Source organism: Typopeltis vanoorti, chromosome 24 (genome assembly GCF_054136105.1).
Source record: "Typopeltis vanoorti isolate ZY-2024b chromosome 24, IOZ_Tvanoo_1.0, whole genome shotgun sequence".
Lineage (NCBI taxonomy): Eukaryota > Metazoa > Arthropoda > Arachnida > Uropygi > Thelyphonidae > Typopeltis > Typopeltis vanoorti.
Window position 1 is genome coordinate 34999961 of NC_143572.1, and position 142101 is coordinate 35142061.

A 142101-nucleotide genomic window follows, 5' to 3' on the forward strand; every position below is an offset into this window, starting at 1 on the left:
ATACCACTGTAATTAGAGTTAACCTTCCTACCATTACCAATATCATTAATGTACAAATCAAACTGCAGGCAATCAGTCAGTTATGCATTCAAATCCAAAAGATGGAGATAGCCACTATTCAATGTTTGAGATGGCATAAAAAATGTGTTCATGTTTTGAACATATTTTCCCAATTTTTTTTTTTTTAACTAGGAGTTAATTCATGTTACTGAAATGTACTATAGATCAACTTTTTGTGGGTGGAGATGACAAAAAAAAAAAAGTGGTTTAAGTGCAGAGCCCTCTAAGCACTGCATTCTCCCAGACTCTGCTCCTTTATACACTTTCACGCATGCCCATCAGCTATCCACTTAAAACCCATCCCTATTTAATCATATTATAGTCTTCCAGGAATATTTATTGGAAGGCATGCAAATAAACTATTTTTTTGGTCCATATAGGTTTGCTGTAGTGAGAATATATTGTATAACATTTTAATCACCCACCTGCCACCATTTTAAGCCACAAAGAAATAAGCTTGATCTACTGACTCATCTAATTCAAAGCATTCTAAGTTAACACATGTTTGTGAATAATATACATATGTGTCCAAAAGCTAAGGATTTCTATACCTTCATATAGAAAAGTAGGTGGAGAGAGAAACATTTCAGTATGGAATATGTCCCCTGAACTGCAATGCTGTTCTTCTCCCAACATCATACCATGCTTAGCACCAAGTGATTCAGAAATTCTTGAGGCAAAGTGGCCCACTCCTCCTTCACAGCAAGGAAAAGGCCTTGTTTGTTTTCTGGAGGGAAATTTTGAGCAGTAATGCATCTTCCTATTGCATCCCAAACATGTTTGGGATGCAGTATCTATGGGGTTGAGATCTGGGAGCATGCTAGCCACTCGATTTAGTTAATATCCTCTGTCTCCAGAAGTATCTCCACTACTCATGTACGATGGGGGCATGTCATCGTGATCCATAAAAATTAATTCTTCACCTACAGTGCCACGGAATAATTGAACATGATGTTGAAGAACTTTATTGCAATATTGTTCACCAGTAGTAGTCCCTTTTTCTACCACTTGTGGCTTGGTGTGTCCATTAAATATAATTTAATTATTGATGATATAAATTAATGAAAGGAATAATTGAACATGATGTTGAAGAACTTCGTTGCAATATTATTCACCAGTAATAGTCCCTTTTTCTACCACTTGTGGCTTGGTGTGTCCATTAAATATAATTCCTCCCCAACACGGTGATAGTATCTATCCCCTTTCAAGAACATTCTTGCAATGGTAAGTAGTACCACTTTCATGCCAGATCAAGATGTGTCATCTAGAATCAGAGGAAAGACTAAAACACTCATCTGTAAAAAGTACATTAGCCCATTGGTGTCTTGTCCAATTTTTATGGATACAACACCACTGAAAACATGCTGTATGATGTACTGTGGATAAATGGACACTGACAACAGACAGGCCTTCGAGTGTGTAGTAGGCCTACACACATCTAGTTGTAGACATCCTGCTACAGTTTGTTGAGATATCTGAGTACCTGTGCCTGAATGAAGAGCCAACTTGCAAGCTGACCTGCTGTGGTGCATCAAAATTCTGTCTTCGTGCTCCATAATAGAGCAAGGGCAACCTCTTAGCAAACATCTGGAACACCTTCCATTGGTTTGAAATGCTGCTCAGAGCCAATGCTATGGGGATTCTAAACTTTCTGGCAATAACAGTTATTCTATGGCCTTCAAGCTTTCCAATAATTCTTCCCTGTGTGAAATCATCTAGATGATGTCTTTGAGACATTACAAGACATCCAAGTTTGCAACTTTATTCCTTCATGAAAACAGCTTCCTTCAAACAATTCATTTATCCTGTTGAGTACTATCACATGATCCTTTTGCATGCACTTACTACTCGAAATCGTCAGTTATACAAATTGTCACAAGATGATGCATCTGAATTTGCAGTCGTAATCTTCAGAAATAGTATTCATCTTTAGGTTTTGGACACTAGTGTATAATTCATATCTAAACCGTTTAAAGGCATATAGCAATTATTACTGATGGTTTGTTCAGATATAGTTAGTTATACAACATTACCACATACAGTAATTTGCTTTTTAAGACTGTATTAAAAATATCAATATCCTCAATATAAAACTAATGAATTTTTTCCTCAAAAAATTATAACAGTTCTACATATGATTTTATTACACATGCAAGTGACATTTAAATGCATCATTCAAGAAAGTAATCACTTCTTTCCTTCAACCATTATTATGTGATATCCAAATTTAGTTCTAACTGGAGAATCTGTATACACAGGACTTTGTAATGTGCTTATGGGAAGTGCAAAAGCAGCATCTTGAAAAGGCCCAACCATAGAACCCCTTGTCATCCAGCCCAAATCACCCTGCAAAAATAAAATTTAATGAAGTTAATGTACCCTCAACAAGACACTCAATAAGTTTACAAGTGGTGTACATATTCTACTTACAATTTGCTTATTGCCAGCCCATCCTCGTTTGTTTGGATACCAAACAAACGAGGATGGGCTGGCAATTTGGGATTCAGCTGACCAAATTGTATTCTTATTAGTTTAAACCACAATATAAAATGATGGCACACGCCAGAATTTCATGCCCAGCTGGGACGTCGCCCAGTTAAACACGGCCCCTGCCACGACTAAAAGAAAAAAAAAAGAAAAAACTGGTGAGATCTTTCTGAGCAATAAATACAAAATATTATATTCAGGCAATGACAATCAAGGAAAGAAGGAATAGCTATAGTATTCAACACTAAATATGAGGCTAATCTTCTTGAATGTCAGGCAATATCAAGTAGAGTGATGTGGGCAAATATCAGAATGGGGAACTGGACAATGAGACATTTGTGCCTATGGTCCCACCAAATTAATTACAATCATTATTAAACTTGGGGAATCTTGTAACCTTGTACGGGACTTATTTGGGAGTATAACATCATCTACATAAAATAAAGATCCGAGATTTTGGGTTTAATACCACTTTCCTTCATAATGTGATCCATATAGATAACAAATAACAGCAGTAATAATGTACATCCTTGTCTGAAATCAGATTTAACATTAAACCATCTTCCTGTTCTTCCTTCAATTTTAACTGCTGACTTACAGCTCAAATAAGGTATTGCTTGATATAATGCACCCTTGACACCATACCACTGTAGTGTTTTAAATAACTTTTCCCTTGGCACCTTGTCATATGCCTTTTCGAGCTCTACAAAACTTAAATACAGACCTTTGTCATATTCCCATGATTTCTCAACTATTTGTCATAATGTGAAAACCTGATCCTGACAACCTCTTTTTGAACTGAATCCAGTTTGTTCTTCACTACGCTTCCCTTCCACAATTCTTCAACCGTTTCTCAAGTATACTGGCATAAATCTTATCAGGAACAGTCAATAGAGAAATACCTCTGTAATTCTTACATTGTTTTATTTCCCTTTGAACTGTGCAGTGCAGCTGCTGTAAGACTTCTTATACCTAAATACTTGAGCATTTTTGGCCTCATCTACTCCAACTGCCTTTCCACATTTCAGACTTTGTCTACTTCAAGTATGGATATGTATTCCTGATTGCATGCCTGCTGAGTAATTTTTACCACTATGCCATCACTGATTTTTTTCATCTAGTAATTTTTTTTTGAAGTAATTACTCCATACATCAAGGATATTTTTTCCAGTTTTCATATCACATTTATCATTTCCTTTTACAGCACTCTTTCCTCCATTTCTGAGCTTTTTCAACAACCACCAGAATATCCTGCCACCTTCTTGATATTTATTTTCTATGTTCTTACCATGACTGAACATTAAATATAGCAATACTGGAGTACTGACAAACAGACTAATTTGGAGGGAAATTGTTGATAGGAGATTAACAGTAATGTAAACTTAATCATGTAATGCTATCATAGTAGCCTAAACCCCTTAAGGCCAGATATCAGGAAAGGATAACGATGTATATCTATATAAACATCTTTATAAGAATGAAAACCGGAAGGATTATACTAGAAATTGTTGAGATCTGTTACTTCAAATATTTTTGTCTAGGAACATCATCAAATTCCTGCCATGTACCCTCAAGGGGTGTACAGGATATGATAGTACTACATGAAAAAAATTACATCATTATTAATTTCCTATCTACAATTTTCCTCCAAATCAGTCTGTTCCTTGTCAAGACTCCAACATTATCAGATCTTATATTTTTATCGTCTAAAGCACTTTGTACCGTATCAATCCACCTATATCTTGGTCTTCCTCTGGGTCATTTTGCTGCCAACCTGGCAGAGAACACTTGTTTTGCTAATCTTTCTTCGCCTATTTTCTATAAGTGACCATACCATCTGAGATGAGCTCTGCTAACGCATTCCTGGATGCTGACAATGTCAAGTTCTTTCCTAATATCCTCGTTTTTAATATGATATTGCCATTGATGCCATCTGTTCACGCCTATAATCTTTCTCAGGACCCTTATATCTGTGGTCTCTAGTCTTTGGTCAAGTGTTTTACTTCTGACCCAGCTCTCATATCTATAAGTTAAAACTGGTTTGAACACTGTCTTGTATACAGCTAATTTAGTGTTCCGACTAATTTCTCTCTTATTCCATATGAATTTATTCAATTGACTTCCCACCATACCAGCTTTGCTGATTCTGTTGTCTATTTCTATATTTAATTTACCATCTTCAGTAAAAATCGTGCCTAAAGAGCCGAAATGTTTTACTTGTTCCACAGGTTCTCCATTCACAACACAGTTGACATTTTCAATGATTCTGACTATTTTCATTGTCTTTGTATTGCTGACCTTCATACCATATCTATTACAACAGCTATTCAATTTAGTCAGAGAATCTTGCAGACTTGTAGCGGATTTATTTAGAAGTATAACATCATCTGCATAAAGTAAAGAGCTGACATTAATATCTCCAATTTTGATATCATGTTTAATACCACTTTCCTTCATAATGTGATCCATATAGATAATGAATAACAGAGGGGATAATGTACATCCTTGTCTCACACCAGATTTAACATTAAACCATCTTCCCTGTACTTCAATTCTAACTGCTGACTTACAACTCAAATAAAGACTAAATATTGCTTGATATAATGCCCCATTGACACCATATAACTGAAGCGTATTGAATAGCTTCTCTCTTGGCACCTTGTCATATGCCTTTTCCAAATCAACAAAACTTAAATACAGATCTTTGTTATATTCCCATGCTTTCTCGACTATTTGTCGTAAAGTGAAGATCTAATCCTGACAGCCGCTATTTGGCCTGAATCCAGCTTGTTCTTCACAAAGCTTTTCTTCCACAATTCTTCTCAACCGTTTCTCAAGTATACTTGCATAGATCTTGCCAGGAACACTCAGTAGGGAAATACCTCTGTAATTCTCACATTCAGTTTTATTTCCCTTTTTATATATGGGTACTATGAGAGCTCTACTCCAATCATCAGGAATTCGTCCATCTGTCCAGGCTTTCTGAACTATGCAGTGCAGCCACTGTAAGACTCTTATACAACCATACTTCAGCATTTCTGGTCGAATATCATCTACTCCTGCTGCCTTTCCACATTTCAAGCCTTTGATGGCTTTTTCTACTTCAAGTATGGATATGTATTCTTGACTGCATGCCTGGTCAGTGTTTTTTTTACCCCTGTGCTATCATCACTGCTTGTTTCAATTAGCAGTTTTTCAAAGTAATTACTCCATACTTCAAGGATATCTTTTTCTCCCATTTTCATGTCACCTTTATCATCTCTAATTCCTTTTACAGCACTCTTTCCTCCATTCTTAAACTTCTTCAACAAACTCCAGAATATTTTGCCACCACCTTGATATTTATTTTCTATATTCTTGCCAAAGTCCACCCATGACTTTTGTTTAGCTAGTTTTACACAGTGTTTAGCATTCTTGCATTTGTCTCTATATTCTCTAAGAGCACAAGTTGACTTATTTCACAGGAACTTTTCGTATGCTTTCTTCTTTTCCTTCACTGCCTCTTTAACTTCCTGTGTCCACCAGGGAGTTCTGATTTTTTTATCCTTACAGACAACCTCACCACATGCCTCTCTGGCAGAATCAATCAATGTTTTCTTCAGAGTTTGCCACTGAATCTCCAAGGTTTGATTCCTGTTCTCAAACTCTTTCATTTTTTCTTCAATAATCTTCGTGTATTTTAGTCTACAGCTCACATCTGATAGCTGCTCAACTTTTATTCGCTTTAAAACTTTCTTACATGTTATTCTTTTCAATATGAAATTCAATTTTATCCTGCTCAAGACATTTAATTTCAAATCCTCTGTACACTCTGGTGTCCTGCACCAGGGAGAAAACATCACTATCAACAATAACATAGTCAATGAGACTTTTCTTATTCCTAGCCTCTTCTCTCCATGTGAATTTGTGCACATTTTTATGTTGGAACATGGTGTTAGTAATAACCAGTCCATGTCCTGAGCAGAAATCCAACAGATATTTGCTATTAATATTAGCTTTGCTCTTTTCTCCAAATTTTCCTAAAATATTTTTGTATGTCTCACAATCATTTCCTACTCTGCTATTTAGATCCCCAACAAGGACCAACTTTTCATTTTTCATTTTGTCAGTTGCTTTTTCTAAAGCCTCAAAAAATTCCTCCACTTCTACCTTAGTAGAACCTTCTGTGGGACCATAGGCACAAATAAGTCTCATTGTCCAGTTCCCCATTCTCATATTTGTCCACATTACTCTACTTGAGACTGACTGCTATTCAAGAAGATTAGCATCTTATTTTGTGTTGAGTACTATGGCTACTCCCTCTTTTCCTTGCCTGAATATAACATTTTGTATTTATTGCTCAGAAAGATCTCACCAGTTTTGGTCTTTTTTGTTTCAGTCACCCCTATTATGTCGATCTGGTACTTATCTAATTCCTCAGCCAGCTCCATTTCTTTGCCATTCAGGCTTCTTACGTTGATAGTACCGATCTTTAACTCTGGTGATGTTGAGTTGGGGTTTGTTTTCAGATTTGTTCCAGTAGCTGACTTTTCGCTGTTTGCCCTGGTTCCCTGGCGAAAACAACGGGGGCCTTGTTTAACCGGGCGACGCCGCAGCCAGCATGAAATTTTGTCATGTTGTACCATCATTTTTTGAATAATAATTCAAATAATTCAACATTAAATAATAAAACTGTCTGAAAACAACATAGCAAAGCTTATTATATTTTAAACATTTCATGTAATAGAGAAATTGCCACAGCTACATGTTTTTGGAATGTGGTTCACTTATCTGTGAACAAAATCTTAATTTCAAACATCATTCACGACTGGAGATAATTATTAGTGTTTGCTTTTACCCCACTTCTCTTATTTTGTTTAACATAGACTATTAGTTTCAAAAAAACAGATTTTTTTATTTTAAGCATTTCACGTAGTAGAATACCATCGCAAAGTGTTTTTGGTAGTATATGTTTGCTGTCTGCGTATAACTGCAGCTTAATCCATTTTTGTATTTAGCTTTTTGTTAACTATACCAGCAAAGGTTAGTCGATTTGTAGAGCCTCTGCAACTAATGGCTCGTGCAAAAATCAAGCAAGTTTGAGCGCAGTTAGTAGTTGGAAGGGGTTAATTTGTTTGATGCTGTTGGCACACTCTCCTTCGATGAGTCCTTGTGCTCCCTGGAGGCATCACATAATAATAACAATGCTAACTTAAATTTTAACCTATAAAACAAAATTATTTACCCCCTGTCTAGCTTTATCTTCACTGTACTGAGCAGCTACTTCATTAAACTTCATTCCAAGTTTTAGCTTCTCCAAAGCCTCCAATGCTTTTGACTGCTTTTCACAGAGTATATGACGTACCTATAATATATAAACAATATATGAATAAGTAAATAAAGAAATGCCAGCCTGGTTGGTTGGTAGGCCAAGTGGTTAGCATATCTGCTCTCCAACCAATCGGCTGTGGGTTTGAATCCTGTCAAATTTGTTTTTAAATGAAGATTTATTTTATCATCAATGTGAGGCCACCTCTTGGGGGAGACCACACTCCTACCAGGCACGTCCCCCAGTGGCAGATTGGGGAAGCCCAAATGGGTTGCTCTGAATAAAGAATAAAGAGCCGTGAACCAAAGGATGGAGCAGAGGCATGGCAAGCTGGCTACATTATTATGCCAGTAATTTTCATGAGCAGGAGAAAGTCTACAAACCGAGATAGTGCTACTGCGTATGGGATAACCGACGCGCCTACTCAAAGACCACATAGAGCACGTGAGAAATCAGCAATGTGGTCAGCCAAGGATGTGAAACATGTAGCCACCCTCAACTTAAGATCACTATACCGACCTGGAAATTTGCAATTAGTCCAGGAAAATTTAAAAAGACTGAAATGGAGTATTTTAGGTTTATCAGAGACACATTGGTGCGGAGATGGATTCATGGATTTACCAGAAGGAAGACTGTACTTCTCAGGAAGAAAAGATAACATACACAGAGAAGGGGTTGCATTATTAATTGAAAAGAAACTTACACACTCCGTAATTGAAATAAACCCAGTGTCTCTTAGAATAATAACAGCCAAACTTCAAGCAAAAGAAAAAGGTCAAACAATTAAAATAATCCAAATATATGCACCAGACAGTAACCATTTAGAGGAAGAAATAGAAAATTTCTATGAAGAACTACAACAGGAAATAGATAATCCCAAAAATAGAGAACTCATGATAGTGATGGGAGATTTTAATGCTAAAATAGGACAGTTCACAGCAGACAAAAAAGTTGATAACCTATGTGATGGGAAAATTTGGATACGGAGAGCTTAAACGACAGAGGAGAACAATTACTCCACTTCTGTAAAGCAAACGATTAATGATTACAAACCTAGAATTACAAACACGTTGTTCTATCAACACCCTAATAATAAATATACATGGACATCCCCAGATGGTAATATAAAGAACTGCATAGACTATATCATCATAAACAAACAATGGAAAAGATCAATAAATAATGTACGAACATTAAGAAGTTTTGATTTTGACACTGACCACGAAATATTAACTGCCAAAGTGAAGATAAAATTCAACAGGAAAAATAATATCAGAAAAGAAGAAAACATCAACCTATCAAAACTAAAAGACAGCTCAAGCAGAAGTCTATTTTTAGAACAGATGTGCTTGAAATTAAAACCCTCCATCTTCCAGAACAGCGGAAAATACTGGGAAGAAGGAAAAGAAACAGTGTTATCAATTGCAAAAGACACTCTAGGTTCCAAACCCAAAATAAACAAACAGTGGATAACCTAAGAAATCATAGCTACCATAGAAGAGAAAAGAGAGGCTAAGATACTTGTAAACCAACAAAACAATGAAGAGAATAGAGAAAAATACAGAGCACTAAAAAATAAAGTTGATAACCTATGCAAAAAAGCCAAAGAAAAATGGTCAAAAGAAATGCCAAGAAGCATACCAACAAAACAACCTAAAAGTTTTCCATGATACTGTAAGAGAAATTACGAAGGAATTCTCAGCAAAAGCAGTAACAATGATAAACAAGATGACTGAAACCGGGAATATTGAATATATAAGAAAAATCTGGTCAAACCGTTTTAAGACTATCTTCCACCAAGGAAACAAAACTACAATGCCAACAATAGAAGAAAATAATGATCACCCAAAAATTTTACAAGAAGAAGTTAGATACGCAATAAAAGAGATGAAAAACAATAAAGCACCAGGCATTGATGCTATCCCTACTGAACTGTGGTCATATGGAGGCAGCATATCAATAGAATATTTAACAACCCTATTCAATAATATACTACAAACAGAAGAGATCCCAGATGACTGGAGAACTGGAAAGATCATCCCAATATACAAGAAAGGAGACAAAAGAGACTGCAGAAATTACAGACCAATCAATTTACTCCCTCACACCTATAAAATTTTCATAAGAATTATACAAAATACAGTGGTATCTCGCTAATCCGAACTAATAAAAACCGTGTTCCTTCAGATTAGCGAATTTCTCCCCGAAGAGACAACAATAACTAGCGTTTAAGACAAAAATAATGAGATTCTAATGGTACATCAACTTAATTCTGTAAATAAATAAAGTATCTGATAGAAAAAAAGATACTATACTGTAATGTAAAACTTAAAAAATAATTCAGTACACAAGTTTATTTTAGTAAAAAATTTAGTTTGTATGTAACCTGTATTATTGAGGATTTGAAAATTGCATAGTTCAGTACATAACTTAATTGTGGTAAAAAAATATCACTTCCTTGTACACAATGCAAAAAAAGTTTTTTTATTTCTTTTGTAAAAAAGTCACTGATTTTCTTTAGCTTCTTGGAAGCTAAACTTTTCAAATGCGTCTTCTCGGAGCTGCATTAGCAATAAAATTTTGTGGAATGGCGTATCATTCTGCTTAGCCCATTCTATACGCATATTAAAACTGTCAACTGCCTCTTGATGTATCGCTCTGTAGTGTCATATTTATAATTTCAGCATCTGATTTGATTTCAAATTCGCTTTTGGGTTCTACCTGTAATCCACTCCGTAATATGTGTTTGTGAAATTTCAACATCTGGATTTATATTTTTAACCAAATTATGCACGTTTTGAATTTCCTCTTTTTGTGTATCACCGTAGTTATAGTGTATTATAATAATAAGAAATAAATAATAATAGTCAAAATAATACTTATTAAATAAAAATAATAGCACACAAAATAATACGTAATAAATAAAACTTTTTTTTTTCTTTCAAAGCACAGTTCGGATTACTGGAGGTTTCGGACTAAGGAGGTTCAGATTAGCGAGATACTACTGTAGATTAAAAAACACCTATGAAGAAATGATAGGCATAGAACAAGCTGGTTTCCGAGGAAACTACTCAACAATAGACCAAATTTTCACATTGCACCAACTAGCAGAGCTCAGCTGGGAAGACCATAAAGAACCATATTGTTGTTTTGTGGACTGTAAACAAGCTTTCGATAACATCAACAAAGAAATTCTTCTTAAAATTCTACTAGAAAAAGCAATAGACAAATATATAATACAGTTTCTGATAAAATATTACTCTAAGACAAATGCAATAATTAAAAAGGACACACTCACAACAGAACCCATAGAGATCCAAAAAGGAGTAATGCAAGGATGCCCATTATCCCCATGCCTATTCAACATATATCTAGAAGAAGTTGTAAAGAAGGCAATAGACAATGAGCCTGGAATCAGTGTCAATGGTTTAAACATAAATAATATCAAATATGCAGATGATCTCATCCTTCTTGCAAGAACCCCAAATGAACTACAAAAGTTGATCAACAAGCTAAACGAAACCTGTAAAACATATGACATGCCAATAAATATACAAAAGACAAAAGTGATGAAAATAGGGAGGAACAGAACTACCATCTCAGTCACCCTAAACAGAGAACAAATAGAACAAGTAGACAACTTCATATACCTTGGATCAAAACTAACAGAAACAATACCATGGGAAAATTACAGAAAATCCGGAAAACAAACAAGATATCTAAGCAAGCCAAAATCAAATTATATGAAGCAATAATTATACCAACAGTCATCTATGGAGCAGAAGCATGGACAGTTAAAAAAAGAGAGGAGAAAAAACCGCTGGCATTTGAAATGAAATGCTTAGAAAAATAAATAGAACAATTTGGATAGAAAAGAAAACAAACATCACAGTCAGACAAGAACTATTGTATAAAAAGACGATAATTGAAAAAATTAGAAAACAACTGAGATGGTTTGGACACACTGTATGCATGGACGCAGACAGACTTCCTAACGTCCTAATCAATACTTTTCCAACTGAAAAAAAGAAGACCCGGAAGACCAAGAATTACCTGGCTGAAATTAATAAAGAACACCTTGGGATGCAGAACATATAAGGAACTTTTTCGAACAGCAAGGAATAGAGAAGACTGGAAGATCCTGCTCAAGAGAAGACTCAGCCCGTCTTAGACGGAAGAGAAGAAGTAGTGAGGCCGCCACTATCAAGCTTACTGGAAACATGAATGGGGCTTGAAAAAGTTTCATGTGGGTCTCTAGAGGAAGCTTTTCGAACTAGGTAAACAAATAATACAGGATAGGTCCAGAAATACAATCTGAATACTACTAGCCACAAAAACATTTCCAGAGCCCACAGTATCGGTCTTCTTCATATAAAATTGTTAGGGGTGATTTAAAAAAAAAAAATTAAATGTTACATTGACAAAATAAAGTAACACATTCTTTACTTCTCACTATACATTACATGTAATTATTTACAAACAGAAATATGCTTTCCTTTAATGCAAATTTACATCCTCTGTCCAAAAAAGAAACCGAACTTTTGATAGAAAATAAAACACAGGCCAATTATAATTATTCAAATCATTTCAATCAATATACTCTCCCTCAGCTTCGATACAGTGTTTGGCACTGTCAATTAATTCGTTAAATGAGTTTTTCATATCGTTTTTTGGGATACTGTTAAGGGTCGTGTTACTGCCACTTGAACGTTTTTAATGGTGTCATATTGCTTTCCTTTCATTGGCAAATGAAGTTGGGGGTAGAAAAAGAAGTCACAGGGGGCTAAATCAGGTGAATACGGTGAGTGATCCAACACACAAACTTGGTTTTTGCTCAAAAACTGTCTCACAATGTTCGAACGATAAGATGGTGCATTATCGTGCAAAAGTGACCAGCTGCCTACGTCACGATATTCATGCTGTACACGACGAATTCTCGCTTTCAATCGCTTCAAAACCTCGAGATAAAACTCACCACTGACTGTTTGGCCAGGCAGAATGATTTCTTTGTTGATAATGCCCTGTAGAAACAAATCAGCATTGTCTTTACTTTTAACTTCTCCAAGCGACTTTTTTTTGGATGCCCCTCTTCTGGTGGTCTCTACTCAGCACTCTGGTGCTTTGTTTCAAGCTCATACTCAAAACACCACATGTCGTCACCAGTAACCATCGTTTCAAGGAAGTTTGAGTCCTTATGAGCGGTTTTAATGAGGTCCTTGCAGTGTTCAATTCAATACATTTTTTGGTCAACTGTTAACTTGTGGGGAACAAATAGCGAATTCAATTTATGAAGGCCCAAACTCTAGGTCAAAATGTTGTGCACAGTTGATTTTAGAATCCCCATTTCATCTTCAATCAATCTCATGGACGATTTCGGGTTTTCTTTGATGAAATCACACATTTTTTGGATGTTAACTTCGCTCATAGCGAACTTTTATATGGAAGACTTTGAGCAATGAGCTCTAAAATCGGCATGTCTAAAGCCCAAAATTTGGCTTAGATACGTCAATGATATTTTCACCATTTGGTCTCACGGCCGCAAATCACTAAATACATTCCTTAGCCACCTGAACAAACAACACAAAAGCATCCAATTCACCATTGAAATAGTAAAAAACAACTCTCTTCCATTCCTAGACGCACTTGTCATGTGTTTTCCTTCAGGCTGTCTCTCTCTTTCTCAGTCTACCGCAAACTTACACAAACAGGTCAGTACATACACAAAACTTCTTATCACCACCCAACACAAAAACTAGGGGGTCATAAGCACCCTTAAACACAGAGCTCAAACTATTTGTTCAAATGAACAAGCTCTTAACCATGAATATGAGATCATCAAACATACCTTTATAAAAAAATGGATACAATATAAAAACCATTCACAAAATCCTCCACAGAGATACCACTAATAACAAAAAAGATTTCAAGAATGCTATTGCCATATCATATGTTAGAGGCATTTCCGAAAAAATAGACAGAACACTACACAAATACAACATCAAAACCACCTTTAAACCACCGACAAAATTAAGACACCTACTCAGTTCTTCCAAGGATCTTCTGCCACACCTAGCCCACCCATTGGTTTACAAAATACAATGCACATGTAACATACCATACATAGGGGGAAACAGGGCGAACCATCCCAATCAGGAAGAATGAACGACTCATTAAATATCTCCATTTTGGAAAAACTGGCCTTTCTGACCACGTACTCCAAACATACCACAGAATTGATTGGAAAGGTACCAAGTCCCTACACCGCACCAAAACCTGGTTCGAGCAGAAATTCAAAGAGGCATGTGAAATGCTCGAACATAATCCAAATCTGAATAAAAATGGTCTAACCATTCCAAGAATGTGGAGGACCCATCTGCAACCTTCATAGCAACCACAAAGAAAAATCTCAATACAAGACTTGGTGAAGTGTTTTTTTTTTCCCTGAACGTTGAATAGCAACCTGAACTGTACAAATCCAGAAGATAATCGTAATATAACAATATGAACTGTACCATTCCAGAAGAATCTTAGTACACAAGGACTTCAGCAGAGTTTATTGTAGTTTTTATTTTATTACTAGAGGTCAGGCTAAGAAAAAGATCCATTAACGTAGATTTAATATACCTTTATAGAGTGCAACAGCATGTAGCTTGGTTCCTATACACATGTATCCTTCTGATGACGACCTCAATACAGGGGTCGAAAGGTCAAGTTTTTATTTTATTAATAATTAGTAAAATAATCCTTTCAACGTGTTTTTGTGTCCCTAAATTTATAAATATGAATTCGCTCAGTCCAGATTTTGGACGGCCCAGCTTTTCATCGTCCTCAAGCGTCTCACGACCACTTTGAAATCGTTTAAACTACTCGTAAACTTGAGTACGGGATAAGCATTCATCGCTGTATGCTTTTTGAAGCATTTGATGTGTTTTGGTAAAACTTTTACCAAGTTTAACACAAAAGTCAATCGCAGCTCTGTTTGAAACTCATTTTCCGACCGTTCGTCAAAACACACTGTCACTCTTGGCACTATAGCTCTGCTTCAACAACAAAAAGATACAACAGGTAGAGCCACTGATTTCTTCTATTTTCGAAAAGTTCGATTTCTTTTTTGGACAGAGGGTGTAAAATGTATCATGACACAGCTCATCACAACTCAGTTTGTGTTTTATTTCATTTAATGTCTATAACGAAGGGTAAATTTATATAACTTATCCATAATCAGTAATTCAATAGAAAAGACAAATAATAAAATTCATGAAACAAGAAAGTAGATAGCACTCAATGTGGAACCAGACTCACTTTTCACAATGCACTCATCTTCAATTAGTCTTTGCAAGATAACTGTATTCTCAAATTGCAATATTAAAAAACATTTGTTACATAAACATTTCAAGCATTTAATTGCGCTAAGCTAATTCGTGTTGTGAACTACGGAAATTAGCTTGGAACAATACTATATTAAAATTGCACACCCACTTAAGGATTACGTAAAAGGTGTTGGGAAAATATAGATGTTCTGCAGTATTTAGATTGTGCCAATTTTTTTTTTTTAATTACTAGTTTATTTTGGTAATGAAATTAAAAATATAAAACAATATGAAAATAATATAAAATATAAATGTTATATTATTTTTATAATATAAAAAATATTATTGTTTAAATATTATATAACTAATATATTATATTAAATATAATGGTGCCAAAAATGCCCAAGAAACATAATACTAAGAAGATCACTGCAGGCGAGAACAAGAAGGCTGGCTCCGCTAATAAGGTTAGATGTGGAGGCTAATGAAAATGAATTAACCAAAATAGCAAAATTAAAGCAGATCATTAGAGAGATGATGCGGGAATCACAAAAAGTCAAAGAGGCATTTAAATGAAAATAGGAAGAAAAAGAAAATTAAGAAACAAAGCCCGGAAACAGGTAAGTGACGTTGTTTGTAAAAAAAAAGATGTTATTTGGTATGGTGACTCTATAATTAAACATGCTATTGATGAGAGAATTAAGAATATAAAGGAAGCAATTCAAAAACAGAAAAGAAAAGTAAATGAAATATATTTTGGTAATTGTAGTAGGTACTAATGACTTAACTAGTGATAAGTTCAATATGAGAGGAGGACATGAAAGGGTTGTTGGAAGAGGCGAGAGTGAAGAGTGAGACAGTGAAAATCATCAGTATCTCAATATGATAAAAATGAATTAAGAAGGGCTATGATGGAAAACAATTCGATGACATCCATTCCTTCCACGCACAGGCTGTGTAGAAAGAATGCACGTGAGTTTTTGGATGTGTGGAGTGAGTTTGAGGGAAGACTGGATTTGTATAAAAGGGATGGCCTATACCTGAATACGTTCGGTATCCAGAATCTAGAAAAACTAATAAATGGTATGAGATCTAACACAGAATCAGGGAAACTAAATTATAAAGGGTGGAATCGTGAGAATGTGAATGTAAGAGCAACAATGACGAATGGGCTTTGTCATGGAAATGTTGATAAGGAGAGAACGATTTTGACTTTGTGTTTGTCCGGTTCAGACCCATCAAACGTGTGCAAAGATGTCTACATACATGCATAAGCCACTACAGAAGAACAGAGATCTGCCAGTTGTCCAACTGTATCATGCAGATTGCAGACAAGAGTATACAAAACAACATGCAGGTAGTTTGAGGGAAGATTGGATTTGTACAAGAGGGATGGTATGAGACCTAACACTAATATGAGACCTAATATTATGTCTGTACATGAATGCTAGGCGTATCAGAAACAAAGGGGTAAAGAGTTTGTTGCCTTAGTCAATATGTTGCGACCTCAGATTTTAAGCATTAGTGACACCTGGCTATCAGAATCAGACACACTAACTGGTATAGAGTGTAAAGGGTACACAGTTTTAGGAAGGATAGAGGGGGGAGGGGCTGATGATATCGGGTGACTTTGAATCCAGTTAGAGTTGAGACCTATGATTATAGCACTACCAACAACAACAGTATTTCATGTGGCAGTGGGTTTGAAACCATCTGATGCGAGGTGGAATTTAACAAGATCAATTACATAGTGGGGTGTTGTTACAGACCTGGTGGATTGGTTGCTAATGATGAAGAAATGCATCACCAAATAGGAAAGATGAGCATGAAAAGAGTAATCATAATGCGAGACTTTAATTATCCAAATATTGATTGGTAGCAGTAGAATCTCATGAGAAGAATGAAAATGCATTTATCGAACTATTATGGGACAACTTCCTCAAGCAGCATGTGACAGAAGGAGCTTGAGGTCAAAGAGTGTTAGATTTGATTATAGTGTCAAATTTGATTATAGTGTTTCAGTTAAAGATGTACCTTTCTGCCTCCAGTTGATAACAGTGATCATGCAGTACTCATTTGGGAAGTGACTAAATTTATGAATGTTCCATTCAGAAAGATTACATGCTGAACCACAAAGCTGGAATTTTTGCCCAACTGTGGAGTATACAGAGTTCAGTGGAATGGGATCGGTTACTATATGGGAAGAATATCGACAATGCATGGGAAGCATTTAAACAATACTTAAACAATGCAATATCAGAATGTGTCCCGAGAATATAATCAAATTCAGCAATAGGGACTGATAGGATATCACCATGCATGCTGAAAGAGTGTTCAGCTGAACTGGCTATTCCTTTGACCAGGCTGTTTAATATGAGTCTCAGATCAGGGAAGATTCTGCAGGAATGAAAAGAATGTATGGTAATTCCAGTGAACAAGGGTGGTGCAAAGACTGATGTATTCAACTATCGACCAATTAGTATCTCAGGAGTGGTGGTGAAGATTTTGGAGAAATTGGTTAGGGCTCGCATTCAGAAATGGGTTGACAGCGAATCTCTAATCTCTACTTCAAAGCAAATTCAAAGCTGAGAATAAATGCCACTAAGAAGGGGGTGAGGGATAGATTTTTTTCTCATAAAGTGGTGCATGACTGGAATGGATTGCCACTGGATGTTGCGAGTCCAAGTGCAGTGTGAATAAATTCAAAAATAAGTATGATAGTTGGTGCATGTAGTATGTGGCCTTCCTTTTCTGACTCCCTGGAGTTCCCCCTCTTAATAATAATAATAATTGATTATACAGGGTGTTTCAGGAGGAATAGTAAATATTTTGGTAGGTGGAAGTATCAATTATTCTGAGTAAAAAAAAAAAGTTCATACGAACATATACAGAGATACAGTTGTTTGAAATTGGCATGTATAGCTCCAATGCACACACAGCTCTCTGTAGATCAGGTGACCAGCATACAGCTCTCTGAATCAGAGGTGACCTAGAGGCAGTTATAACCTGATGCAATTTCATGTTTGTTGTTAAGAATACTATGCATCTTTACACATGCTGATAAGATGTTCATTTATGGATTTGGTAATGGAAGTGCTGTTGCTGCTTGTAGAGAATACTGTCAACAGTTTCCTAACCAAAGAGTAGACTCCAGTGTTTACTAATGTTTACAACATTGCATGAGACTAGTACTGTTCCCAGCAGTCATATTTCTTCTGAACATGGAAATGAACAAATGTGGATGAAGTAGAACACATTCTTCAATAGGTAGAACATAGTCCTACCTATTGAATGTGAGCTAGGTTTTATCCATTTCACATACAGTGGATGCAACAACTTCTCCCACGGGATGAAGACATTTGATTGAAATTTTGTCGGTGGGTAAATGCTAATTGCCAATTAATTCTGTTAATACTGTTCACTGGTGAAGCTACTTTCACCCTGATGGTATCAACAACACTGATAACTGGCATCGATGGTCTGATGAAAATCCATACTACTGTAGAATCAAATTTCCAACATCACTTCTCTATAAACGTGTGGTGTAGTATGATCGGCAATCACTTGATTGGGCCTGTTGTGTTACCAAATCATCTTACAGGGCCCATTTATCTATAGTTTCTGCAAAACAAACTTTAGCTACAAGGATTGGTATGTTCTTTCAGCATGACACAGAGCTCCTGCACATTATAGCAGTCAGGTGGCACAATATCTAAATCAAACTTTCCCTGATGATGGATAAACTGTGGTGGTCCCGTTAATTGGCCACAAGGTCTCCAAGACTTCGTTCCCTTAGATTTTGGCTTGTGGAGATGGACGAAAAGGAAGCATACAAAGAAAAAGGTAAATACAAAAGACGAACTGATCGCTCACATTATGGATAATGCTGCCCTCATAAAAGAACATCAAGATGACCTCAGAAGAACAAAAAATACTATTACCACAAGAGTTGTAAAGTGCATTGAGGTTGGCAGTAGAATTTTCGAACATTTATTATGAACTGTAAATTACACTATTTCTCAATTATTTGTGTTTTGTATCATTCAAACAGTAAATCAGGCCTACACAACTTGATTGTCTTTGAGGGCCAAACCCAACTTGGACCACCTGACCAAGGGCCAGGTCGCTTCGGACCTAGAATCTTAGACTAGTCCACTGCAGCTAAACATAAGTAAATTTGTTCGTAGGTCTACTGTAAATACTAATTAACATGCATATTTAAATTTTTCAGAGAGTTACAATTAAAATTATAATCCAAATTATTTACAAACAGATATAGTTACAAAATTTCTCAATAAAAACCACTCAAACATAAACACAAAGTTTAATAATAATTTCACTGAGAATATCACTTATTCTCAGTGAAATATCAGTGACTGAATGTCACATTGTTACATATTGCATATCTTTGTTGCCACTATTTCATCCAAGTTTGGTGTCACGTTTGAAGTGGCCGTTCTTAATATAGCCTCTAAACTGATATCACTTAAAGATGAACGCTGTTTGGTTTTGTTCAAGTTCATGACCGAAAATGTTTGTTCACAAGTATATGTCCTCCCAAACATACAAAATATCTGGTAGGCAGTATCTAACAAACTTTTAAATTTATCCTGATCCAGAATAGAATAAAACTCTTGTAAAGTACTCTCCATATGCTTGACCCGATAGTTTTCAGAACACTGGAGATCAATAACTTCCATCTGGAGTTCGACAAGTAGATTTCCTGCTTCGACAGAAATTGGATCCTCAATCACTTTTATGCAGACTTAGTCTTCATTACTTAATGGCATTCTTTTCTGAAACTCCTCACTCACAAGGGATATGTGCTTCTTATATTTTCCACCCACCATTGAATGATATTCTGATGGAATATTCTGCCGACAAGTTAAGAAATGTGACATATCCCTCTTAGCAAGTTGATTTCAAACAAACTTAATTTTATTTCGAATGCCTTTATAAGAGACATTAACTGAAAAATAAACTTATTTTTTCCTTGAAGCCATAAGTTAAGGTCATTCAAGTGACCCAAAATGTCACACAAGAAAAATAAATCTTGATTCCATTCTTCATCCATTATTTCTGGGAATTTTTCCATATCTTCTTGAGATTCCAAAAATTCAACTAGTTCATTTTTTAGAGCGACAAAGCGTGACAAAACTTTACCGCAGCTCAACCAACGTATATTAGTGTGGTATTGTAGATCCCCGTACTCAGCATCATTTTCTTCTAGAAACACCTGAAACATTCTGTGTTTCAAACCCCCCGAGCTCGAATATAGTTGACCACAGCAAATACTACTTTAATCACATGATCAAACTGCAAAACCTTTGAAGATAACACCTGCTGATGAATTAGGCACTGAAATTTTGTCAATGGTTTACCTGCATACTGTTCAATAAATGTTACAGCACCAACATTTTTTCCACACATAGATGGGGCACCATCAGTGCAAACTGCTATTAAATTGTTGAAATTTAAAGATAGTTTTTCGGTTACACACATCTTTATATTTTCTGCGATCTCTTTTCCTGTTGTTCTTCCTTTCACTGAACACAAACCAGCAAACTCCTCTGTCACCTCAAAATTCTTATTAAAGCCTCTTACATATATTAAAAGCTATGCAGTATCTTTCAGGTCAGTACTTTCATCCATAGCAAGCAAATAATAGACAAATTCACTAGCCGATTTTTGCAGGTTATCTTGAAGATCCTCGGCAATATCAGCTGCCCTGCACTGAACAGTCATATGGGACAAACTGATATTTTCAAAATTATTTTTCTTATCAGGACACAATTCGGAAACGCCAATCATCAGACACTTTTTTTTTTATCAACTCTCCCTCAATAAATGATTTGCCAGTATAAACTATTTCTTGTGATATTTTTAAGCTTACCTTTGTGGCAACTTTATTTGCAGATGTCACTTTTTTAAAGGCTTGTTTGCTCACCACTTAGGACTTTCAATACCTTTGCTGCTTTTACTTGCTTCCAACTTGCCAAGGTTAGGATGTATCGATTCAAAATGACGTCTCAGATTGTACTCTTTCGGCACAGCAATAGATTCCCTGCAAACAATGCACGCTGTTTTGTCCTTAAACAACGTAAAAAAAATTTGTATGTCCACTCAGGGTTAAATGCTCAATGTTCTGATACCAATTTAACGCTTTTTACTTAAGCTCATTGTGTCGAGATTGACAATATTAATTACAAAAAAACTAATGATGAAAAACTCACAATAATACAGGTTATGATAACAGTTATGTAATGTATTGCTCCAGCTATCACATCATCATGGAGATGTAACTTTGAATTTCCCTGCAGCAACATTAACGCTAACAAAACCTTGAAGCGATTGCAATAATTTGTTATTAAATACGACAGTGGGAATAACTCCAAATGCAATTTATTGTCGAGTTGAAAGAATCATGATTGTGACATTAATCACATGCAGTCTTAGTAAAAATTTAATTCAATGCTAGGAAAAAATTGTCTAATTTCATATTCCCCAGTATGATTAACTAATTCAATCAGGCAGATGGCCCAAAATAAATAGCACTGCAGGCTGCATGTAGCCCGCATGTTGTGCAAGCTTGCAGTAAATAAATACACACAATAAGTTTTATTGTTCTTTAGTATCTCTTGTAATAATTTTTTAGATGCCAGTTTCAAATAGCTGTATCTCCGCATCCATTAGCAATTGGACACGTTTATATGAATTTTTTTTTACTCAAAATAATTGATATTACCACCTACCAAAATATTTACTCTCCCTCCTGAAACACCCTGTATGTTGTGGTTATATATAAACATGTAAGGTTAATATTGAACTAAATGAATGCATTGATTTGATAAAATTTTATTTATTGGAAATGATGAGTAATTGAAATACTTCATAATATGAAAAAATTTTTTGAATGGTTGTAACCCAAAGAAAATGTTCTCCAAACAACTATTCAATACCATTGTTTGCTTTCTGGAACACCTATTAACCTCATGGGCGATATCATTAAAAAATGAGTGAGGGAGAGAGAATTCTTTGGTGAGTACTTTTTTTTTTTTTCTGTGTGTGTGATGAGTAGGATTTTGGTATTGGTACTAATGTACTTATAGCACAATAAGAAGTATATGAAATAAAACCTCGCCCTTAGTTACTTCCATAACTAAGAGCGAGATTACAACATCCAAAGCATAAAGAAAAAGAACCTAAAATCAATAAAAATATAGTTAACTTTGTGTTATCCAAATGGCTTGGAAAACTGCATCTTTGGATTGTACACACAACAGAGGCCCCTGGAATAATGCTTCCCTGTGATGCACAAATGTGCTGAAGTGGTACCATTGTTAATTAGGTATGTGCATTTCAATACCAAGATGTGCTCTTGGTCACATAATAAATTTCATTTAAAAAAAAAACATAACTTATAATGATAGAGAAAAAAAAAAAAAAAGACTGTGCTGTACTTTTGTTTGGAATATGAAACAATTTCTTAAAATTAATATCATCATCATCACATTCCTGCTATGTACCCTCAAGGGGTGTACAGGATATGATAGTACTACATGAAAAATTTACAACATTACTAACTTCTTATCTACAATTTTCCTCCAAATCAGTCTGTTACTTGTCAAGACTCCAAATTATCAGATCTTATATTTCTATCTTCTAAGGCACTTTTTACTGTATCAATCCACCTATATCTTGGTCTTCCTCTGGGTTGTTTTCCTGCCCAACCTGGCAGAAAACACTTGTTTTGGTAATTTTTCCTCGCCCATTCTGTTTAAGTGACCATACCACCTCAGATTAGCTCTGCTAACGCATTCCTGGATGCTGACAAGGTCAAGTTCTTTTCTAATATCCTCGTTTTTAATATGATACTGCCATTGATGGAATCTGTTCATACCCCTAATCTTTCTCAGGACTCTCATATTTGCTGTCTCTAGTCTTTGGTCAAGTGTTTTACTTCTGACCCAGCTCTCAGATCTGCAAGTTAAAACTGGTTTGAACACTGTCTTGTATACAGTTAATTTAGTGTTCTAAACAATTTCTCTCTTATTCCATTGACTTCCTACCATGCCAGCTTTGTTGATTCTGTTGTCTATTTCCATATTTAATTTACCATCTTCACTAAAAATCGTTCCTAAGTAGCTGAAATGTTACTTGTTCCACATGTTCTCCATTCACAATGTAGTTGACATTTTCAATGCTTCTGCCTATTTTCATTGTCATGTTATGGCTGACCTTCATGCCACATCTATTACAACAGTTATTCAATTTAGTCAGGGAATCTTGCAAACTTGTAGCAGATTTATTTAGAAGTTTAACATCGTCCACATAAAGCAAAGAGCTGACATTAACATCTCCAATTTTGATATCAGGTTTAATACCATTTTCCTTCATAATGTGATCCATATAGATAATAAATAACAGAGCAGATAATGCACATCCTTGTCTGACACTATATTTAAGATCAAACCATCTTCCTGTACTTCCTGCAATTCTAACTGCTAACTCAGAACTCAAATAAAGACCAAGTATTGCGTGATATAATGCCCCATTAACACCATATAAGCGTAGTGTTCCGAATAGCTTCTCTCTTGGCACCTTGTCTTTTGCTTTTTCCAGATCTACACAACTTAAATACAGATCTTTGTTATATTCCCATGACTTCAACTATTTGTTGGAAGATGAAAATCTGATCCTGGCAGCCTCTATTTGGCCTGAATCTGGCTTGTTCTTCACCAAGCTTCTCTTCCACAATCCTTCTCAACCGTTTCTCAAGTATACTGGATCTTACCAAGAACACTCAGTAGAGAAATCTCTCTCTAATTCTCAACATCAGTTTTTTTTTTTCCTTTTTATATATAGGTACTATGAGAGCTCTACTCCAATCAACTGGAATTCGTTCCTCTGTCCAGGCCATCTGAACTATGCAGTGCAGCCACTGTAAGGCTTTTATACCTCCATACTTTAGCATTTCTGATCGAATATCAAATCTACTCCAGCTGCCTTTCCACATTTCAAGCCTTTGGTGGCTTTTTTTACTTCAAGTAGGGATATGTATTCCTGATCAGTGTTGTTTTTTTTTTTTTTTTTTTTTTTTTTTTTTTTTTTTTTTTTTAATCACTGCTAGTTTCATTTAGCAATTTTTCAAAGTAATTACTGCATACTTCAAGGATATCTTTTTCTCCAATTTTCATATCACCTTTATCTCTAATTTCTGAGCTTCTTCAACAACCTCCAGAATATCTTGCCACCTTCTTGATATTTATTTTCTATGTTCTTACCAGTCTTCCCATGACTTTTGTTTAGCTAGTTTTACACAGTATTTAGCTTTCTTACATTGGTCTTTATATTCTTTAAAAGCACAAGCTGACTTATTTGCCAGAAACATTTGATATGCTTTGTTCTTTTCCTTCACTGCCTCTTTAACATCCTGTGTCCACCGTGGAGTTCTGATTTTTCTATTGTTGCAGACAACCTCACCACATGCCTCTCTGGCTGAATCAATCAGTGTTTTCTTCAGGGCTTGCCACTGAATCTCCAAGGTTTCATTCCTGTTTCCGAACTCTTTCATTTTTTTTTGAATAATGTATGTGTATTTTAGTCTACGTTCATCTGAGAGCTGCTCAACTTTTATTCGCTTTAAAACTTTCGTATATGTTCATCTTTTCAATATGAAATTAAATTTTATCCTGCTTAAGACTAAATGGTGATCACTTCCAATTTCAAATCCATACACTCTGATGTCCTGCATCATGAAGAAAACATCACTATCAACAATAACATAGTCGATGAGACTTTCTTATTCCTCTCCATGTGAATTTGTGCACATTTTTATGTTGGAACATTGTGTTAGTAATAACCAGTCCATGTCCTGAGCAGAAATCCAACAACAGGTATTTGCCATTATTATTATCTTTGTTCTTTTCTCCAAATTTTCCCATGTCTGACAATCATTTCGTTCTCTGCTATTTAGATCTCCAGCAAGGACCAACTTTTCCTTTTTCATTGTGTGAGCTGCTGTTTCTAAAGCCTGAAAAAATCCCTCCACTTGTACCTTAGTAGATGTTTAGGGATTTTTATCATACACACAAATAAGTCTCATTGTCCAGTTTCCCCATTGTGATATTTGCCACATCACTCTACTTGAAATTGCCTGCCATTCAATAAGATTTGCCTCGTATTTAGTGTTGAATACTATGGCTACTCCTTTTCCTTGATTGTCATTGCCTGAGTATAACATTTTGTATTTATTGCTCGGAAAGATCTGACCAGTTTGTCTTTTTTGTTTCAGTCACTATTATGTCGATCTAGTACTTATCCAATTCTCGGTTAGCTCCATTTCTTTGCCATTCAGGCTTCTTATGTTGATAGTACTGACCTTCAACTCTGGTGATATTGAGTTGGGGTGTGTTTTAGTCGTTTGCATGTTAAGTTGAAATATCTTCACAACTAGGATACTGGTATACAGAGTCTGCTGACGTCATATCAACAGCTATAGTATCTCACAATGCATAGGACACTTCTTTTCAGACACCATAATGTGAGGAACAAACAGCCATGGCACCCACCATAATAAAATATAGTGCTACCTTTTGCTGCAATGACTGCAGCATCTTACAGGACATACTTTCTACAAGTGTATGGCAGCAATTAATGGAAATTCCTGTAGACATCTAATGAGGTCCTACACTGACTGTTGTTGGGCAGGTGTCCCTTGACCTCACCTGACACTCCAATTCATCCCAGATGTTCAATAGGATTAGATAAGGGCTCTGTGAAGACCAGTCAAGTGTGGTGATGTTCATGTCTACAAACAATGCAGTTACAGCAGCAGCCTTACAAGTGCACTGTCTTGAAGGAGACAATGGTGAGTTCCATAGAAATACCACAAAGCAGGAAGCATTGCATTGTCCAGAATGTTCAGATACCTCTAGGAGTTCAATGTTTGTGACACCACAAACAGAGATCCAAGGCCAAACCAGAAAAACCGGACCATATCATCACACCACCACTACCATCCCTGAATTTCATAGATGTGGTTATGCACTATGGAGAGACATTCACCATGCATCCACCACACCTGTCCATCTGCTCAGTAGAGGGTGTAGCATGATTCATCACTCCATAACACAGCTTCCAAGCTTCCACATCCTTTCATAGTACCCTACGATCACATTCAGTTGGTGTGGTTGTTCATCTACTGCATAAAGTACTTGCAGTGGACTCCCTGTGCTTCCATCTCAGTATGGTATCACTGATTGTTGACCTGGAAATGGCCCATTTTGTCAACAGTTTGCTGAACAGATATGATAAGATGCCATGTTGCAGGCCTGACTCTTTTTTCAAACTCTGCCAGTTCCCTTCTCAAAGCCATTTCACCCAGACACAGTTGCACTGACTTGGGAGAATCATATTCCTCCAATTTATATGGGCTATAAACATGTGTCTCGTTGCATGACACAATACACCTTGCCCATGAGGAAGTCTACTGACTTCTTGCCAAGCAGTGTATATTGCTATGTATTATGGAAAGAAATAACACTGCTTGGACCATCTTCAAACCTTTATTGAAGTTCTCGTCAGTAACAGACAGATTCATGATGATGATACAGAGAGAAATCAATGTAGAAATCACATATTTTGCATATACAAGCAGTAAAATGACTATGTATCATCATATTACTGAAGTACTTAGAATCAGATATAGTTATAGCTCTAAGTGATTTAACCTTTGTCCAAATACTGTCTTCATTGCCTTCTCCAAAATTCACTTGGTTAGCTTTCATGAGCTCAGAGAAGTTGCTTTTGCAGATATATCACCTCAATATTAAATATTGATGATTTCCGTGTGTACGTTACACATACATATATAATAATCATATCTACATTACTGCCATTTATATTCTTAAAAATTAACATTTCATACCTTAATGGCACTTCCTCCTTTACTTTGTTTTGGTTGTAATTTTTCATCTGATTCATTTGTACTATTACTTTTACTTTTTGATTGTCCCTTAGCACCTTTAACACCTTTTCCATCTCCTCCTCCAGTTTTACTTTTTGGCATTTTTGAAACTGCTTCTAAAAATAGATATAAAAGTTCTAGTTTCAAAATTAAACATTTTATTATGCACTTCATATCTCATAATTTACTATTAAAATTGTTAACTTTTTTTCTGATTTTTTTTTATTATGTCCTGCACGTAAGCCTCACACAACGAATCATGAATGTAAGTTGGAAGTTTATTTTGCACTTGGTTAGACCATAATAAATTTAGTTTATTCCTTTATCCAAGTGTAAGCAAACAAAGATTGTGCCTGAAAATATCTTCAGGACTGAGGTAAAGTGGTACATCCCTTGGCAACTCGTAGCAAAGGTGGACCAAGCTCTCATCACTCCTTGTCTCAGTATATCCCATAATGCAAAGCACGTCTCCTTGAGGAGATGTATACTGCTATGCATTAAGGGAAGGGCCACTACCCAGACTAGTTTCAACCTTTATTGAGGTCTCATCAGTGGGAGACAGACCCAGAGTGGTGATACTAAGGCAGAAGCTATGGAGAAGTCATATTTACCTATGCGAGTTGCCAACCAATGTACCACCTTATTATTACATTGCTTACACTTGGATAAAGAATTAAACTAAATTTATTATAGTCTAACCAAGTGCAAAATAAACTTCCAACATCTTTCTCTAAATCCAGAGTAATGTAATAATAAGGTGGTATATGGGTTGGCAACTCGTATAGGTAAATATGACCTCTCCATAGCTTCTGCCTTAGTATCAACACTCTGGGTCTGCCTCCCACTGACAAGACCTCAATAAAGGTCAAAAACAGTCTGGGTAGTGGCCGTTCCCTTAATGCATAGCAGTATACATGTCTGCAAGATGTATACTGCTATGTATCATCTTGCAGATAAGATGATACATAGCAGTATACATATACTGCTATGTATATGTATACTGCTAACCCACGTGCAAACTCAGGTGACCAGACTTGGCCATCTTCAAATCTTAGAGAGAAATGATAACTCCCTTATCTCTGCTAATCAGTGTGTGTTCTTCAATAACAAAGTAATTTTACAATAGTTAATGTACAAATTAAATAGTAGTGGCCCAAGAACAGACCCTGTGGCATGCCACTAGTCTGGACTTTACTCTGAATAAACTACTTTCTGATATCTCTCTCCATCAACCACCCTCTTATCTACTTCAACTTTATATCCATCCACACGTGCTGCAATTTATTGATTACAATTCCATGCAATATCCTGTCAAAACCTTTTGCAAAATCCAGCAGTATCACTGTAAATCCGTTACCTTTATCCAACTCAGCTGTCACTGTATTATAAAACATCAGCAAATTACTGGAGGCACAACCTACCCTTCACAAAACCATGTTGTCTTCTATATAGTACCATATTTACTTGAATATGTATAAACTCTCACTTTTTTCCCCAAAATGAAAGTTAAAAAATCATGGTGCGAGATATATGCAGGGATTTTCTGAAAAAAACTAAACTGACATTTATAATTAAATCCTCATTATAATGAATGCCTTTAAATTAAAATGAATGATTTTAAATTTTAATAATCAACATTATTCATACGATCTGCAGCGTACCTTCATCACACAATATATTTGAATCTTTAGTGACAATGCTTCTGTAATTAAATTAAACAGTTTCATTATTCTTGTCCTTTTATCATTTTGGAATAATTTCTGTTTACACCAATATTGCATATTAAACTCAGTAAATGTAAACTCATGCCCTGCTGCTTGAATGCCATGTTTTTCTGCAAAATCGATAACATTGAGTTTAAAACCAGCACTGTAACTAACTTGAATATTTCTCCATATTTCAAACAAAAATTACCAGTAGTTTACAAGACTTGAGATACGTTATGAACAATCCTTAACGAATGACTAATGAGAAGTGAAAGCAGAGTGCAAAATGGATAGCAATGGTAGGCCAGCAGAGATAGCACAGCTGTGAAGATATGCATATGATTGGTGCAATATTAACAAAAGCTCGCACGAATCAATGACAAAAGCAAGCCAACAATTATTGAGTTGAATTCTGATTCTCTTCAACCGAATTCCAAAATATCAGAAACTGCCATAACAACATTTGCTATCTATTTCTTAAAGTTTTCAACTTTTTTGTGTGTGCAAAATATATGTGAAACTTTTTATTTTCTTTTTTTTTTTGTAAAGTAAAATCAGAGATGCAAGATATACACAAGGGAGAGTTATATTCAAGTAAATACAGTATCCCATTTCTGTCTATCCATTCCCATATTTTACTCTTGACCAACTTCTCCAGTACCTTAACTACAACTTTTGATATACTGATTGGTTGGTAATTTGCTGCATCAGTCTTGAAGATTCCTTTATGCAATGGAACTATTCCCCCCCCCTTTGGGACAAACCCAGAGCCAAGAAAGATTAATGTGGTCAAAAAGGTAATGCCAATTTCCTAGCACATCAAAAAACTCAAGCTGTAACCTCCCATTCTATAATAAAATTAGTTGAATCCTTTATCCGAGTGTGAGCAAACGAAGTTTGCACCTGAAAGTATCTTCAGGACTGGGGTAAGGTGGTACAACACCAGGGCAACTCGTTGCAAAGGTGGAGCAAGCTACCAATACTCCTATCTCGGTATCTCCTATAATGCAAAACACATCTCCTTGCAAATATGTCTAATGTTATGCATTAAGGGAAGGGCCACTACCCAGACTAGTTTCGACCTTTATTGAGGTCTCTTCAGTGGGAGCCAGGCCCAAGTGGAGATACCAGGCAGAAGCATTAGCAGGTCATCTCTACCTATAGGAGTTGCCAAATGGTGTGCCACCCTTTTTTAATAAATTACTCCGGATTTAGAGTATAATAAAACTAATTTTATTATACTCTAACCAAGTGAAAAATAAACTTTCAACATCTTTCTCTAAATCCAGAGTAATTTATTAAAAAAGGGTGGCACACCATTTGGCAACTCCTATATGTAGAGATGACCTGCTAATGCTTCTGCCTGGTATCTCCACTTGGGCCTGGCTCCCACTGAAGAGACCTCAATAAAGGTCGAAACTAGTCTGGGTAGTGGCCCTTCCCTTAATGCATAACATTAGACATATCCGCAAGGAGATGTGTTTTGCATTATAGGAGATACTGAGATAGGAGTGTTGGTAGCTTGCTCCACCTTTGCAACGAGTTGCCCTGGTGTTGTACCACCTTACCCCAGTCCTGAAGATACTTTCAGGCGCAAACTTTGTTTGCTCACACTTGGATAAAGGATTAAACTAATTTTATTATACTCTAACCAAGTGAAAAATAAACTTTCAATAACCTCCCATTCATTTACCTAAGTTTCCATATAGGTCTGTGCCTCTCTTATTACTGCAATATCTCCACCTGGATGATATACTTTCAGAAAGTGTTCACTTTCCAAATGATATACTTCTGGAAAAAGGATGATATACTTTTGGAAAGTGTTCACTTTCCAAAAGTATATCACTTAGAAATTCTACTATTTTGCCCGATTCAGTTACCTCCCTACCATTGGCATTCATTAAAATCATTCTGCCATGAACGTTCTTCCTTTTATTTGCAACACACACATAAAAAAAATCTTTGTTATTCTGTCAAACACTTTTGCAAAATCTGCAATATCTTCATATAGCCATTCCCTTTATCCTGCTACCCTATTATTTAAAAAAAAAAAAAAAAAAAAAGTTAAAGCTAATAATCATGGCAAGCTCCTAATAGATTTCTATTCAGGACATGGACTAATCATTAGTAACACCATTTTCCAACAAAGATATGCATGAATTCACATGTGAAAAAAAAAAAAAAATAATAATAATAAGATATGATATAAAGTTGTGAAAGATTTCATGTCACTGAAATTTTTAATACAAGAAATAAGTCTTAGTGATGTACTGCTAATTCAGGAAACAAGAATTACTATTACTACATAACGCCTCCAGGGAGTCCAAAGACTCATCAAGGGAAGTCACTTACTCTACAACTCTCTGTCTCCACCAACCTCAACTAACTTTAGCATTTGCACCAACGCCATCTATCACCGACCACTACTAGTATTTTCATAGGCAATCACAAACATCCATGGCCACGGCGGGATTCGAACCCGCTGCCTTTTGGCTGGAGAGTGGATACACTAACCACTCGGCAGGGAATATACAGATGATTTGAAATAAGCATTCTTTAGTAATCATTTAGTTGAGAGCAGGATAAAATGTATATCATAATGGAAAGAAATACAGGAAAGAAAGTCCAAATAGATTTCATATAACTGCAGATGCAGGAATTCAAATATTGGAGAAAAAATGAGCGACAACCAAAACCAAACCTCAGAGACCCAATGAATGCCAAAATCTGAAGAAAATGCTGGTCAACCTAAGTTTGTGTATTGAAGCAGTCCTGGAAAAGAAGTCACATATAACATAATTATATGTTAAAATAACATAATTTTAGGGAAAATATAGAAAGATAAATTCACCATGTTTTAATAGTATTATAAAACACACACAAAAAAAATAAATAAATAAAAAATAAGATATTTATTAACTGAACTAATATTTTCAGATGACAACTACTTGTCATTATACACAAACAGTGCTGAGTAGGAAAGAATTTGAATTGTTCATCTCACAATTTGAAATATTTCCTATCATAAGCAGTTGTGTTCTTAATATTTCACTGGATTTTTAAAATCACCATTATCAGAGCACAATTACTTGCCATGGTACATAAGCAGAATGGAGTGTTCAGAAACCATTCAAATTTTTCTCTTCCAATGTGCATCTTTTCTATAATCACTGTTGTTGTTTTTTTTTTTTTTTGGATTTACAACTGAAGCAACTTGGGCTAAGGGGTATGGCTGTTAAGTATGTGTTTTTATGGCCGGTTTGTCTATTTTGCATGATGAAAAATAGTGCCAACACCACTACATCAGACTGTCTAATTATAATTATTGTTGCTTATGTATTTGGGTATCATGAGAAGTAATGCTCTGATGACGGTAGTTAAAAATCCATCAAAATATTAGCCAGTTAATATTTTACTATTTTACTATATTAGCCAATAAATATTTTACTTACTGGCTTATTCAGTATAAATAATAAACATCAATAAAAAAAGCTATTTAATTAACTAGTTTCTTAAGGCACATATAGCATTCTTCTTCAGGATAAATTATAACATTGTTAAAGCCTGTATGAACAGAGTGATCTGCAAAGTAACAACTGTCATAAAACAAAGATTAAACATACAACTAAATCGCAAACATCGTATCAAGCTGCCAGACACGACTCATCGTCACATTATGTTGTACAACATCTAACATTGCTTAATGAACAGCTATGCAAGTATTTAATGTATGGTGAACAAACCTTGTTTAAAATAAGACCTTTATTTCTGTTACTCTGGATCGGCTAATGTAGCATTTCGAAGGCTTCTTTGAATCTACACACGTATACGGTTGTTCAATTCTAATGGACAAGGTGTTTAAGCATTGTCCGAACACATTCCTTAAGTTTGAAGACCTTTACTATGAACAGACAGAAGGAAGACCTAGACACGAGTGCACTGATTTTGCCCTATTTGGCAAATATATCCATGGAACTGTTCGAAAACACAGATCTTAATAGCTTACACTGTTAAAATTTCACTAAGTGCGCAAATGATATATTCTTCAATGTATAGAAAGGCTTAGGTGTTCTTGATTGTTCATAATAGTGCTTCACAGTATAAACAACATCGAGAGAGAAAAAAATAAATTAACTTACTGAACTTACTAATATTCTGCTAGTTTTCTACCCAGCATCTTCAGAGCACAAATTATAACTCTTACAAGCACAGAGGCACTAAACTAAATCATTAGAAACCGTAACTGAAACAGAATTAATGTCACAGCATGTAACCTTGTTAGAACATTAGTTCTGTTTCAATTGCAATTCCTCTTTACTAAATAATGAGTCTTCTGAGTCAATACAGGCAACGAAATATTAATATTGTAATACGCAATCTTACGAACCACTTTTCTGCAAAAACTCACCATACACCTGCCTCTTGAGCTCCCTCTGTTCTGAAATTCCTCAACTTATCTTATTACATACATATACAGCATCCCTCGAGTTACCGCCTCTCGAAGACACGTCCGTGATCATATAACAGAATAAATAACATTTTCGGCAGGGATGTAGCCCTAAAAGAAATAGTGCCAGGAAACCTTGGAAATAAAAATGCAAATTTTTATTTATTATTATTATAATAATAATAAATATTATTATTATTATTGCTATCACTAATTAAGCGGTACTCAGTAAAGAGAAACGGCTCAAATGTGCCGCCATCTCGTGGTCCCTAACCCTAACACAATATATTTAATGTCTGAAATAATGTGGGTTCTACGGTCGATTTTCTTGAGTTTACAGGACGAAAAACCCGAGTTTCCTGGAGGAAAAACCTGCTTTCCCGTGCCAGAGATCGACTAACTCGGGTCGGCGACTAGAGGAAATTTTTCTAAGCCTTTTTTCGACCGGTTCCCGAGTTAGTCGATCTTTGGCACGGGCAAGCAGGTTTTTCCTCCCGGAAACTCGGATTTTTCGTCCTGTAAACTCAAGAAAATCGACCGTAGAACCCAAATTATTTCAGACATTAAATATATTGTGTTAGGGTTAGGGACCACGAGATAGCGGCACATTTGAGCCGTCTCTCTTCACTGAGTACCGCTTAATTAGGGATAGCCATGGGCCATCTATCTCTGATTGGTACCAGTGGAGATTGAACTGCCCACTCAGTCTCCAAAAGTTAGATAGGGCTAAATGGCCTCGCCTACTCCCCGTATACGGGAATAAAAAGGCGTTAGCTGATTTTATTATTATTATTATTATTATTATTATTATTATTATTATTGCGACGGCCGTTGTAACTTGTCAAGTCCATTGGACTTGTTAGGGATGTAGGGATGACAAACGACCACCTGTATGTAGCACTGGGTGTGGGTGCAACATTGTTAGTTTTCTTTAGTTTTGAAACTTCGAAACTGAACATTGACGCAAGTCGTTGCCATGTTTTCTGAAACGAAAATGACAAGAGCGGCAAGCTGCTATTTTTGACCGAAAGCTGGATATACATTATAACTCTCATTATTATAATTCTTATAATTTATTATAATGAATTTAAAAATTTTGATAGTTTTAAAAAAGTACCACGGCGCCGCCATTTTCCGACTAAACCCCTGATTTTCGGCTATACTTTCGAACAAGACGAAAGCGAGCGTAAGCTAAAGCATGCATAGTGGCAACAGCGCTTTCAGCGGCAACCTCCTTCGACAGTCATCTTCAACAGTTCCTCTGTTGATGCTGTGTTTGAGAAATGGGTTATTTGTGTATTTATCGTTAAATATTTCGCGATGTTTTGTGCAACATGGCACTTACACGTGCAATCAAAAACCTAGTGAAGAATCACAGAAAAAGAGACGAGCAATTGATCTTGAAACGAGGTTATTATTATGTGACACCTCCTGGGAGTCCAAAAGACGCATCGAGGGAGAGTGTGCCAACAGAATCGAACGATTGATCCATTTCCAACTACTAACCGCGCTCAACCTTGCTTAACGTTTTGCTTGAGCCATTAGTAGCAGAGGCTCTACCAATCGACCAACCTGTTATAAAGCAACATGAAGCTGGTAAGCCCGTCAATGTGATCGCACATGACTTCGGATTATCTCATTCTACAGTGACGACCATTTTGAAAAATAAGGACAAAATCGTAGAGGCTGTGAAAGGATCGGCTTCTATTAAATCGATTATAGTGACGAAGCAACGACATGGTCCTATCAGTAATATGGAAATGCTACTTGCATCACGGATAGAGGACCTGAACCAAAAGCGCATACCCCCTTAGCACTGTGACCATACCAACTAAGGCACTAAATCTCTTCAACATGTTGAAGAAGAAAGCAGAAACCGATTATAACCTAACCACGAATTCAAGGCTTCTTCCTAAGCAGCGTTTTGCACTGTATAATGTGAAAGTGTGTGCGAATCTGCAAGTGCTGAGAAGGCTGTTAAGGAGTTTGTGGAAAAATTGGATAAAATTATTACGAAGGAAAATTATTTGCCACAGCAAATATTTAATATGGATGAGATGTTCTTGTTTCGGAAAAAAATGCCCGAGCGGAAATCCAACCACAAAAAGCTAAGATCTATATCTAGGTTTCAAAGCTCTTTTAATGCTCGTATTACGATTCTGTTACGGGTAATGTGGCTGGATATAAACTGACACCATTTATGATATGGCAAAGTGGAAATCCACGAATCTTCAAAAGCATTAGGAAGCATACTCCCAGTTCATTTTCGGAGCAATAAGAAGTCGTGGATAACTCAAAAATTGTTTGAGAATGCCATAATCAATTGTTATACGAGTGAAATAAAAAGCTATTGTGTGAAAGAAAATGTAGAATTTAAAATTTTATTAATTCTAGATAATGCTCCAGGTCATATGTCTTATAGCGGTGATCTTCACCAAGTTCAAGGTCATGTTTCTCCCTCCAAACACTACTCCATTGATCTAAGGGATGGATCAGAGAGTTCTTAGAGTGTTTAAGGCTCCCTCCAAACACTACTTCATTGATCTAACGGATGGATCAGGGAGTTCTTACAGTGTTTAAAGCTTATTATCTATGGAGAACTTTTTCACAAGCCATTTCTGCTACTTAAGGAAATTACCAGACGCTTATGCAATTCTGGAAAATACTTATCATGCTATTAAAAATATTGCTGTGGCTTGGGACGAACTGACCTCTCAATGTATGAGTGGCATATGGAAAAAGACATTAAAAAGGTTGTGCATGATTTTGGAAGTTGGTAATAGCTGGCCTAGCAAACAACTAAATCTCGAAGTGAATGATGACGACATAATTCAATTCATAGAAAGTTACCCTGAAGAGTTGACCAACGAATTGGTCGAACTGGAGGAACAACTGTTGCAGAAGAGGAAAAAAGAAAAGGAAGAGGGAAAAGAATAACCTGAAGAGGTAGTTAAACAATTTACAGTGAAGGGTTTGCAGAAATGTTCTTTGCAGTTAGCGATGTTCTCAATATGACTGAAAACATGGAACCCAATGATGAACGCTACTTATTAGCAGAAATGAAAGTACATGAGGCGTTTGATTCTTGCTATGAACAAATTTATGATGAAAAGATGAAGAGGAATAAGCAAAGCACATATGACATTTTCATCAAAAATACAAAGGTCATACCAAAAGAGCCACAGCCTGATCCTTTACATAGGGAAGGTAATGAAGATGGAGGAAGATTTAGGTGATTATTCTCCTGTTTTATAGTGGCAGTAACACACAGTACACTTTTATAAGTTTAAAAATTCAAATGACAGTATACTTATTACGGTTAATTCCCAAACCCCTATAACTTTGCTGATTTAATGTATCGACTTACGTCCTGCCGGATGGAACGGAACCCGGACGTAAGTCGAGTGGTGACTGTATATATATATATATATATATATAGATAGATAGATATATAGATATATATATATATATATATTAATAAGGTTTCACTACTAGTTCCATCAGAAATGCCGACTTCATCAGATGAATACAGTACCAGGGAGTAAACAACTTCTAAAAAATATATTGTACTTTAACAAACACAGAGTTTAGAAGTAGTAGTTGTGTTTGACATGGAGTCCGAGCGTTGTTCTGGCGTGGAGCACTTTTCGTGTAAATGATATCAGTGAGTACGCCAAAACTCGATTAGAGCGCTATGTTGCAGTCTATTTTATGGTTTCGTCCTTCAATATTAGTATTAGCAGAGAATAAAACGTGGCTGGATAGGGCACTGGCACTGGTTCTGTTGTAAGAAATGTCACATTGTTGTTCTTCCAGGTCGAGAGATGGACTTTTCTGTCTGGTCATAATATGGTTTTTCGCAACTGCAAATGATTTTGTAAACTCCTGGGAACTGAAGAAGGTTGTGATTTTCTTTAGGTTGACTGAGGCAAGATGGGAGTTTTGGTAAGGTGAAGAAATATGTTTTAACATTAAATTTCTTCAAGATTTTCGCCAGTTTAGGAAAAAGAGAATTTATATACAGTAAGGAGATTAGGCTGTGGGGTTTTAGTTATCTTCATTATTTTGTTGATTACATACACTAAGACGATTATAGATACATTTAGGAGAGTAACCGTTATTAAATAAAGTCCTTTTGAGGTAATTAAGTTCATGTTGAAGTTCCTCTTCTTCTGACGACAAGGATCTCACCCGATGAGCTAGTGTGGAAATAATTCCTAATATTTAAGTGAGGTGGTGGTGAGACGAAGCATGTAGGTATCTATCGACGTGTGTTGTCTTCCTAAATATAGAAATCTTGAGACCATCAGTTGTTCTAGTAAGTACGTTTTATATCCAGAAAGGCCAGAACACCATTAACTTCTGGTTTCGGATGTGAAGTTTATATTTTGATGAAAATTGTTTAAATGATCAAGAAAAGCTTTGTAAGTTTCCCCGGTCGTGCTCCGAAATTAGGAAAATATCGTCCATGTAAGGCAGCCAGATTTTGGGAATTCAAAATCTTCAAGAAAAACGTTGGCTAGCACCGGAGACAACGGACTAATAAAAGTTATCCGGAAGACTGAGTTCTAGTTTAAACGTCAAGCACATATGTGCGTGTGCGCCAATATTGGATTGCAGAATTATGCGAGTGTGGCAAACTGTAACTTAGGTTACTATTCATGTGGGTAGCGTCAATAACTATTTCTTTCGATTACAGTATTCGTCTCTCGAGTTTGTCGTAATAATTTTGAACGTTGATTGTTAAATTCCAGTGCTTGATATTTGAGGCCTTCAGCACTGGTGTTTGCAGAAAACAATATATGGCCGGACAGGGCACGAGCACGAATTCTCTTGTAAGAAATGTCTCTATGGTGTTCTTCAAAGCGGAGAAGGATTGATTTTTCATCCTGACCATATTACGGTTTACCGCAATCACAAACAATTTTGTAGAAATCAGGAAATTGAAGATTGTTGTGTTTCTCTTTCGGACGGCTTAAAGTAGACCGGAGCTTGAGTAAAGTAGTGAAAAAATTCTTGATATTGTATTCCTTTAAGATTTTTGCCAGTATTACAGTGAGAGAACTGCTATATGGTAAGGAGATGTAAGATTTGAAATTAGTTGTATCCTCATTTGATGGTTGATGGTGACGGTGAAAAAGACAAGGTGAAAAATGACTAGACAAGGTACTTACGTGTTCTTTTTATTATTATTATTATTATTATTATTACGGGCAACTCCAGGGAGTCATTAGACTCATCGAGGGAGGCCCCAAATCATTTTCATCACAACTATTTGACATTCATGCAGTATCTATCATACCTCGCCTTAAACTCATTCACTGTCACAGCATCCACCACAGACTCAGGGAGCGCATTCCACTCATTCACTACTCTAAAAGTAAAGAACCCAGCTCTAACACCTTTACTAACCACACTTTTGCCCAGTTTCCATGGATGTCCCCTAGTCCTCCCACAACCAGCCCTGTTCTCAAAAATATCTTCTGAATTAATTTTATAGAAACCCTTCAGTAATTTGAATGTCTCAATCATATCTCCCCTCCTCCGCCTATCAACCAATTTTTGCAACCCACAAATCCTCAACCTGTTCTCATACGGTTCATTCCACAGACCTGCTATCATCTTGGTCACTCGCCTCTGGATCCTCTCCACCTCCTCCCCATCAAGAAGAAACCTAGGTGACCAAATCTGAGCACAGTAGTCGAGATGAGGTCTTATCAAGGCTCGACACAGAGGAACAATAACCTGCTTGTCTCTGCTTGTCAACGTATTCTTCAGCAACCAAGTGATTTGATGAGCTGATTTGGCCACTTTTGCAATGTGTCCCCTAAATTTCAATTCCTTATCCACCAACACTCCTAAATCTCGTGCCTCATCAATTTCCTGGAGCACGGTTCCACCAATGCAGTAAACTGCCTCCCATCTTTTCACCCCAAAATGCATAACCTCACATTTTGCCACATTAAATTGACATCCATTCTCCCTAGCCCAGACCTCCAATCTATCCAAATCATCCTGCAAAATTTTGACGTCATCTGCATTCACTATTGCCCTACCCAACTTCGCATCATCCGCAAACAAATGAACTGTTCCTCTCAGATCCTTTCCTATATCATTTATGAACAAATTAAACAGCAGTGGTCCAAGAACAGATCCTTGTGGTACACCACTAGTCACAGGCCGTCTTGTGGACCGTCTTGTGGACTGTGCCGTCTTGTGGACTCCTGAGTAAACCACTCTCTGATATCTCTCCGTCAACCACCCTCCTATCCATCTCACCAACCCTATGTCCATTCCCATATGCTGCAATTTACTGATTAGAATTCCATGTGGTATCCTGTCAAAGGCCTTAGCAAGGTCCAGCAGAATCACTGTAAACCCATTACCCTTATCCATTTCAGCCGTCACTGTGTTATAATACGTGAGCAAGTTACTGAGGCATGACCTACCCTTCACAAAACCATGCTGTCCCCGATACAGTATCCCATTTTCTTCTATCCAATCTTGTATTTTCCTCTTGACTATTTTCTCTAAGACCTTGATAATGATTCCTGTTATGCTTATTGGCCGGTAATTTTCAACAGCAGCCTTGGAACCACCTTTGTGCAGTGGAACTATTTTCTCCTCTTTCCACCCCCTTGGGACTGACCCAGTCCTGAGGCTCAAATTAAACATAATGGTCAAGGGCACTGACAATTCTTTGGCCGCTTCACGTACGACACGAGCTGGTATACCATCCAATCCCACAGATGTATTGACATTGAGGTTCTGTAATAGACTTGTTACCTCTACCTCATCCATCACAATTCCAGTATAAGCTGTTGGTTCCTCCATTTTCGCAAAGCCACCACCTGGATGATATATTCTTGCAAAGTGCTCGCTCAGTAATTCCACAACATCGACTGATTCAGTTACCTCCCTACCCTCAGCATTTTTTAAGATCATTCTACCATGAGCATTTTTCCTTTTACTTGCAACATATTGAAAAAACTGTTTGGGATTCTCTTTAGCCTGCATGGCCAATTTCCTTTCGTAATCTGCTTTTGCTTTTCTTACCACCCTTGTTACCATCCTGGCCTGAGCTTTATACTGTTCATGCACCTGATGGTCACCCTTCTCCTTAAATTCCCTCCACAATTGTTTCTTTTTTTGCAGCTCAAGCTTAATAGTGTTATTCATCCATTTAACCCCTACCTGATTTATTATTCGGACTCTTGGTATACAGTCAACCATTGCCTCCTGCAAACAGTTCTTAACCACCTCCCATGCACCATCAACATCCAGCCCTTGCAGTTTTACATGCCATGGCATTGAGCCAAGCACACACCTAAGCTTGTCATACTTACCAGCCCGGTAATTCCACATATACCCTGTCTTAATTGTAAATTCGACTCCTTTAGCCACCTCCCAAGTCATGACCTTATGGTCACTCTCACCAATTGGTGGCAACATGGTCATGTTCGTTACAGCTACATTCTCAGTTGCAATTACTAGGTCCAGCACTCTTTGCCCCCTGGTATTTTCCAATACATGTTGCCGTAGATAGTTGTCTCTTAATAACTGCATAAAATCCAATTCCTTCCTCCCATGTGCCCTCTCCTCTTTCCAGTCAATGTTACCATAATTGAAATCACCCATAATAATTACCCTCCTTCCATTCATTTCTTCTATTTGCTTATGCATACTATTCCCACCATCCACTCCATCACCCGGTCTATAGCAGCACCCAATTGTATATTTTGTTCTGCTAGATTGTATCTCACACCAAACAGCCTCAAATGTGCTTTTTTCCCCATCCTGCAGTTCAACTTCTATACTCCTTGGCTGAAGCTCATCAGCTATCATCAATAACACTCCTCCCCCCTTTTTATTCACCCTGTCATCTTTTGTAAGAGATGTGTCTCTTGTGTTCCTCCTTAGGTAATTCAATAGATTTATTTGTTTGACAAATAAGGGATATTACAATCCCACCATATCTTCAGATTATGACGATGAGGCTTTGGATGGCTTACTAGCGAGCGAATTTTTGGAAGTGTAGTGAATAAGGTTCTGATGTACTTCTCAAGAACTTTAGCTATTTTTTTTGAAACTGAACTGATATATGGGATGGATATGTTACCCTTAAAGTTGGTTATTTCTTCAGTGTGTTAGCTAGGAGGATTTAGAAGAAATTTTTTAATGGTTTTATCAGAATATCCATTTTTTCTAAAGACATGAGAGAGGTAATTAATTTCTTTTCGGAGTTCATCTGGGTCATTCAGAAGAGAGCGTGTGCTTTATGTTCCAAGGTAGAAATAGTTCCAAGTTTTTGTGGAGGGAAATGATGGGACTGACTGTGAATATATCTATTAGTTTGCTTAGGTTTTCTATACATTGAGATTCTAAATTTTCCAGACCAGCATGAAAGTTTTATATCCAGGAATGGTAGGGAATTGTCATGTTCAAGTTCGACTGTGAATTTTATATTAGGATGCTGATTATTGAGGTGATTAAGAAAATCCATCAGAGTTATGGCGGCGACTCCAAATAATAAAAATGTCATCTACATAGCGTTTCCAAAGTTTTGGTTTAAACAAGAAGCATGATATAGCTTTTGTTTCAAAATCCGCAAAGTAAATGTTCGCAAGAATAGGGGATAAAGGGTAGCCCATCACTAGACGTTAGTTCTGTTTGTAGATGTTTTTTTAAACGTTTTATATCACGTGTTAACACACACACACACATACACACACACCCTCTCTCTCTCTCTCTCTCTCTCTCTCTCTCTTTATATATATATATATATATATATATTCAAGAATACATGTGTTGCTGTAGAGTCGATTGAAGAGCTTCTAGATATGACCATGGATCTGTAGAACTGCTTTGCAATCTATTGAACTTTGGTGGAGTAGATTTTTCTCTAGGATTATTGTCAATTTTCTGTAGAGCAGCAACTGGACAAAAATAAATATGGACAGGTATTGGTTCAACTCCAAGACAGTTTTTGCATGTTTCATAGTTCCTACTACCGTCTGGCTGAATGTTCATGCCTTTAAAATGTTCCATCAGAATGATGATGATGATGGTTATGTCTGATGATGATTGTGGTTATTTCTCTATTTTCATTAATTTCACTGATTTCATTCTTCTTCTTTTTGATAGTATTTTACCAATCTTATTTGGCGACAGAGTTAGCATCAGTTACCGAAAGTGGGTGTAATTTTTGAGGTAAGTATCTTGCTTCTTTGGCTTGTCTGTCTGCTTTTTCATTGCCTTCAATATTTACCTACATAGGCTGGTAACCATTGCAGTGTGCAGTTCTTATTTTTCAAATTTAAGGTTGTTAGTAGTTATGAATTTCCTGTGTGAGATTTGTTTTTCCATTTTTAATGCCTGAAGTGCAGATTTTAAATCTCTGTAGATAGTTATCCCTTCTGTAATGTTTATTACTGGATTTGAGAGAGAGAATTTGAGAGCTGTTTGTATGGTTGCTAATTCACAAGTAAAGTCTGAAGCTATTTTACCAGCTGCGGTTTAGATTTGCATTTCCTCTCCTCCAGGTAGAGTTAGAAAAACCCTTGAACCTACTTGGTTGAATGCTTCATCAAATGATCCATCAGTGTAGCCAGTGACATGGTTTGGATTATTTAAATGATGTATAGTGTCAAGCCCTTTTGTTTTATTTTCTTGCTGAGAATCCTTTTTTGAACAAGGTTCGAGGAGATTTAAGTTTATCACTTTGTTTTTTGGTAGAATAGTGGAAAAGAATGGCTCTTTTCTTATTTCAATGGAGATAGGTGCTCTAAGTCATTCTGTTTTCTAATTTCTTGATCATATTGTAATGTAGATGATCTCTTTAGTCTAGATTTTCTTTTCCAGGCATCGAAAGTCCTGAGTAAGACGTGAACCTGTTGGTGACTTGTAAGCCTGTTAGTGAATTTAACTGTGGAGAGTTATCTTCTGCCCACTCTTGTCAAGCATTTAAATTATTTGTGGATGAGACTGCACCTATGATAATTTTTGCTGCTCTTGATTGTACTCTGTCAAGTTTTACTTTTGAGCTAGTAAAAGCTGGAGTCCAGAATAATGAGGCATATTTCATAGTGGAGGGGTGTTCAACCCATCGATCGCGATCGACCGGTCGATCTCTAGTGTATTCCTCCTTACTTACAAATTTAATTAAAACTGAAAGCATAATACTTTATTTATCATTATTTTGTATTATTTTTAATTCGCTTTAAGTGTATGTCTGTTTGTGTTCACTGGGCATCTACACGCGGGGTATGGTCACTCCGATGCTCGATGATGTTCCACACTGGGCCTCGCCATGTAGTCCTGTTGTTTGCCATTCTAGCAGCCTCAACTCTCTGAAGATCAGTCACTCCACACGCGAAATCCATCCATCTCATTGATGGTCTACCCCTGCCTCTTTTCCCAGGAACTTGACCCTCTATTACTGTTCTGAGAAATCCTCCTTCCATCCTTTCTATGTGTCCAAAATATTTTAACTTTCTTCTGTCAATATCATTAAGGAGCCTTAAAGTTCTACTAATCTTTTCTAACACCCATTCATTTGTACACCTTTCAATGTATGATATCCTCAACAGCCTTCTGTAAAACCACATCTCAAAAGCAGATATCCGTTTCTTATCTGACTTCTTTAGGTTCCAAGTCTCCCATCCATAAGTCGCTGTTGGAAAAACAACTGCATCTAAAATCCTCAACTTTGTTCTAATGGAGATAGATCCATCCTTCCAGATTTTATACAGGTCTCTGACTGTTGTTTTAGCCATTCCTAATCTTTTTCTGACATCTTCTTAACAGCAATTCTTCACATTAATACTGAATCCCAGGTACTCAAACTTGCTGACTTCCTCAATTCTTTCTCCATTAAGATACATTTGTTTCTCAAGAGCTTCTCTGTTTGTTTTTCCTTTGAGAACCATGTCTTGCTAGAATTTAGTTGATGTCCTCTGTTATTACTGATCTTGTTAACTTTGTCAAGAATTAGTCCTAGTTCTTCCATGTCATTACAAAGGAGTACTGCATCATCAGCGTACCTCAGATTACTGATCAATCTACCTCCTATCGTAATTAATGTCCTGAGCTCATCCAATGCTTCATGCATGATGTCCTCTGCATATATACTAAAGAAGTGAGGAGAAAGTAAACATCCTTGTCTAACTCCTTTTCCAACTTGAAGCCAGTCAGTCAATCCAACACCTGTTCTTACTGTGGCTTCTTGCTCCTTATACAAGTTGGCTATCAACTTGATAGTGTGTTGAGGAAAACCCATTCTTTTCATTACTTCCCACAGTTTCGCATGCTCAACACAGTCAAAAGCTTTAGAGAGTAGTCTAAGAAACACATTACCAGAGGGAGTCTGAATTCTTTATATTTTTCTATGATCTGTCTAAGGCAAAGGATCTGATCTCTGGTGCCCCTACCTTTCCTAAAACCTGCTTGTTACACGGGCATCTCTGCCTCAACTTTGGCCTCAATCCTATTTAGCATGATCTTTAATAAAATTTTGCTTGCATGAGATATCGAACATAGTTCTATAATTCTTGCATGCCTTCTTATCACCTTTCTTGTGTAGTGGTATGAAAACTGACTTCTTCCAGTCTCTAGGCCATGATCCTGTCTCCCATATCCTTGTAATCAATCTATGAAACACTCTTATCCCTCCATCCCTTGTGCCCTTAATTAACTCTGCTGAGATTTCATCTGCACCTGGGCCCTTATTGCTGTTGAGCTGCTTAAGTGCTCTTTCAACTTCATGCCTAAGTGGCGGAGGTTCCAAATCAAAATTTTCTTGGTAGGATGACTCCACATTTTCTTTATCCACTCTTCTGTACAGTTTCTCACAGTATTCTTTCCATTTGGTTTTGATTTCCAACTCTTCTACTAGAAATGATCCATTCCTGTCTTTGATAACATTCAATTTAGGCTTGAACTTATGCTTTAAGTCACCAACTAAATAAAACATCATTTTATAATTATGCCTTCTCATCTGGAACTCTATTTCTTCACATTTATTAGTATAGAACTTTTCCTTATCCTGATTGATGGCTCTTCTGATTTCTCTACGTAATCTCTTGTATTCTTCGGTACCTGTGTCTCTTTGTTTTTCCAACCGCCTTCTTTTGATTAGTTCCCATGTTGAATCTGATATCCATGGGTTTCTTGGTTTTCTTATTGGGCTGAGATATTTCTTCGTTGTATCCTGTATTATCACCTTGAATCCTTCCCAAAGCATTTCTGTTGAGATTTCCTTATTGGTCTCCAAAAAATCATCCAGCCGAGTTGATGTTTCTTCTGTGAATCCACTAGGAATTACTCTAACATCCAATCTAGTGGAATGTGCCTGACCTGGAAGTTTTCGGAGTCTTAAGTGTATTGCTATTGTTTATTTATTTTTCGTTAAAATTGTAAAATCAGTAATTTTCTTATAAATTCGGGTAAAGGAATTAATTTGGATCAGTGGAAGTCAAACAGCGAGCTGAGTGAATACGATTATAAGCTAAGTGTAAAAACTCAATTGTAGCTTAAATATTAAATATTCCATAGCACATTACATCGATGTTTTATTTACATTAAGTCCCATGAGAATATTGTAAAAAAATAACGTTGTTTGTCTCGGTATAGTTTGTATTAGATGTTTTTGTAAATGACTCTTTTGAAGCTAACTGTATATGCTGCTTCAATAATAATATGTTGTAGTGTTAAAAAGAAAGGCAATGTTTTTGTCGCTGAAGCTGTACATGGTGGCATTAGAAAGATTGTTATTGAAACTTGTATGTATGAGAAAGGATTGCAGGCTCTAAATGTAAACATCTCCGAGGTCAGTCGGAAAGAGTTCAAACAACTTTCCGATGGCTGGCAACTTACAATCAAAAGAAAACGGAGGAGAAGCAAACGCGTGTTTACACTTAGATGTTTAGATTTACATGAATGTAAACATCTCCGAAGGCAGTCGGAAAGAGTTCATACAACTTTCCGATGGCTGGCAACTTACAATCAAAAGAAAACGGAGGAGAAGCAAAGGCGTGCCGAACTTAAAACTTAAGATGAAAGATTCATACCGATTCTTTGGGGGTTGCCAAATTTATGCGAGGTCTTAGAGGAGGCCTAATAAAAAGGGACTGAAGCAAGCAGAAAGGGTCCCGGTTCCAGAATTGCTGTCAGAGAGGAAGCCGCCCGGTCGAGAGTCGCCGTCAGAGAGAGAGACTGACTGGATCCACGTTGCTTGAGAGAGGAGTTACCTGCTTCCAGAAAGTAGCTTCTCGGTTCGAGACGTCGCTAGAGAGAGACTACTTCTAGGCCGCAGACAAAGTTTCAAATTGTCGAAAGGAAGAGTTCTAATTGCCGGAGAAAAGTTTCCAGGCCAGGTTAATGTCAGACATTCACCAGTGTGTTGGGTTTTCATTACAATTTGATGAATCAAACAACTTCACTGATATTGCTCAGTTAATGGTGTTTATTCGCATGGTATTTAAAGATTATTCAAGTAAAGAAGTATTGAAAATTATACCATTACTTGGAAGGACTAGGGGAGAAGACATTTTTTCAGCATTTGATGATTTTGTGAAACAACATAAACTTCCGCTTTTAAAACTTGTGTCTATTACTACTGATGGTGCTCCTGCAATGATAGGTAATAAATCAGGCTTCATTTCATTATTTAAAAACAATGACAAATATCCATTTTTTTTACGTAGCACTGTAGTATTCACCAACAAGTACTGTGTAGTAAAAGATTAAACATAAAATATGTTTTGGATATGACATTTAAAATTGTAAATTCTTTTTGAAGAAAAGCCCTGCAACCGAGGTTATTTAAATTATAGCTAGATGATGATAAGTAACATTATTGTTGTACAATAATGTTCGCCGGCTCAGCAGAAGTCAAATTTTAAAAAGATTTCTTGTATTACTTAACGATATAAAATTTTTCTTGATGAAAAAGGAGATATTTATCCACAATTGAGTGATAAAAGATGATTGTTACACTTTTCATTTTAAGTAGATTTCTGTACGACATTAAGCAATTTAAATTTAGGTTACAAGGTAGAGATAAAAATTTAATTAACATGTTAAGTTCAATAAAAACTTTCCAAAAATACTTACTTTTATTAAAGAAAAATATAAATGAACGCGAATTTAGACATTTCCCATATTTATTAAAATTTTTTGAACAAAATCAAGAAATGCTTCGCTATGATTTAAAAGAATTTATTCGTGAAATAGAATTGGTTGAGGAAAAAATAAATTCAAGATTTAAAGATTTTAATAAAACAGAAATGACTGTATCTTTTATCAATAATCCATTTCAAGAAAACTTGAACATCACAGAAATTTCAAATAAAATTAGTGGGCTGTTTGATATAAACCAAGCTGAAGTAGAACTTTAGATAATAAACATTCAGAATAATTTACATTTAAAATCAATAAACATGAAGTTATTTGGAAGTATGCACATGAAAAATTCCCAATATTAACTGATATTGCGCGAAAAATTCTGTTGTGTTTCGGATCGATATACTTGTCAAAATCCCCTTTTTCAAAGATGGCTGTTATAAAAAATCAATTAAGAAACCAAATTACAAATGATCATTTGGATGATTGTCTGCGATTGGCCACTTCTTCATATCAACTTGACTATGAAAATATTGCGAGGTCCAAACAATGCCAAATTTCACATTAACTTTTTTTTTTTAATCAACCAGCATTTCTTGTAACTTGTGAGTTTGTAATCAATCTACTGTTTTTTTATAACTTTGGTTTTCCAGAATAGTGAAATAAATATTTTATTTCTATATATATATATTGTTGTTGTATTAGAATAATTAAGTGATAAATAAATTTTTAAATACACAAATAAAGTTTTTAGTTGGGTATTTTTTTTAGTTATTTATTTGTGCGTAATCAGATATCAGGTTGGGGGAATGTGATCTATATAAGAGAGTTGATCGCCGAATAACTTTTTATAGAAAAGTAGCTCGCGTAGTAAAAAAGGTTGAACACCACTGCTATAGACTGTCTAAAGAGGACATGGAATTGTAACTTCCTCTTCATTGCTACTGAGGGCAATCACCTATAGCTTTCAGTCAAAGCACTGAAGAATTAACCAGCATCTATCTGCCGCTGTCATCTCTTACTGAAGTGGCAAGGTTTTTTCTCCTGGACACTCGAGGTTCTTCATCCTACAAAGATCAAACCGGCCATTAGAACACATGTGATTAACATACATAATAAACTGGCCTCATAGCCTGAGTTTCTTCGGGCGTAAATCTAAACAAACCAATTCATACCTATCTGTCACTCTGAGAGCATAAATAATGATAAACGTGGACTGTTACTTGTTCTGATTCCATTATAACAGAACACATGCAGCTCTGACCCATTATCATAAGAGTGGAGCCAAGCTAGTAACATCATCTATTGGAGAAACACAATATTGAAGAAGATAATGTGTTTCTGATGCTGCTAAAGAACAACCCAGAAATGTATTATATCTTTTGCCACACACTCAAAAGTACGAGGATGGTCTGAAAAGTTCTCGGCCTAACAATGAAAAAACGAATTTATAATTTCAAAATTATTTTTTGTTTTTCAATATAATCTCCCTTAAGTCTAATACATTTATTCCAGAGATTCTCCAGTACCATTATCCCATCCCTGTAATGGTTCTCATTAAGATCTGCAAGATATCCCTCTACAGCTGCACTCACCTCTTGATTCGAAGATAACACTTACCAGTGAAGAAGTTTTTAGTTCTGGGAAGAGATAGAAGTCAGCGGGACCATATCTGGTGAATAGGGTGGATGTTCCAACAATTCATAATGCAGATCCCTTTATTTTCCTATTACCAAAACACTTTTGTGGGCAGGTGCACCTGATGAAAGATAATTTTTTTCTTCTGCAAACTGAATCTTTTTTCATGACTTTTTTCGTTTAGTCTGGTTAAAAGATTGGAATAATATTCCCCAGTTATTGTTTTACCCTTTTCACGATAATTAATAAACAAAATGCCTTTAGCATCCAAAAACACCGATGCCATGACCGTACTGCTGATGGAACCGACTTTGTTTTCTTTGGGCTGAACAACCAGCTTGTCCACTGTTTTGACTGCTGTTTGGATTCTGATGTGTAATGGTCCAAGTCTCATTCATAGTAATAAATCGACGCACAAAATCAGTTTTATTCTTGGTAAAATGCTCCAAGCACTGTTCAGAGATTTTCATGCGAGTGCGTTTTTGAACTGCTATGAGCAAGTTCGGCACTCATCTTGCTCAAATCTTTTTGAATTGCAATTCTTCAATCAAAATATATCCTACACTGTCTTTTGAAATGCCTATAGTCTCAACAATTTCACGCACTTTGACTCGCTGGTCATCCAATCAGGGCCGACCTTCTCTATAAAGTGACCCAGGTGCAAGAAACCTTTTGGGGCCCTAAAATATTTTTCAAAGGTAAAAATTAAAGGATTAAATAAACGTATTGTAAAACCTCTTACCTGCAAGTGATTTTGACAGAAAAAAAAACATTCGAAATATAATACGTTTCCGCAAATGTGTACCGACTGTGCCCACTCGATCGTGGGCCGGGTGCATTGCATCCACCGCACCCCCGAGATGGTCGGCCCTGCATCTAATATCATATCGTGTATTTGATCAATGAATTCTGGTGTTGTTACACTTTTTGGACGTCCTTCACGTGGATCATCTTCCAGGCTGGTACGGCCACGTTTAAACTCTGCAGCCCATTTCTTAATTGTCGAAAACGAAGGAGAAGAGAGCCCATAAACTTTTATGCACTTCGAATGAATTTCTTTTGGCTTTAAACCTTCTTTTACAAAGAATTTTATAACCACACAATACTCAATTTTATCCATTTCAAGGGATACAGGCAACACTCTTGCTTCAGACAGCTGTATAAAAAAAACTACTTGATGGAATGACTTGTAATTTCACATTGATGCTTATGGCAGATGTAGCAACTTTGAAAAAAATCTTGCCGATAGTGTTGCCGTCTATATTTGCGGCCGAGAATTTTTCAGACCACCCTCGTATATCCTTTCTCTCTAACTTCTTATTTGTATCTTTTCTGATTTATATTGTTATATGTTTTCTCTTTAATATATATTTTAAAAGTTAAATAATTTCTTTAGGTTACTCGCATTATTTTTACCAAGCTGGTTAAAAAAAATCCGTTCAGAGATTTTTTCTACCTATTATTATTATTATTATTTTTTTTTTTTTCAATGAATGAATAATATTACATCGAGTTATTTTGGACGGTGTCTGAAACATAAGTGAGTGTCATGGCTGACACGGCGAAGTATGTGTATTGTGGTTTGTTTTTATTATTTTTGGTGCTAACAGCGAAGGAATTCTTTCAGAGTTCAGATAGTGAAGCTGTACACACAAAGGAGATTCCAAAAACTAAATTTAAACATACCTTTGCTGGACCTACCCTTAAGTTTTTGTATTGGTAAGTATACAATTCAAACGTGTAAATTCATACTTTTATTTATTAGGTGATAATTTAACTGCACTGCTGCAGTAGTTTATAGGTTGTTGAATGATTATTCGAAAATATATTTCCGGATAAATTGAGGGATGATATGTTGTTTACCGATTGTTCTTTGAACATAAATAGCAATTTTTAAATGTACAAAAGGTAATTTTATTTTATTATTACTAGACAACTTCATGAAGTCCTAGGATCAGGGCCATCGTAACCCACTAAACAATTACGTCAATGCCTAGGAGGGGAAAGTTGGAACGCAACATAAACTGGCACATTTGTATCTCAACTATAAAAACGCCATTCTTGTTTTACACATGTAATTTTACACATTTTCTTAAATTTCGGAGCAACAAAATAGTGCTTGCTTATGGGCAGCAGATACCCTAGTTACGATTCTGCCTAGAATTCATCATGGAAGGCCATTTAATCATCTGAAGATCTTTCTGATTGCTTTTTCCTGTTTTGTGGATGTAAAATTCTGCTTCCTCCTTGTGAGACCACTTAACTTTTTAAAAGCCCTTATAAAAGTTCTTGGATTTATTACTTGGATCTCAGTTCAGGTATCGCTAATTACTCAAATTTTGACTTTTATTTGTTTTGAAACTGATACATCGTAGGTTTTACCTTAAATGGCGCAGTAATATAACTTAGAAGATGCAAACAAATGTTTTGTGAACATTTTGTTTGCATCCCTGACGGAGATTTTGCTTTCTTTTTTTGCTTATGCATATTTTTTATGCATCTTCCTCCTGAATAGTTTTAACCCTATATATATATATATATATATATATATATATATATATATATTACATAATCCATAAGTCTTCTCTAGTGACCAAATATGGAATTTTTTCAAGCCACTTCAGATCTTCAGTAAGCAGCAAGCTTAGTGAAAGCTTGAAATGGCTTGAAAAAGTGGTCCCTAGAGCAGAGTTTACAGACCAGGTAAGAAATGAATAAAAATATGAAAAAATACAAAAAGTAATAAATATAGAAAAAAAAATCCTTTGCCCACTCATGGTACTAATGTACTTTAGGTTACAAACTTGTATGAGTATAGGTCATATAAAAAAAATCAAGAAGCAGTGACTTACCATGGTGACTTGGGAAATTTTATTGCTTCTGTTCCCTAGCCATCATGGTAATATATTTCTAATAAAGAAATATATACTGGTTTCAGTCATTTTTGCTTGGCACAGTTTGTAAAAATTATGAAAGAATAGTGGGCTCTGTGAAAGAAAGTAATGTGCTCAAAAGATTAAGACTGACTGTGCATGAGTTAATCACATAGATACAACTGTTGATATCTATTCAGACAGTACTTTTAAATGCCTGCGAGTATATGCACAATGCATTCACATCCATAAATGAAAGAGTTGTATGAATGGACAACTATCATATTTTAAGTGAAAGAGAATAAGATAAAATTTTAAAAATAGTAATTTAAAAGTGAAAGCAAGATAACTTGGGACAAGACCGACAGATAGCTAATAAGGAATGCAGAGAATCAGCTGGGACTTCTGACTCAGTGTTCATCACCTCCTCATGATGAGGCCTGTTACTAGGTGTATATCTATTGAGATGCTAAATAAATGAGGACAGATGTAACTTGGAACTTAGCTGACCAAACTGTATTATAGTGGGTGAAACTACATATACAGGCAAACCACAGTCATATAGTGAATCACTACTTTTTTTGTTTGCTTGTTCACTTGTAGATGCATGTAATGTAATGGTTTAATAATATTTTTAAGCAGTCATATATGTGCATAATTTACATGAATAAAGCATTAATTTATGTCAGTTACACAAACAAAAAATTTTGAATAAATGCAAAAAACTTTCACAAATTTAAAAGTTATTCTAAATAGCTTGGCTTAGGAAACAGGCTGACCAGTTTGGTCATCAGTCTATACCATTAAAAGATTTGCATTTCAGCAGAGCTTGTCACATTTACAGATAACTGTAATATTAACATGCAGCACTTTTCACTTGATCTTTGTTTTAAACAATTGTTACAATAGGGGTGAGGTAAGTTTAGCTTGCAGCCTATCTCAGTTCAATACACCATATCACTAAATTTAATATTTTACTATGTGATGCAACAGGTTTATACATCTTTTCAGTGGAAGAAACAGCACCTTACTTTGAATTTTATATGCCATTATTAACAATAATAAAATAAAATGATAGTTATAAACAGTTCATAATTCACACCAAAACACAGAAAGATGTGGTGAGCAATAATGTCATAAACAAACAGTTCATGAATATTGTGTATCGGTTGATCATGGGAGTGTCATGTCAATAAAACCGTCATATGAACAAATTCAGCATCATATAAATGAGCAACGGTCTAATTGAAAAGTATCGCATGAGTGAATGAAGCATCCCATAAATGGGCATAGGCATCATGAGAGTGGATCACTGTAAAGCAAAGCATCATAAGTCAGAGTAGTACTGTATCACATTAAGGTGGTACATGTAGATTATGTTGTACCATATTAAGGTAGTATAACATAATCAGATACAGTATTATATCAGCTGGAGCACTGCCCACATATACAAGATTTCCTCAATGTTTCTATCAAGGAATGAAGATGAACACTGAAAAGTCAGATATTAGAACATCAACCTAAACAAATCTCAATGCCATCGACATTAGAGGCATTAATGAAGAATAAGTGGAAGTAGCAAAGAAATACAAAGTATATTATTGATATTATGAAGATCAAAAAACAAGAACTGCTCTAATCAGGAGGATTTGTTCAAGCATGAAGAATGAGGAACTGAAATAAATATCAAAACAAAAGGTTAGATAGGGCTAAACGGCATCGCCTACTTTCTATATGGGAATAAAAAAGCGTTAGTTGATTTTTTTTTTTTTTTTTTTAAGTAACCAAGATTATTATTATGTTACACCTCTGAGGAGTCTAAGGACACATTTTTGGAGAGAGCTTGCTACACCACACACACACACACACACAGCCTACCCTTTATGCTATTTTCCACATCAGAAGAATAATTGGTTATCACATGACTCATCCTTGGAGGGAGAGGATCAAAACTTTGTTGTTGTGTATACTAGTTGTGCAATAACACGAATAATGATTTGTTTGACTATATAAATTTGTTCTCCAAACAAAATATTTAGAAATAGAAGTGGATTTTATATGCTACAAGTTTCAAATTGATGTACTATAATATATAAAAGAGCATAGTAATTAGGCAATCTAAAAAACATTTGGCCAACCTCCTGGGAAAGTGAGACATGAATTGAGCTAGCAAAAGGAAAAAAAATTGTGAACCAGATAACAGGCTAGCAAAATTTTGGTGTTCACAAAAAATATTTTTTTAAGCGAGAATGTAGGTGGTGACACTGATCTGAGGCCACTGATTTTGCTGGAACATCTCTTGGTATCACTCCAGAATTACTCTAGGATGAAAATATAAGATACCTGTACCAGAAAATATTGTTAGATAAATTGGAAACATTATAAGACAAAAACAACCAACCAATAGAAGAAAAATTGACAGCATTTAAAGACATTGTACATGAAGCAACAAAAGAAACATTATGAGAATTAGCACGAAAACTAATCAAAGATGGACACAGTTGGTTTAAAGAAGAGGTAAAAAGTTTAGTAAAAGGAAAGAAAATTATATTTCACAGATATCTACAAAACAAATGAAATCCCTCATTTTATGCTGAATATAAACTTATATGAAATAAAGTAAGTAGATAAGGAAAACCAACCAGGAATATTGGAATAACTATGCCAAAGAATTAGAACATGATTTTTATGACACTCAAAGAAAAATCTGAAGAATAATAAAAACTCAGAAGAAAGAACTAAATGAAAGTAGGAAGCTATGAAATATTTAGTTGGATGAATGGAATTTGAAATAACATATTGAACAAACTCTTAAAGAATTTAAATCAGAATTAGCTGGAATAGATAAGATACAGAATGAACTGTTAAAATATGGAAGGAAAGAGTTAGCAAAAGAACTATGTCATATTTTAAATACAGTATTTAAAGAAAGAAAAATACCAAATGACTGGTAAAGAGCTTAACAATACCAGTCTTTAATAAAGAAGGCAGTACAAATCCAGAGAACTGCAGAGGAATAAATAATTTTACTGAATTATTAGATGAGCAATAATAAATTTAGTTTAATCCTTTATCCAAGTGTGTGCAAACAAGGTTTGCACCTGAAAGTATCTTCAGGACTGGGGTAAAGTGGTACAACACCAGGCAACTCCTTTTAAAGGTGGAGCAAGCTACTAACACTCCTATCTCAGTATTATGCATTAAGGGAAGGACCACTACCCAGACTAGTTTCAACCTTTATTGGGGTCTCTTCAGTGGGAGCCAGGCCCAAGTGGAGATGCCAAGCAGAAGCATTAGCAAGGTCATCTCCTCCTATAGGAGCTGCCAAACGGTGTGCCACCTTTTTATTAAATTACTGTGGATTTAGAGAAAGATGTTGAAAGTTTATTTTTTACTTGGTCAGACTATAATAAATTTAGTTTAATCCTTTATCTAAGTGTGTGCAAACAAGGTTTGCGCCTGAAAGTATCTTCAGGACTGGGGTAAAGTGGTACAACACTGGGCAACTTCTTGCAAAGGTGGAGCAAGCTACTAACACTCCTATCTCAGTATCTCCCACAATGCAAAACACATCTCCTTGCGGATATGTATAATGTTATGAATTAAGGGAAAGACCACTACCCAGACTAGTTTCAACCTTTATTGAGGTCTCTTCAGTGGGAGCCAGGCCCAAGTGGAGATACCTTGCTAATGCTTCTGCCTGGTATCTCCACTTGGGCCTGGCTCCAACTGAAGAGACCTCAATAAAGGTTGAAACTAGTCTGGGTAGTGGTCCTTCCCTTAATGCATGACATTATACATATCTGCAGGGAGATGTGTTTTGCATTATGGGAGATACTGAGATAGGAGTGTTAGTAGCTTGCTCCACCTTTGCAAGGAGTTGTCCGGTGTTGTACCACTTTACCCCAGTCCTGAAGATACTTTCAGGTGCAAACCTTGTGTGCACACACTTGGATAAAGGATTAAACTAAATTTATTATAGTCTGACCAAGTGAAAAATAAACTTTCAATATCAGATGAGCAATAAGGATTTAAGAAAAAGAGATCAACAATAGATGCTTTAACATCCTGTGCCTATTAAAGCAAATAATAGAGAAATCAAGTGAATACAAAAAAAAAAAAAAAATCCTCTTTACGTGTGCTTTATTGATTTAACAAAAGTGTTTGATTGAATATAGCTGAAAGATATAATAACCACATTAAAAAAAATGAGAAAAATACCAAAACAAATTTAAAACTAATTAAGAATAGATATATCAGATAACAGGTCTATAATAAATACAGAGCAAGAATAAACTGAATTAAAATAACAGGAATTAGACAAAGTGACTCATAAGTCTCACTTCATTTAGTCATGGATGAAATAAGAAACAAAGTAAAGAAAATGTTAAAAGCGCCTCCATAGCACAATCAGAAGAGCAATGGTGTGTTGCACTCTTCGATTGGAAAAGGCCTAAGCTTGATTCTTGTCATGATGTGAGGAATCTTTATATGGATTTTCCAAATTGAAGGCGAGTTAGCCAAACTCATATGGAGATAGCAGGATTTTTTCTCCTGGAAACTCAGGTTTTTTATCTTGCAAACAGACAAATCGGTTCTTCAGAACTTTAGAGGTTCGATGTAGTAGTGGAGATGGAGAGTTGTGGTGTGGGTGTCCTCCCTCGCTAAGTCTTCGGACTCCTTGGAGGTGTCACGGGATAATAATAATAAAATAGAAAAATGTGGAATACAACTTAAAAATGAAAAACTAAGAGTAATTGGATATGCTGATGATATAATATTACTAGCATAAAGGAAAAATATAAAGATATCAACAGAAGATACTAAAACAATGATAGTTGCCAAGGAACCTATAAGATGTCATTAGAAATTAAAGGGAGAAGAATAATTGAACAAGTTAGTAGAATTAAATATTTAGGAATAGCAATAAACAGTTATGGTCACACAAAATGAAGTATAAGAGCAAGGAACAGTTTGTGCATATTTTTTTTTCATTATGATACCCATATTTTTCTTGTTCAAAAGTTTCTGACTTTCAAATCACCTGTGTATTCTTCTGTCCTGAATCAGCAATGATAATAATAATATGGTCAATAAGACTTTTCTGTTTTCTTCTGTCTTCTCACTATGCGAATTTGTATACTTCAGAGCAGCATGTTGTAACATGTAATGACTAGTTCATAGCTTGAAGTAATCCAGCAGGTACTTACAATTATTATTAGCTTTACTCTTTTCTTCCGATTTTTTCGAAACATTTCTATGTCTGGTATTCATTTCCTATTCAGCTGTGTAGATCTTCATCAGGCCTTTTTTTTTTTTTTTTTTTTTTTCTGTAGGTCAGCTGCTTTCTCTAATGACTCAAAACTTCTCCAGTATCTTGAAATTTGTCCATATAAATCTATACACAGAATTGCTTACCATTTTATACATTTCATTAACCCTCTCATGCATAAGGGCCTCATATGAGGACACATAAAAATGATGTCCTCAGATGATGACATCTTTAACATATACAGGGCACAAATTTAGCAAAATTAATGAATTCATGGTAATACTGCAAGATTAATGGTACTGTATCATCATTATAATTTTTTATAAATGAATATAAAAATTCATGCATGAGAGGGTTAAATTAAACTTGCCAAGAAATTTTATTCTTGTTTAATCCTTCATCCAAGTGTAAGTAAACAAGGTTTGTGCATAAAGTATCTTTACAACTAGGCTACGGCTACTTGTTTATGGAGGCTGACTTCATATCAGTTGCCTTTGTATTCCATATTGCCAAGCACGCAGTCTTTGGAATTTGTAAAATGCTATACATTATTCAAAAATTCACTATCCAAACTGGTGTTGACCTTTATGGGGGGTCTTATCAGTTGGAGCCAGATCCAGAAGAGATACTAAGGTTGAATTAATGTAGAAGTCATATGTTTCTCTGTGTTGTGAAGATGCTTCATGCACAATCTTTTGCCCTTGGATAAAGGATTAAACAAGAATATAATTTCTTAGCAAGTTTAATTTGTAACCAAGTGAAACAACTTTCTGCAAATAAACTTCATGTTTAGTTGAATACTATAGCTACTTCCTTTTTTATGATTGCTGTTTCTCAGATGTGGCATTGTAGTCATTATTTAGCAGTATATTTAGCTTTGGTTAATCACTGTTCTTATTGCATTTAGAGGATGATAAAGCCAGAATATCATAATTTACTATAAGTGAAAATTCTACAAATGTAATTCTACTACTCTATAATATTTTATCATTATCTTTAACTAATGTTAGTGAAATAAGCCTTTGTTCTGTTATAACTTGACCCTATATGCCAGTCAAAACTCATAGAAAAATGAAAAGGCCTTTGCTCCCTGCTGCTTTATCTTAGGGGTACATGTGTTTGCTGTTTAAGAGTATAGATTAAGGCTGATAGGAGAGCAGGTGATAGGAGCTAAAGACTAAAGTCAGTTCTTAGCAGGATCCATTTTTGGTTACAATCTTCAATCTATGTAGAAAAAAGTCTAATTCAATCATTATAATACTTCGATTTCGAGTGCATGCATGGTGAACTTGAATCAGCCTTACTTTTCTCTTTGTATTCAGCAGCTTTGTTTAAAATTTCTCTTATAGTTGATTCACCCATTTTTGTGTTCTTGTCTTATTTTTGCTCTGGAACTTTGGTTACTTTAGTTCATTTTTGGTTACAATCTTCAATCTATGTAGAAAAAAGTCTAATTCAATCATTATAATACTTCGATTTCGAGTGCATGCATGGTGAACTTGAATCAGCCTTACTTTTCTCTTTGTATTCAGCAGCTTTGTTTAAAATTTCTCTTATAGTTGATTCACCCATTTTTGTGTTCTTGTCTTATTTTTGCTCTGGAACTCGCCTTGTTCACTTTCTTTATGATTTCAAGTTTTTCTTCCAATGAGATTACTCTTCGAATCATTTTCACACTTTCACTTTTTTGCTCACTAATTCTTTTACTCATGATGAAAGGTTGGGAAAATACTTTAAAATAATAAAAAAAAATGTAAAGAAAATAATTGCAAAGGAGGTACGAGATATGAACAGGAAAATGCTATGTAATTAGCAGACGACATAAATTTTGACGGTAAAAATTTGGAACATAGAGTACATGGTAGTATGCCATTAAAAATAACTTTGTAAAATGTTTCAAGTCAGTAACTAAATTATTTCATTCTGGTGAGTGATGTTTTAAAATTTTAGCCATAAAAAATGTATAGATAGAAAATTTTTAAAATCTAACATTTATTTTTAAGATGTATATAGGCGCACTAATCGAATTTTAGAGGCGTACTAATCTAATTTCGGTATCGAAATTCACTAATCACACTAATCGAGGGATTACTGTATATATATATATATCAGTGGCGTCGTGTGCTCATTTCGGTTGGGTGTACTGTCATGTGGATTATGCAACCCGCGCTACAAATTTCACGTTAATTTGACCGTATGCATGGGCGTGCACTGAAAATTTTTCACGGCAGAGAAGCTTGGAGACAAATAATTACATCAATAAACGTCTTTTAGCTTTATTTTTATGTAATTGTTTGTTCATGTAAACTATAAATACATTGTGGTCATTTGGCATTGATTTTAATGATCTCTAATTCTTGGGAGAAAAAAAGGTATTCAGAATTAATAGATTTAAGCACAATTTCATATATAAAAAAAATTGACTGGCATATTTTATTCAAAAGCAACTAACTAATTAATTCTAAATTAAATTATTTCAGTTTAAAAGCCAAAAAAAATCATAAATCTAACAGAAAAATAATATTAAATTACATTAATTACACTTACCTTTTAAAAATGTATTTTTTTTTTTGTTTAAATTTGTTTCACTATATTACAATTCACGCTTCACTCTGTAACGCACACACAGGGCAAACTAACCAGTCATTCTCCGCAAATCAGAAAAAGATGAACCAAAAAGAGGAACATTTGTTTTATTGCTGCAATAAAACAAAACAAAACATCTTGCAGACTACTCAAAGAAGAAGAAACAGGCATAGCTCATCAGCACTCATCTTAATTGGTCCAATGCAATTAATTGCAGGATAACTTTGAATATTTCTGCGTAGAGTGGGGGAACAATCTGTTTTAGGATTTATTAGAAAACAAAAATGAAGGAGAATGCTATATTTGATTGGTATACAGGGTGTTCAGGATAAATTTGACATATTTATAATTAATTATATTTTTCCGTAAGTTACATGTATTAACACACACTTCTCTTCATTTAAAAGTTTGGACCCTTCTTCATTCATATACAAGATGTCAGAAAGGATGGGTAGCTGGAACCCACCTGAATCATGGAAGAGAATAACTTGTATCATGATGATTCGTGCCCGCCATCAAAATAAGGATATTACGACTGCTGCCCAATGCTCCCTGAATACAGTAAAAACAATCAGGCATGAACTAGAGACTTGCAATGGTGACTACGAGGATGTAGCAAGAAGAAAGATCCCTAGCAGACGATCTGATTGCGTTCGTACAGCAGAATTCCTCGCAAATCTGCAGGAACAGGTGTTGAAGAACCCTGGCATTGGAATTCGGGCTTTGTTCGGGGAGTTGCTAACTGTAGTCAAGCCCTGGATAACAAGGGTAGCCAATGGTAGGCCGTATGTATGGCAGCAGGATTCGGCCCCTTGCCACACCTCTGGGAAAAGTCAAAAATGGTTGTCTGAAAATTTCTACGACTTCACCAGTCCAAATGTTTGGCCTCCAAACTCCCCAGACCTTAACCCCATGGATTATTTTGTATGGGGCGCAGTTGAAAAAGACACCAATCGCACTTCCAGTAATACAAAAGCCCAGTTAATGGATAAAATTAAAACAGTTTTTGCGGCCCTTCCCAGGGAGACTGTAGCATCAGCTTGTTCGAGGTTCCGAAGCAGAATTGAAGCTGTGATCGATGCTAATGGTGGTTATTTTGAGTAAATCTTGTTGATAGTATTGTAATTAACTCTGCCTGTAATGTTTTTTTGTCAATTCATTAAATTTAATAGATACAAAGAAGATTTTCTTTTTCCTTACGAAACTGTCAAATTTATCCCGAACACCCTGTATTTGAAATACTGAAAGTTGAAAATATGTGAACCATCATTTATAAGACATGTAAGAATAGGAAAAAATAAGTGTGAGTAGAAACACTTTCATTAATGGTAAAGGATAATTAATAATTATCATTTGTGATATGCGTGTTCTATAATTTGCTGGGTAGAGCGAATAGCACGATCCTATAAATTCTGAACATGAATAAGTGAATTTATGATGGCATAATTAAAAAAAAAAACTTATGAAGAGAGAGAGAGAGAGTATTGCAGGAATAAATATGGTTTAATGGAGCAGCAAATCATCTAGTAAAATTTGTTGCACATGTTATGTGTATTTCTCTATAATTCGCTGTGTTTTCCAAGAAATTTCTTTTCTTTACTAAGACTCAGTATACATAACATCCGATCATTATCCGGAATTATTAAGTAGCATTAATTAATACAAAATAAATTGCAGAATTTTATTGAGACAAGTTTGAAAATTAACATAGAATTTCATAAAAATGAACTCATAATTTGACATACACATTGTCGTATACAAATCAATATCAACCTATTATCAATTTATTAATGAGATTTTTGCTGTTGTACATTAGATCCCAAATGCTTTATATCAAGTTCATATTTTGTCACTTTTAGTAATACACATGCGGAACTAGATTCATCAGTCATTCTATTTCTTAAACTGTATTTTATAAAATTCATTTCAGAAAATAATGACTCACAAGCATATGTAGAGGAGAAAATTAATTATGACATAATCATAAAGAGTATTAATACACTTATGTATACGGTGTAGCATGTTGACAAATATAAAAGTATGCATTTAAATTAGTTATCAATCACAGGACTAATGTTACAATATTGTAGTTTTCTCAGGCCAACATCATTAAATTAACTTGTGGTAAGTTTCATTGACATCCCATTCTGATCACCAAAAATTTATAATATTATTCAGTATAAAATTATTGATTATTGTATTATTAAATTGGTGTTAATGATGTTGGCTTGAAAGAAGAAAAAAAAAAGGTAGAGAAAAATATTTATGCATTGTAACTCACCATAGAAGTCAGCAGAGCTGGAGAAGCAGCAGAAGGATTTTGACTTGTCGGCGAATGCTTCCCGTCGAATATAACTTGCCCTCACGTATAACTGGCACCCCTGATTTCACTTTACAAAAAAAGACATTAAAAGGTTTTGCATATATACCTCCCACACAAAAAACAACACGCCCTCCCCCAACAACTACTATATACTGTAGATGCAAGAAAAAAAAGTTTTATTGTATCCCTGAATAAGGTACAGAGGCTTTTGCAGTCTGTGTAATATATTTCTCAACAAATAGTGCAATTAGAGACAGCTGGAATAAAAACGGCGCTAACTAATGAATCACACGCACCCCTCTCACAGAAACTACCCTGTATAGGCAAGCTAAACCATATGTTGCACTGGAAACACAGTATCTAACTAAAATTATTGTCCAATTTTTCAATTACATGAAATAAGTGTTTATTTGACTGCATTTGAAATTCTCGATGTCATTATGACATCACAAAGGCTAACTTCAAATAAAATCTACCACGAATTGAAACATGCCATATAATGCTTGTGCGAGTTCCCCTTACAGCTCAAGCGCAAACAAGGCAATAAAAATCAACCAAGGGTTGAAACTTTGTATGAATTGAACCCGCCGGTAATGAGAAGTTCTGTCGGAACGATAAACGACACCCCGTTGTGAATGTCTTAAAACTAAGAAATATGTAGTGAATGGTGTTATGACAATGTTATGGAATTCGGTTGAAGGGAATTAGCACGTCAACTCAAAAATTATCGGTTCCATTTGTCTTTGGGTCGCGTGATCTTTTGTTAATACCGCACCAATCAAATTCATGTCTTCATAGCTGCTCTCTCCTGTAAAACAAAATGTAACTTGTATGTATTGTAACAATTAAAAAAAAGTGGAATAATTTATAAGCATATAAAAGGATATCATATGTACATCGTTGACGTGCAAGCAAAATTCTCGGGCGTGCCACAGGTTAGCCACCGCTGCTCTATAGCAGTGTTTCTCAACCTATGGTCAGCAGACCACAGGTGGTCCACAGGCAGATTTAAATTAACCAAATAAATCTATATATTTTAATTTTCCAAACAAAACAAATTAAAATTGAATAAGTAAGTAAAAATCATTGAAATAAAATGAATACTTAAAAAAATAAAAATAGCTGCAGAATGTTCATTCCATGAACATTCTGCCACTATTTTAATTTGTAGCAGCAGAATGATGAGTAATAAAAGAGGGGTGAAATGAACAACAATATGGTTTTATTGCTTTCACCCTCCCTTGCTGTTTTGTCAGATTTGAAGTGAACACTGTTATCCACATGACCATATTTCAATCAATTGCTTGTTGTTTATTGATTTTTATTGTTGAAGGTTTTCCTCCTTCAACCAAGGCTCGATATATCTTCAGAAGTGCTTTGAAACAAGTTAAGGGATCTTATAAACACAACTGGGATTTTATAGCTCATGGCAAGTGGGTAGAACTCATGGCCATCTCTGGAAACCGAGTGAAGGAGTTAGGAAACATGAGAGGTCCAGGTTCTCATTGTATAGAGTAGACCAGCACTTCCCAAACTGTGGGCCGCGGTCCCCTTGGGAGCCATATGTTTTGTTGAGGGGGGGGGGGGCTGTGTAATAATGAAAACAAATTTAAAATCTTTTAAGACTGTGTAGTTTTTTTTTTATCTTTTATCTTAAAAGAAACTTATTTAATTATTATTTATTTTTTGTTATTTTTTATATTTAATGGAAAAAAAATCACACATTGGTGTGGGTTCACAAATTTTGCTTCCTGCATATTTTGGCGTTTAATGAATATTAGTAAATATATGCTTATTCATATAAGTTTCATTTCAAAGCAGAAATCTAAGAATTGCACTTTCAAATATTTCACCTGATATTGGTGTAGCAGTATTGAAACACATCCATCACATTAAATTGTTATTAAACTTCTTGTATGTTTTTAATTCTTTCTTTATTACTAATCATTTTATGTTTCATGTGCTTATACTGCAAATGTACAATAACAATATATCTATCTATATAAAAATATGAGATAATGTGCCATGTCAAATGTGTATGTAAGATGCTAAAAATGTAATATTTGCATTTAATTTTTGCAGTACTCGCTGTGTATGTTTTGTGTTGAATATAAATACAATAAATATCATAATAATATATGTCTATATATTATGATTTTTTTCAAGGTGGGCTGTGAAATATTTTAATTTTTCCAAAGGGGGCCCTGACATCCAGAAGTTTGGGAAGCACTGGAATAGACTACCAGTGAATATTGCGAGTGCATCTTCGGTGAATGCTTTCAGTAATATGATAGGTATTTGTGATCACATGATCTAGATGGGGGTAGATCCATATGAACCGTCATATGATCTAAAAGAGATCTTTCTTAAATGATACTTTCAAGCCTCGATGGTATCTAAAGACTGCAGAAGGTTAAACCCTCATAGGCCTCCCAATAACTCATATCTTGCCTTCAAGACATTCTTTCATTGTTGAAGAACTCATCAATTCTGTCAATGCATTCCTTTTATTTGCCACTCATGCAAAAAAAATCTTTTCACCTTTGTACAGTTTCTAGCTATGATCTCTCATTTTCCCATTACCCAGGCAATAATTCCCTTGTATGGATCTGATAGTTTCCTCTCACCAAATTGTCTCAATCAGATCGTGCCTCTCTTTTCTCTTCTATGCGAATCTCTGCAGCCCACATTCAGTCTGTCAACCCTCATGCCCAGTATTATAGTCTGGCAAGAGTCTTATTTGCCCCTATGTTCTCTGTTTCCTTGTTGCCAGTATACTTAAGTGACCTGATCTGTGCACAGAAATCCGAACGAGGCCTGATTGGTGCCTTAATACGGTGAAATTGTCACCTTTTTATCTATAATTGTCAGAATTATTTGCATTATAGCAACAGTTTTTTGGCTAAGCTGTATGTGATGTGTTCCCAGAACTTCAGTTCTCTTTCTGATATAGTCCTCAGATCTCTCACCATCTCTGCTTCCTAAAACAAAGTTCCTCTAATATGAAAAACATCATTCCATATTTTCTAGCCAAAGTGTATAAATTTACACTTAGCATCATTGAAGTGACATGCATCCTCTTGCAAAGCCACATCAGAATTTCTTGACATTGCTCTTCCTAATTCTGTCTTAAGGCTTTCCTGTCGGCCTGGTTGTCCGAGTAGTTAGCGTATCCACTTTGCAGCCAAAAGGGCCATGGGTTCGAATCCCGTCGTGGGCATGGAAGTTTGTGATTGTCTGTGGAAGTGTTGGCGGGCAGTAGATGATGTTGGTGGATTGGGTGGTGGAAGCGAAGAGTTGTCGAGTGGATGCCCTCCCTTGTCTTTGAACTCCCTGGAGATGTTATGTAATAATAATAATAATTTAGCATCGTCAGCAAGCTACCAAATATCTCCTCTCAAACCTTGAACTAGATGATTGCTTTATTAATTAAGCACCAGTGATCCCAGAATGGAACAGAACCCTGTGGTACCCCACTTATCACCTTTATTTTTGGAGAAGATGCTGCATCCCTATAACTAAGTTATTAAATGACTATCCATCTCCATCCTGCTGAATTCAACATTGCCAGTTCTCTTGCATGTTCTCGTAGCACATGAGCTGACATAACATCCTGACCCACTGCTGTATTCACATTGATGAAGGAAGCTGATAACAAGGAAATGTATATAACAGATTGGCCTAGTAAATAATTTAAAAAAAAAAGGAAAGGTGAATGTTATGGATAATTTTAATAATGTTAGTAGATTGAAATGAAGAGATGGCCTCATGAGGACAAAATAGATGTTATGGTCTATGTTTATCTACTTGATGGGACATAGTACTTTTTTTAATCTGCTAATCTTACCTAACTTTTAATTATATATATAATTACATTTTTTATTTAGGAAAATATTAATCATTTTGTGTTATCTTACATTAACTTAGGATTTTTCTGTTATTTAATTACTATTCCATTTTTGTACTAAAGATGCCTGTGAAACCAAAGTAAAAATTTTACAAATAAGCATTTTCTTGCTTATTTGTGAGTTTTCTGTTCTTGTATTTTATTCTTGACATACTTGCTTAGCAAGACTTGCAATGGGGTAAGTACTTAAGAAATGGAAGCTAGCGAAATGTGTTTGGGGAGTTTTGGAGATGGTGGGAGCTATGATCAAGAATTAAGAAAACAGCAGTGCTCTGTTCAGTGATAAGCATAGGTTTGATAAAGCATATCATGTTTTAGCAGTCTGCTTGCATATTATATTCAGGTGACAAATGTATTGGATAAGTGAGATGTATGAACAATGTTTTTTGTGACTCCCACCATGAAAGGTTGTAAACTAATAGTGTATTATCACCATAGGCTAAGAATTTTTTTACACAGTCCAGAAACAGTGCTCCAGAGACCAAACATGGAACTTTTTCACACTTCCGCTTTGGTGGTCTCACACTGGGAAATGAACTTCATTCTCCCACCTAAAAACAAATTGCAAACATCCATTTCCACATTGGAATTTGAACCTGCAGCCTGTTGGTTGGAGAGCAGATATACTAATCACTCTGCCAACCAGGTTGACTAAAGAGATATGTTTAGATTTTGCAATAGCCTTTGGTTACTACATAAGTTGGTATTAAATTAGAATAGATGGAATTAGTTAACAGATTATTGCGTTGGATAGAAGATTGTTTGTCTGATGGGTATTTAGCAAGTCTTGTATGGGGAATACACGAGAAGAGAAATGTTACCAGTGGTGTGTCTCTGTTTTGGAGCCATTGCTATTTAACAATGTGTATGTTAATGATATCAAGAGAGAGAGAGAGATAAATGCAATATGCAGTTTTACATCAGGATTTGAACAGACTATGTGAGAATTGCCATTTTAGCATAGGTAAGTGTAAGAATTTGAAATCTGGAAAGCAAAGGGCTGATGCAGGGTATACAGTTGCAGGGGATTTCTTACAAGAAGTGGAGATGATTTGGCAGTTATAGTGGACAAGAACAAAAAAATTTAGGCAACACATTGCTAAAATTATAAGGCTATCACAAATATGGCAGGAAGCAAGAATCAGCCAGTATGTTGATAGGATTCACGTTAAAAAAAAAAAGAAAAAAAAAGTGCATTGTAAATGCAGTGCTACCGAAATTTTATCCTACTCCAATCATTTGATTAATAATATTTAAACATGTGTACTTTTTCCTATACTTGAGTTTGAATCAGGAAACTAGAGCCATTGATCATTTGAACCCCACCATGCTTTAAACATGCTTCTTCATTACCATTCAAACTCTCAAAAGAATACTTAGATATGAATGAACTATTTTAAATGTTAACATAAGCAGTAATAGGGATATGTTCAAGAAAGAGGAAAATTTGTCTATTAGAATTTACTAGCTTGGGTGGTTAAATGTCAATTTCGAATTTAAAAAAAAATAAAAGACTTTTTGTTATGAAATTCTTGTCCCAATTTTTAAATATTTGATTTTGAATAACACAACCTGTTACCTTAGTAATTAGATTCTTATTAAATTACGTTGATTTCTTTTTTCTAGTTATTCATGAGGTTATCGCCGCGTCTTCGAGCAGTATGCCTCTATACTTCAAGAAAAGTATCCAGACATCACTGTGCTTGGAGATACTTATCCACCACCACCTCTCTATATGCGTTTAGCACAAGTTTTGGGTGTAGCTAAATTATTACTTATTGCCATGGTACTAGGTGGAATTAATCCTTTTACTTCTTTAGGTGTGACATCACCTCCTTTGTTTACATGGATGATACAAAATAAAGTAATTATTTTCATAGTTTTATCTATATATGATGAAATACTAATCTTATTGTATAATGTTTGGTTTTCAGAAAGCTCCCGAAAGCTAAGTATAATTTTGAGTGAAAATTGGAATATTGGTGTAAATCATAATTTACACTTGTAAATTATGTAGCTTGTTGTGTCTGTGTGATTTTGGTGTGAATTCCGTTTTATTTAATTTAATTTTAATTTAGATAACATAAGATAATGGCATCCAAAAATACAACGCCTTTGTTCAAAAACTGTAATGTGAGGGAGTTTGTCCAATGTGATGTGTGTGGGATGTATGCATTCCCGAAGGAGGCTGCAGTTTGGATGGAAAGTGATAGTGGTGGTAGAATGTGCAGAAAGTGTAAGCAAAGTGAGGAATTGAAATATAGTTCAGGTCGTGAGATAGTTATGGTTGAAGAAAGCCATAATGTGAGTGAAAATAGTGGCTTGATAGGGAATTGCAATGTTGTACAAGATGGCAATCAGAGCGGTGATCAAAGAGAGAGTGAAAGCAACTATACAGAGAGAGAAAATAATTTAAATGATGAAAAAAATGAGGAATTATTTGTAGTCAGTGAGATCGCTAGATTATGCCAGAATGTGAGTAAATAGTGGCTTGATAGGGAATTGCAATGTTGTACAAGATGGCAATCAGAGCGGTGATCAAAGAGAGAGTGAAAGCAACTATACAGAGAGAGAAAATAATTTAAATGATGAAAAAAATGAGGAATTATTTGTAGTCAGTGAGATCGCTAGATTATGCGCAGCGATACAAAGTGCACAGCGGCAGTTAGAGCACCTGCAAAACTCTTTCCAGAGTGCCTCAGCTAACGGAAATAAACAAGTGTTTGAAAGGAAAAATAAGCGTAAGAGTGGGAGAGTTTCTGAAATGAAAGAAAGAGTGTTGTATGGTGACTCGTTATTAAGAGGAGTGATAGATGGGAGTTTAACTAAATCGTACTTACCAGGTGCGAAATTTAAGGATGTAAGTGAGAGTATTAGAGCGCAAAAACAGAAGGTGAAAGAATTGATAGTTGTGGCAGGTACGAATGAATTGAAAGGAGATAAATTTTTAATGAGATTGGACTTGAAAGTATTGTTAAAGGTAGCGAAAGAAAAGAGTGACAGAGTTTGGATGGTGAGTCTGTTGCTGCGGTACGAGAAAGAGGAGTTTAGAAGAAGGGCCATAATCGCAGATGGTGTGGTTTTGAGATGAGTTTGATGGGTGAAAGGATTTATACAAGATGGATGGTCTGCATTTGAATGGATTTGGTGTGCGGAGACTGGAAAAAGTGTTGCTGAGTGAAGTGAAAATGGATGTGCAGAACCAGGGAAACTAGAACTACCAAGGGGGAGGGGGGGTGGATATGCAGACATCAGTGAGATGGTTGAGTGTAAGAATGTACATAATGTACCCAAGCCAGTACTAAGGACAAAAAATCGGAATGGGATAGTTAGAATAACGCATCAAGATAGGGGTGGGACAAATGGACCTCTGCATTTCATGTATACTAATGCCAGGAGTATTAGGAACAAGAAGGAAGAGTTTTTGGCCTTGATTGGCTCTTCCTGTCCATAGGTTATTGGCATTAGTGAAACCTGGCTGATGGAAGATAATATAGTTAGTGGGATAGAATGTGTAGGTTATAGTGTGTTTAGGAGGAACAGAGAGAAAGAATAAAATGGGGGGGGGGGTGTTATTGATGATAGCTGATGAACTGCAGCCAAGGAGAATTGAAGTTGTATCGCAGGATAGTGAAAAGAGCTCATTTGAGGCTATTTGGTGTGAGATTGAGACTAGCAGAACAAAATATACAGTTGGGTGCTGCTATAGACCAGGTGATGGAATAGATGGTGGAGATAGTATGCATAAACAAATTGATGAAATGAGTGGAAGGAGGGTAATTATTATGGGGGATTTCAACTATGGTAACATTGATTGGAAGGAGGAGAGGACACATGTGAGGAAGGAAAAGGATTTTATTCAATTATTAAGGGATAGATCATGCCTCAGTTACTTGCTCAAGTTTTATAACACAGTGACGGCTGAACTGGATAAGGGTAATGGGCTTACAGTGATACTGCTGGACCTGGCTAAGGCATTTGACAGGATACCACATGGAATTCTAATGCATAAACTACAACATATGGGAATGGATATAGGGTTGGTGAGATGGAGAGATATCAGGGAGTAGTTTATTCAGGAGTAGAGTCCAAAAGACGGCCTGTGACTAGTGGTGTGCCGCAGGGTTCTGTTCTTGGACCACTGCTGTTTAATTTGTTCATTAACGATAAGGGAAGGATCTAAGAGGAGTTCATTTGTTTGCTGATGATGCCAAGTTGGGTAGGGGAATAGTGAATGCAGAAGATATCAAAATCTTGCAGGACGACTTGGATAGATTGGAGCTCTGGGCTAAGGAGAATGGATGTCAATTGAATGTGGCAAAATGTAAGATTATGCATTTTGGGGTGCAAAGATTAGCAGCAGTATACCACATTGGTGTAACTGTACTCCAGCAGATTGATGAGGCCAGGGACCTGGGCATGTTGGTGGATAGGGAGATGAAGTTTAGGGGGCACATTGCAAAAGTAGCTAAATCAGCTCATCAACTCACTTGGTTGTTGAAAAATACTTTGATGAGCAGAGACAAGCAAGTTATTGTTCCTCTGTACCAAGCCTTGATAAGACCTCATCTCGACTACTGTGCCCAGATTTGGTCACCTAGGTTTCTTCTTGATGGAGAAGTGGTGGAGGGGATCCAGAGGCGAGTGACCAAGATGATAGCAGGTCTATGGAATGAACCTTATGAGAACAAGTTGAAGATTTGTGGGTTGCAGAAATTAGTTGATAAGTGGAAAAGAGGAGATATGATTGAGACATTCAAATTGCTAAAGGGTTTCTATAGGATTAATTCAGAGGATATTTTTGAACGAACAGGACTGGTGGTGGGAGAACTAGGGGACACCTATAGAAGCTGGGCAAAAGTGTGGTTAACAAGGGTGTTAGAGCTGGGTTCTTTACTTTTAGAGTGGTAAATGAGTGGAATAAGCTGCCAGAGTCTGTTGTGGATGCTATGACGGTGAGTGAGTTCAAGGTAAGGTATAATAGATACTGTGAGAATGTCGTATAGTTGTGTGGACATGATGTTTAGGGCCTTCCTCAATGAGTCTAAGGACTCCCTGGAGTCGCTCATAATAATAATAATATTTTAATTATTATATCCTTGCACAGATATTCATGTCATTTGAATCTCTGCCAAAATACATTGCTTTCTGAAAGTTTTTTATATAAATTAGTATAATAGGAAGATAGCTTCTGAGAAAATTATTTTATCTTAATAGTATTTGTTGTATATTTATGTTTTTTATGGTGAGCTTGATAAGTTATTTAACTTATAGATGGGTGGAGAAACTTTGGAGGAAACCTCAGAAGCTTCTAATTATAATTTCTTCCTGATATGTACTTGCAAGGGATGTACTTCATGAAAATTGTACATTGTTTCTAACTTGTCAACAGTTTTCCTACAAATTAGTCTTATCTGATCTGCCAGGACTCCAATATTATTCAGATCTTACAATGATGGTGCCTATCTTGGTTGAATTCTGATTGACTGAATTTTATGCCAGTAGCTGATTTTTCACTATGTCTGGTTCCATGATGAAAACAGCAGAGGTCTTGTTTAACCAGTTCTAGCCAGCATGAAATTTAGTCAAGTTGTACCATCATTCTGTTCTGGCTTAAGCCAATTGGAATACAAGTTTGGTTAGCTAACTCCCAAAGTGCAGGTCCATTCTTGTTCATCCAGGTAGTTTTTTTTTTTTTTTTTTTTGTCTTCCACCCACGAAAGGTTATAAATTTAGAGTACATGGTACCACAGATGGGCTAATACTTACTATCAGGGAGCACCACGAGAAGGTGAGGATAAGACATTAGGTTAGATCCAGTCAGCCTCCACATTTTTAAAAAGTTATGTGGAGCTCTCCTCCCAGTTATTTAGCACTGATCCTTAAAGAACCCTAAAACATGGATATTATTTCTGGGAAAACTCCCATATTAACTCTAAAGCATGTTTATTATGTATAGCCATTTGTAAATCACCGAGACCATTACAAAATCACAAAAATTTAATTTTTCAGTCCCTCTTGAATTTTGAAAGTATCAGATTAATGAACTTGGCACACTTTGAATTTGCATCCAAGAATACACTTTCTAGAGATTTGGCTCCAGCTCATGCCTTTTGGAATATTCTTCAATTATTACTTAAATTATGAATAAATGTCTTTGCTTTTCCCTGAAAGTAGATTTTATGATAAGCATATGACAGTTTCCTAATTTGTTTTCAGTTTGAAAAAACTACTCATTTTCATTTTATTATTCACTTCAATTCTGCAGAGTATGTACCAAGTTAAAATGTTTTGTTGTTGGAAAAAAAATTGTTGATAGGAGATTAGTAATGTTAATAATGTAGTACTGTCATAGTAGCCTGGACATCCTCTTGAGGTTACATATCAGGAAACACTAATAACAATAGCATTATGATATAAGATCTGGCACATCTCATTTTAATTTTATTGCTAGTCCATTGTTATTATCCACCCTATTACTTGTTCCATTGCTTACTAACTAGTTAAGTCTTCCATTGCAAGAATAACTTGTGCATTTAACTCTCTAATGTATCACAGTACCATTTGAAAGAAATTATGGAATCGAATGTATCAGATTCTGATTTTTATCTATGTATCTCATTGTAAAGGACAAGTTACTCCTCATTTGAAACATCTCTGTATCAGCATCTAGAAGATGACTCACTCTTCTGGAGTCTTTGATTTCTTAGCTAATTCTTATTTAATGACATTGGCAGTAACCGACACAGATTCTTTACATTTCATGTAATTTTGGTACTGTTCTACTAGATCTGTATCCTCATCATGTTTGTTTAGCAGTGCTATCAAGTATTGGAAGTCAGTAATTGGTTTATTGAATTTAGCTATATATAATGGGTTATATTTTAAAAGCACTTAAAATGTTCAAAAATTTATTATTCATTTTTCTTTAGTGGCAAGAAGCTAGAGATGTTTTTCAGGTGATTTTTTGCCAAATCTATCATAGCTTTTTTTTTTTTTTTTTTTTTTAAATGAATGCTTTATGCAATTTAAATGCCTCCACTTTCAAAGGTCCTCCAAAAACTTTGTAATCTAGAATTACTGTTAGCAGTCCTAGGATATTTTTTACATATATTACAAAATGCAACATGTATTTTCATATCTCAGCCAGCTGAGCTCCTTGAGCCATTTGTCTTGGAAAGCATGTCTCACCCGATTGTTTTTACTTGATGACACAACTGAACTCTTTTTTTATTTTTTGAGCTTTTTCACAGAACTTACAAGTGTAGTTTGTGTTTTTTGTTTCATTTATTGTTCATAATGAACAGTGAATTTATATAAACTATCCATAAACAATGATTCAGTAGGGACAAATAAAAATTTCAACAAAACAAGAAAATAGGTAGCACACTCTGTGGAGCTGCATTTCATGATGCAGTCAATTACATGATTTGATCTTTCAGTTGTCTTTGCAAGATTATTGTATTTTTTAAATAACGGTATTAAAAAGCCTTCTCATTATGCAGTGTTCGAGTATATAATTATACTAAGCTAATTGTGAACCATGGAAATATGCTTAGGCCAGTACAGTATTAGAATTTTGCACCTACTAAGAGTTAAAGAAAGTAGTCAAAGAATAAGATGTAAAGATGTACGGTATTTAATTAAATTGTGAAATTTTAACTTGTGTGTGTATTTACTGCTGGGCTTTGCTAAGGCATTTGACAAAAAATGCACAGAAAACTATTACAAAAGTTGAAGCAAATGGGAATGGATATGAAGTAAGTAACATGCATGGGAGGGGATGGCTGATGGATTGACACCAGAGGGTAATGTATGGTGGAGTGGAATTGAGGAGAATGAGGGTGAATGCTGTCAAGAAGGAAGTGAAGGCTAGATTTTTTGCTTATAAAGTGGAGTGTGATTGGAATGGATTGCCATTGGATGATGTGTGCAAGTAGTCTGAATAAATTCAGGAACAGGTATGACAGCTGGTGTGAATAGTATATCCTTTGATGAGTTCCTGACTCCCTGGAGATCTCTCTCTTAAATAATAATTAATAATGCAGATTTGATAGGGCTTATGAAATAAACATTTTACAAACACACTCACAGTGAAGAATTTATGGAGACAACACGTGTTAGAATAATTACTTTACTTCACATTAAGCAAGTAAGTACTTCCACTATGGTAAAACAGGCCTATCAGACCATGCACTCCAAACATGCCACAGAATTCACTGGAAAAGAACTAAGTCCCTACACCGCACCAACACCTGGTTTGAAATAAAATTCAAAGAAGCTTGTGAAATGCTAAAACGTCATCCAAATCTGAACAAAAATGATGGATTAATTATTCCAAGAATGTGGAGGACCCATATAGCAACCAGAACAACCCCAGACAGAAGGAAATCTCAATAAGAAGGACTGTAGAAATTGTTTAATGTAGTTCTGTTGTTTTTTTTTTCCCACCAGATGTCAGGCTGGTATAAATGATTAACAAACATTTAGATTCATTATACTTTTGTATAGTGCAGCAGCATGTAGTTTGTATATTGTACATATGTATGTTTTCCTAATGATGACAACCTCAATACGGAGATCGAAACATAGATTGTTACTTGCTTAATGTTAACTAAAGTAATTATTCTAACACGTGTGTTGTATCTCCATAAATTCTTCACTATGAATGCTGACCACCGTGTAACCTTAAAAGAATTACAAACGCATTGTTTATACTCATGTAGTACCTACTTTATACTAATATTTTTTTGTTTATTGTTCCTGCTCATGAAAGGTTAAATTAAAGGTTTTTAAATTTACTTTCTTTCTCACTCAATCTGTTTAATTCTTAAGTTGACATATTTTTTTAACTATGTCCCAGATTTGAATCTGTGCTATTAACTTTAAATAAAAAGTTAATAAACCACTCTGGTATACCATGGGTGAATTTTTTAAACATTGAGAAACTCTCCCACAGAGCTTGCAAACTATAACAAGTTTTGGAATCTGATATTATCAAATTCATCCTTTACATGTTTTTAGAGTATTTCAATTTTTTTGTGATCAGTGGAATACGTTCACTACCACTGTGTAAAATAATACCATAGTGAATGTTTATCAGTAGCTATAAAAAATCATTTTAATACCTCCTTTGATGAAATATTGAAATAAAGATTGATATTGCTATTCTCAACACTCAGAATACACAATCACAGTTATAATTTTTTGTCTTTTAATGTACATTGTCAAAATCAGGAGGGGGGGGGGGGAAACCTACTTGTGCATGCAAGAGATTGACTGAATCAGGAGCCAGAAGGATTTTAAAAAGTTCTTCAAATCGACTAGAATCAAACTTAGAATGGTCTTTCTAGTTAATAAAATTATTACAACATCCATTTAAAATGTTTTTCATTTATTGAAATACTGAAAAAAATGCCAAACTACCAGTAAATTTTTAAATGTTTTAGACTTTCACTTCCCAATTTGTTTTAATGGAATCTTTTTTTTTTTAGATGTATGCTTGCTTGATGATCTTTTTTCTTAGTAACACTATCGAAGGACAGTTGGTATCTACAGGAGCATTTGAAATTTCTTTTAATGGCAAGTGTGAATTTTATTTATGATATAAATGAGTCTAGTTTGAGTGCAACAAACATTGATTTATTCTAAATTTCATGATTTATCTGAAATCAAAATATTTGTCTAGTTGATATATACAAATATTCAGTTTAATAATGTTAGATAATAATTGTAAAAAACAACTATTTTTGTAACTGAGGCAAATAAAGAAAAATTCAGCTTTATACAATGCAAGTTCTCCTTGGAGGTGCTACTCCCCAAGGGGACATTTTAAAAATTTCATAATATTTGATTTGCAGCCATCTGGCAATTTTGAAAAACTCATGGAGAGTATCGGTACTCACTGATTCAGAGTACTTGATGGTGATGCATGTTGAGTAAACTTAGATTTGAATGGTGAAACCAGTTGACATGTTTTTTTTTTGTTGTTGTTTTTTAATATAAGAAACAGATTTATTATTATTATTACCCTAAGACACCAATGGAGCCAGACTCATCTAGCAGGTCCTTTTGTCATACACACACAGCTCATCATACCATGCCTTGAACACACTCAAATTCTCTACAGATGCCACACTCTCAGACAAGATATTCCAATCATTCAAAACTCTGCATGCAAAAAACCTCTTTTCACACCCTCCTTATACAGCTTCCAGGGATGATCTCTGGTCTCCTCTGATCACCCCACTGTTTTCTGTAAAATCTCTTCAGCATTGATCCTGTAACAATCCCTTACTAACTTGTAGGTCTCTAGCATATCACCCCTCTTCCTCCTATCCACTGTACTCTATAAGTTGCATCTTCTCAATCTTTTCTCATATTTGACATTCCAGAGATCAGACACTACCTTAGTCAGTCGCCTCTGGACCTTTTCCGACATTTCTTTGTTCTTTTGAAAACCAGGTGACCAAATCTGTGCACAGTAGTCCATGGGCAGCCTAATTAGCACCTTAACCAGTGTGTCCTCTAAATTTTAGATCCCCCACCAAGCATAAATTCTACATCGCATCTTTGTTTCCCAAATTTTAAAACCTTACATTTCGCAACATTGAACTGACATGCCCATTCACTCAATCTATTCAGGTCTTCTTGTAAGGCCACAACATCTTCTCTACACTTCATATTTCATCCCAACTTTGCATCATCTACAAACAACTGAATATCTCCATCCAAATCTTTGCCAATATCATTAACATACAGACTAAACAGCAATGGTCTTAAAACAGATCCCTGAGGTGCACCACTAGTGACTTTCCTCTTCTTGGATATTGCTCCCCCATACACAGCTTGCTGATACCTATCAGATAGCCAGTCTCCGATCCAATGCATTAATCTAATATCCAAGGCATCCACTCTAGTTTGACTATCAAGTTATCATGCAGTAATCGATCAAAAGCCTTTGCAAAATCTAAGTATACCATATCGCATCTCCCCTGTCCAGTGAAGCTGCCACTTTATTGTAATAAGTAAGTAGACTGAATGATATATATGCACGTAAACACAAGAAAGATATTTAATTAACCAAATATTTCGGTCTGGAAATAGCAGACCATCCTCAGTGGTATTACAAGAACAGTTTTTAAAAAAAATACAAGCTAGAATACTAACAATAGATTGTTAAAAATAGAACACACCGCATGATGTTATATCACTAAGTATGAAACGGAATATTTTGAAGTAGAGACATGATTGAAAAAAAAAAAAAATTAATGAGTAATCTTGATTAGACTTTCCCAGATTTTTGATATAGATATACAGTCATTACGATTTAGGTTGGGATGATGGAGCAAGGCCTCCACGCTTTCCTTGAACAAACGTTCCTTTTTCACACGGCACTTGTCCTCAGTGCCCCCTTTGCTGATCCGTTATGCTCCTCCTCTTCAAGCGCTCTTTTCCAGGAAAGCGAGCTAGAGTTGCCTTATGCTCAAGGAGGACGGCTCACATGCGATCTTTGGACTATTGTTTACAACCTTACTTAGCCATTCACTGTATACAGAATGCCTTAATATAACTATAATTAACACTCAATTCCTTTACATGATTTTTGAATAGACAACATTGAATCTTATAAATCTACATAAAGCGGTACGTTTATTCTTGCATACATTAAATAATTTCTTTATCTTCTGCTGGAGTACAAGTTTCTCTTTCAGCTGTTATATTAAACTTGTTAAATCCTGAATGAGCAAAAGTTCTTCATTCACGATCTAACAAAACTCCCCATGATGTCACATTCACAAAAATGAAAGACCTTTATGAACTGCTCATTAAGTGTGTCCACTATATCTTCTGCAGCATTTGTTCTTATACCATTATACTCACTCGGCCAGCCAGGCTGGCCAAGTGGAAGAGGCTGCGGGTTCGAATCCTGCCGGGGCATGGATGTTTGTGATTGTCTGTAAAAATACTAGTAGTGGTGTTTGGCGGTAGGTGGCGATGGTGGTTCATTGTAGTTAGTGGAGACAGAAAGCTGTAGAGTAGGTGCCCTCCCTCGATGAGTCTTTGGACTCCCTGGGGGTGGCATGTAATAATAATAATAATAATTTTCTCCAGTCAGTGTCATCCTTCCGTAATCATTATTTTTTTTTTTTTTTGCTGGCTACATATCGAAAGAACTACCTAGGATTTTTTTTTTTGGCTTCATTAGCTAACTGCTGCTCATACTTCACTTTTGCTACCCTTACGAACCAAGTCACCCTCCTTGCCTGGTCTTTGTAATCCTCATGAAATTGATTATTACCATTCCTCTTATGCTGCCTCCATAATGCCTTTTTACTCTGTATCGCATGTTTAATCTCTTCGTTCATCATTTCACACCTACCTTTTCTGACCCTTGGAATACATTTAGACATTGATTCTACTAGACAGTTCTTGAATATTCTCCAAGCCGCATTGATCTCCTTTCCAGCTAACTCCTCATTCCATGCTACACTCGCAAGCTGTCTCCTGTGCTCCTCATAATCACCCCCCCTCCCTTGTAGTTCCACATATATCCTGTCTTCACATTGTTGGCAACCACCCAGGTAATCACTTCATGGTCACTTGTACCAACTGGAGGGTGATTTGACACCACATTTATAATTACATTCTCTGATGAGATGATCAAATCCAAGACCCTCCATCGTCGTGTGCCCTCGGTTACATACTGTCTGAGGTAGTTGTCCCTCAAAAGCTCAAGAAACTCATTTTCTTTACTTCCAGTTGCTATCTCATCATCCCAGTCTGTATTGCCATAATTAAAATCAGCTATAATGATCACCCTTTCTTATTTTCTTGGCTAATTTGATTATACATTTCATGGTTACTACCATCCACATTACCAGGTCTATAACAACTCAACTTTCAAATCTTGCATCACATTTTTGCTCTCATTCACTCTCTCAATTTTTTTGCCAGTCATACATACTTGTTCACAGTCACTGCCACTGAGCACCTTACCATTAATGTACTTTGTTTTTTAACTTCTGCTACATTTATATCGCTTTCGTCCTTCTTGCTATCAATTTTTAAGTTTATCAGATCATTTTCTTTTTCAAACCGTTTCAAAACAAGCAAACATTCCTCATGGCTTTCTCACTACTAACACTTCCAGTTATCAACACATTAGTACTCATCAAGTCCTCATTCAGCTCACACTTCATACACCCTCCTTCCATCCACCTTAAATATCTATAATTTATCTATATAATCGAATGAGTACATGTAGCACACCTCACATTTCATGAAATGACTAAAATCAAAATTAAATTCCTGTATGGACAAAGTCACTGCCATCTTTCCTTTGCCAGTTACTAAGCTGTAATTTTACCAAATCCTTAAACAAGCCCACAGACTAAAAACATTGTAAGTGCACAACTTGTACAGCAACTCTTATTCATAAACACACACTAATTTACAGTTAATATCAAAAAACTTATCTAAAACAGGAGCCTTCTTTACACACCACTTCGATTACACGTTCTCCTCATGAGAGTAGCCAAAGGTACTTTGCAACCACAGATGCGAGACCCCCTCGACACTTCTTCGCATGGCAGAAGACGACGAATCCATTCTGATAATAGGGTAATCAATGTATTTTGAGGGATGGGTGTTTATTGTTATACATCAGAAAATTAGCTTTTCTTTTATGAAAAGAAGTGGAGGAATTTTTTGAGGCTTTAGAAAATGCAACTGACACAATGAAAAAGGAAAAGTTGGTCCTTGTTGAGGATCTAAATAGCAGAGTAGGAAATGATTTTCAGACATACAAAAATATTTTGGGAAAATTTGGAGAAAAGAGCAAAGCTAATAATAATGGCAAATACCTGTTGGATTTCTGCTCAAGACATGGACTGGGGGTGCTTAAGGGTCAAAGCTGTATAACTGAGGGGAGACCTCCACATAGCCTTTAAAGGAATGCGGAGAACCGACCAGGGCTTCTGACCTAATGTCCAATCCTCACCTTCTTGTGATGCACCCTATTGGGTATCTACTTGGATACTGAATGAACGAGGATGGGATAGCAATTTGGGACTTAGCCAACCAAATTGTATTCTTATTGGTTAAACCAAAATAAAAAATGATGGTACAACATGACAAAATTTCATGTCGGCTGGGGCGTCACCCAGTTAAACAAGGCCCCGTTGTTTTCGCCATGGAACCAGGGCGAACAGCGAAAAGTCAGCTACTGGAACAAATCTGAAAACAAACCCCAACTCAACATTCACCAGAGTTAAAGATCGGTACTATCGATGTAAGAAGCCTGAATGGCAAAGAAATGGAGCTAGCTGAGGAATTAGATAAGTACCATATCGACATAATAGGGGTGACTGAAACAAAAAAGACAAAAACTGGTGAGATCTTTCTGAGCAATAAATACAAAATGTTATATTCAGGCAATGACAATCAAGGAAAAGAAGGAGTAGCCATAGTATTCAACACAAAATACAAGGCTAATCTTCTTGAATGGCAGTCAGTCTCAAGTAGAGTAATGTGGACAAATATGAGAATGGGGAACTGGACAATGAGACTTATTTGTGCCTATGGTCCCACAGAAGGTTCTACTAAGGTAGAAGTGGAGGGATATTTTGAGGGTTTAGAAAAAGCAACTGAAAAAATGAAAAATGAAAAGTTGGTCCTTGTTGGGGATCTAAATAGCAGAGTAGGAAATGATTGTGAGACATACAAAAATATTTTAGGAAAATTTGGAGAAAAGAGCAAAGCTAATAATAATGGCAAATATCTGTTGGATTTCTGCTCAGGACATGGACTGGTTATTACTAACACCATGTTCCAACATAAAAATGTGCACAAATTCACATGGAGAGAAGAGGCTAGGAATAAGAAAAGTCTCATTGACTATGTTATTGTTGATAGTGATGTTTTCTCCCTGGTGCAGGACACCAGAGTGTACAGAGGATTTGAAATTTGAAGTGATCACTATTTAGTCTTGAGCAGGATAAAATTGAATTTCATATTGAAAAGAATAACATGTAAGAAAGTTTTAAAGCGAATAAAAGTTGAGCAGCTCTCAGATGTGAACTGTAGACTAAAATACACAAAGATTATTGAAGAAAAAATGAGAGTTTGAGAACAGGAATCAAACCTTGGAGATTCAGTGGCAAACTCTGAAGAAAACATTGATTGATTCTGCCAGAGAGGCATGTGGTGAGGTTGTCTGCAAGGATAAAAAAATCAGAACTCCCTGGTGGACACAGGAAGTTAAAGAGGCAGTGAAGGAAAAGAAGAAAGCATATCAAAAGTTCCTGTAGAATAAATCAGCTTGTGCTCTTAGAGAATATAGAGACAAATGCAAGAATGCTAAACACTGTGTAAAACTAGCTGAACAGAAGTCATGGGAGGACTTTGGCAAGAACATAGAAAATAAATATCAAGAAGGTGGCAAAATATTCTGGAGGTTGTTGAAGAAGCTTAGGAATGGAGGAAAGAGTTAGAGATGATAAAGGTGACATGAAAACTGGAGAAAAAGATATCCTTGAAGTATGGAGTAATTACTTTGAAAAACTGCTAAATGAAACAAGCAGTGATGACAGCACAGTGGTAAAAAACACTGACCAGGCATGCAGGCAGGAATACATATCCATACTTGAAGTAGAAAAAGCCATCAAAGGCTTGAAATGTGGAAAGGCAGCTGGAGTAGATGATATTCGACCAGAAATTCTGAAGTATGGTGGTATAAGAGTCTTACAGTGGCTGCACTGCATAGTTCAGAAAGCCTGGACAGATGGACGAATTCCTGATGATTGGAGTAGAGCTCTCATAGTACCCATATATAAAAAAGGGAAATTGAACTGAATGTGAGAATTACAGAGGTATTTCCCTACTGAGTGTTCCTGGCAGGATCTATGCAAGTATACTTGAGAAACGGTTGAGAAGAATTGTGGAAGAAAAGCTTGGTGAAGAACAAGCTGGATTCAGGCCAAACAGAGGCTGTCAGGATCAGATCTTCACTTTACGACAAATAGTTGAGAAAGCATGGGAATATTACAAAGATCTGTATTTAAGTTTTGTCGATTTGGAAAAGGCATATGATAAGGTGCCAAGAGAGAAGCTGTTCAATACACTGCAGTTATATGGTGTCAATGGGGCATTATATCAAGCAATACTTAGTCTTTATTTGAGTTGTAAGTCAGCAGTTAGAATTGAAGGAAGATGGTTTAATGTTAAATCTGGTGTGAGACAAGGATGTACATTATCCACTCTGTTATTCATTATCTATATGGATCACATTATGAAGGAAAGTGGTATTAAACATGATATCAAAATTGGAGATGTTAATATCAGCTCTTTGCTTTATTCGGATGATGTTATACTTCTAAATAAATCCGCTACAAGTCTGCAAGATTCTCTGACTAAATTGAATAACTGTTGTAATAGATATGGCATGAAGGTCAGCAATAAAAAGACAAAGACAATGAAAATAGGCAGAATCATTGAAAATGTCAACTGTGTTGTGAATGGAGAACCTGTGGAACAAGTAAAACATTTCAGCTACTTAGTGACAATTTTTACTGAAGATGGTAAATTAAATAAAGAAATAGACAACAGAATCAGCAAAGTTGGTATGGTGGGAAGTCAATTGAATAAATTCATATGGAATAAGAGAGAAATTAGTCGGAACACTAAATTAGCTGTATACAAGACAGTGTTCAAACCAGTTTTAACTTATGGATCTGAGAGCTGGGTCAGAAGTAAAACACTTGACCAAAGACTCGAGACCTCAGATATGAGAGTTCTGAGAAAGATTATATGCGTGAACAGATGGCATCAATGGTAATATCATATTAAAAACGAGGATATTAGGAAAGAACTTGACATTGTCAGCATCCAGGAATGGGTTAGCAGAGCTAATCTCAGGTGGTATGGTCACTTAAACAGAATGGGCTAGATAAGATTAGCAAAACAAATGTTCTCTGCCATGTTGGCAGCAAAACGACTCAGAGGAAGACCGAGATATAGGTGGATTGATACGGTACAATGTGCCTTAGATGATAGAAATATAAGATCTGATAATGTTGGAGTCTTGACAAGTAACAGACTGATTTGGAGGAAAATTGTAGATAGGAAGTTAGTAATGATATAATTTTTTCATGTAGTACTATCATATCCTGTACACCCCTTGTGGGTACATGGCAGGAATTTGATGATGATGATGATGATGTTCCAACATAAAAGTGTGCACAAATTTACATGGAGAATTATTCAAGAAAAAATGAAAGAGTTTGAAAACAAAAACCAAACCTTGGATATTCAGTGGCAAACTTTGATGAAAACCCTGATTGATTCAGCCAGAGAGGCATGTGGTGAGGTTATCAGCAAGGATAGAAAAATCAGAAACCAGTGGTGGACACAGGAAGTTAAAGAGGCAGTGAAGGAAAAGAAGAAAGCATATCAAATGTTCCTGGCAAATAAGTCAGCTTGTGCTCTTAGAGAATACAGAGACAAATGTAATAAAGCTAAACACTGTGTGTTAAACTAGCTAAACAAAATATCATGGGAAAACTTTGGTAAGAACAGAAAATAAATATCAAGAAGGGGCAAAATATTCTGCAGGCTGTTGAAAAAGCTCGGAAGGGGAGGAAAGAGTGCTGTAAAAGGAATTAGAGATGATAAAGGCGACATGAAAACTGGTGGTGGTGGTGAGATTGATAGTGATCAACCTCACCAACCTAGTGAAAAAGATATCCTTGATGTATGGAGTAATTACTTCGAAAAATTGCTGAATGAAACAAGCAGTGATGACAGCATAGTTGTAAAAAACACTCAACAGACATTCAGTCAGGAATACATATCGTTACATATGAAGTAGAAAAAGCCTGAAGTGAGGAAAAGCAGCAGGAGTAGATGATATTTGACCAGAATGCCTGGAGAGAGAGGAACAAATTCCAGATGATTGGAGTAGATTTCTCATAGTACCCATATATAAAAAGGGGAATAAAACTGAATGTGAGAATTACAGAGGGATTTCTCTACTGAGTGTTCCTGGTAAGATTTATTCAAGTATACTTGAGAAATGGTTGAGAAGGATTGTGGAAGCGAAGCTTGGTGAAGAACAAGCTTGATTCAGGCCAAATAGAGGCTGTCAGGATCAAATTTTCACGTTACGACAGATAGTTGAGAAATCATGGGAATATAACGAAGATCTCTATTTAAGTTTTCTAGATCTGAAAAAGGTGTATGACAGGGTGTCAAGAGAGAAGCTGGTCAAAGTTCTACAGATGTCAACGGAGCATTATATCAAGCAATATGTAGTCTCTATTTGAGTTGTAATTCAGCAGTTAGAATTGAAGGAAGTACAGGAAGATGGTTTTATGTTAAATCTGCCATCAGACAAGGATGTACATTATCCACTCTGTCATTTATTATCTGAATGGATCACATTATAAAGGAAAGTGGTGTTAAACTTGATATAAAAGGAGATGTTAATCTCAGCTCTTTACTCTATGCAGATGATATACTTCTAAATAAATCTGCTACAAGTCTTCGAGATTCCCTGACTAAATTGAATAACTCTTGTAATAGATTTGGTATGAAGGTCAGTAATATTAAGACAAAGCAATGAAAATAGGCAGAAGCATTGAAAATATTAACTGCATTTTGAACGGAGAACCTATAGAACAAGTAAAACATTTCAGCTACTTAGGCACGATTTTTAGTGAAAATGGTAAATTAAATATGGAAATAGACAACAGAATCAATAAAGCTGGTATGGTAGGAAGTCAAGTGAATAAATTCATATGGAATAAGAGAGGAATTAGTCAAAATACTAAATTAGTTGCATACAAGATAGTGTCCAAACCAATTTTAACTTATGAATCTGAGAGCTGGGTTAGAAATAAAACACTTGACCAAAGACCACAGATATGAGGGGTGAACAGATGACATCAGTGGCAATTCTTGTTGTTATTGGGAAAGAACTTCATATTGTTAGCATCCAGGAATGTGTTAGCAGAGCTAATCTGAGGTGGTATGGTCACTACAAGAGAATGTTAGAGGAAAGATTAGCAAAAGAAGTGTTCTCTGCGGTTAGCAGGAAAAAGACCTAGAGGAAGACCAACATATAGGAGGATTGATATGGTAAAAAAGTGCCTTAGAAGATTGAATTATAAGATTTGACAATGTTGGAGTCTTGACAGATAACAGATTTGATTTGGAGGAAGTTGGTAATGGTGTAAGTTTTTCATTTAGTACTATCATATCCTGTACACCCCCTTGAGATTACATATCAGGAATTTGATAATGATGACTATTTTGCTTGTACAACAGTTGGAAAATTTTATGTATAAAACACGTGATGCCGGGTGTTGGCGGTCAATTCGTACATCCCCTTATTCCTTTCTCTCCTTCAAGATGAATTGACTACTTGGCACATTGCCAGCCAAGGTTCTTGCATCTGTTGTTGGACAGTAGTAGCTCCTCATAACATTAAAAATCTGCAGATTTTAATGTTATGAGGAGCTACTCATAACATTAAAAATCTGCAGTTATACAAATACAGAATAAAATTTGTTCTGAGTCAGTAATATCAGTGGCTCATCTAGGGTAATCGAAAAATAAGTATCTTCATTTTGGCAAATTTTTTTAAGCTGTTCAATAATGTTGACAGTAAATTCATGTTGTTATATTTTTATAATTCTACATGAAAGAGAAAGTTGTTTGTATTTATTAACTTTATCTAAATACAGACATACTGCAACTTTGACAATGCTGTTTTCTGATTTCCCAATCACTATATGGTTTATCATTTCTCATATATTTCTTATCATTTCACATTACCATATATGGATGTTCAAGCGATGCATACAATGGAAGTCTGTGCCTGTATAAGGTAAGATGTCGAAAACGACTTGGTCTTTTCGACATCTTGTGGTATAGAAGATGTCGAAATGAATCCCTTTCACGTGAGATCTGTTGTAGGTTTCTGAGTCTTCTACCTGGGTCTGCTGCCACGTGAGGCCCAGTGTTGGAGATCAGAAGAAAAGAGCTGCACATTGCCACCATGTTAAGGGTTCTAAAGGGCATGGAATAATCGATGACTCAGACAAAGAAGAAATTTGGCAGGAAATCAAGAATGAGCCAGCAGAAGGAAAGAAGGACAAAAAGGAGCACCTTTGTGGGAACAAAAAATTCATGTAAGAGACAGTGCTGAGCAAGAATTGTAAGTACTTATGTATATGATAATTCCAAACAAGATTGTACATCAAGAGTGTCTGTTTATAGGTACAATAAGATAATGTAAATTGATATTGAAATAAGCTTACTGAAGTTATGCATTATTGTCAGTTTTTGTGTATATATTACTTGCAGGATATTCTAGATTGTGATTTAGGTTTAAGGAAGTAAATTAGAACTAAGTTTGAAGCAGGAAGAATTGAAAATAGCAAAAGATTTGTAATGCAGTTGTGTATTTATATATGTGTGTTAATGTGAATCAAACTGTAAATATTCCTTTATGAATTAATTAAATGGTTTGTGAACAATACATTTGGGCTGATTCTGTCAATGCACACTATCCTGAAAATTTCAAACCTGCATAAGATAAAAGTTTAGGTGATCAATAATCAAGCCGCGACTAATCAAAGGTAAAGATTAACATAAGCAAGGAATGCTAACAATATCTGTTTTGTCTTTAGTTTAAAATTTTATAATCCTGCACTTAATACATAGTTGAACTGATGCAGTCGAAAACAAATAAATTTGTTAGACTATGAAATAAAAAAATGGCGGCAGGTGTTAGTTAAGGCAGTCGACCATTATAAGGGAAGAACACAAAGACAAAACAAGGTTGAAATATGTAATAGGAATAACAATGTTTATAACAACAATACATATCACAGCACTGCAATATACATGCACATTCAAAACTAAAAATAAAAAAAATTTCTCAAATCAAGCTGACTTTGTGCCAAGTGGTCGTAGTATCCTCTAGTGCAAATTAACATATGATAGTGTGCTAACTGTTGAAAACAGTGGATAAGGATGAAATGGCAACAATAGAATAATGGATAGATTGATAATAATGGTTGATTTTTAACATTGTACTTTAAAAATGATACATTGTTAAATATAATTAAAATACACACCATTTGAGAATGCATAATTGTGAAAGATGAAGATACGTAATTGAAAAAGTATGCAAAAAGGTCACAAATACTCAAAAAGGCTGCAAGTTCCCCATCTCTGTCCTAAGATGTTCTTGCTCTGATTCTGAGCTTCTAAACAAACAAAAATAAAGACCTGGAATGCCAGCCTGGTTGGCTGAGTGGTTAGCGTATCCGCTCTCCAGCCAAAGGGCTGCAGGTTCGAATCCTGCTGTGGGCATGAATGTTTGTAATTGTCTGTGGAAATAGTAATGGTGTTGGTGGTCGGCAGTAGATGGCGTTGGTGTAGTTGCAGTCAGTTGGTAGATTGAGTGGTAGAGACAGAGTTGTAGAGCAGGTGCCCTCCCTCGATGAGTCCTTGGACGCCCTGGAGGTGTCAAATAATAATAATTAGTGTTACCTCCAAAGAACTGAGGAGAGAATGAACAGGTCTGCCAACGAGATATCATTGTTTTGATCATTAGTTTTTGCATCTAAATGAATGTCTTTGCCTATATAATATGAATCCTTTTGTTGGATATGGCTCGATGTGAGTACATACGTTACTCATGATGTCACCAGATATTGCACTACCACCATTTTTACTACAGTAAATTCATGTTGTTATATCTTTATAATTCTGCATGAAAGAGAAAGTTGTTTGTATTTATTAACTTTATCTAAATACAGACATACTGCAACTTTGGCTGCTGTTTTCTGATTTCCAAATCACTATATCGTTTATCATTTCTCATATATTTCTTATCATTTCACATTACCATATAAGGGCCCTTATCATTACATAAAAGTGCAAGAAGTCACACACATAATTTCTTCATCACTTCATAATAACTAATAATAATCCTTGTTTACATGCTAGTTCCTTTCTGATCTGATGTAGAACAAAATAATTCAGTGAAATACTTTTTAGGTTTCCAATCATCACAGATTCTTTCTACTCCTTTTGACAAGGTAAATCTCCATTAACTTTCGAAGATGAAGTTCTTGCTCCATTTTCATAGTCATCTTACAAAATAGTTGTAGTATTTTCATTTTCTAATTACTGATAAAAACTGACAAGCAATTTCCTTTGTATTTAAAACAAAATAGATAAATTAGTTATAGTGTAGGGAGAAAAAAATTAATAAAGTCAAAAGAAACCAACAAGAAAGAAACAACTTATTCCTGAAAGTTTAGCAGGCACCACTTTTCCAGCATAATTAATGTGCGCTCCTCCATGCAGTTTCACATTTCTAATTATATTTAAAAAAAAAAAAAAATCAGCTAACACCTTTTTATTCCAGTGTTGGGAGTAGGCGAAGCCATTTAGCCCTATCTAACTTTTGGAGGCTGAGTGGGCAGTTTAATCTCCACTGGCAGCCAATCAGAGATAGCTGGCCCAAGGCTATCACTAATTACGCGGCACACAGTGAAGAGAGATGGCTCAACAAGTGCCGCCATCTCATGGTCCCTAACACAATATATTTAATGTCTGAAATAATGTGGGTTCTACGGTTGATTTTCTTGAGTTTACGGGACGAAAAACCCGAGTTTCTGGGAGAAAAAATCCGCTTGCCCGTGCCAGACATCAACTAACTTGGGAACCGGTCAAAAAAAGGCTTAGAAAAATTTCCTCTAGTCGACGACTAGATTCAAAACAAAGTCTTCCTTCGTGCATTCAAGCCCAATGGTGTGCAAACACCACATCCACTGATCTACACAGGCTTCCTTTGGTAAAGATTGCTATGAACACACCTTTCCTGTAAGATATTCTTCATCTTGTTTGCATGCCAGTTCCTTACTGATCTGATGTAGAACAAAATAATTCAATGAAATACCTTTTAGGTTTCCCAGAATCATCACAGATTCTTTCTACTCCTTTTGACAGGGTAAATCTCCATTAACTTTTGAAGATGAGGTTCTTGCCCCACTTCCATGGTCATCTGACAAAATAGTTGTAGTATTTTCATTTTCTAATTACTGGTAAAAACTGACAAGCAATTTCATTTGAAAGAAAACTTATTCCTGAAAGTTTAGCAGGCACCACTTTATCTCCTCCATGCAGTTTTACATTTCTAATTATATTCTTCATCCAATTCTGAGCTCATTTGAAACAACAACAAAAGACTCATAACTAGCACTAGTGTTACCTCCAAAGAATAGGGAATGGTTTATTGACATGGAATGAACAGGTCTGCCAAAGAAATTATGTCAGAATGTATTCTTCCAAAAGGAGTCAAGTCCTGGACATGACCAGTTTCTGCATTTAGGAGATTTTAGTTTTCCATCTGTTCCTGTAAAAACACATCAAAAACATTTGCTTTAATGCTGCAAACAATTGAGTTTACATCACTTGAGTAAGAGGTCTCAATAAAGCCATTTGTTTTTGAAAAAATGGATTTGTTCCCTTTCTGCAGTTAGCAATTCATATTATAATGTGATTCATTTTTACAGCATGAATCTGATAATCAGAAAACATTAGTTGAACCAGCTAATGTAAATAGATTTGCTGAAGTTAATGAAACAGTTTTTGAAAATAATGTGAAGTCTTTTTAAACCACCATTTTTACATTGGCACATTCTGTTGTCACTGGATAGTCTAGTTCTTATATAACTTGTTCTTGCTATAATTTGTTTTAGTAGATGGTTTGCTATAATGATTTTCATTTAGTGCGACAGTGATGCCGCAAGGCATTATCTGGTAGTCTGTTATAGTGGGGAAATTCCCTGTGGTAGTGTTTACTCGTGTGAGAGTCAACAGATGGCTTGTGATCTGTGAATTTTTTATGGTTATGGAGGTGGCATTCTTTTGTGAGGTTGTTTTATGATAGGTAAAATTGAGAGTGACTACCTTCTCATCCCAATGTCCTTCATGTTTTCCATGAAAGGGATATTGGATTCGAAGTTAGGAAGCACTGATGTATAACACTGTCTTGCTTTAACTTGCACTGTGGAGATCAGTTACTCCCTCTTTTCTGTCTAAGTAAGCATGACTGCTGTACACTCCACTTGCATCATTCAAAGGACTACTGTCTATCTGCTTAATATTTGCTGTCATATTATATTTGCATATGTGATAAAACCACATTTATGAATCGTGCAGAAAATATATTCCTAATGAATGTGCTTTCAAAATAGTTTTATTAAAAACTTCATTTCTCATTAGGAACCTGTTGATAATTAAGACTCCTAAAATATGAAAGGTAAAAATTATATATAAAATATAATTAAGAGATTCCTATTCCATTTTATGAGAACAAATCCCATTCCTAAAATGGAATTACTAAAACAGGGTTACTAAAAATTACTGCAATAAAAAAATTTAATTCGAAACACATTAAATGAACTTTACTTTGAACAATTAGAATAATTTTAAAGTCGAAACACAATAATTTTAGTTACCTATTTACTGGTAGAGGCCTTGTAACCATTTTCTTAGTAAGCTCCTTAAAATTAAGTGTGTAATTAGTCAAAACAGTTTATACAAGTTTGTTCAAATGTTCATCATTTAAAACAGTTCTATATTTAAATTTAATAAATTTAAGAGTAAAAATTAACTTTGTCATTTCACAAAAAGAAACTCCTCTTCCCACGCTAGCCTAAAACTTCTGTGTTCCTCTTCACATTTACGTTTTTTATGTGACATTTCTAAGCACTTGAAAAAGAGTTCAATGATAACAAGGACTGTCAATGGACTCGCGCAACAATATGTTGAACGATAAAAGTAGATGAGCACCGGAAGTGTAACTAATGTGTTGTGGCAGGCAGGCATAGCTTCTGCATCCCCACATCGCATTCATTGCTCACACTCACTTACTCCCTTGCCATTGCATCAGTCAAGGGTTGTGGCTCTTTAAGTCTTACCAGAATTATTTTGGCTCCAAAAGGATGTGGAGTTGGCCATCCCTGCTATAAACAATAATTGAGAATACTATATGTTGTGTTTCTTATTATCCTTGAATTATTTGTATTCACATTATTATTATTATTATTCGCCAGAGAGAGAGAGAGGACTTAGAACAGGTTGCTAACACAGAATATAAATTTATCAGCATTTTAAAGTCTGTGTGTATAAATATTAAACTACAGTATACACCACATTACTTATGGCTCTGGACAAAAACCTCACTGGGGTCAAACACATGACCCAAGGATTGCACATTTTCCTACTTATATGTTATTATTATTACGTGACACCTCCAGGGAGCCTAAAGACTCATCAAGGGAGAACACCTACTCTACAACTCTGTGTCTCCATCACTCAGTTCACCAACTACATCAACACCATCTTCCGCCCACCACTATTACTAGTATTTCCACAGACAATTACAAGCATCAATGCTCACGGTGGGATTCGAACCCGCAGCCTTTTGACTGGAGAGCGGATACACTAACCACTTGGCCAACCAAGCTGGCAATCATGAATAAATGAATAAATCCTTCTGAAGTTAGGTTGGAAATAAAGTAGTTGATTGCAGACTAGAAACCACAGATATAAGGGTGCTGAGGAAAATTAGGAGAGTGAAAAAATAATATTTCTGGCAGAATCATGTTAGAAATAACAATATTACAAAGGTGCTCAGCATCATTAGCATTTGAAAATATGTAAGCATCTACATAGAATGAGAGAGGGTAAAATCAGTGTTTGATGGTAGGAAAAAGTAGAGAAAGATCAAGATTGACTAATGTAGTTAATTGAGATTAGAAGACTGAAATGGAAAATCTAACAATATCAGATCAATTTGTGATCAGCGATTCTGATGTTGGCTACTATAGTCAAACAGCCTTACAACTGCAAAGTACTTATTAGTAAACACCTGGTAGGTCTAGGGAATGTGGCTGGTCTTTGGAAGAATGAGAGGATAAGGAATGCCACTATTTTTTTGTTACAAAGTTGTATAATTTTTTAGTATTTTTGCTAGTTTTATAGATGTGTCCCAGATATGTGGGATGGTAATAGATTTGGTGTGTGGTGTTTTTTGGGGTAGAAAGGGAATGTAGTCATGGGGTTCAGTATTTTTTGGATTTGTGAGGAATTGTAGCCATTAGTTAAGATGGTGTTGTGAATGTGGTCAAATTCAGTGGTGGAGAAATTTTCAGAACACTGTCTTAGTACTATAAGGTTTATCAAATGAAGTTACTGTCATCACCAGATCTCCATGGATAAACACTGAGGTTTGTAAGAAGTCATTTAGATATAAGAGAAAGAATGTGATGACCTCTGGCTCTGATGAAATCAGTGTTCCCTCTAAGCTATGTGTGTGTGTGTGCACACCAGTCGAAAAGGAAATGTACATGTCTAATAACTATGCTCACAAAATTTTGCTTTCAGAATTTCTAATTTACAGTCAGCTCAGTGGAAGGAAGTGGTGCTTGCATCCTCTAATGCTAGTCCACCTGAAAGTAGACTTAAGGTATCCCATAAACTCAAGAATATTAGCTGTAGAATCCACACTATTTCAGACAGTAATATATCCTATTAAGGTTATATATTAGGATTATAATAGGTACCAAGAGATGGCAGCACTTGTTTGCCCATCTCTTCATCAGTGGCCACTTATGAGTTAGTCATGGACCAGCTATCTCTGATTGGCTTCTGGTGGAGATTGAACTGCCCACTCTCTCTCCAAAAGCTAGATAGGGTTTAAAAGGCCTTGCCTACTCCCTATGAGGGAATAAAAGGCTTTAGCTGATTTATTTATTTATAATTTTTAAACATTACTATAAAAAGAAATTATATGAAAAATCATACTTGTTATGTATTTTATTTAACAATTTCTCCACTGTCTCTGTTCCAGCATTACTCTAACCCATTCCAACTTAATACATTCTAATTAGTTACTTTTAACATGTGCTATGTGGACAAACCAGTGCTGATGTCAGCAAGTTGCAGAGGCATATTTCTTTAGAATATCCACTGTCTAAACAATACAGTCACTTGAACTCATACAAATGGTAGTGGATTTTTGTAGCTATGACTTAAGCAAATTAATTTACTGCTCACAGTTTTACAGGTTATAACCAGACTAAAATGCAACATTTATATGAGAAATATTACTTTAGCACACACGCATGTAGTCTAAGACTACATGTGTGTGTGCTAAGAAAAATGTTTTTCATGTTCACATGGGCTGGCAAAAATTAGAACATTGGATGGAACATCTGAAGAGTGGAACTTGTATACCAAGATAGGTAGTGAATGAATAGAGGGGAAGTCAATGATTTACCTAGAAAGGATAGCAAGTAGACTGTAAGGCAATAAATTGTAAGAAAACCTCTAAGGATTTCAGTCAATATGCCTGCAGAGATCCCAAAAGCATACACATGAGGCATGCAGCATTCACAAACAAGAATTTATAAATCTGCTGTTAATTGTTAAAATCATAAGGGGAGTAAAATAATTCTGTACTAATTTGAAAAATTATGAGATCTGTAATTGCCAATAAGTAGTATTAATTATTGTAATAGTATGCTTTTGTTGACTTTTTTATTTTTATTTTTTTTAGATGTTCCTGTCTGGTCCAAAATGGAAACTGGTAGAATACCATCACCTCCAGAATTATTCCAGATTATAGATAACCATATTTTATTGAGAAGTACAGATGCATCGTTGGCGTTATAACCAAGGTCCAGTGGTATTATACCACTCATGAGGTAAAACTTTTTTTTTTCAGTAGAAAATTACTAAACTGTATGCCATGCTAATTACAGAGTTGAATTTGCTTTTTTTTCCATATAGTCTCACTCTTGTTGTAGGAGCTGCATATGTACGATGCTGGTCTGAAAAGTTCTTGGCCTAACAGTGAAAAAACAAATTTATAATTTCAAAATTATTTTTATTTTTCAACATTAATCTCCCTTAAGACTAATACATTTATTCCAGAGATGCTCCAGTGCCATTATCCCATCCCTGTAGTGGTTCTCAGTAAGATCTGCAAAATGCCCCTCTACTGCTGTAATCACCTCTTGATTCGAAGAAAAATGCTGACCAGTGAGGAAGATTTTTAGTTTTGGGAAGAGATAGAAGTCAAAGGGAGCCAAATCTGGGGAATGGAATGGATGCTCCAACAATTTATAGTGCAGATCCCTTCTGCAAACTGGATCTTTTCTCACAAATTTTTTTGTCTAGTCTAGTTAAAAGATCGGAATAATATTTCCCGGTTATTGTTTTACCCTTTTCAAGATAATTAATAAACAAAATGTCTTTAGTCCCAAAACACCGATGCCATGATCTTTCCTGCTGATGGAACAGACTTTGTCTTTGGTGCTGAACAACCAGCTTCTGTCCACTGTTTTGACTGCTGTTTGGATTTTGGTGTGTAATGGTGAATCCAAGTCTCATCCATAGTAATAAATCAGGGCACAAAATCAGTTTTATTCTTGTTAAAACTCTCCAAACACTGTTCAAAGATTTTCATGTGAGTGCATTTTTGATCTGCTGTGAGCAAGTGCAGCACCCATCTTGGCACAAAGCTTTTTCATTTGCAGTTCTTCATGCAAAATATATCCTACACATTCTTTTGAAATGCCTATAGTCTCAGCAACTTCACGCACTTTGACTCGCCGGTCATCCAATGCCATATCGTGTACTTGATCAATGATTTCTAGTGTTGTTACACTTTTTGGACGTCCTTCACGTGGATCATCTTCAAGGCTGGTGTGGCCACATATAAACTCAGCAGCCCATTTCTTAATTGTCGAAAACGAAGGAGAAGAGAGCCCATAAACTTTTATGAACTTCGAATAAATTTCTTCATCATCATCATCATCATCAAATTCCTGCCTTGTACCCTCAAGGGGTGTACAGGATATGACAGTACTACATGAAAAAATTACATCATCACTAACTTCCTATCTACAATTTTCCTCCAAATCAGTCTGTTACTTGTCAAGACTCCAACATTATCAGATCTTATATTTCTATCGTCTAAGGCACTTTGTACCGTATCAATCCACCTATATCTTGGTCTTCCTCTGGGTCGTTTTCCTGCCAACCTGGCAGAGAACACTTGTTTTGCTAATCTTTCCTCTCCCATTCTATTTAAGTGACCATACCATCTGAGATTAGCTCTGCTAACGCATTCCTGGATGCTCACAATGTGAAGTTCTTTCCTAATATCCTCATTTTTAATATGATATTGCCATTGATGCCATCTGTTCACGCCTCTAAATTTCTTTTGGCGTTAAATTAAACCTTCTTTTATAAAGAAGTTTATCCATTTCAAAGGACAGATAACACTTTTGCTTCAGACAGCTATATAAAACAAACTATTTGACAGAATGACTTGCAGTATCACATGTATGCTTATGTACCAACATATGTACCAACTTAAAAAAAAAAAAAAAAAAAAAAAAAATCTTGCCGATAGTGTTGCCATCTATGGTTGAGGCTGAGAACTTTTCAGATCACCCTCGTAAGTTGTACTTATGTTGGAAATGTAATATGTAATTCACTATATGCAGTGTTTGTATAGTATTAATTACTATGTATTGCAAACAACAGCAGCAGCTATTTTCTGAAATTCTATCAACCTCTTGTCCTCTGATGAAACTTACATAGTATGCATTTAATTAGTCTTGGGGGTCTCTTCTTGGAAAAGACTGGCAGATGCAGTATTATGCAAACCTTGTTGGAAAAACATGCTCAAAACAACTTGCTATAAATTATCAGGTTTTCAAAAGCACAGTTGCTTGTTAGCAGTTTGGAAACCATTGTTAAGAATGTAATTTAAAGTATGCAGATGTGTTGAAAAACATCAAGTCATTTCAGCATCAAAGAGGAGCATATCCTGAAACCAGACCAGATACAGATCTGGAGCAGACTTCTTCAAAGGATTTGTCTGGTCTAGCATATGGTTAAGAGGGCATTTGTGTTTTTTTTATGTACCATTGTGACCCCACACTCCACAGCCTGCTTTATACTTATTAGCCATCATTTGAAGGGAGTTTTGGTCTAATGGTTTGGCTGATGGGGGGTAGACTCCTACTGCAGTGAAAAAGTTTAGTAAGACAGGAAATATATATCCTTATAACAGATGTATATGCAAAGTAAGGTTTGTTCCATCAGTATCTCAGATTTGCCATTAGAAATGTGAGACTGAGAGAAAAAGTGTTATTTACATCATATTATGTTTTGAAGAGCTTTTCTCTTGATCTATCATATGCCTTTACCAGATCTAACAAAACTTAAAGATCCTTGTTTTATTCCCAAGATTTCTTGAAATTTGTCATCATCTGGTCATGACAACACCTGTTTGGTTCATGGAAGCATGTTCTCTTAGTTTCTTTTCCACATACTTTCTTAAATGGAATCCTTAATGGTATTTGTTTTCAAAAATTGTCTATAAGTTTAGAAGTTTTCCATAGGTTTAGCTTCTTTTACACATAACCCTCACTTTTTTCTGTACATTTTTTTTTTTTTTTTTAATTTTTCAAAAGCATATGTTGAATCACTAACCAGGAATTTCTATATTTCTTCTTTTCATGGACTCTGGAGTTTTTTTTTTTTTTTTTTTTATAAGACTTTAAATGCTTAAGTTTGATGTCTAGGCTCAATTTCCTAGGAAGTTTGCTGCTTAGCTCTTAAAATATCAGTCTTGTTTTCAGGCTCCTTCACATGTTTTTCTCCCAGTAACACGTATATATTTGAAGTTACAGTTCACAGTTGGAGGTTCGACACTGATTCTCTTCAAAATATTACTGTGCAATTTCTCATTTCAATGAGATACTCATTTTTATTCTATTTGCCACTAGAACCCATGCTTTTATATTTTAGACCAGTTCAAAAACATTACTATCAATAATAACATAGTTGATAACTTTTTTTCTTTTTGTATGAAATTATACACATTTTTATATTGACATGTCATTTTGTGCTGAACAGAAAACTGGTAGGTACTTGCCATTATTGTTAGTCCAATCCCCTTTACTCTGAATTCTCCTGCAACTCTGTATGTGTGGGATTGAACGAATCGAACGAATTTCTTGCAAGTCTATATAAATTTTCCATTTTAAAATCTGCCAGCATTCATCCTGCTCGAAATTGATTCCTATTCATGACGTTAATGTTTAGTGTTGAATACTATTACTGCTGTCTTCCTTTCCTTGATTATCATACCATTATTTAGAAAAACCTGACTGTTTTTATCTTCATGGTTTCATTATATCAAGTTATGTTATAATACAGTGATACCTCGGCTAACGAATTTTTCGGACTCAGCTAACGAATGTTTTAGTGGATGTGCGTGCTAACATAAAGCAGCAAACATGAACGGTCGGGCCATTCCAGGAGCTTATCTTTTCTATCTGTATGTGTTAATTTGTTGAAGAACACTCAAAAGATCTGACAACAGATCTTGAAGAGTTGAAAAAGCAACTGAATCAGGAAAGAGACAAGGAAGATAAAGAGTGCTCATCAGAGGAGGAGGACAGCAATAAAAAGGGAAGAATGCCAACAGGTGACATTAAAAAAATGCTGCACTACTGGGAAGAGTTTCAGTCTTTGGCTACAAAAGTGGCATCCCAACAAAGCTGAAATGAACAGACTTTGTGCCTTGGTTGAAGACAAGTGTCTGAATCACTTTGAAAACATTCTGAAAAAAAGAGAAGTTCAATCAATATTGGACAGATTTTTGACTTCTCCTTTAGCAATGAGGCAGAGGCCAGCTACTGAAGAAGAGGAGACTTACCTTGAATAAACTTTGAAAATTTGGAAGAAGAATAGTAAAAACGTTGTGTACATATTTTCAGTTTAATAAAGTGTATATAATAGTGTGAAGATCGTCAGTTTTTCATTCTACTTTCCATTCTCCTTCATCTAATTGGTAGCTGTTCATCTCAGCCTTTGGTGAGTTTTTGCACTTTTATAGTGTGTTTTTTACTATTTTATAAACCTTATCTTTAAATAGTAGGGAGCATCCAGAACGAATTAAACGATTTTCTATAGAAACCTATGGGAAATCACGTTTCGGCTAACGAATGTGATTCAGGAACAAATTAGCTTCGTTAGTCAAGGTATCACTGTAGTTCTCTAATTCCTCTGCTAGCTGCACACTTTTTTTTTTCATTAATGCTTCTTATTACTGATTGTTTTTGTCTTCAGTTTATTGAGATTGTTCTAATGCTGATATTTTTGTCATTATCCCCTGTTAATTCATTATGTTGTGCATCTGCTGGTTTGCACATTCACATGTCTTATCTGCTTCAGGAACTCATTTTTACAGGTTTGTCGTTATTTATAGGATGTTTATTTCAACTTTTGTTTGGTAGGATTTGTGGAAATCACTATGTGAAATGTAAGGACATGCTAAAAATTAGCATGCCTGAATGCTAAAATGTGTAGATCTGTTTTGTTAAGTGAAATGATGCAATGTATAAATTATAATGTAAAATTATATGTCTACTATACTGTGATAAATATTGAAACATGAGCATACAGTGATTCTGTGTGCCTAATAGTAAAATAATCAGCCAGGAACACATGGAGCAAGAGTAATTCTTCAAAGCTGCTGCTTTATTGATTGGATGATTCATTGGAGGAGACAGGGAAGGTAAGGTCATAAACAAAAAATTTTTTTCAAATTCCGGAATTGCAACAAAGTGCTCTGGTGATGGTTCACCAAATGCATAACTTGTGGGGAATGTCCACACTCATCTTCAGGGGGTGCGATGACATCAGGTGGGCTTCTTTAAATATTTGTATAGTTCGCCCACCGATTTGAGGTCCCTCGAAACTACTGCGCATGTCAGAAAAAGGAGAATCCATTCCGATAATAGGGTAATCAGTCTGTTTTCTGGGAGGTAATAATAAACAAACTGAGTTTGTTTATTATTACAGGTCGGAAAATTTAGCTTTTCTTTTACGAACATTGTTGTTTTTAAAGTGTAACTATTTTGCTTGTATAACAGTTGGAAAAATGTACGTAGAGTGTTAATACGTGCAAATACTACGTTCTACATAAAACAATGTCACTTCGCTCCATGATAAGTTTCCTTTTATTCTGGGACTTTTTAAAACAAAATCCGATTTCATGAAGTATTTTCCTTAAAGTTTCTCTTTTCCAAGGAAAATTAATTTTTTCTTTAAGCACAGGAATCAATTTCGGAACAGTTGGCACTCTTTTCTCGAATACGTAAAATTCGTGAATAGCTCTTCTTATAACGTCTACATCAAAATCATTCAAAGCTACGGTTTCGATGGTTTTACTCTGGTGCTTTTTTTTTTTTTTTTTTTTTTTAGGAGATTTAAATTTTGGCTTACCTTCACCTTTTGATTCCCTACGAATTCTTTTAACAGTCGACCCCAATACGCCCACAATTGCACTTGCACGTTTTATGACTTGAGAAAGGGGAACAAGAAGACGGCCTTCTGACAATTCTTTTTCGCAGAATGTCAGCACATTATTCAATATTCTTTTGCAAGAGCTACTGAAACGTGTAACAATAGAACTTGTTGACTGTACTGGATCCATCATACAAATTAATAATAAAAAAATAATGCAAAAAGAGAACAACAAAAATCAAGCTAGTACTAGTACAGCGACAGACAAGAAAGCACGTGATTTCGCATGTTGGCGACCAATTCGTACATCCTTCATTTCTTTCTCCCCTTCAGCATGAATCGACTACTCTTGGCACAAATCCAACAAGGGATCTAGAAATGGTGGGCGAACTATATTACATTACATCCAACTTGATCTGTGCAGTTTGCTGTTTCTTTTTCTGCATGAATTTCTCTGTAGCAAGTATTTGCATCTTGCATCATTCTGTCTTGATTTGCTAAATCTCTCCATATTTTGGCCCATTTCAAACAACCGAATTGTCTTATTAACAGAGGCAATTGCCTCTGCAGTTTTTTCACTGAAACTTTTTGAGGACTTGGCTTCTTCTTGTTCTGGGTTTTTCTTCTTCCACAGCTTCTATGAACTGCTTGACATCTTCATTATCATCCTCCAGCTGTTTAGCTAGCAGCACTAACACTGTCTTGTCACCTGTTGTGAGCCTTTGTTGAATTCTGCAAATATATGAAAGATGTATTTTCAGCAGCCTTAAAATGACTTGAAGACAGCAATAACACTAAGTTGAAGGAGTGAGGTAGTATTTGATGAATGTGTTTAGGATGGCCATGGTAAGGATAAGTGGTCATAAGTTGTGTACAGTGTAAGTCAAGAACTGACTGTAAAATGTCAGTTGTCAAGTGGCATAGAGGGAGGGGAAAAAATTGACAAATAACGTTATCTTATTTCACTTAAAAAAAAAATAAATTTTAATCTCTCTCTTGGGGCAAATGAAAGCAAAAATATGCATATATATGTTACAGTTAAAGTGATAAATCCGGTTATTATTAATAATAACCAGTTAAAGTGAATAATTAGAATTAATCACTTTAACCGGTTAAAGTGAATAATTTCTAGAGGAGTCTGGTAAATGAAATAAAAACATGCTTATAGGTTTTGTATATAGGCAGGCCCGGCTGGTGGCGTGTGCGAAGTGTGCAATATACACAGGCACCGCAGAAGAAAAGATGCCTAAACGATGTCAAAAAATATGAGATAAGAGTTTAAACCAGGGGTCGCCAAACTTTTTTGACTGTCGACCCATTCAAGAGTTTCTTGACTTTTATCGACCCCCTCTATTTTACTATTATGTAATTATAATAGGATAAGCAAAAAAGACACTTGTTGGTAAATACATCATTTTGGCCTCCGTAACTATTTTCATGACCTTGCTCCATCTTATAGGTCCTATTCATGTCGCTGTTCCCACGATTCACTCTTAATTGCATTGTCATTCAGGATGGAGATAATTCAAATTAACCGAATTAAATATTACCCGTACAATGATGTCTTATATATTTCTATCGACCTCTAACAATGTTATATCGACCCCTGAGGGTCGATATCGAACACTTTGGCAACCACTGGTTTAAACGAACAACGAATGGTACAGAATGGTACATATAATTATGAATGTGCGTCGTCTTCCGTTCGGGCCCCTTCAGATCTTCCCGGAAACGAACAAATAAATTCTTGAATTGTATCCTGGATCCGATTATATTACTGTAATTTCTGATTAAAATTTTCGTAAATATATCTTCTTTTTTTTTTTTTTTTTTTGATGTATCATAAATCAACTTATGATTAATTGTTGAGTTCCGTATAAAAAAACATTTGTATAAGCAGGACTAATCTGTAGGTAACATTATACTGTAAAATGGTTTTCATTTGTTTTTCATTTCCTGTTCGTTTTATTCACACTTTATTCAAAAAAAACTTTCTTGGAAAGGCGCCGAACATTAATCACACACACACAAGAAAAATGCTAGCCGCCGGTCCTGTATATAGGTATTCATTCTCAATAGAAATTATAACAGCTTAAGTTAGGTTAGTTTATAATGAAAAAAGAAAGGAAAGTACTTCTTTTGCACTCAATGAAATCAGAAATCATTATAAACTGCCCTAACCTTTATTGGTTAGGTTAGTTTATAATGAAAAAAGTAAGGAAAGTACTTCTGTTGCACTCAATGAAATCAAAATCATTATAGCCTAACCAAAACTAACCTGGATGTCGAACCAGAGTGTAGTCGTAGTTTGTCGTGGGCAGATTAATGGGGATGAAAGATAAACGTTGTTGTGGGCTGAGCTTAATGATTGCGGGTAGATAAATGGGAATAACAAATAAAAGTTGTTGTGGGCATATGAATGGGGATAATAGATAAACATCGTTGCTGTACCTCTTTTCTCATCATTGGAGAAAAACGCTAATCAGTTCCTCTCTGATTTAGCTATAATCCCCATTCATCTGCCCACAACAATATTTATCTTTTATCCCCATTAATTTGCGACGACAAACTACGACTACACTCTGGTTCGACATGCGACATCCAGGTTAGTTTAGGTTAGGTTAGTTGATATTGATTTCTTTTTAAAAAATTTTTATGGAATTTACAACCATGTTAAAAAAACTTTTTTTATTATCCCGACGTTTCGATCTTCACATGAAAATCATCATCTGGAGCGTACATAAATATACAGGACAAGCTGAGTTACATCATTAACTGTAAGCTAGAAAAACAATGATTTAATCACATGTTATTCTACTGGCGTGACCTCTGGTGGGGAAAAAAATTAAATTAAAAAAATAAATAAATAAATAAAATAAAATAAAAAATAAATTTTTACATCAAGCTAAATTCTGTTTTTACAATGACAGGAATAAACACTCTTTTTGATGGTTTTCTTTCAGAAACAATTGGTGTCCTATTTTTAGTATTACAATTCTAATTTTTGATTTACAATACTGGATTTTCTACAGTCCTGTTTATAGTTGTTCTTGGTGAGGAAGGTCAAATATATACCTTCCATATGTTTGGGATTTTTAAACCATCATTGTTGTTCAGATTGGGGTGGTTGCTGATAATCTCACATGGTATGGTATGAATTTCCATTCATACCATGTTCTAGTGCGATGTAGACAGCTGGTGGTTTTTCCAGTCAATTCTGTGTAAGGTATTCAGGGCATGATCAGAAAGGCCAGCTTCACCATAATTATTATATTTAATGTGTCGTTTATGTTCTTTTTGTCTAATAGGAATAGTCCGTCCTGTTTCTCCTATATATGGTATGTTGCAAGTACAATAAATCTGGTATACTCCAGGGTGAGCTAGTGGAGGGAGTGGGTCTTTGGATGAGTTGAGTAAGCTTTTTAATTTTGCAGGAGGTTTAAAGGTGGCTTTGAGGTTGTACTTTTGTAGTACTCTGTTTATTTTGTCTGATATTCCTTTAATGTAGGGAATGGTTATAGTTTTACTGTAGTCTGGTTTGTCTTTGTTTTTTATTGTGGTTTTGTAGAGAATTTTGTTTATAGTGTTTTGGCTGTATGTTTTTTTGTAAGTTATTACTGATAATTTTAAATTTGTCTTTCAGTGCCTGTTCACTGGAATTTTAAAATGAATGCTGATCACCGTGTAACCCTAAAAGAAAGGATTATGATATTGATTTCTGATTTCATTGAGTGCAAAAGAAGTACTTTCCTTACTTTTTTCATTATAAACTCACCTAAACTAAGCTGTTATAATTTCTGTTGAGAGTGAAAACCTATATATAAAACCTATAAACATGTACCAGACTCCTCTAGGAATTACTCACTTTAACCGGTTAAAGTGATTAATTCTCGTAAATTATTCACTTTAACCGGTAATTATTAATAATAACCGGATTTATCACTTTAACCATAACATATGTATATATAAAAAGTACTTAATGACATTTCTTAACACATGTTCATTTCATTTCTACAAAAAAAAAAATATAAAAAATGACACAATCAAATGTAAATTACTTTTGGCACTTAGCACTCTGCCCGTACATGATTTGTTTTATTAAACACAATTGCTTCTATCTACAGTCATTTACTATTGTGATACTTAATACATTTTTTCTTAGACTGTCTTCTGATAATTTGTCATACATGTAATTTGCAATATGTGAATAATCATTTGGATCACCCATATGCAGAAATCCTCTGCATTATTTATTTTTTTGTAAACAATCTGTTTGCTTATAGCACATCTGCACCTAAAAAGCCACTCATGCACACTTCATTCATATCTCTATGCTATATATTTCTAAACCGATAGGTTCTTTCCCTTCTACTTAGCTTTAGTTTCAGTGGATAGCCTACATGAATAGTTTACATTATTTCTGACTTCTTGTCAACAACCATATTAGTCTGTTATCTGTTGCGATTCCAATATTGTTGGATTGTCTATTTTGATCTTCTTCTGCATCTTTTCCTACCATATTAGCATTAGAATGTGTTGATAATCTCTCCTCTCCTCTCTCATTTTGTTTAAGTGAAAATACCACCTGAGATTAGTTCTACTCACACATTCTTGAATGCTAACAATGCCAGATTCCTCCCTAATATCTTCATTTTTAATTTTGCTATCTGTGGTGTATGTGGTATAATCTTTGATTGTTTTACTTCTAACCCAGCTCTCAAATACAGTTACACCACGAGTTATGTAACACGCAACTTACGTAATAAATTCGCAGTTACGTAGTAAATCTACTAATGCATATGAACACATTTGCGTCTTTGACAGCCTTATTGCAGTACAGTAGTATATGTATCACACGGTTAGCTCAGTCACTTGTTATCACTAGTTTCGTTGTTTTTTACCCTTAAAATGGAATGCAAATGGAAAACCAAATGCACTGGTAATAATTTTTCTAAAAAAAAAAAAAAAAAAGGTCTACAATTACTTTAGAAGAAAAGTTGAAAATAATTTGTATGTATGAAGGCAGGAAAATTCTATCAACAACAACTCAGGAAATAAATTGACCTATTTCGTGAATACAATGAAAATACAGTGAATACAATGTAAACCACAGATAGGAAAATATCTGTGGTTTACATGATAATCGCATATCAGGTGCTTACTTTTAATACCTTGCAATGATATGATGAAACCTTCAGAACTGAGAAATAGTGAAGGATAAAGTTCTCATTGTTGAAAGCATGAAAGGTGCAATAACATTGAAGGGCACAATTATTACCAAGAAGAGGCTGGGCCTGATTGTAAAAAATTAATGTAAGACAGCAGTATGAGTAGCCATTGAACATTTTATTGTATGTATGTAATTTACAAATTTAACTTATGTACAATTCGAGTTACATAAAGATTTATGGAACACATTACTTACGTAACTCGGGATGTAACTGTACATAAGTTTAAATGGATGTTTGAATACTTGTTTTGTATACAGCTAGTTTTGTATTTTGGTGAATTTTTCTCTTATTCCATATCAAATTATTCAGATGACTGCACCATACTTGGTTTGCTTATTCTGTTGTCTGTTTCCATGTTTAATTTTACATTGTCGTTAAAAACTGTGCTTCAGCTGTTGAAATGTTTTACTTATTCTATAGGTTCTCTGTAGAATGCAGTTGATATTTTAAGTGTTCCTGACTATTTTCATAATCTGTCGTTTTTATTGCTGATTTGCAACTCTCATTTCTTAGAGCTGTCATTCAATTTACTGATGGTATCCTGCAGACTTAACTTATAGTGGATTTATTTAGGCAACATGATCTTGTGAAGTGCTGAGATTAATATCTCCAATTTTGATTTGGGTTTGTTGCCAGTTCATAATGTGATCCATAATGGGAAAGTATGAAGATAATGATAAAAAAGGTGTATCAGCTTATCAGAACTGAGATTATTAAGTTGGTACACCTTTTTACTACTCATATATGGGAAATATATGATTTCAGCATTAATTCAACCTTGGTTTCTCTTCTGGGTGTGGATGTGACTGATCAGACCTCAATAATGGCCGAAACCAGTCTTGGTAGTGGTCCTCCCATTAATGCATAGCATTATACTTGGCCGAAAGGAAGTGTGCTGTATATTATGGAATACTAAGGCAGTGATTTGTAGTCATTAGCCTCTACATTCAAGTAGCCTAAACTGTGTTATTGCATTGTTAAACTTTGTGTTATAAGTTTTACTGTTGATTTGCATATTTATTCCAGGAAGCACATTCAACTTTCAAGCATTTCTTGTATATTGCTAATGTTTTCTAGCAAAAAGGTTGATGATGATAGGTAGACCCATTCATAACTGACTTATAATAGAAATAAAATGGTATTGGTAATTTTAATAGATAAAATATTAACAATTTGTGTTTGATGCCATAGTGTGAGAGTTTCGGTACTATGGAAATTTTTGATTAATGGAAAGGAAAATATCTGTGGTTTACATAATACTCGCATATCAGGTGCTTACTTCTAATACCTTGCAGTGTAGTTTCTTAATCATTAAATGCAAGTTTGATATATAAAATATTAATTTCAGTATTAGAGATCAAAATAATTAGTGAAATTGCTCCAAAATAATTGATTCTTTATATTTTAATAATGATATGATGAAACCTTCTTTGTAATTAGGTGTATTCCATGTGCCTGTGGTCATCACTACTACTTCTGCTACAGCCCGATGAAGACTACCACATCAAACAGCTTGCTGTCTGTGGAATTCTGATGCTTTGCTGCTGCTGTAAGACAATAGTGCTGTAACAACAGACTTGGAATATTTGACAGATGTGTATATTTTTAACTGCAAATGCTCTTCTGCACATAAACTTCAACTACTTCATCAGTCATATTTTGTGTGCAGAGAGTTTCAACAGACTATAAAATGTTTATTTAAATAAAGTATAGTCGTTATTAGTGATTTATTAGCATATTTCAGAGTTAAAATTTTTTGGAATGGCTAATCTTAACTTTTAGTTTGAGAATTTTATGTATAGAGAAGATGGAAAATTCTGGGCAAAAAACACATTATGAACGTTGACTTTTTCTTTAATTGAACATTTGGGGGGAAAAGAAAGGGAAAAAATTGATTTAAATAATTTTGCCCACTCTTGTATAATCAAAATGCATTCCATTATTTGTATTAAAGCTGAAAAAAAAAAGTGTGCCAGAAAATAAAATAATTTTCACAGTATTATTATAAAATGTATATTTTTTCCTACTTAACAATAAAAAATTGCTGCACCTATCACTGTTATCCCTTGCACATTTGTAATTGCATTTACAAACTATATTCCTTGACTTTTAATTATTCTAATTTCTAATTTTTTTTTCTTAAAATTGTTAGTGTGTTTTGTTATGCTTGAAAAAAATGTAAGTTTTAATAGCATCATATAGTGATTAAAATTATATTTGCTCAGTTTAAAGTTATTTTGATAAAGTAAATAATAACTTAATCATTATTATTTTTAAAACAACCATACATACAAGAGGCTGCAAAACCAATAGCATACTAGTGTTGCTGTGTGTGTGGGGGGGGGGGGGGGAAGCAATGAAGAAAACCTGTTGTGTTTTTTGAGAAACTAGATTTTGTAGTTCTTAGGGGAAAACTGTGGGAAAGACGTTTCCAGAAGCTCAGACATAGACTAAGTTAAAGAGAAGAACAAGAAGTTTAGTTTCTTATGTTTGGAGCTGGACAGTGATGTTGACTAGCAGTTCTTGTGTTCACGATGTCAAGGGAAGGTGAAAGAATGATGGCCACTGTTTCAGTAAAATTGCAACCATGAAAATATCTGTAGAGGAGACAGACGACAGAATGAAAATGAGAAAGTGACTGCAGCATATCTGCATGGAGAGGAATCATCAGTTAGCTGGATTGCTCTCTTCTAGATAAAGTATTTATAAAGAAATTTTTTATGTATCATCCCAGGTGAGAACAGTACTCTAAAGTATGGTAAATTTGGGATTTATACACTGCTTTGAAGTTGTACAAGTGAGAATAATGGCATGACATAAAGAAATTTTTTATGTATCACCCTAGATGTGAGAACAGTATTCTAAAGTAAACCAAGAATGTAATTTCTTGGAAAGTATACCTAGTTTATTACAGATGGCTAACAGAAGTGATGCACTTATTCCAGGAAACTAAATTTGTAAGTCTGCCAAGAAGAGAGAGAGAGATCTATCTTACATAGCAATCTCAGCATTATCAAAAAGTGAGAACAAATAAAGCATGATCCTTTTTTCCATAAAATAAGATGGGACTGTTTCGATAGCATTAAAGCAAAAGGTTGACCTCACCCCAAAATAGAACAGGGATTATTAGTGTTTAAAATATTGATTATGAAAAATCTTGTTGCTTGGGATATTATAATGCTGCAATGTTTGTCAAACAAAATAGAGGAATAAAGGATAACAATCATCAGAAATAATGTGAATAGAATTTGAAGTTGGCAAAAGAAAAGGCATTTATAGATAGTAATTTAGTAAATAAGTACATAACTTTGGGATACTCTGGCATTGGTGTGGAAACCTGAATGTAGTGAATGATCAGGGAGGAAATTGACAGTTCCATTGCAAAGAGAGGACAGTAGACCTTAAGATGTTAATTTGATAAATAGGCTTTTATGCTTAAGGGTCAAAGCTGTATAACTGAGAGGAGACCTTCACATAGCCTTTAAAGGAATGCGGAGAACCGACCAGGGCTTCTAACCTAATGTCCAATCCTCACCTTCTCGTGGTGCAGACTGTTGGGTATCTACTTGGATACTGAACGGACGAGGATGGGCTGGCAATTTGGGATTTAGCCGACCAAATTGTATTCTTATTGGTTAAACCAAAATATAAAATGATGGTACAACATGACAAAATTTCATGCTGGCTGGGGCGTCGCCCGGTTAAACAAGGCCCCCGTTGTTTTCGCCAGGGAACCAGGGCGAACAGCGAAAAGTCAGCTACTGGAACAAATCTGAAAATAAACCCCAACTCACCATCACCAGAGTTAAAGATCGGTACTATCAATGTAAGAAGCCTGATTGGCAAAGAAATGGAGCTAGCTGAGGAATTAGATAAGTACCAGATCGACATAATAGGGGTGACTGAAACAAAAAAGACCAAAACTGGTGAGATCTTTCTGAGCAATAAATACAAAATGTTATATTCAGGCAATGACAATCAAGGAAAAGAAGGAGTAGCCATAGTATTCAACACAAAATACGAGGCTAAACTTCTTGAATGGCAGTCAGTCTCAAGTAGAGTAATGTGGGCAAATATGAGAATGGGGAACTGGACAATGAGACTTATTTGTGCCTATGGTCCCACAGAAGGTTCTACTAAGGTAGAAGTGGAGGAATTTTTTGAGGCTTTAGAAAAAGCAACTGACACAATGAAAAAGGAAAAGTTGGTCCTTGTTGGGGATCTAAATAGCAGAGTAGGAAATGATTGTGAGACATACAAAAATATTTTGGGAAAATTTGGAGAAAAGAGCAAAGCTAATAATAATGGCAAATATCTGTTGGATTTCTGCTCAGGACATGGACTGGTTATTGCTAACACCATGTTCCAACATAAAAATGTGCACAAATTCACATGGAGAGCAGAGGCTAGGAATAAGAAAAGTCTCATTGACTATGTTATTGTTGATAGTGATGTTTTCTCCCTGGTGCAGGACACCAGAGTGTACAGAGGATTTGAAATTGGAAGTGATCACTATTTAGTCTTGAGCAGGATAAAATTGAATTTCATATTGAAAAGAATAACATGTAAGAAAGTTTTAAAGCGAATAAAAGTTGAGCAGCTCTCAGATGTGAGCTGTAGACTAAAATACACAAAGATTATTGAAGGGAAAATGAAAGAGTTTGAGAACAGGAATCAAACCTTGGAGATTCAGTGGCAAACTCTGAAGAAAACATTGATTGATTCTGCCAGAGAGGCATGTGGTGAGGTTGTAAGGATAAAAAAATCAGAACTCCCTGGTGGACACAGAAGGTTAAAGAGACAGTGAAGGAAAAGAAGAAAGCATACCAAAAGTTCCTGTCAAATAAGTCAGCTTGTGCTCTTAGAGAATATAGAGACAAATGCAAGAATGCTAAACAAAAGTCATGGGAGGACTTTGGCAAGAATATAGAAAATAAATATCAAGAAGGTGGCAAAATATTCTGGAGGTTGTTGAAGAAGCTTAAGAATGGAGGAAAGAGTGCTATAAAAGGAATTAGAGATGATAAAGGTGACATGAAAACGGGAGAAAAAGATATCCTTGAAGTATGGAGTAATTACTTTGAAAAACTGCTAAATGAAACAAGCAGTGATGACAGCACAGTGGTAAAAAACACTGACCAGGCATGCAGTCAGGAATACATATCCATACTTGAAGTAGAAAAAGCTATCAAAGGCTTGAAATGTGGAAAGGCAGCAGGAGTAGATGATATTCGACCAGAAATGCTGAAGTATGGTGGTATAAGAGTCTTACAGTGGCTGCACTGCATAGTTCAGAAAGCCTGGGCAGAGGGACGAATTCCCGATGATTGGAGTAGAGCTCTCATAGTACCCATATATAAAAAGGGAAATAAAACTGCATGTGAGAATTACAGAGGTATTTCCCTACTCAGTGTTCCTGGCAAGATCTATGCAAGTATACTTGAGAAACGGTTGAGAAAAATTGTGGAAGAAAAGCTTGGTGAAGAACAAGCTGGATTCAGGCCAAATAGAGGCTGTCAGGATCAGATCTTCACTTTACGACAAATAGTCGAGAAAGCATGGGAATATAACAAAGATCTGTATTTAAGTTTTGTCGATCTGGAAAAGGCATATGACAAGGTCCCAAAAGAGAAGCTATTCAATACGCTGCAGTTATATGGTGTCAATGGGACATTATATCAAGCAATACTTAGTCTTTATTTGAGTTGTAAGTCAGCAGTTAGAATTGAAGGAAGTACAGGAAGATGGTTTAATGTTAAATCTGGTGTGAGACAAGGATGTACATTATCCCCTCTATTATTCATTATCTATATGAATCACATTATGAAGGAAAGTGGTATTAAACATGATATCAAAATTGGAGATGTTAATGTCAGCTCTTTGCTTTATGCAGACGATATTATACTTCTAAATAAATCCGCTACAAGTCTGCAAGATTCTCTTACTAAATTGAATAGCTCTTGTAATAGATATGGTATGAAGGTCAGCAATAAAAAGACAAAGACAATGAAAATAGGCAGAATCATTGAAAATGTCAACTGTGTTGTGAATGGAGAACCTGTGGAACAAGTAAAACATTTCAGCTATTTAGGCAGATTTTTACTGAAGATGGTAAATTAAATATAGAAATAGACAACAGAATCAGCAAAGCTGGTATGGTGGGAAGTCAATTGAATAAATTCATATGGAATAAGAGAGAAATTAGTCAGAACACTAAATTAGCTGTATACAAGACAGTGTTCAAACCAGTTTTAACTTATGGATCTGAGAGCTGGGTCAGAAGTAAAACACTTGACCAAAGACTAGAGACTTCAGATATGAGAGTCCTGAGAAAGATTATAGGTGTGAACAGATGGCATCAATGGCAGTATCATATTAAAACGAGGATATTAGGAAAGAACTTGACATTGTCAGCATCCAGGAATGCATTAGCAGAGCTAATCTCAGGTGGTATGGTCACTTAAACAGAATGGGCGAGGAAAGATTAGCAAAACAAGTGTTCTCTGCCAGGTTGGCAGGAAAACGACCGAGAGGAAGACCAAGATATAGGTGGATTGATACGGTACAAAGTGCTTTAGATGATAGAAATATAAGATCTGATAATATTGGAGTGTTGACAAGTAACAGTCTGATAGGAAATTAATAATGATGTAATTTTTTTCATGTAGTAATATCATATCCTGTACACCCCTTGAGGGTACATGCAGGAATTTGATGATGATGATGGCTTTTATGCAACAAAACCTTCCCATAATTTGTTGTGTTGGCAAGGAGATCTGCTGATACTTGAGTGATTTGCAGTGAATATAATGGTACAATAATTTGTTGACTGCATTTTTTTTTTTTTTTTTTTTTGTTGTTTTCATTTCAAAGATTGCAAAGATGTTCTGCAGCACTAGTTTAAAAAAAAATAATAAAGAAAAAAACAATTGGGGAGGAGAAAATTGTAGGACCAGACGAATTGTGAGTATCTAAGCTCTTTGGGATTCTTCTGATATTTCTAAAGATGGACCAGAGGAGGCATAGAGTTAGCCATTACTTCTGGTAAGTTGAGGGGTTTTTGGGCATATTTTTGCTTTAATCATCTGTCAGGGATTCTCAACCTATGGTATGCCACTGGAAAAGGCTTATCTTTGAATGATATGATCTTTTGTAGTATATGCTATGTGTGAACTTTAGTTTTGGTTTATCAGCCTTCTTTATACGGTCTTGATACTACTGTGTTTGGGTTTCTGTAGATGATGAATGGATGGAAAGAAGCAATTGGAACAGGTTACCAGATTGGTTCTGAGTTCATTTTCAGTGAATAAATTTAACCAGCAACCTTTCCTTGATGTGTGTACATGTCAATAACATGAATGTAAAGTGTCTATGAAGTTAATATAACATTTGGATATTATTGAAATAACATTGATATGTATTATATTTTTGATATACTTTATCTGTTTGGCTGGTATGAGGTGAGAGCCATTGTGAGAACAGTGTGAATCTCCTGTGGTATATCTTTAGGCTCCATGAAGATGCCCAGATAATACTATATTTAGCAATGTTTGCAAATCTGGGTTTTCTCAGTTCAAAATCATTGGAGTCATTAATGGGATTCTTGGGTTAGTGTGCATTTTCATTATTTCCATGGATGGACCCATGTTCTCAGTCTTGGTTTCTCCATGACTGCAGATTGCAAAGATGCCAACTTTCTCTATCCCATGCCATGCTCCTCCATTTCCCTCCTTTTAATATAAATTATGATCCTCCCATCTCCTAGGTAGTCACCAGGTTTCTTTTTTGTGTCTGGGATACCAGTCTATTATTCTTGAAGTTCATTTATTATCTTTCGTACGTGCTATATGTCCTGTCCACCTTTTTTGTGTTGTTGTTATAAATAGCCTTCTACCATATCTTTAAATTCAGATTTTTTTTTCTTATGTGAGCTTTCTTGCTTATATTATAGGCGGCCTTTGTGTTTCTATTTATTTCATCTGATGATATATCATTGTCCGTTTTGATTGCTTGTCCCAAATAAATGTAGCTCTCCACTCTATGACTTTATTATTTTAGTTTAATTTGCTGGTAATGACAGCATTCATTTTTCTCCACTTTATCTTGTTAGGATGGATTTGTAATCCTGCCATTCTAGAGTACAAGTTCTGTTTCATTCAACATTGTTTCTAGTTCAGATGGTTGATGAGATATATCAGAACTACATCATTAGCAAAAAAAGAGTATTTTAAGATTCTCTCCATCCAGTTTTCTGTTTTTGAGCATGTTTTCTAGAGTTCTGTAAAGAGATTTCGGGAGATCGCAACTTATCTCACTACTCTTCTGTGGGGTATTTCAAGTGGTTTATTAAAAAGAGTAATCTGGGTTTTGTTGCCTGTATATGTTTTGAATTAATTATATAGAGGCACATCTCCTTATCTCTACATGTCAGTATATTGTTATGTATATGATTGATTGTGGCAAATACTTTGTCCTGGTTGCTCTTTCCTGTTATGTTCATATAATGTTTTTTGTTTTGTTTTGTTTGTTTATTTGTTTTATTCTATTTAGTATGGTTCTTGTGAATATTTTATAGGGATGGGACAGGAGATATTATTGGTCTGTAATTGTCAATATTCTCTCTCTCTTTTTTTTTTAATGGATGAGGATGGTTTTAGATTTCCATTCCTCAGGTATTCTACCTTCATTTAGGTAGAATAGGTTGAAATAAATATCTGAAGAAATAGGTTGAAATAAATATCTGAAGAAAGAATACTCTCTGATCCTCAGACAATTATTCTGGAGTGGAATGATTTTTTTTGTAAATATATTTCTATCCTGCTGAAACAATTGATATTTAGGTACTGGGATGTCTATCTTTGAGAATTTAATCCAGATAAGTGAAATTTTGTTCATTCCAGTTCATAGCAGAAAATTCCACTCTCAGAAAATAATGCTCCATCTGAAAACACATGCACTGCTTATATCTTCTCTATAAATAAACCCTTTATTTCTATTTCAATAAATTTAATTATCAACATTCTTTTTCCTGGTTAATACTAGCAATAAATGTTTTTTTTTTTTTTTCAATATCATAATTTTTAAATTAATCCTGAATAGTCAATAAATAAATATAATAAATTATGCATGTGTATGTGTGCAGGTGCATTATTTTCTTGAGCAAAATTTTTTGCTCCAGCCTGAAAATATATCTTCAGAGAAATAAATCAAATGTTCCAATCTGGATAGCTATCCAGATTTTAAAAAAAAATCATGATGGCAAAAAATTTTTATCCAGGATTATTAATTCTTGCAATTAGGAGAAGAAGAAAAAAGTTCCTTTTGACTTTTTGATTTTCTTCTGCCTCTTGTAGTTTATTCTAAATGAGTATTACTTGAATTTTTTTAACTTTTCTTTTACATAGCAGTTGAAGAGTTTTTGTTGAGATGCTCCCTGTGTTTCTTTTCTGTCATAAGTTCTGCCTGGATATTTTGCATAGTTTTATATGTTGCTTGAATTTGGCCAGGTTTTGTCTTCTTCCAAGCTCCAACCAGTGCGCTTTACTAATTTACAAACTGTTCCCTCTCAATACATTTTGGTTGTTTATGGTTTGATTGATATAGCTGGTATTTTTGCTTTCCATCTATATGAAGAATGCCTCTTTGATCTAAGTAATGTCAGTACATTTTTCCAATTGTTCCAACATTTTTTGATTCTTTTGCAATTCGTCATAAGGTAGTCAATTTCATTTCTTGATACTACATTTGGAGATCTCCATGTTCACTTCCCAGAGCGCTTTAAGTATTCATTATATAAAGCCTCTCAGTCAGCAAACACTGCCAAATGCTCTCCTTTTTCATTTCCATCATCCATTGACCTGTATATTTCTCTCCAGACTGGCCTTTACCAGTGTTTTCATTAAAATTATAACATTCTGTTGTACTTCTTGTCTTTTAAACTGTTGTATTGTTTATAGAAATCTATTGTTTCATCAGCTGCAGAAGTTGATGCATAGCAAACTATTTTTTTAATGCTTCTGTTTGATCCACTTGAACAATCTATTTTCCTACTCTTCCTGATAAACTTGTTGCAAGATAATGCATTTTTGATTTTTCATCCATGTATAAATTCTACACCACTAACATTGTTTCCTGGATGTGATTTGCCAAGGAAGACTTGATAATCCTTCTATTTTGCAATCAGAGTAGCTCATTTTTATGTTTAACATAATGCCAGAAAATCAAACTTTATCAGTCTCTCTTTCAAAAGAAAGTCTTTAGCCAAAGTTCTATTGCTGAATGCCCTAAATCACAAAGTCAGATATTTCCATGGTGGCATATCCAATTTCTGAGCAGTTTTCTGAAGTGTGGGCCCAGTAATCTTCATTTAATAAGGCTGTGGATGTCACTGTTGATCAAAAAAATTGGTTCTTGCCATCCTTTAGATGCTGTCCTGTCCTAATAGCATCTAGCTAGTAAGGCACCTCTTCCAGTGTATCCATATACTATATCAAATACTATCCTTATCTAGCCCTCCAGTACTCGTCTGTTCACCAATCTAACTTCCCACTGGGGTTGGACCCAACCATCCATTACGTTACTCAGCTTAACAGAGTCCACCTCTTATAGGTGAGTAAAGTTAGAATGGAGAGGCTAAGAGATTCTGAAGTCTCACACCCTTATGTCACATCCCCATTTGGACCCAAGGTGCATTAATTTACTTATTTCAGCAGGGGTAAAACTGAATGGTCAGTAATCCAATTGTAACTGGTGTTTGCATTGTATTAAAACAAACAAACAAAAAAATATGAATTGTAGTAGGAAATTTAGTCTAACTGATAATTGGATTGAGAGCTATCAAAGATCACCAAGTTTTGTAGTCCCGTGAACAACCACAGGACGTTTTTTACATGTTCATGTGCTGCGAGATATTTACTAAGAAATTAATTATTAAAAATATAGACTACATAGAATAATATAAGATTAATATTATTAATCTCATGTCTTTGGGAAAATATATATGGATAAAGAATTTTATGATAAGCACAACAAAACCACAGTTGCATTGAGAGGTGCAGCAAGAAACCTCGCAAGTTGGGATTTGGCAACTTCTGATCTGAATGCCAAATAGTTTTGTCTTAGAAGACAATCTGGTATATAGTATGAAAAGACAAATACAAAAAATATATATTACAAGAGAACAGCTGTAAATTAAGTTGCAAACGGATATGTTCATGTGGGCATGATGCCAAGTTGATGAGCTGAAGAGTAACAAACAAGTAATAGATTAGCATAAAGATGGACTGGACTGAGGAACAATTTCTGATGATTCAATAATTCTCTAGCTCATCAAAACATATGAAAATGTTTTCTGATTCGTTCCAGAACACTGGGTGAGTGATAGAATCTTCATCCATTAGAATTGACAGAATTAGCGTGATTAGATAGCGTAGTGGCTCTAGTTTTGCCATATGTGATGCCTCATATCACACTTAATAGATTTCTCCATCTGGCCAAAATAAGGCACATTGTAGTTACATCAAAGTTTGTTAACCCCTGGATACTTTAAACTTTCATGTTTAGATTAGCTGTACCAAGTAAGGAATTGAGTTTGGTTAGAGGAATGAAAGGATTTTATATTTTTTGAGAATGTTAACTAATTGGTTAAACAGCTGATATACGAAAGATGTATAAAACCTTTCACATCATTATCTTCAATACAGTGAGCAGGGTGAATAAATAACAGCTTATTAATAGTCTCTTTTCTATAGCTGTTCTGAAAGTTTGAGAAACAACTAGTTCTTTGGTGATGTCTTCTTCCCTGAGGAGGGAGCGATCACGTTTACCTAATGTAGAAATGATGTCAAGCTTTTGGAATGAATAATGAAATTGTGCATGAATGCATCTATTGGTATGTATGGATTTTCTGTGAATAGAGATCTTCAGTTTTTCTGACACATGAGCAAGTTTCATATCCAGGAACGAGAAGAGAACTTAAGTTCTAACTCTGCAGTAAATCGTATTTTAGGATGTTGATTGTTGAGATAGTTCAGGAACTCTTTCAAGAAATGGAGTTTTCTTAATTTGGATCCATATAAGAGTCCATGAACCATCATCTCAACTATTAACACTCCAAAATACAATTTTCCTTCTTAAGGAATAAGGATGTTTTCTTAATTTGGAGCCATGCACTGGATGTTTAAATTGCAGTTTGTATGGTTAGCAGAATGCCCGAGTTTTTCATCCTATCAGACAGGCTAAACCATCTTCCATAGAAAAGATGTGATAAAGAATCATCGCGTCATAGATGCGATTCTTAACCAGATCTTTACCAAACGGCTTTGTTGGAACTACACTACCTGATCTATCGTGATTCATATAAGTATGAAATGTTATATTCCGACAATAGTGATCAGGGAAAATGAGTACTTTTGTCATACAACTCAACCTGAAGATAAATTTCTTGAATGATAGGCAATTTATAGTAGCATTTGAGCAATTTCAAAATAGAGAAATTTGTGCCTATAGCATCGCACAAGGTTCTAAGGAAGAAGAGGGGGGGCGAATTTTTCCAATCAGTAGAAACAACAAAAAACGATATGCTGATCATGTTCGGAGATATAACTAGCAGAGCAGGAAATGAACGCCCAGACATATCAAACAAAAGATAATAATGGTGAAGTACTTGCTGGATTTCTCTTCAAGGCACTTTCAAGCCATCATTCTGACAAATATGTAAGCGAAATCATATGGAAAAAGATTAAAGACAGTCTCCAATAGCTAGATAGGGTTTACAGGCCTCGCTTATTATAAGGAAAAGAATAAAAGGAGTTAGCTTATTATTATAAAATTAAAGAATTTTCATCGACTATATTGTTGACAATGGCATCTTTCTCCTGTAATTCATATATAGCAGACTGGAAGAGGAATTACTCACCTTTTAGTTTTTATCATGATAAAAATGAATATACTGAATTGGAAATGTAGGAAAGTTTTATAAAGAATCTAAGTGCAGCAGCTTTTAAAGCTGAACTATAGTCTCAATTGTAAAAAAAGTTTGAAAAGAACCAATCCTTGGATACTCAGTGGCAAACTGCAGAAAATATTGATTGATTGATCCACTCAGAGAACCATGTTATGAAGAATAGAAAATTTCTAACTTCTTACGTCCATCAAAGCATATCAAAATTTCTAGCATGTAAATCAGCATCCTATGGGAGAATACAGATAAATATATAAGCAAGCTAACTAGTATGTACAGTGGCTAAACAAAGTCATAAGAAGAATTTGATAACAATATATATAGAAAATAAACAATGTAATCGTGGTAATACGTTATTTATATTATTTTCTTCTTATCATTTAGAAGCCTGAGTACTTAGTGGTAGAAGAAGTATACATCTTCTAGTGAGATGTGCTTTACATTATGGGAAAATACTAAGAATAGTGATCGGATCTTTACCCACCTTTACAATGAGTTGCCCTGGTGTTGTACCATCTTTAGACTTGAACTTTGTTTCAGGCGCAAACTTAATTGTTTGCATACTTGGGATTAGGAGTTAAAATAACCAAGTTTATAAAATTACTTGGTTATCCTAATATATATATATAAATATTAGGATAACCAAGCAATTTTTAATTAAACTTGGTTTTAATCCTATTTCCCAAGTAAGCAAACAGACAAGTAAGTCAAGTTTGTGCCTGCACATAGTGCAAGTCAGGGTGACTCCGCACGTATTGCATGTTCAGGCAACTCGTGGTAAAGGTGGAATAAGCTTTGATCATTATCCTTGGTATTTACCCTTAGTGCAAAGCACATCCCCTAGCAGAGATGTATGATGCTATACATTAAAGTCAGGGACCACTACCCAGACCGATTTCGACCTTTATTGAGGTCTCATCAGTGGGAGCCAGGCTTAAGAAATGCCAAAGTTTAAGTAATACAGAGCTTATAAATTTTACCTAAACAAGTTGCCACAAGGTGCTTTGACCTTATTGATTAAAAATCTGAGGATGAGAAATAGATGTAGAAAGTTTTTTTTTTTACCATGGGTATGCTATATATTAAAGATACCAAGCAATTTTTGCACACTGTGTGGAGTCTCCCAGACTTGCACTATGTGCAGGCACAAACTTGACTTATTTGTCTGTTTTGCTTACTTGGGAAATAGGATTAAAACCAAGTTTTATTTAAAATTGCTTTGTATCTTTAATATATAACATACCATCTCTCATCCTGAGATTTTTAATTAATATGGTCAAAGCACCTTGTGGCAAATTGTTTAGGTGAAATTTATACGCTCTGTACTCTGTATTATGTAAACCTTGGCATTTCTTAAGCCTGGCTCCCACTGATGAGACTTCAATAAAGGTCAAAACCGGTCTGAGTAGTGGCCCCTGCCTTTAATGTATAGCATCACACATCTCTGCTAGGGGATGTGCTTTGTATTAAGGGTAGTAGTATGGGGGTCACTAATGACAAAATCAAGATAAGATAATGAATCGTGGCGTGATTGGTTGTTGAGATGATGGCGTCATTGTGTTTGACGTCATGGGTTTGGAATGTTTTGAATTTTTCTAGGGTAGCCACTTCAGACAAGTTCAAGATAAGATAAGGAATCGTGACGTGGTTGGTTGTTCAGATGATGCCATCATTGTGTGTGTGAGACGTCATGAGATTGGAATGTTTGGAATTTTTCTGGGGACCATCTGTGAGAGTGACGTGTTATTTGTTTTGTTCACGTATGGAATTATGGGTGACGGTTGGAGATAAGGATTCGTGTGTTGTGTGCTGTTATCACATGATAAGTGACGTCATTTGTTAGTTGTAAATAAGTGACGTTATTGTTTTGAATAGAAATATATGTTAGTGGAAACTAATATATATTTATATTTCGTCGAAGATATATTAGTGGAAACGGATTCGTGTCGTGATTAGTGGGACACTTCTGACAAAATCAAGATAAGGAATCGTGATGCGGATGTGCTGTTATCAGATGAAGAAAAGTGACGTAGTTTGTTAGTTATCAATAGGAAACGTTATTGTTTTGAATGGAAAAGGAAGATATATTAGTGGATTACGATTTGTAGCATGATTGGTGGGGCACTATGAACAAAATAGGGGTAGCGTGAAAGGGGAAGCAACGTCCGTGTCGTGGATGTCTGTTGTTATGAGTTGTAGATAAGTAAATGTTTGCATATAGCATTACGGGTGATGGATAGTGATAAGATAATTTCGCTGGGGGCCCCTTCTATCAGGGACATCACATGGTGTGTTGGATTTGCGTATAGCATTGTGGGTGATTTTAGAGATAAGGAGTCGTGACGTTATGTGTTTGGAAATTTCTGGGGAACATAGGTCTCTCTGTGATATCACATAGTGTTTTGGTTTGCCTATGGAATTGCGGGCAATGTTTTTGAGATAAGATATCATAGAATTTTCCCAGGGTGACAAACATCCATCATTGTCATCAAGTTTTGTGTTGGTTGTCTATAGATGGCAGTACTAATTTTCCAATACAGTTTGAGGTATTTCTTTCCTGTTAAAGGTGGGAATTCTTAGAGTAGAGTCGTGATGGCGGCAGTGATTAGGCTTTTCTGGATAATTTAATTATATGCTGGTGTCCCTCAAACACACACTTTTTTTTCTATAGCTAATACATATTTTATTCTATATTCATATTCTAAAGACTATGGGAATTCTTTCCAGAAATTCTAATGATAATTTAAATTATTTACAGTCTTTCTAGAATGGCTCTTTTATATGCGAATATTCCAAAAAAGATATTCCAAAATAGTTGAATTTTATATCTACAGCACAACACAAACGCTCACAATATTTCTGTAAATAACCAGAAAATCTAGTTGACTACATCCTTTCCATTGCCTGCTGTTTGGTTCTGTTCGTTTTCTCGAAGATGACTCATTAATTTCCGGTCTTAGTTTTCGGTCCTCTTTTCAGACTATGCAACTATAGTTAGTCATTTTGTATACAACTAATCACATACTGTATTAGATGAATTGCAGTATTGTTCAAAAGGTATAATTTCCCATGGTTTTTTTTCCCTTGCTTCTGGAACTTCTCTGATTACCGACATCGTTGAAGAAAAGTAAACTCAGTGCTTGCCTTTCTGTTAATCTCATTTATTTCCGGTCTTTGTTTTTGACCTCTATCAGACTGTGGAACTGTAGTTTAGTCTGTTTGTATTAATCACATCTTGTAATATATGAGTTTCGGTATTGTTCAAAAGGTATCCTTTTCCCACTGTTGGATGTTTCTCAAACACTTACATATGACTAAGTGGTTAGCATTCACATGAGTGTTATGACACATATCCTAAACTTATTCATTCCTGATTAAGGATTTTATACACTTATTATTTTCAAGTAGATGGCTTGTTTGTTTGTTTGTTTGTTTGTTTACATTTTGTGTAGCTAGGAAACTGGAATTTATTTCAAATGAATATTAGCTCTGTAATATATACTTTGTTAATTTCTATCTTACCTTTTATTTGACTGTAATATTATTAACAAATTGTATTTACTGAATCTAACATACAGAAATTAAATAAAGTGAAAAAGACAGTATTTTTTTATCAATTATATGAAGAGCCAAAGGTCAATTCGGCAACATGAACTTATTTAAGTTAAGGGATATTACATCCCATATTGTTTCATAGCCGAATAAGAAATTCAAAGAGTTTCATGCCGAATATAGAAACTATATAAAGTTCGGCGAGTCCAAGCATAAACAAATACCTGGATAGTGTAACAACTGACCCGGTCCTGAAACCGGTCTGGATAGTGACCTTCTCTCATAATGTAGAATAGTAATACAGCCCCTAGGAGCTGGGTTTCACATTCTTGGTAAATACCAAGATTAGTGATTGGAGCTTGCTCCACCCTTACTATTAGTTGCTTCAGTGTTGCACTACCAATTGGGTCAGGCGTTGCACTATTCAGGTATATTTTTATGCTTGAACTCGCCACACTTTATATAGTTTCTATATTCGGCATGAAACTCTTTGAGTTTCTTATTCGCTATGAAAGAATATGGGATGTAATATCCCTTAACTTAAATAAGTTCATATCGCCGAATTGAAGCCTTTGGCTCTTCATATAATTAATAATTTATTAGGACACCTTCTGGGCAATTCTCTTAGTAGGGTATGTAAGTTCTGTACGCTACAAACTTGGTATTACTAGGTCGATCTACTCACTGATGAGACACCAATGAGGGTGGAAACCGATGCGGGGAAGATCTGGCTTTGAGAGGCTCCACTTGGAGGTAGGTTTTTGCCTGTCTCTGAGTGGGGCCACCGCTGAGATTATGGCTCTGCTTGGTTGTGGGGTGAGCCTGCCATCCAGTGGAACAATGCTCTTTCGGGATCGTCTTATTTTTAGATCCCACTTCACCTATACATAAGGTTGAAACTGGTCTTGGTAGTGACCTTCTCTCATAATGTAGGACAGTAATACAGCTCATAGGAGCTGGGTTTAGCATTATGAGTAAATACCAAGAATAGTGATTAGAGCTTGACCCATCCTTACTCTGAGTTACCTCAGTGTTGCACTACCAATTGGGTCAGGTGTTGCACTATCCAGGTATTTGTTTACGCTTGGACTCGCTGAACTTTATATAGTTTCTATATTCGCCATGAAACTCTTTGAGTTTCTTATTCAGCTTTGAAACAATATGGGATGTAATATCCCTTAACTTAAATAAGTTTTTCTTTTCTTCTTATTCTTCTGATTTTACATTTGCACTGATGTTCATAGTGTATGATTTGCCACTGGTGCTTACGTGTAATTCACGTGATTTTTCTCCATGTGACATTTCAAAACAAGTTAACTAGGTGTTTACATAGTTCAACTATGTAAAACTCATTTCTGTTAGTCCCAGTTACTTTTGTCCTCTCAGCCTGACATTTATATCACAGTAGGGAGATTTATATATATATTTTAACACAATTATTATATTAGATATTATTTTCAATACAAATAAATAATTATTTATTCTTATTTCAAATGAAAATTAGTTCAGAGTAAAATAACCAAATTCTAACAGTCGTACTTTAAGTAAAACTGTTTTTTGTAGTCATTTGAAGGTATCTACATATATAATAAAGAAATTGTCACTTTTCAGGTGAAATATTCTCCACAAAAATTCTGGCTATTAATTTAATACCCGATTCCTTTTGCTTTCCAAGAGTTGATACAGTTTCTTGAAATATTTGAGGGCTTGCATGAACAAATAAAACTTTTAATGCACTGAGTGGATTTAAAAAAAAGTCTCTGGTTAGTTTGTGGCAAGAAAATTCACAAGAAAAAAAATCATTTGTACTTTTATTCATTTCAAAAGACACAATCACATCTGTCTTATTTTTCCCGTTCTCCTAATGAAATAGCATGTGTTGTGAAGTTTTGAAGAAAAAAAAATCTCGACTGCGAGTCATATGTTTATTAACTTATATCATGTACAAATGTTTGAAAAGAAAAGAAAAATGTACCAAATAGGTACAAACAGCGTTTTTGATGTTAGAGCATGTGACTAGTTCTCTCACTCATATGTCCGAAATTGTTGGAATGGGGGAAAAAATAGCATTAGGTGGCGGAGGTGAAAGGGTAGGCGAGAGGGTGACAGCGACCTTCCCTAGAATGCTCCCCCACCAATCCACTAACCCCACACCCTACTCTCCTCCAGAATATGTCTGCTCAGGATGTAAGACCATGTGACTAGTTCTCTCACTCATATGTCCAAAATTGTTGGGATGGGGAAAAAATAGCATTAGGTGGTGCAGGTGAAAGGGTAGGCGATATATATATATATATATATATAATATATATATATAGAAAAAAAAATGCTTTTTTTTCTCCTCCAAAGTTATCAGTATCAGTTGGAAGTGACATCACTAAAAGATATCCACAAATGAGGAGCTCACTCATCTCCACTAGTCTGAGAAGACATTTTCTGGAGGAGACAGGGATGGGGGGGTTAGAGTATGGAGTGGGGGAGCATTGCAGGGAAGCGTTTTTTCTTTTTTTTGCTCTGCAGTTATCAGTATCATTTGGAGGTAACATCACTAAAAGATATCCACAAATGAGGAGCTCTCTCTCATCTCCACTAGTCTGAGTGGACATCTTCTGGAGGAGAGAGGGATGAGGGGGTTAGAGCATGGGGTGGGGGAGCATTGCAGGGAAGACTGCTGTCACCCTCTCACTACACTTTCACCTCCACCACCTAATGCTATTTATTTTTTTCCCATCTGTTGGATCTGGTTCTACCTAGTTTACTGTTCCTTTTTGATGGTTGGTTAATCTTATCTTTACCTCCTTAAATTCCGTTTTTATTCATTAGTTGTTGATTAATGCTCATCGGAATATAAAGAAATTTATATTATACTGTGCCACCCTATATTCAGATTAGTCTAAATAATATAGAGGAATTAATCATCAACTATACTTATATTATCACTTTATCTTTGGCCGAGGTTATAATTGCAATTAAGGCTTCCGCAAAGGTCCGATTAATTTTATGAGCGGTGCAATGAAAGAAAATCAGGCAAACACCAAGTTTAACTCAACAAAATAAGACATTTAATATGGAATAGTACAACATATACATTCAAGCATAACTATCTGCAAAAGTTGTACAATTGAAGAATTACAAGAATTCACATCCAGACATTAATAACTTCTCAATTAGGTTTGAGGATCATGACTAATGTCAACACTTCTTAATTCTTAAAGCATTAGTATTTCTTTCATATAGATCTCTCTATCCAATTAGATGGATTAAATCATAAATGCATTAAATCAGAAGGTATTCAGAATAATTACAATCCATTAACTATCAAACATTCACTTTTCAGTTCTTTATGCTCAGTCAATCAAGCTGAGAATAGTTCTTAAAAGTTTAACCTTCCAAATGTTACTATAATTAATCTTATGACAGGCTACACTGTATTCTTTCTCAGTCAGCTAACACTCAATAGAACAACATAAGACTTATTATTTTGAGGGGAAAGTACTCCTGTATATATAACATCCGACCATTAATTGACACAACACCACAGCTAAGGTCAAAATATATCCGACGGAGATAACTGTTATAGCTTCACATGTTATAGAAAGGACAACTCTTACCAGTTTACTGCTTCTACACATCGAATTCGCATAGGCACATATGAAATTCTTGTTGACATTTACTTTATGGCAACACAATTCAAAAGAAATCTTCCTCTATAATAACTGAATTATAGACACAGAAATGCACAAGTCTTGATGCACTTGGTTTAAGTTATCTACTAATTCCTTATTTTCTTCTATGTATCAACTTCAGTTCTGCACTATTCTTCAGCTAAACATTTGGAATTTATCGTAGTATCAGAACTCCCATAGAAATAAATCGAAATGCCTATTGATTCCCGGTCCTTTCCCAGACGATTTACAGCATATATAAATTCCCTCTCTGCCACTCACTAACGACTTCCTATGCTGTCCCCATGTCTTCTTCATATATCTTACTTTCGTTTTCAAATTAATTCTGTTCTCCTCTTTCCCACAAAAATCCGGTTCTGACCACTTCAGCTCATAACAACGCTTCTCCCCCTTAAATACAGTACTCACACTCTAATCATGGGCTACCTAAATATAACTCCGTTTCCTTGACAGTGACCAATCAAATCTCATCAGCAGAATTACTTAAATTTACTTTCACTTTCATTTACAAAATTAAAAAACATATATCACAGTTCATTTAGGATATATTTACAAGTTATAAAAAGAATTTATACAGAATAAATAACTAAAAAAATTACAATTATTATTTCAATAAAAATTGAACAGTAAGTGTTGAATTTACAGTTTTTACATAGGAACAAACTTAGCTGAGGAAATATATTTCCTCAGCTAAGTTTGTAATCCGGTCAGAACCGGATTTTTAAAAAATCCGGTTCTGACCACTTCAGCTCATAACAACGCTTCTCCCCCTTAAATACAGTACTCACACTCTAATCATGGGCTACCTAAATATAACTCCGTTTCCTTGACAGTGACCAATCAAATCTCATCAGCAGAATTACTTAAATTTACTTTCACTTTCATTTACAAAATTAAAAAACATATATCACAGTTCATTTAGGATATATTTACAAGTTATAAAAAGAATTTATACAGAATAAATAACTAAAAAAATTACAATTATTATTTCAATAAAAATTGAACAGTAAGTGTTGAATTTACAGTTTTTACATAGGAACAAACTTAGCTGAGGAAATATATTTTAAATCATGAATGAAGTATTAATAAATCATTAAATTCTTCATTCACAATTTAACACATACCAACAATTTTGGACATATGAGTGAGAGAACTAGTCACATGGTCTTACACCCTGAGCAGACATATTCTGGAGGAGAGTAGGGTGAGGGATTAGGGGGATGGGTGGGGGAGCATTGCAGGGAAGATCACTGTCACCCTCTCCCCTACCCTTTCACCCCAACACCTAATACTATTTTTTCCCCATTCCAACAATTTCGGACATATGAGTGAGAGAACTAGTCACATGCTCTAACATCAAAAACGCTGTTTGAGGATAAAATACTTAACATAATAAGGACAAATAATATAGAATACCCTTCGAGCCACAGAGATAAGGTTTGCCCAATTATGTCACAAAGTAAGATAATCTCACACCAACATCATATCCAACAGCATGCAAAAACATGTCTGTGAGTCATCTGCGTGAAAGTCATTTTGGTAGGAATGGTCAGTGCAAGTGTTAGGTAAACAGTACTATGAGGAAAACAATGGAGTCGAGTGGCTTTTCAGTTACTGCAATTTGTTCATCCAGTGCAGCTGTCGTATTATGTTGTGATGTTTTGTGTCCAGTAAAGTAAAATAATGAGTGAACCACAAAATTCTTTGAATATTTTAGGTAATTACATGTTTCTAATTTTTTTCTCTGTAAATAATAATATTTCAGCAAATTAAAATATGCATTTATAAACTTAAATGAACAAAATGTGTGATGTTGTGTTTTCCACAATGAAATTATTACACGTTTATTCTGTTTAGAATTTGATAAAAAAAATCCAAAACTTTATGCACCTTTAACGCAATTCTGTTTAGAAAAGGTATCGTACTGTGCTAGAAAACACAAATTCAAATTTTGGGGATTGAGAAGACAGGACAAGTTAATGTTCATATAAGGTAACAAGAAGAAATAGACAGAAAACTTTTATGGTGCTTTCAAAATAAAGAGAAGGTACATTTTCTTATCTTTTCACACATCTGTACATGATAAAAGTTTAAAATCAAATGACTGCGAGTCGAAACTTATTTCACAACTTTACCACCCATACTATTTTAGTAGGAAAATTAAAAACAGAGGTCATAGCAAATAACAGAATTGTAGTTTTGTGAATAAAGTACAAATGAAGTGAAAAGTGACAATTTTGTTACTATATTTGTTGACTAGAAGAAAATACTCGTACCAAATATTAACGGCATGACTGTTAGAATTTGGTTATTTTACAGAGAGACAGTGTATATTTAACCTATCACATTACTAAAACTCTTAAAATGTTTAACATAGGAAATAAAAAGGAATTGCACTGTGTGCCAAAAGCAAATATACAAATTTTGGGGTGTGAGAAAACAGGATAAAGAAGGAATAGACAGAAAACATTAATGCTGTTTTCAAAAATAAAGAGAAGATACATTTTTTCTTTTCACACAATTGTAGATGATAAAAGTTAAAATCGAGTGACTTGAGTGCGAGTCAAAACTTATTTCACAACTTTACCACCCATGCATTCTAGTGATGGGGGAATTAAAAACAGAGACCATAGCAAATAGTGGAGTTGTAATTTTGAATAAAGTACAAATGAACTGAAAAATAACAATTTTCTTCCTATATCTGTAGATAGCTCCACCAGACTAGAAGAAAACTCTCGTACCAAATTCTAACAGCACAACTGTTAGAATTTGGTTATTTTGCATAGTTTTACAGAGACAGCAGACAATTTAACCCAAAACGTGACTTAAACTCTTAAAGTTTGGTATAGAAAAAAGGTTTGTACTCTCTCCAGATAACACAAATTCAATTTTTACCTTTCCCGACACAAAGTAAGATAAGAATTTGGTTATTTTTACACAGAGACTACAGATATTTTAACCCATCACGTTACCAAACTCTTACAAAAGCTTGGTGTAGAAAAGAAAATAAGGTAGATTTTTCTTTTCTTTTCAAACATTTCTACATGACAAAAGTTTAAAAACATATGACTGGCAGTTGAAACTTTTTTTTTCAAAACTTCACAACACATGCTATTCCATTAGGAGAATGGGAAAAAAGACAGATGTGATAGCTAATAATGTAATTGTGTCTTTTGAAATGAATAAATGTACAAATGATTTTTTTTCTTGTTAAATTTCTTGCCACAAACTAACCAGAGGCTTTTTTAAAAAAAATCCACTCCGTGAATTAAAAGTCTTATTGGTTCATGCAAGCACTCAAATATTTCAAGAAAGTGTGTCAACTCTTGGTAATCAAAAGAAATTGGGTATTAAATTAATAACCAGAATTTTAGTGGAGAATATGTCACCTGAAAAGTGACAATTTGTTTATTATATATGTAGATACCTTCAATGACTAGAAAAAACAGTCGTACTTAAAGTTCAACTGTTAGAATTTGGTTATTTTACTCTGAGCTAATTTTCATTTGAAATAAGAATAAATAATTATTTATTTGTATTGGAAAGAATATCTAATATAATAATTGTGTTAAAATATATATATAAATATCCCTACTGTGAAATAAATATCGGGCAACAGTCATTGGACCAAACGGAAATGAGTTTACATAATTGAACTATGTAAAAACCATAGTTCAAATTATTTTGAAATGTCACATGGAGAAAAATCACGTGAATTACACGTAAATACCAATGGCAAATCATACACTATGAACATCAGCACAAATGTTAAATCAGAAGAATAAGGAGAAAAGAAATTCTGTCTTTTTCACTTTAATTTCTGTGTGTTAGATTCAGTAAATACAATTAGTTAATAATATTACAGTCAACTTAAATTGTACGTATTTGGTCTGATGTATTAAAATAAGGAACTTTTATTATTAAAAGACCAGAAGATAAATGATGAAATATACAAAGAGCCAACAAGTTTCACTAGGTCTAGTATTATCAAGGCTGAACTGGTGTGAAAACAAATGCATTAAGTTACATTTAAAACATACACTTTAGTAACTGTTAGGCCGTTACATTTGATCATTCGTGTTTGATGGCGTGAATGTGTTCGAATGCTTCAGTCAGAATCCGGTACATGACCACGTGTTGTGTAGGTTTTTTGCATATTATAGTTCTGTTGAACTGAGAGAGATGATGAGATTTTTCCATATATCTTTAAGAATAATACCTTGATTTCTATTTAAATTATTGCCTGTGCATAGTACCACAGCTACTTCTTTTAAAGTTCTGTGTCTGTAGTCATTCTCGATTTAAGGCATAGAACTGTTTTTCCAATCTATAACGTGATTTGATGTTGAGAAATGATGAGCTAACCCATAACCTGTATGATTCTATTATGATTGACATCCCCCACATGTTCCTTCTGTCTTATTTCAAAACTTCTAGAAGTCTGACCAATGTAAGAAATGCCACACGTGCATGGAATTTCATATACTCCAGGAAATTTGAAGAAAGGTACCTCATCTTTGGGTGATCTTAAGCTTTGTCTGATCATGGTAGTTGGCTTAAAAACCACTCTGATGTCATGAGCTTTTAACATTCTCGCCAATTTTGTGGAAACTGAATTAATATATGGAATGACAGCTGTGGACACATATTGGGGCACCATAACACGTTGTTGGTGGTTGTCTTTAAATAGCCATTTGTTTAAAATGTTAGAAAGGTATCCATTAAGAGATAGAGTGTTAGCTATTAGTGACAGTTCTCTCTGTACATCTGCTTCTTTTGAAATAGACCTTAAGGCTCTATTACGGAGCATGTGAATGATGCTGTGTTTTTGTGATCTATGATGGTTGAACGAATAATGTAGATATCTACCTGTATCTGTGGGTTTCTTGTAAATGGACAGTTGGATATTGTTATCTTCTCTCCTCACTAGGATGTCAAGAAAAGGAAAATCAGCTAAATCAGCTAACGCCTTTTTATTCCCATATACGGGAGTAGGCGAGGCCATTTAGCCATATCTAACTTTTGGAGACTGAGTGGGCAGTTCAATCTCCACTGGTACCAATCAGAGACAGATGGCCCAAGGCTATCACTAATTAAGCGGTACGCAGTGAAGAGAGACGGCTCAAATGTGCCGCCATCTCGTGGTCCCTAACCCTAACACAATATATTTAATGTCTGAAAAATAATGTGGGTTCTACGGTCGATTTTCTTGAGTTTACGGGACGAAAAACCCGAGTTTCCGGGAGGAAAAACCTGCTTGCCCGTGCCAGAGATCGACTAATTCGGGAACCGGTCGAAAAAAGGCTTAGAAAATTTCCTCTAGTCGCCGACTAGACTCGAAACGAAGTCTTCCTTCTTGCGGCCAAGCGCGGCGGTGTGCAAACGCCACATCCGCTGAGCTACACAGGCTCAGAAAAGGAAGTTCTTTGTTATTTTCTAGTTCTATAGTGAATTTGATCTTATTGTGTAGTGAGTTGATTTTGTTTAGAAACACGAGAAGATTTTCCATGATATCATTCCAGATGATGAACACGTCATCGACATATCTCCACCAAATTGCCAGTTTTGGTAAAATGGTGGAAAGAATATCCTTTTCAAGTTTTTCCATAAAAAGGTCTGCACATGGTGGTTACAGGGGGCTACCCATGGCTAGACCTTCCGATTGTTTGTATACAGTGTTGTTAAATTTGAAGAAATTTGATTTCAGGCAATGATGAAACAACTGTGTGATGTCTTGAGGGAAAAGATCTTTCAGAATGTTGACTACCTCTACGATCGGTACATTAGTGAATAAGGACACTACATCAAGACTAGCCATAATGTCCATTTCTGATATTTTAATACTCTTGATTTTTTCTACAAATTGTTGAGAGTTTTTAATTTAGGTCTCTGTGTGTCTATTGTTCCTTTAATTAATTTTGCCAGATGCTTGCTAGTAAGTACGTAGGTGAGGATCTTCCATCAACTATTGGACGAAGAGGTACGTTTTCTTTATGAATCTTGGGAGCTTCATAAAGGCGTGGAGTAATAGGATGTAATGATTTAAGTTGTTTTTTAAGTTCCTCCGACTAACCGGTCATATTGCGGATAAGAGCGTTAGTCTCCATATGATTACTCATGATGGGATTTTTATCTAAGACTTGGTAAGTGGAACTGTCTGCTAGTAACAAGTTAATCTTATCAAAGTAATCTTTCGAGTTGAGAATGACCGTTGAATTTCCTTTATCGGCTTTTGTTATTATAATGTTTTTGTTGTTACGTAAGTTGTAGATAGCTTTCTTATCATAAGGAGTAATATTAGGTATTGGTGGTTTTGCTGAAGCAAAAATAATCGTACTATTGAACCTGATATCATTTGCAGTAGCCTCTGGAAGAGGAAAAAGGCTTTTTTCTATCCCACATATGAAATCCATTTTAGGGATAAAATTAGGGGAGATGGCAAAATTGAAACCCTTTTTTAGGATTTCTGATTCATGATTAGAAAGCTTGTAATCTGAAAAGTTAAAAATCACTTTGTTGTTAGGCAGACTGTGGTGCGACTGGAATTTTTTCTTATACAGAACTTCGAATTTTTAAATTTGTCTGATTTTTCTCGTTGTGGAAGTTTTTTCGCTACGATGTAATACGTGGTCTATATTATTCCAAGTCGTGCAGTCCAAACTGTTAGATATGTCATCAAACTGCTCTCTACACTTCGCATCAATAATGTTAAGCTCATACCTGGTATGTTGTATCCTTTCTCTTATTAGCGCTAACGAAGTCTTGTGGTATATTCTTTTTGCTGTTGCAGATTGGATATGCCCTTTTGCTACTAAGAACTTCGGGATGATAGTGAAATCTCTACATCTCTTCAGAAATGTAAAGTGGTTTAGTTACTTGGCTTTTTTCCATTTGTTCTTCTCAAAGCACCGATTTTTTATGGAAAAACTTGAAAAGGATATTCTTTCCACCATTTTACCAAAACCGGCAATTTGGTGGAGATATGTCGATGACGTGTTCATCATCTGGAAGGATACCATGGAAAATCTTCTCGTGTTTCTAAACAAAACCAACTCACTACACAATAAGATCAAATTCACTATAGAACTACAAAATAACAAAGAACTTCCTTTTCTTGACATCCAAGTGAGGAGAGAAGATACAGAACTTTAAAAGAAGCAGCTGTGGTACTACGCACAGGCAATAATTTAAATAGAAATCAAGGTATTATTCTTAAAGACATATGGAAAAATCTCATCATCTCTCTCAGTTCAACAGAACTACAATATGCAAAAAACTACACAACACGTGGTCATGTACCGGATTTTGACTGAAGCATTCGAACACATGCACGCCATCAAACACGAATGATCAAATGTGACGGCCTTACAGTTACTAAAGTGTATGTTTTAAATGTAACTTAATGCATTTGTTTTCACACCAGTTCAGCCTTGATAATACTTGACAGTGGCTAGTGAAACTTGTTGGCTCTTTGTATATTTTATCATTTATCTTCTGGTCTTTTAATAATAAAAGTTCTTTATTTTAATATTACAGTCAAATAAAAGGTAACATAGAAATTAACAAAATATATACTACAGAGCTAATATTCATTTGAAATAAATTCCAATTTCCTAGCTACACAAAATATAAACAAACAAACAAGCCATCTACTCGAAAACAATATGTGTATAATATCCTTAATCAGGAATGAATACGTTTAGGATATGTGTCATCACAATCATGCAAATGCTGACCACTTAGTCATATGTAAGTGTTTGAGTAACATCCAACCCTGGGAAAATGATCCGTTTTGAACAATACCTCAACTCATATATTACAAGATGTGATTAATACAAACAGACTAAACTACAGTTCCACAGTCTGATAGAGGTCGAAAACAAAGACCAGAAATAAATGAGATTAACAGAAAGGCAAGCACTTAGTTTACTTTTCTTCCACGATATCGGTAATCAGAGAAGCTCCAGATGCGCGGGAAAAAAAGTGAATAATTATACCTTTTGAACAGTACTGCAATTCATCTAATACAGTATGTGATTAGTTGTATACAAAATGACTAACTACAGTTCCATAGTCTAAAAAGAGGACTGAAAACTAATACCGGAAATTAATGAATCATCTTCAAGAAAACGAACAGAACCAAATGGCAGGCAATCGAAAGGATGTAGTCAACTAGATTTTCTGGTTATTTACAGAAATATTGTTCTGTATGAGGGTCTGTGTTGTGCTGAGGATATACGTGGGCTGTTTAATAAGTAATAAGACTAATTTTACTGTGGTGAAACCACTCATCACAATATTAATTTCTGTGGAATAAAGAAATGTTGCTGTATGTATTAACAAAAGAGATTGATAGATGGCGTATACGGGCTGATGTGCCAGAGTGTTACGTGACTAAACGCAAGTGCTCATCGGCGCGCCTACAGGGTGTGACCAGTCTTCGAAATGGAAGCGGACACTTTTAACATGATACGCGAAGCTTTCCACGGTGAAGCAATGTCGAGGGCAAGTGTTTTTCGCTGGGATAAAAGGGAGGAAGGCAAAATGTGGAAGATCTTGAACGTGAGGGAAGACCTTCACCGTCTTTCACAGAGACAATGATCAACACAGCAGCGATTATCATCAAGCACGTCAAAAGGAAGCGTCCATTGCTGAAGAATGGCTTCTTATTGCACCACGATAATGCAAGGCCACATATTGCTGGTTGTGTAGTGGACGCTTTGCAGAAGAACAACACAGATATCCTACCATGCCCTCCATACAGTCCTGATCTCGCACCGTGCGATTTCTGGCTGTTTCCTCAGCTCAATAACCCACTAAGAGGCCGCCATTTCGAAAGCAACAAAGCATGTGTAAAAGCTGCGGAGTCGGTTTTGAAAGAACTCTCAAAAAACGGACTTTCACATGTGTTTAAGAAGTGGACACAATGTTGGGACAAATGCATCGCGTCTCACAGTAGTTACTGAGAAAAAGACCATGTAAATGATGACGATTAAAGGTAATCTGTTTTCTGTATAAATATAGTCTTATTACTTATTGAACAGCCTACGTAAAATTCAACTATTTTGGAATATCTTTTTTTGGAATATTCGCATTTAGAAGAGCCATTCTGGAAAGACTATAAGTAATTTAAATTATCATTAGAATTTCTAGAAAGAATTCCCATAGTCTTTAGAATATGAATATAGAATAAAATATGTATGAGCTACAGAAAAAAAAGTGTGTTTGAGGGACACCAGCATATAATTAAATTATTCAGAAAAGCCTAAACGTTGATGCCACTAGACTCTATTATACTCTAAGAATTCCCATAGTCTTTAGAATATGAATATGAAATAAAATATGCATGAGCTATGGAAAAAAAGTGTGCATTTGAGGGACACCAGCATATATAATTAAATTATTCAGAAAAGCCTAATCACTGCCGCCATCGCAACTCTACTCTAAGAATTCCCACCTTTAACAGGAAAGAAATACCCCAAACTGTATTGGAAAATTAGTACTGCCATCTATAGACAACCAACACAAAACTTGATGACAATGATGGATGTTTGTCACCCTAGGAAAATTCTATGATATCTTATCTCAAAAACATTGCCCGCAATTCCATAGGCAAACCAAAACACTATGTGATATCACAGAGAGACGTATGTTCCCCAGAAATTTCCAAACACATAACGTCACGACTCCTTATCTCTAAAATCACCCACAATGCTATACGCAAACCCAACACCAAATGATGTACCTGACAGAAGGGGGGGTGGCAGCGAAATTCCAAACATTCCAAACTTTATCTTATCACTATCCGTCACCCATAATGCTATACACAAACCATTTACTTATCTACAACTCATAACAACAGACATCCATGATGGACGTCGCTTCCCCTTTCACTCTACCCCTATTTTGTTCATAGTGTCCTTATCCACTAATATATCTTCCTTTTCCATTCAAAACAATAACGTCACTTATTTACAACTAACAAATTGCGTTGCTTATTTACAACTGACATGTAACAAATTATGTCACTTATCTGAAAACAACACACATACAATTCACGATTCCTTATCTTATCTTGATCTTGTCAAAAGTGTCCCACCAATCACGACACGAATCGTTATCCACTAATATATCTTCCTTTTCCATTCAAAACAATAGCATCACTTATTTACAACTAACAAATCATGTCACTTAACTTCATCTGATAACAACTCACATCCACGTCACGATTCCTTTTCTTATCTTGAAATTGATATTGTCAGAAGTGTCCCACCAATCACGAAACGAATCCTTATCCACTAATATATCTTCCTTTTCTATTCAAAATAATAACGTCACTTATTTACAACTAACAAATGACGTCACTTATCTTCATGTGATAACAGCACACAACACACAAATCCTTATCTTCAACCATCACCCATAATTCCATACGCGAACAAAACAAATAACATGACGTCACTCACACAGATAATCCCCAGAAAAATTCCAAACATTCCAATCTCATGACCTCACACACAATGACATCATCATCTCAACAACCAATCACGTCGATTCCTTATCTTATCTTGATCTTGTCACTAGTGACACCCATACTATTAAGGGTAAATACCAAGGCCAGTGATCAAAGCTTATTCCAACTTTACCATGAGTTGCCTGCACCTGCACTACACGCAGAGTCTCCCAGACTTGCACTACATGCAGGTGGATACTTGACTTACTTGTTTGTTTGCTTACTTGGGAAATAGGATTAAAACCAAAACTGCTTGATATCTTTAATATATAATATACCAAGACAAAAAACAAAAATAAAAAAAATTTTACAACTTTCTATCAGTGGCATTGTGTGCCCATTTCAGATTTCGGTTGGGTGTGCTGTCCTGTGGGTTATGCAACCTGCGTCACAATGCATGGGCGTCCTTCTGCAGAAAATTTTCCAAGGGGGGGAGGGAGCGTGGCAAAGCTCAGAGACAAGTAATTACATCAATAAATTTTTATAATTATTGATTTAATTAAATAATTACATCGATAAACCTCTTGTAGCTTTTTTGATGTAATTATTTGTCAATGTAAACTATTAATACATTATTTTCATTTTGCATCGATTTTAATAATCTTTAATTCTTGAGGGGAAAAAAGTATTCAGAATTAATAGTTTTTAGCACAATTTCATATATAAAAAAATTGACCAGCATATTTTATTAAAAATCAACTAATTAATTAATCCTAAATTAAATTATTTCAGTTTAAAAGCAAATAAATCATAAAACTAATAAGTAAAATAATATTAAATTACATACATTTACCTTTTAAAAATGTATTTTTCTGTTTAAATTTGTTTTACTATAAATTTACAATTCACGCTTCACTCACTAGACACAGAGGCAAACTAACCGGTCACTGTTCATAAATCAGAAAAAGATGAACCCAAAAGCAGGGACATGTTTTATTGCTGCAACAAATCACGTGTTCTATGGCTACCCTGCCATGCACCTAAACGGGCCAACCCATAATAAAATTGTAAGACAGACAAAGCGTCCCAGGCTCGAGGGTGTAAGATTAGATATCTCAATCAATTTTAATTATAATTTGTAGAATTTTTTAATCGATCCCGGGGGAAAGTGTCCTCCCCCTGCGGACGCCCATGACCGTGTGATTGCATTTTTATCGATGTATGAAAGTTTCGAGAGGGCATAGAGCATCAGCTCTTATCTTAATTGGTCCAATGCAATTAATTGCAGGATAACTGATTCTGCGTAGAGTGGGGGAACAATCTGTTTTAGGATTTATTAGAAAACAACAATGAAGGAGAATGTTATATTTGGTTGATATATTTGAAATACTCAAAAATGAAAATATGTGAACCATCATTTATAAGACATATATATAAGAATAGGAAAGAATAAGTGTGAGTAAAAACACTTTCATTAATGGTAAACGAATTATTAATAATTATAATTTGTGCCCTATAAGTTGCTGGGTAGATTGAATAGCATGATCCTATAGTCTAAACATGAATAAGTGAATTTATGATGGCATAAATTCGACCAGCCAGGCTGGCTGGTCGAGTGGTTAACGTGTCTGCTCTCCAGTCAAGAGGCTGCAGGTTCGAATCCTGCCGTGGGCATGGATGTTGGTGTAATTGCAGTCAGTTAGTGGATTGTGAGTGGTGAAAGCAGAGTTGTAGAGTAGATGCCCTCCCTCGATGAGTCTTTAGACTCCCTGGAGGTGACAAATAATAATAATAATTAAAAAAAAAAACTTATGGAGAGAGAGAATATTGCAGGAATAAATATAGTTTGATGGAGCAGCAAATCATCTCATAAAATGTGTTGCACATGTTATGTGTATTTCTCTGGTTTGTGTATATTTCGCTCCCTTTTCCAAGAATTTTATTTTGTTTACTGAGACTCAGTATACATAACATCCGATCATTATCGGAATTATCCACACTTTCGGGAATCCTACATTCATTAGTTTTTTTTTTTTTTGTATCAGCGGTTCTTCTGTCTTATCAATCTCCCATATGTTAGTATTTTATTGTAGATCAACGTCTTATAATACTCAGAATATTAATTTTTTTTTATTCAGGAATAGATATTTTTTACTGTCTATTGTTTCCAAAGACTAGAATAAAAATGTCTCTATATAGCGTTAAAAAACTTTTCGACATCAACAGATGCTATATTGCACAAGAAAACGAAAAAATAATTAGCTTTTTTCTCCACTTTCAAATTTTGAGTTCCAGAAAACATGTGTAACAGCTGTTTGTAATACAGCCATTGTATACAGAAAGCTCTCGACTCATGACAACATTCAATTGGAGTGGTTGACGCAATAACCAATCACAGATGTTAGGTGCTTGGTGTGCTAAAAACGTTAGCTCACCCTGCCTCGTCTTCTCAGCAGTTTAAAAATACTAGAAAGCTAAGAATTTGACCCATTGTGCCCTCTTTACATCTTTTCGAAGGGCTCAAAGGTGTATGCATTTTGAAAGCACAGCTGGGCTATTAACGTCAAAGTGATGCAATGTTTAGGCATCGAAAAGTGCCCTCTTCATAAATTAATGCTTTGTAGGATGCATATTGAGCACAATTCGTCAGTCATTCAAATAACTGCCTGAATGTTCCCAATCCCTTTTTAAGTGGAATTGGTGGTGCTGCTGTCACGTATGCACAGTAAAATCTGCATAATTTTTTTTACCTGTATTACTACAACTATTTGACTGCTTTCGGCTCCGCCAGCGCCAAAATATCCCCTATTGGCGACTTTTCGTACTAAATCTTTTTTTTGCGGAAATCATCTCCTCATGCCTTCAAAAGTCTCAATATAAAATTTGGGATCATTCCGTTTATTGATTTCAGCTACAGATGCCTCCAAAGAGGGAAAGTTATTTTATGGCCACCCTGTATATCCAAATTTTCTAACTCCTTTTATACTTCAAAGGGAGTATCTGGTGCACCTTTATTCCTAACTTTCTGAAAACAGGTGAGCAGCCAAACTCTAACCTTCAGGTCTTTAACAGAATGCCCAAGATTTCAATGAAATAAGGGTTTTCAGGGGAAAAGAATTCAGTAGACTACTGCAGCATTTCTTGTAGTCATAAACCTTAACTGTTTTATAACTGCAATAACATGAGTACTACACTTGCTTTTTACAAGTTTATTTATTTATAAATGCGGGATTAAAACCCTAGTTTCCTGTGCCAAAGATCAACTAACTTGAAAATGACCAAGAAAGGCTTAGAAAAGGTTTCTCTAGTCTCCGACAAGACTAAAGCTGAACCTATAATGGTCTCTCTATCGTTGGTTTAGCTTTGTGGATGGAAAGCCTATTCACACGGAACTACAGAGATTTATTTGTATAAATAAATACGTGGAAGAAATCAAATAATTTCGCTCAAATTCTGAACATTATGCATTATTTTATATTATATTGTTTACTCTATTTCACTCGCAGAGTGTGTGTAATGTAGCTTCTAAATTTATAAGTTTATTTATAAATGCAGGATTAAAACCCTGGTTTCCAGGAGGAAAAACCTATTTTCCTGTGCCAAAGATCAACTAACTTGAAAATGACCAAGAAAGGCTTAGAAAAGGTTTCTCTAGTCTCCGACAAGAGACTAAAGCTGAACCTATAATGGTCTCTCTATCGTTGGTTTAGCTTTGTGGATGGAAAGCCTATTCACACGGAACTACAGAGATTTATTTGTATAAATACGTGGAAGAAATCAAATAATTTCGCTCAAAATCTGAACATTATGCATTATTTTATATTATATTGTTTACTCTATTTCACTCGCAGAGTGTGTGTAATGTAGCTTCTAAATATATATATATGAATTGGAATGATTAAATAAAGAAATAAATTGCTTTCCTGTTTTTCTTTCAGTAAGCAGAGCAGCTCCTGTAGCTCAAACTAATATAATCTCCTGCAATGTCTCAAAAGCAGCTATAGTTTTCCTTATATATATTTAAAAATAGTTGCACCCAGAATCCCTAGCTTTATTACTATTGATAGATCTCTCTCCAGACTTTCAAATATGCCTGACCATTGTCCTAGCCATTCTTAACCACTTCACCGTCAATACAGATAAAATACATCACTCCTCTACACTTTTGTATCCATCACATATTTAAATATAATATCAGTGGTATTACAATTTTAATATGCACTTCGCATCCATGGTAACTTGGATTTCCTAGTGGGTCGTGGTTAATCCTATCCTCATGTCTTCTGAACAGTAATTTTTGACATTAATCGTAGAATCCAGATACTCAAATTTGTGACCTTTTCAATTATCTCTCTATTAAGGTACTTATTTCACAGTATCTTCTCTGTATATACTTCCTTCAAGAACTAGTCTTCCTCTTACTACCCTAAACTGGGTAGTATCGATCCAATTAACTGTCAAGGATTCGTTGCAACTCTTCCATGTTATTATAAAACAGTACTGTATCATTAGCATATCTCAAATTGCTGAGATATGCCACCTATTCTAATTCCTGTGTTCATCATAGATGAGTGTGTACTCAGGATTTAATCTCTTTTGGAGGGAAGGGGTTGAGTAGACGATTTGAGAACACACATTGCATATGACCATGATCGAGCATTTGCAATGATCACCAATACACGATACCCTATGGCCCGTCCCGGCAAATAAAGCTGCACTCGGTCCGCCTGAGCACTACGTTGTTCGTCTTATGTTCATAGCAGCCATGATTCCCACCTTATGTGACCACTGATTCATTAGTAGTATATATAGATAGAAGGCATGACACAACATAAATGAAAATATGAATTTTAATTAAAAGATTTTTGGAAAATTTTCTAGTGTCTTTTTTTCCCCCCTTTGGGTGTGCTAGGTCCCTAACATTCTGTTCCTTAACTCCCTTGCCTACCTGCAGAAAATCAGTTAATTCAACACGTCTTATCATACCCTCTTGCTTATTATTCAAGGATTAGCTGCCAACCAAATAGTTAAAAACAAAATCCATACTTTAATTTCCTTCCACAATTTCACGTTGAACGAAATCAAAAGCATTTGAGAGTAGTCTATAAAGCCCGTTATTACCATGGAAAGTCTAAACTATAATTCTCAGTGATCTGATCTCTAGTAACCTTGCTTTCCTGAAATGTGTTCAGACATTTCAGCTTCAACTTTGACCTCAATTCTATTTAAAATTATTTCTAAGTCTTACATGTGACATTAAAATGTTTTACTGTTTATATAATTTGACTGAAGATACCATGTTGCCCATAGCATTCCTCCATCTTATTTGCATAAATGGTAGTCTAGGTGAAATTCAATGTAGTGGCAAATTAATTTGGGTAAATGAACTGGTATCATTAGTTAACCACACTACCGGCCAAGACGCCAAAGTTATCATGGATGCAAAATGCATATTAAAATGATACCATTGAAATATATGAGGATGTGTATTTGATCCATAACGGCCGGTGAGGTGGTTAAGAAAATCCACTCAACCATGATAGTGTTGGGTTTGTATTTTTTCAGACATGTGACAGCTATTACAGAAACTCACCTCCACAATCTTTTGGAAATTCCTGGAGTATATCATTGGCCAATGCAAGAGGTTATGCTTTCTTTTTGCATCACAGATGATGATAAATCAAATTGCATGAAACTCGTTATTCCAAAACCTTTCAAACTTGTTTGCAAATAATGTTTGGTGTAATTTAAACAAAACAATGTTGTTCATTCGTTCTATACTTTTAAAAACGTTTTAATTGGGAAATGTCAGATCTGATGTAGATTGAAACTGTCAGATAGGTGATCTTGACTTGTAAATGGTTCATTTTGCTTATCCAAAGCAAAATTTTTCATTTTTGCATTCTCAGCAGTCTGCAGCTGATATTGCAACCTTCTTTGGTTTAAAAGCATTTAACCAAGCAAAATGTGCTTTTTTGCCTTCCAGTGCTAGACATGGCAGTCTAAAATGATTGGAGAGTTTTTTTTCACTTGGTTATAAATTAAATTAAAGATGCCAAGAAATTATATTCTTGTTTAATCCTTTATCCAAGGGCAAGTAAACAAAGTTTGCACATGAAGTTTCTCCATGATTAAGCTACTTGTATACCAAGCCTAATGGCTTAACACTTAATTGCTTTAGCATCCCATAATGCAAAGAATACTTAGATAAGGCAATTAATGCAAAGTCATTAACTCTGCAAACAAGTAGCTTAGTCATTGAATATTTTAATAAACACCTTTTCCTGTGTGTGTATATAGTTAATATGATTTCAACCTTGGTATCTTTTCTGTATCCTACTGATACCTCAAATAAAGGTTAAAAATTGTCTGGGTAGAAGTGGCCTTTCCCAAAACACAGCATTATATATACACGCCTGAAACAACATGCTTTGCATTACGGGGATACTAAGGCAATTAATGTGAAGTCATTAGTCTAACTTAGCTGTAAACAAACTTCCTTTGCTTATACTTGGATAAAGGATTAAACAAGAATCTAATTTCTTGGTATCTTTAGTGAAAAATGTTTGTTTTTTTGTTCACAATTTCAAAACTTTACATTTTTCTTATCCAGAAAAACAAAAACCATTCATATTGGAGCAGTACCAGAATAATATAATCTGTTGCAGCCAACTGGGTAATATAGGTCATTAATAATTACTTCCACCACCAGATTTTGTAACATATGTTGTGAGATTACTCATGTCAAAATTATGGAGGGGGGGTTGCACATAAAGATGTTTCACACAGAAC

General features: G+C 35.2%; 2 protein-coding genes across 5 annotated transcripts; one reads left to right on the forward strand and one right to left on the reverse strand.

The window, feature by feature from the left end:
* Nucleotides 1-2177: 2177 nt before the first annotated feature.
* LOC150093097 (peptidyl-prolyl cis-trans isomerase NIMA-interacting 4) lies at nucleotides 2178-33391 on the reverse strand. 4 transcript variants are annotated; one of them, XM_090413804.1, is made up of 4 exons: nucleotides 33248-33391; nucleotides 27095-27249; nucleotides 7772-7891; nucleotides 2178-2406 (listed from the first exon to the last, which is right to left on the reverse strand). In XM_090413804.1, exons 2-4 carry the CDS (start codon nucleotides 27233-27235, stop codon nucleotides 2248-2250), a joined length of 420 nt encoding a protein of 139 aa, XP_090269930.1. In that variant the 5' UTR covers nucleotides 27236-27249; nucleotides 33248-33391; the 3' UTR covers nucleotides 2178-2247. The 4 variants fall into 4 exon arrangements, with proteins under 4 accessions (XP_090269930.1, XP_090269933.1, XP_090269931.1 ...); XM_090413807.1 differs by lacking the exon at nucleotides 33248-33391 and adding an exon at nucleotides 32988-33237; XM_090413805.1 differs by lacking the exon at nucleotides 33248-33391 and adding an exon at nucleotides 32979-33237.
* A 17184-nt stretch (nucleotides 33392-50575) lies between these two features.
* On the forward strand, nucleotides 50576-106710 carry SelT (selenoprotein T). The gene is made up of 5 exons (XM_090413781.1): nucleotides 50576-50764; nucleotides 67633-67870; nucleotides 75501-75588; nucleotides 93653-93800; nucleotides 106098-106710. The coding sequence occupies exons 2-4, from the start codon at nucleotides 67742-67744 to the stop codon at nucleotides 93766-93768; spliced, it is 333 nt and encodes a 110-aa protein (XP_090269907.1). The 5' UTR covers nucleotides 50576-50764; nucleotides 67633-67741; the 3' UTR covers nucleotides 93769-93800; nucleotides 106098-106710.
* Nucleotides 106711-142101: the final 35391 nt, after the last annotated feature.

What these genes read in the sequence shown, in the direction of transcription:
- LOC150093097 (XM_090413804.1), bottom strand. Translation starts at nt 27,235, where the DNA reads ATGCCAAAAAGTAAAACTGGAGGAGGAGATGGAAAAGGTGTTAAAGGT. An exon ending in AAGGAGGAAGTGCCATTAAG is followed by an intron (nt 7,892 to 27,094) that starts GTATGAAATGTT and finishes TATATATTATAG; the next exon opens with GTACGTCATATACTCTGTGA. An exon ending in AAGATAAAGCTAGACAGGGG is followed by an intron (nt 2,407 to 7,771) that starts GTAAATAATTTT and finishes TTATTTTTGCAG; the next exon opens with GGTGATTTGGGCTGGATGAC.
- SelT (XM_090413781.1), top strand. Translation starts at nt 67,742, where the DNA reads ATGCGTTTAGCACAAGTTTTGGGTGTAGCTAAATTATTACTTATTGCC. An exon ending in CATGGATGATACAAAATAAA is followed by an intron (nt 67,871 to 75,500) that starts GTAATTATTTTC and finishes TTTTTTTTTTAG; the next exon opens with ATGTATGCTTGCTTGATGAT. An exon ending in ATTTGAAATTTCTTTTAATG is followed by an intron (nt 75,589 to 93,652) that starts GCAAGTGTGAAT and finishes TATTTTTTTTAG; the next exon opens with ATGTTCCTGTCTGGTCCAAA.